Source organism: Rosa chinensis, chromosome 4, assembly GCF_002994745.2.
Source record: "Rosa chinensis cultivar Old Blush chromosome 4, RchiOBHm-V2, whole genome shotgun sequence".
Classification (NCBI taxonomy): Eukaryota; Viridiplantae; Streptophyta; class Magnoliopsida; order Rosales; family Rosaceae; genus Rosa; species Rosa chinensis.
In genome coordinates, this window is record NC_037091.1 from 64126798 (window position 1) to 64265593 (window position 138796).

Below are 138796 nucleotides of genomic sequence, written 5' to 3' on the forward strand. Positions count from 1 at the left end.
TATATATATATATATATATATATATATATATATAGTCCAGCTACGGTGCGGACGTCCGTACAGTGCGGACAGTACGGATTTCCCTTTTTCCCCCACTTTCCAATCACATTTTCACATCTTAACCGTTCAGTTTTTAGGTCCTAATGTATAGATCACCTCTGCAAAATTTCAGATAATTTGGTGATAGTTAAAGCAGCCAAAACTGCAAATTACAACAATGTACATGAACGGTTATGGTTCGACAGATTCGATTCGTTCCTGTAAATTGTAGTTTTGGATGCCTTAACGATCACCAAATTGGCTGAAATTTTGTAGAGATGATCTATACATTACGATCGAAAAACTGAACAGTTAAGATCAAAATATGTGATCGGAAAGTGGGTGAAAACCGGAAATCCGTACTGAAATTTCGGTATGGACGTCCGCACCTGAGAAAAATCCTATATATATATATATGTATATTTGCAGTTATGAATGCCTTAATGATTATCAATTTGGTTGAAAATTTGCAGAAGTGATTTATACTTTAGAACCTAAAAACTAAACGGTCAAGATATGAATATGCGATCAAAAAGTGAGTCTATCAAGGAAACTTAGCAGAGAAGCACATCTCGACCATTCAGTTTTTAGGTCCTAAAGTATAGATCACTTCTACAAATTTTCAGCCAAATTGATGATTGTTAAGGTATCGAACTAGATTAAATCAATGAATGAACTGAATCTGTCCAACTCGAACCGTTCGTATTTATAATTGTAAATCGCAGTTTTGAATGCCTTAATAATTATCAATTTGGCTGAAAATTTGCAGAGATGATCTACTCATATATATCTAAAAATTGAACGGTCGAGATGTGAATATGCGATCAAAAAGTGAGTCTATCAAAGAAATATTTAGATATTAATATTTAAGGACCCTCCTTATTAGCAGAGAAGGACTATGTGTGTGTATATGTGCGTGTGTATTCTTAATTAGATTCTATTTTCATTGCAAACCTAGGTCATTTTGACCCAATTCTCAAACCCAATTCTCTAGGTCATTAGAATTAAGAGTTGAGAATTGGGTTAAAATTAGCTAGCCTAGGTCATTAGATTCTCTTCCAATGTAACAAAAATATAAGAACAACGTATACCACTTCAAAAGATGCATGTATATATACGATTACTATATATACACATTTAGTCTTGGGAACTCGGTCAATGTGATATGAATCGATCGAGTACCTCCTGCAGGACCACTGCTTTCTTTTCAGAATGTTTATGTAAACCAGGACCAATCCATACCCTGTCGCATGGACTAGATCAGTCTGCTAGCCAGCTGGTTCTGGACAGTTATATGTATAAGCATTCATTCACTACATGTATGCCGATGTCGGCTTTCATGAAAAGCTCCGCAAAATAATACTTTTGGAGCAAATTAAGCACAACTCACGAAACGCACACAGTAATCCAAGTGGTTTCAATACTTTCAGGTAATTGCTGGATCCTTTTTTATATCGATGGACGTAATTTATTCCTTGTTGAAATATTGTACTCGATCTCTGGCAACCTTTCAATATATATTGTCATAGTACTAGCTAGCTAGCTTTATATAAGTGCTTTCACTTTTTGGATCGAAATGTACGTGTTCTTTTTTGGTCCGAAAGATAAAGCTATATATATATATATATATATATATATATATTTAAACTAGACGTCCTTTTCCCCCAAATAGAAATTCTACATACCCGTTTGATGGATGGTATATATTTGATCCATTTATTTTAGGGGGGGTGAAATTTGCACACCTCATTTTGCAAACCACACACCCTTTCATTTTTTTAAGGGCAAAATTCTGTTTAGTCTCTGTACTAAGCATCTCTCATCGTTTCAGTCCCTGACATTCTAATTTAATCTGAAAAGTCCCTGATGTCTTAATTTCTGTCTAATAGGTCCTCATCGTCTAATAAGTCTGTTAACTAGCTGACGTGACACACAATTAGATGCCACGTCAGCTCCACGTAAGCGAGGTGTATGGTAAAATGTCCACTATGCCCCTATTCTTCCTTCTTTCTTTCTTTTTAATTTCTTTCTGTCTCTTTTCTTTCTTTTGTTCACACCCAAAGTCCATTGGCCACCACCGAACGGAGCCATGCGTTGAGCAAAATCCACCACCACTGAGCTCTCCACCACCACTACCAAGCTTACCATCCAAAAACATCATCGGATTTGCCCAAAACCCTAAGGTCTTTTTCGGATATGGTGATTTGGGGTTGAGGATTTGGATTCAGATTACCCAAATCCAAATCAATCTGTTTGTTACCCAAACCCAGATTTAAATCAATTCGATTCGCACCAGTCGACGTTGGGGTATGTGATTGGCGGAGTTGAAGATGTGGGTGGGCATTACGGTTGCGATGTTGTCTTCGAAGGAGCCGCGATTCTCGAAGCGGCCGGAGCCATAGTCGAAGCTATTACTTTGGGCCTGCCATATCTTGTCGAGGAGACAGCCAATCTAGCCTTTCTGTAGATCTGGTTAGTGGTGGCACCGTTGGTTGGAACGTCGTACGCGCCGTTGCCCGATTTTCCGAATCTGTGCTAGTCCATTCTCCAAACTCCAGCTTGAATCGAGTTAAACCACTTCATAGTTAGAATAAGCACCTTAACACCCACACGCTTCCAAGACGCCGCCTTTCGGTTTAGATCAGAGCCGCCACACGCACCAAGCTGGCACGTGGACTACCATAGCTACGCTGTGTATGCCGGCGTAGTCCAATCGTTCTGGTAATCTTTCCCTGAAGCCTCTTTCATTATCTAATTGAGTTCCAGCCTTGAAATTGGTGGATTTCTGATGTTTAGTTCTTCGATTTACAATATTTGAATATTGGGTTTGGAGGAAACAATGGACTTCAGATTGGAAGGAGAGCTTCTGGTCTTGATTGTTATAAAGCCTTAAGGGAATGATGAGGATCTGATGAAAACAGCGAGTTCCAATATGTCGTGGAGTTTTGGCCTCGACAAAACATTGAAATAGGGTAAGAAACCCAAGCCTTTAACTGTGAATTTGATTTTGTTGGGAAATTAAGATTATTTTGAATGTTGTTTTGTGGTGGAGATGAATACATGGAGGTCTGGGTTAAGGAAAGTTAGCTGAGACTACCCCCTAGAAGGGAGGAATTGGAATGATTATGAAGAAGGTAATGTTTTGATGAAAGATATGGATTTCCACTTGTAGTGGTAATGTTGTATGCCATGAGATCGAAAGAACTGAATGAGAATGATATGGTGACTGATTGTGTTTAATTATGTTTAAATGGTTGTGCGTGCATTTCAATCTGGAGCTTAATTTTTCTAGTCATGGCCAAGTCTGAGTCTTATCTGATTGTGTTTAATTATGTTTCTTACTAGAGTTTCAATAAATGCTTTATTTGTTACTGCTACAATTGGGGTATAGAGTGAAAAATTCAATCAATTTGGAGGGAGTTTTCATGAAGAATGGGGGAAAATGTAAAGGGGGGTATATTGGACAATTTAAAGGTTACATGACATGCAAATTGCTGAGGTGGCGTAGCTTGGATTGCCACATCAGCAAGTTAATGGCCGAATTTGACGGAATGTTAACGGTGAGGACTTATTAGACAGAAATTGAGACCTCAGGGACTTTTGAGATTAAATTAGAATGTTAGGGACTAAAACGATGAGAGAGGCTTAGTACAGAGACTAAACATAATTTTGCCCTTTTTTTTAATAATATTTCATCCCATAACCTTTGGCACTTCCTAAAATACCCTCGACAGATTCTCTCTCTCTCTCTCTCTCTCTCTCTCTCTCTCTCTCTCTCTCTCTCTCTCTCTCTCTCTCTCTCTCTCTCTCTCTCTCGACAAATTCTCTCTCCCACCCTATTGCACCCCCTCCTCCCCAAATTCCTCAGCCCCAATCCTCCTCCTCCTAAAATACCCTCCGCCTCGGCGTCAAAAGCAAATCCGGCATCTAATCCAAGCGCCACTTCGTCCTCGGCGCCCAGCTCCTCGACCAAGCCATATCCGCCTCCTCCAAGTCCTCTGCCGCCTCCCTTTCCAAGCAAGTCCTCGACGAAGCCAACAAGGCCATCGCCCTCGATCCCAAAAACGTCGCCGCTCACATCCTCAAAGCCCTCGCTCTCGACGCCCAGGGCTTCAAGACCTCCTCCCTTGACGCCATCGACGTCGCGCTCTCCCCACCCGCAATGTCGACGCGCTATTCCATTCCAGCTCCCAAAACTCCATTAAAGACTCAAATCTTTTTTCCGATCAAAACCCACCGTGGATCCGACGACGATGGAGACCAGCAACTGCATGTCGGTGCTGTGGTGCGTCAGCACCAACGCTGCCTCCGCCTTCTTCACCTCACTGGAAAGGTGCTCCTGGATCAATCTTAGCACCACCGATTTCGAAGACGACGATAACATCATCTGCGCCGACAATGACCACGATTCTCTCTTGCTCTCCTCCGGGCCCACCTCGAAGGCCGCCCAGCCCAAGCCTAATCTCAATCTCAATCAACCCGCATCCACTGCCCACGTGGTCGCCGCCTAATGTTACCTTTTCCTGAGGAAGAAGAAGTAAGGAAGAATAATTTCACTGTTTTTGCTTTATAGTTGTGTTAAATGTGTATGTATCTTTGTTAAAAATTGTGATCGTGTTTGGGTTTGGATTGGATGCCGGATTTGCTTTTGAGGCAAAGGAGGAGGGTATTTTAGGAGGATTGGGGGGGGGGGGGGGGGAATAGGGGAGAGAGAGAGAGAATTTGTCGAGGGTATTTTAGAAAGTGCCAAAGGTTGTGGGATGAAATATTATTTAAAAAATGAAAGGATGTGTGGTTTGCAAATTTCACCCCCCTTATTTTAATAGAGAATCAGATTTTTGCTTTAAGATACCAAATAGTTGGTGTCCATGGAGATAACTAAACGATTTCACTTTATGTGAAGGGTATCCTTTTAATGGCAAAGCCTAGTTGAAGTTGCATTTCGATTGACTTTTTGTCTTTTTGTTTTGATTTATGAGAAAATCACTACATCAATTGCTGCTAGCTAGTTGCCATTTCGACTAGCTAGAAAGAATAAACAACTAGTTTGCTAGCTTATCCTCCTGTTTCAGTTTCATGTATATATATAACAACTATTATGGATTTGGTTGATTTTTTGTTGACATCATTATTGCATAGGAATCTAAAAGATCAATTGTTAAGATTATTGAATTAGGACACATACTTGTGTAAAATAACAAAAATCCTCAAATTAGGGATCCAACGTGGAAATGTCATGGTTGTGGTTTGTATGGGCAATTACATGATAAACGAAACTGTACGGCGCTTAATATGCCTAACGATAGGTAACGTTGTGAAGAACTTTGTTTATTCGTTGTATAATTTCATTTTTTATATGGGGATGTAGTTAATTAGATGTTATTTTCATGTAGTTCTGTTCTTGAAAAATATGCGGACAAGGATGAAGATGATCACGAGCCAATATCAACTGATGAAGATGAGGACCCCAGTTCCTTCGATGAAGATGATGACAATTAAGTTCCCCTGCGTTCCCCTGCTTTTGAAGAGACTTTATCTCAAAGACTTGTTTTTTGCAGCATAGAAGCAGAGTATAAAGAAGGAAAGAGTTGAGCAGAAAAAGTTTGTCCTTAGTTTTGCAGCATAGCAGCAAAGTATAAAGCAGTGATCAGATTGAGCAGAAAAAGTTTGTTCTTTGCTATGTTATATTAATTACTAGCTATCGTTGTCTGCCATTTTGTGAACAATTCAATAGTTTTGGATATTGAGATAAGATCATCGACTTGGATTCTGAAACAGATAGAGTAATCGCTGTTATCCTTATATATTCTTGATAATGAAAGAAATGAAATATGGGTTGATGGATGCTGATTGCCTTATCTGCATCTGATTGTTGCTCCCTTTTATTGTTTCATTGAGGAATTGGCTTTTAGTAAGAAATCTGAGTTCATCTTTTTTATATTCTTGATAAGGAAATAAATGAGCAATTGCATCACTTAGAATGCTCCAAAAGAGGGGAAAAAAGAGAGCAATTTTTCTTAGAATGCTCCAAAAGAGCTCTTTTTCTTTGTATGTTTGTATGAGAACTTGTTTGAGCTAGTGTTCTATTGGGGTTGTAAATGCAGAGTGCAACATGTGAACAATTGGCAGGTGATGTGTGATGTATTGATTAGAAGGTAGCTTGTGTACCAAGATGACCACCTTATCACTAATTGCTGGAAACTGTGCAAGAGGAAAAGCAGGTGAAGATCGTGGATTTGAATTGCTAACATACATAATACATAATTGTTATTTCCACAATTGTTCTGATTTATCTAACATACATAATTGTTCATACATAATAGTTCTTTCCACAAAAACTACAAATGAGCAATAGTAAGCATAAGAAATCCCAACTCCTCCATAGATAACACAACGACCCATCACAGTTCTGGCAGAGCGGCCCAATGACAATCCCTAGTTGCTTCCGGCACATGATCAAATCAGGGTGATGCTTGGTCATCGTTCACTATGCTATAATCTGCATAGATGTAACAAGTATTATCATTTGTACCTTCAATTAATATAAGACAAAGCTGACTTAGCTCAGGCACAGAAACATATTTAAAGGAAGATATATGGAAGGTGATGTTTTATGTTGAACTATTGAATCCCAAAACTCAAGCTACTAATAAACTTCTAAATCCCATAAGTATTTGCAGCCTTGACAAACACTCAACTTGGCCAAATTGGGAGTGAGTACTTTATATTTCTTCCTAAACAGTTAGCAGAATCTGAACAGCAGTCTAATGCCATCGGAAAAGAACCGAAAGTATTAGATTGTTGTCCAAAGGTACCAGTCTAGTCTCTATTCTCCTAAACCCTATGATTATCCTATCTTCTCAAACCATATTGAATCCATCCTATTGGCAGAATCCCAACAACAATCTAATAGGTACACAAAGAGAGAGAAATATGAAGAGTTTCTCAATTTTAAACATGGATGAAGAGCCATTGCTCGAACTGATGCCAAGTTAACAACTTGTCAACTTCGATGGCAAGAGAACATTACCCATAACATCTAGAAACAGAGCACGTTAAATTAACATGTCAGAGTGTTGAATTATTGCATCACACAATTTCCAACTATCATCAATTGCAAAACTTGATAACAAATCAAACTAAAAGCCATACCAATAAGAAAATTAAACTAAAACCATACCAATAAATTTGAAACCATTGTTCCCCAGTGGCTCAGTCCTCAGTTGAGTCAGTTCCTCACATCGAATTGGAAGAAAGAGAAGAAACCCACAATAAATTGTAAGCAAGAGAGCATGTTCCAGACTTCCAGTGTTCCAGAGCAAGTCAGCAAAGCCTAAATCAACACCCACTAAATTGAAATCAACATCAATTCTTAACCCTAAAAATATCCCCAAATTGAATTGAATAAATACAACAAAATTGAATCTTACACTACATTCAATCGATTGCCCCAAAGAAGAAGAGCAGTAGAAGAGAAGGAGCATTCGATCTCTGAGACTCTGAGAGAAGAAGAGAAAGGAATGCAGCACCTTGCTGCCTTGCTCGACGATCGTGGTCGGCTGGTCGCCTGGATTTGGACTCCGGGGTGGTCTTGAAGGATTGAAGGAGTGAAGCTCTTCAGTACGCAGCAACCTTGAAGTAACTGAATTTAGGTCGGGAGTTGAGGTGGGCTTGAAGGACTGAAGAAACGGACAAAGTTGTGCTATTCTTTGTTCTAAAGAAGACAACTTGAGAACCATCGAGATTCAACTCAAACCTTTGCAGGTGGGTTTTATATTAAATCCAGGTCGTATCAATTTGCCATTTTGTTTGCTGCTTAAATCATGGCCGTAGAGCTTCATTTAACCACATCCAACGGCTGACGTTGCAAATTTGCAGATTTTGAAAGTTACGGACGTCCGTAACCGAGAATCATTTATATATATATATATATATATATCCATTTAACTTGTGAATATGAATTAAATAATTCATTATAGTAAATTAGGATTAATTAGTGCGTAAAGCATTTGTGGTTGGTACCACCACGTTGCTCTCTCTCTCTCTCTCCACCTTCTTCCTCTATTTATATAATGCCACACCTGCGGTAGTAGGACGTACTCTTCATTACTTAGAACTTCTTCTATTGCAATTCACAAAGATTCATGGCAAACTCAGTTCCCATGAATGGAAATAATTGCACGAAATCGATAACAGGTTCAATGCCAATGAACAGTGGAAACGGCACTCACAGCTACTCCAAGAACTCCTACTACCAGGTATATATACTCTACTAGCTGCTCCGAAAATCCTATACCTCTCATATATAATGCACGGATTCTCAATTACAACTTATCATATCTTCTGCATGCGTGTGCTACCTAGGCATCGATCTATACCATCTTCTGTCTATCTGCAGTCTGCATGAGATTTAGGTCAGTGTGAAATGAGCGTTTTGATCTAGCACGCAGTGTAATAGGAGAAGCTGGTGGTCTCTACAGATTATCTCATATATTGGATCATATATAGTTATATACACAACATTTCACGATATTCCTATATAGTTTCGATATTATATGCTAATTTAGCATGATTTTTCAGTTCATGATTTTAGTTTTTCCTAGCTATAGGTGGTCCTTAATTTCAAATTCTCAAGAACAATTGATCAGCCTGTAAATAAAAGGTGTCCGAGTGCTATGTACTAGGCCAAGATGTTTTAGTTTTTCAAAGCCGAACATGCTTGAGTGTGGGTATAGATATTCGAGTAACCACGGCTCCACGAGTACTTTAGCCTTTCGCTGGTGGAAATGTACGAACTTTACATATATTTCAATTAAGATTCTCTCCGAGAAAGGCCACCACCTATATATCAATCTTAGTTCGATACAAGCCTAGTTGCCGTACTCCTGCGTTTTATTTTACTTACAAGGTAGTCTTTAGCTAACACCTAATTTAGCCTTAATTTTTTTATCAAGGCTCTCTTCCCTAGTAATAAGCTTTGGTTTATTGGTCAACTAAATTGTCCTTGGCTTGATAACTTTACAGTAACATAATAACAATAATGCATGGCAACATGATCGAATTATTAGCTTATTGTTCTTGAATATTTTGTCAGAAAAAAGCTGCAGAGATTGAAAAGGAAAAGATCATGGAGGTGATTGCTGAGAAGCTTGATATGAAAAACCTCTCCTCAATGTCAAGCACTATTCGTATTGCAGACTTGGGATGTTCAACTGGGCCAAACACTTTCGCGACAATGCAAAGCATACTAGAAGCCATGCAACAAAAGTACCGATCCCAATCTGCTCCTGATGATCATCAAACAATGCCTGAATTTCAAGTGTTCTTCAACGACCTAGTGTTGAATGACTTCAATACCCTGTTTACCTCTCTTCCCAAAGACAAGCAATACTTTGCAGCAGGGGTACCGGGGTCTTTTCAGGACCGGCTGTTTCCGGAGTCCTCTATCCACCTTGTGCACGCCTCACTTTCCCTCCACTGGCTCTCTAAGTTGCCAGAAGAGTTGCAAGACAAGGCCTCTCCAGCATGGAACAAAGGGAGGATTCACTACACAAGTGCCCCTAATGAAGTGGTTGATGCTTACATGTCCCAGTTTGCCAAGGAAATGGAGAACTTTCTGGATGCGAGGGCTAAAGAGCTTGTGCCTGGAGGAATGATGGTGATGGTCTTGTCTGGAAATCATAAAGGCATGCCTTATTCTCAAACCCCATCCGGCATGATGTACGATGCGATATCATCGAGCCTCATGGATATGGAAAAAGAGGTAATCAATTCTCTACAACTATTTACCGACAATGTCACTTTATTTGGTGCACGAATTACTTTGGTAAGCAAACCATATATATTGCATCCGGATTGAAATAAATGAAACACCCGACACATTCGCAGGGATTGATTGATGAAGGTCAAGTGGATGCTTTCAACTTGCCTTTCTACGCTGCCTCACTGGAGGAGTTGGAGGGGCTTGTGGTTAAAAATGGGTGCTTTAGCATTGAGAGGATGGAGTCTTCAAACCCAGCAGCATGGATGAAAGGTCCAGTTGACATACCACAATGGGTGATGCATATACGGGCTGCAATGGAAGGAATGTTCGCCGGACATTTTGGAAGTCATGAGGTTATGGATCAAATGTTCCAACGTTCGGCTCAAAAGCTTTCAGACAAGTCTGACCTTATAAACTCAAGGTGCCACGAGCAAAGTCAGCTGCTTGCTGTTCTCAAGCGTGAATGACTGGAAAAAATTTCAAATTCTATTTTGTTGCATTTGTATGTCAATTAATGTACTTAACTTGGATCTCCAATTTAGAGTTCATGATGAAGATGAATAAAGAGATCCGCATTTTGTTTGAAGCTACATCAATCTTAAACTCACAGGACCATAATTGTGCAAGACTGCAAGGACTTCAATTAAAAGCTTTCAAATCAGAATCTGCCAGAAATGAAAAACAACCAAAGGTGGATATTATACAAGAAAATTGCCCAAGTCTTGATCATCAGCACCATCAACAATGAAAAACAAACCAAGGGTGGATATTATACAAGAAAATTGTCTTCAAGTCTTGATCAACAGCACCATCAACAAATGAAAAACAAACCAGAGGTGGATATTATACAAGGAAATTGCCTTCAAGTCTTGATCATCAGCACCATCAACAAATGAAAAACAAACCAGAGGTGGATATTATACAAGGAAATTGCCTTCAAGTCTTGATCATCAGCACCATCAACAAAGTTCAATTCTGCCAACTTCATCAGAACAAATGCAAGCCATACCTCAACTGACTTTCTAGAGATGACATGCTCGGCGCTTGCCTTACTTTGTCCTTTTTTATGTGAACCAGCTTGTCATAAACACACCATGGAAAGCTGATAAAATGGTCACGTTTCATTCCCTCATTGTACAAACCAAAATACTTGGGATGATATGTGACATAATACCAAGCTGAGGCTTTTGCATAGACATCATCGCCAGAATCTATTCCAGTTCCTTTCTCATTGAACCAGGCCCTAGCTTCCTTCCTCAATGACTTCACAGCCATGTTTATAGCCTCTGCATCCCGCCTCTTGGTGAAAGATTTTGACATGCTCATAATACTCCCACTCAATATTTCAGCCTCTGTCTTGATCCCATAGTAATCCAACAGGTTTCCCAATTTGTAATCATAATTGCCTTTGTAATAGAAAGCATCTTCAAGGTAATCCTCAAAGTCATCAACCTCCATGTCAGGGTCATAGGATTTTGTTGCCACTTGAAGAGTGAAGGATGTAATACAGCTGTCATGGGGTGCAATGTCCTTCACCTCACGAAATAGCTGTCCGATCACATTGCTTGAAAGATAGGTGCTTTTGTCGGGCTTCTCCATGAAATCTGGATATTCCTTGACATACAGTTCTGGTGGTATCACAGCTGGCACGCCAGTTTTTGGAAAGTCTACAGCAATTGAAAATAGCTTCGCGAGCTTTATGCATGGAGTGCTCGTTGCTTTACCATACTCTCTGTCAGCAAAAACAGTGTGGGCATTGGCAATTATCCCCAAACTATCATTGAGTATGTAATTCACAAAGTACTCTTCTACTTCCTGCACCACAAAAAGAAGAGGTAATTGAAGCATTTAATTGCTCAAGTGCAAATACATCAACAGACGCATGAAAGCTTAAGTCAATAGAGTGGCTTTGAAGGATTTCATAATTGAATAACCTTTTTCTAACCAGTGTGATGGAGGTTACTGGCTCATTTTTCTAGGATTTGTATGCTGTTTGTGAGTAAAATCCTATTCCCATACAATTCTACTCTTCATTGTATATATTAATTAATGAATATAATGAACTCAAAATAAACTTGTTAAGTTCTCTTTCCAGCAAACATCAAATCTCTTTCCAGCAAACATCAAATGCAAACAAAAACAAAAGACTCAAATTAACCTAAAGACACTTCTTTTTTCTTCTAAGAACAGAACAATCAAACCCCACAAAAAATCACCCAGAAGTAGTGAGAAATAACTTGAATACTCCCAAGTACCTGATTTAAAATGACAGCTACAAATAAAACACTCGCAAAAAGTGTGTTGTTCATTTAAGAAATGCCATATAGCATTACATTACTATATACTGGCGCACCAGAAAAGGGGAGGAAGGGAGGGAGGGAAAGAGGAGTCATCATTGGCACTTAAATATCTTAATTGGAAGACCAAATAATATAAAAAAAAAATTCAACATATAGTTGAAGAAACTCCCAATTTAACACAGCATATGATTAGTCAAAGTAATACCTCAATTGTGACATCATGATCCATCTCTACAGTTGGTGCTGGGGTATAATCCATAGGTTGGATTTGAATGCGAGGAATCAACTCAGGGTCCCAGCAAACAAAGTAAATATCTCCATCAAGATCACTTCCAGAACATTCATTTGGATGAGGCCTAGCATTATAAATGAGATTTCAATCACTAGTCACGTTTACACAACTAATTAATATTTTGCAAGTAATTTAAGAAATTCTAACAAATGACGCCTACAGAAAAACCAAGTCCTGCAAATTTGAAAGCCTAAAAAATTGTATAGAGCATGTAAACCATATATAATCATTTGCTCCTAGAAAGGAAAATGGGAGATCCGTTGCATGCCAATGAAATGCAGCATTCAATACTGATATATCTTGTGCTAAATAAACAATATCCAAATAGGCAGCATTACATAATTCCTGAACTCAAAATCCCCACTTAGATATAACAGCAGCCTCAAAGTTTCTAATTTTTAACATTAAGTAATAGATCAACAGACTATAGAGTAATTATAAATCTGTCAAAAGTCAATAATGATATCACGACCAGCAATGTTAATCAATTCAGGTTCCCATGCTGTAGTACTACAAAGAAGATGTCTTTTACCTTGGTCCTTTTTGTGGAAATACCACACAGTCCACCATATGGTGTAACTCCGGCACATTCACAGCCCTTAAAACACGCACATCACCAGGGTGTAAACATGGGTTCTTTGCAACAACCACCTTTCCCTCAATAACAAAACAGTTGCCTGATGAGCTTCCACTATGCATGAATGAATCATCAAATAACTGCCTTTGTCTGTTTCCAGAGATTTGCACAAACACCTGCCCATATTCCAAGGTTCTTGTTTCGTCTAGACATCCCATCATTGCTCTTCCGTCTGGGATAAAGATTCTTGTTTTGGTCCTCAATTCCAACAACTTTGATGCCCGAAATGTTTGGAGCATCATTGAAAGGAATGGTTCAACATCAGGTTTATAACCACACATCAGCAGTTCCTTGAGGATGTTTGTACTCTCACCCGCAGACATCAAATCAAGAGCCTCCTCTGCTTTTAATGGGTCAGTCAATATGGCATTAAGTTGTTGTACAGCTGCTCTTTGCTTTTTCAAGAAAACATGATCTTGAACTCCAAGTGTAGACAGAAGAGTTATCAACTGACGATTCAAAAAACAAGGCTGAAACTTGCTACATGCTAGAACATCTAGCTTTGTGTTTTCAGAATCATACTTAGACATGCTCTTTCTAAGTGATAATTTCATTGACGAGGTTGGATCAACAGCTACAACACCTTTGTAACCACCATATCGAATTTGAAATGCAGATGGTGTGAACGCTTTATAGCCACATTTGGAGGCTACTCTCTTTGCAAAATCAGCTGATATTTTCCCAATCCCATCGGAGAACACATATTTGACTCCACCCCAGATAACGGTTACATCAGGAATAACTTCAATTTCACTCCTGGCAACACTTAGAGTTTCAGTAGAAGAGCCAAAAGATTGACCCAATCTGGCAGCATACTTTGCCACGTTTCTTATCTTGCGAAAATCCCCCATCCCTGCTCTTATCTTATCAGCACTAACTTTATAGGTTGAAGCAAACATCCACAACGAATTCTCTCGCAATTGACTTGATGAGAATGCAAGAAACTCAAATTTTTTTTCTCCAATTACTATGCCGTTTCTGAGAATAGAAAGAATTCTGTTGTAGATGCGAGTTTTCCTAGTAGATGTACGGGGGGATAAATCTGTTGAATAGAGTTTTTCCATCTCCTCATCAACAAATGAAACACGAAGAAAGTTATCGATATCACTGGAATACTGGCGCAGTATGCGATTTGAGACATTAACCTCAGGACCAGAGAAATACACTTTAGATGGTGTTATTTGAACCCTGCGTACATATACCAAACCAGAATCTAAGGAGATAAGTGCCGGCTTTGGAGGTTTCTTTGATGTCAGGTACTTCCGATATTCCTCATGAAGCCACACTGCAGGTTCATAACAGCTCTCTTTCAAATTAGATAATTTATCTAGGGCATACTCTATACAGGAACAAGTTATTCTTCGTGGATCCACCAGCCTATAAAAACTATTATCCAGTGTCGGCCCTGATAGACAACCCATTTGAACCAGCAAGTTTATTTTAAACAAGATATCATATGGCAAATCAACCCCTGCAGGAGAACCAACAATAGGGACCAGATCTCGGTTGCAAGAGAAAGTTGAGCCATTCTCCAAGATAAATTGCCCATCACTCTCCTTATAATAAGCAAAATTTTCTTCAAAATCAGGAAGTTGGCGACCAGAAGGAAGCTCTAAACATAATGAAGATGACTCCCCAATACAGCTTCGTGGAGTGAAATCAGTGGTCCGAACCCATTGGTCATCAGAGACATCCCTAAAGTAGTTCATAAGAGGGTCGTCATATACATTTCCAGAAGAACATGCTTCTTCTTGTTGGTAGATGCGAGGAGCTCCATATAACTAATAATCGGACAAAAGATCATATATGGAAGGTTAGGCATGCCATAAAAGAAAGTAATCATACTATCACTATGCAATAAGAGAAAATGTATTAAATTTTGCTAATTCCAGTTGCAAGCATGCTCAATATATGAATGCCAAGAAGATTACTGGAAGACAATTAGCTTCCAACATTAATTAAGAAGGTGACAAACCTGAATGACAAGATATTTTGCAGTGCAACCACGTGGACGATGCAACTCAATTTGCCAGATGTTCTCATAAGAGAGCTGAAGTCTATATAACTTCTGACGATATAACAGCCGAAATTGCAATTTCCTCATTCCAATCCCAAAGTCCACTGAAACTTCAGCCGTTCTCCACAAAACAGACAACTTATCATTCGCAACCTGGCAGCCAACATGCAATACTAAATTTTGCAAGCTATGCATAAAAGTTCTTGGCTTTGGTACAATATCAAGGTCCACCGGACGAGCGTTCAAATATGATCTCCCATACCACAGCCTAGCTTTAGCCAAAGAGGTGATAATCTCAGCCTGATGGGTGGACTGAAACTGTATGATAGCATAGAATCTTCCCCCGTTTTTGGCCGGCCGTAATTTAAGAGCAAAAACACTTCCTTCTCCTGTATGTCTCTCCAAAAATACCTTAATTTTTTCGGCAGATTCACCAGAAGGGAATCCATATAACTGTATTGTCTTCCCCATCTGGTTCTATTGAATTTCTTCACTGCATTTATGTTTATCACTGTTGTTACAAAAATCACTTGAGGCTGAATTTTGTAATTTAAAGTTAAAAAAATGAAGCTGAATTTCGTACTAAAAATACTTGAAGCTTTGTAGTTCAGAGCGATCAATCTATACTAGTAAAGACTAAAGAACACAAATTTCATTGTGCAAAAATTAAAAAGAGCAAAAATTCAGAAAAAATATAAGCAAAAACTGCAAACAATGAAACCCAGTAGCTAACTATACCAATCATCATAAACAGCGTCATCAAACAAAACTAACGACTCGCAAACAGTGATCATAGTATCAAAACAATCAACAATTACATGAACTTCATACGGATCATCGAAGAATTAAGAAAAACAGCAACAGTAACCGACATTGTTCCAAATTTCAATGAAAGCATGAAACGAACGAAACAAAGAGTGATCCAGTAAAAACCCAGAAGAGAGACAAAAGATAGAGAACAGAAACCTTAGCTGATTTGCAGAGGAAGAGTAGATAGTCCGAGATTCAAGTAAACCAAGTCAAGTTCATGGTCAAGCAGAGAGTCTCTTTTTCCACTACTGTGTTCTGTTTACAAAAGTATTTAGAAGAAGAAAGGTTGTGATTCCCTCCTACGCACTCCCTTTTACCTTAAACTACTTAGGATGATGATGTATGCAAGTGACGTTTAGCCCCACGCCGTTTAGAAGGGTAATTTGGGTAACATATTTAAGAATTTATATTATGGTCGGAAATTATGATCGATGACACTAATCAAATTACTTGAAAAAACAAAAGAATTTATATAGTTATTGTGCTGATCATATGAGATGGATCATGCTTAATGTATACTAAATTAAAATTTAATTTCAATTAATGATTCGGATCAAAATTTATAATTTAGCATAATCTAATTTTTTTAATTACTTGAGTAGTTGAATAAGACTTAAGATGAAATCAATAATCTTAGTGAAGTGTAACCACATTGAAGACGATGTGAGATATGATAGTCCCGCACGTTCGCATCACAAAATCTTTAATCAATAAAGAGAAAGTGATACATTGTTTTCTATAACACATTTATTTTCAAACAATTGAAAGCTTGAAACCTATGTTTTTGATGGCTCTTTTGGAATTTTAAAGAGATCCTTCCTAATTTAATTTAGAAGATTTTAAAAATCTAAAACTCAATGCAATTCCCTTGAACTGTGGAACGCCTCAGTCAGTCGCGTATATAGAGTCTAATTTGACCGAATTACCCATGCTCCACCGCTAACTAGAGTCCACGACCAGAGGCAGAAAATTTAACCAGAGTTCAAATTATTGATAGGAGTGTGGGGCCCGGCTAGAAAAACAAAGGGTTTTTGTCCATTTACACCATTTTTAGAGATTTTTTTCCCACTTACCCCACTAAGTTTTTTTAATTCTCTCTTACCCAAAACACTCTAAGGAGGTCTTCCCTAATACCCCATTAAGATTTTTTTTTTGTTTTTACTATTTTTTTAATACCATTTTACCCTCACCTTTGTTACTTAGAGAGAGAGAGAGAGAGAATGGAAGAGAGAGAAACCATAGGGGACTTCGCCGGAGTCCGGTCACCGGCAGCCGGATTCCGGTCACCGGCCGCCGGATTCCGGCCAACTTCGCCGGATTCCGGTGAGAGGTCGCCGGAATCCGGCCAATTTTCGCCGGAATCCGGTCACCGGCCGCCGGATTCCGATCACCGGCTACCACCCACGGGAAAGTTTTTTTGCCCCCAATAGACGACTATCAGCCATGTATTGCCCCCCAATAGACGACTATCAGTCATGTATTGCCCCCCAATAGACGTCTATTGCCCCCCAATAAAGGGGCAATAGACGACTATCAACCATGTATTGCCTCCCAATAGACGTCTATTAACCATGTATTGCCCTCCCAATAGACGACTATCAGCCATGTATTGCCCCCCAATAGACGTCTATTGCCCCCCAATAGACGTCTATCAGCCATGTATTGCCCCCCAATAGACGTCTACTATCCCCCAATAAGACTTTCAGTTGCTAGAATGAGAACTAATCTCTTTAAATTTAGACAATTCAAAACGTCTATTGCCCTCCAATAGACATTAATTTTTTTTTCCTTTCCTTCTGCCAAATTACTTAAAAAAAAAAAAAAAAACTAATTTGGGCACCCAGAAAATGATCTGGGCACCCAAGTCCTCTTCTCCCTTCTCCGGTTGCAGACTCGACTACTTCTGGCGAGGCTGGGGTCGTAGATGATGTCTGTGCCGTTGATTCTACAGCCTAGTGCTCGGTGAACAACTTGTCATCGGAAAACCACACTTGAATGCCTTCGACCATGGCGGTGACAGAGAGAGAGGAGAGAGATCGAGGTGTGTTGATACTCCGCCGGAGATCGAGGTGTGTTGATACTCCGCCGGATCGGGTTCTGCAAAACGATGGTGGCTGGTGGTTCTGCGTCTTCGACGAGGCCGATCGGAGCCTGGTTGTTTTGCAAAAAGATCGGAGCAGCTGGTGGTTCTGCAAAACGATCGGAGCAGAGGCCAAGAGCGTAGTTGACGAGGCCGGGAGCGACTCGAGAATTGCCTCCAGGTTATGCAGTAATTTTCCGGCCATTTTGGTACCGTCCGACATCGGAGACGCCGTCGTGGAGCAACCCGGGCTCGGAGGTATCAGTTTGAGTTGTCGCTGGCGTCTGTGGAGAGAGAGAGAGAGTGTGTGTGGCAGCTGAAGTAATTGTTTAATTGGATTGAGGGCAAAATGGTATTTTGGTGTGAAATTGTGTATGTGAGAACAAAAATCTGTTGCTGGGGTAAGTGGGAAAAGTTTGGCTCATTTTGGTGCTTTTGGGCAAGGACCCAAAAACAAAAGAAAGAAGATGCGAACTTCCCCTGCAAGGTTTAGGAATCAGCAATCCAGTGTACACCATCCTATACTAAACTGAACTAAAACCAGTCACGCGACACGTGTAACGAGAGAAGCACTCGGGTCTTGGGTCGGGCCGAAATTGACCCGCGTCCGCAACTAAAACCCTCCTCCTATAGTCCCCCTATCCAGTTCCAAAACCCTAGAATTCGCTCCCCTCTCTCGACTGCAATTTCAATTTCAATTTCGATTTCGATTTCGATTTCAGGTATGTTCAGCTCGAATTTTCACTCTTCCATTTGTCAATTCTGCTTTTGGGTTTCTCAAGTTTGGGGTCATATAGATTTGGGCATGGGGTTTTTGTTTTCGCAGAGGGCTCTGCTTCTAGAGAAAGTGCTTCTCCTCCGCACCGTAGACCACTCATTTCCTCAGGTAAGCCATTTTAGGGTTTTCTATAGTTGGGTTTGTAATTATGAGTCCAAATTTTTGAACTTTATTGTAATTATATGTAGGTTATCTGGAAAAAGCAAATAAAACTTAACCCAGTTTGATGAACTCATAGTTGGTTCATAGTTGAACCTGTGAAGTGAAAAAGTAGAAGAAAACTTATATTTGATGTATGTAATGTAATCAGGTATTTCGAAATAGAGTTGCTTGGCAAGCAAGAAACACCAAGGAAGCAAGGTTGAGAGCCCCATTTTGTGTAGGATTTCCTTTTCGGTTTTCTCTGAAATTGTATACAACAGGGAAGAAGGGGACTCTGGAAAGGACCCGATTATCAGGCTCGGAAGGAGTAACAATGGTGCTGTCCACTCCAACTGTACATGTGAGAGATACCATTGAACTTGATGAAACTGAAGAGAAGATCTTTGAGAGGCTGCTTGGAACGCTTGACCATTATGGACTTAAGACTGAGCTTCGTGTCGCAGGTGGATGGGTCCGTGATAAGGTTTGTTCTGGTGAATTGGTGGTTGGAGGGAAAAAATTTGATTTCTGGGGAAACAAAGAATTTGGCTTTGAACATTGTCTGTTATTGAATATGCAGCTTCTGGGAAAAGAGTGCAAGGACATCGACATTGCTTTGGAAAATATGATGGGCAGCAACTTTGTTGAGAAGGTTAGAGACTACTTGTTGTCTGTGGGGGAAGAGGTTCAAGGAATTGCTATAATTCCAAGGTAAGTGGCTTTCATATATGCGTATTCATGCACATCTAAGTCGTAAGTGTGCTCCCATGGCTTGATGTCTTTTGTTATCTTGCAGCAATCCTGATCAATCAAAACATTTGGAAACGGCGAGGATGCGCATCTTTAATATATGGGTTGATTTTGTGAACTTACGTTGTGAAGAGTACAGTGATGATAGCCGCATTCCTACTATGGTAAATTCTTGCTCTGGGATGTATGGACCTTCAAGAGTTTTGTTTGTTACTGATTTGAGTTCTAGGACATTAGTGACATTCCTTACTTTGGAATAAGGGTAGAGAGTACACTGACGATTGCCATATCCTCTTACTTTTGTGTAAGGAAGGACGGAACCCAGATTTAGCTCTTAAAGTTCTGAGATAGACAGTGTCTTTTGAGTCTGTAAGCTCCATTATTTTGGACAATTCAAAGGCTATGGGAGATTTGACATCTTCATGTGTGTGCTGTGTCACGAACACAATAACACCAAGATGTGGAGTTATGATGGGTGTGGAAAAGGAAACTAGATTATCCATGAAGCTAAGTGTTGTGGAATTTTATGTAGGGCTGTTCTATCTAACCATCTGGGTTGGAATAAGTTTTAGGTTAATATATACAACTGTGCCGGACTTTTAGACACCATGAGTCAAGAATAACTTTCTTATCTTCTGGATTTTTTTCAATTTTCATCAAATTTTGAGTCAGCTAGCTGCAAATAGTGAATTAAACATGGTGAATGAAATTTGAAGCTACTCAAGTTGAATTTATAATTATATATATATATATATATATTTTTTTTTGTCTTGTAGCAAAAGTATGGCACACCAGAACAGGATGCACTGAGAAGGGATCTAACAATAAACAGGTATATGTCTTCTCTAAGAATTTGCTGCAAATGAAACAATGTCATGATGGGCAAATGAGATCTATACTTTAGATGGTGCTTGATGATATCTATTCTGCAATTAATACACCTGCCTCTTCTCTACAGTCAACCACACTTTAAATTGGAATAAATTGTAATGATTGTTTCATTTCGTTGTGCAGCTTATTTTACAATATCAATACCAAATCCGTTGAAGATTGGACTAATAGAGGTTAGTTTCCAGTGTGCCTTTATTTTTCCAGATTTTCTTAACCCACAAAGATCTGCCACTTTGGTTTCAATATATTTTTATCATTATCAATTATTTTTATTTTTATTTTTGAACTTATTTATTTGATGTGCTTTGCAGGAATTGAAGATCTAAAATGTGGGAAAATTGTGACTCCTTTACCACCAAAGGATACATTTATGGAGGATCCGCTGCGAGTTCTTCGAGCTATCCGTTTTGGTACTTGCCATCTTATCCTTGAAAAGACAGTTTTATTTGGCTACTTTTAAAAAAATAAAAGTATAAAACAAATATATTCCTCTCCTTAGTTTGCTTCCTTTTTATTCAGTTAGCAACACTTGAGTTTATAGTACAGTTATTTTAATTTTTTTTTTGTTTGTTTTGATGACAAATTTTTAACGCATTCTCACTTTTATACATGCCTTTTGAAATGTAACACTCAATCATACCATATTCCGGTCATTTGGTTTAGCCGCAAGGTTCAGATTCATACTCGATGAACAACTAAAGGAAGCTGCTGCCTGTGATGAAGTGAAAGCTGCTTTATCAGCTAAAATTAGCAGAGAGCGAATTGGAGCTGAAGTAAGTTCCTGTCTAGCATACCTTTAACTGATGATTGTTCTGCACATTAGTCTAGCTTGTTACTGTGAATTTAAGCTTCCAGAGGTACATAGGAACTATCCACTCATTATTTTCATTTTCTCCTTAATCAGATTGATCTGATGATCTCTGGAAACCAACCTGTCCAAGCTATGACCTATATATGTGACTTGAAGTTATTTTGGGTTGTCTTCAGTCTTCATCCGCAGTGTGAGCTATCAGAAAGATGCGACAGGTATGGTTTCTTAAGAAAACGACATTCAACAAGTAGCTAGGATATCATATATTTGTAGACATATTAGAAATATTATTTTATAAGAATTGTTGCTTCAATGTATTTCCCAACTAGTGTTCTAGGACTATTATTCAAAGCATCATTCTTGATTCAATATGTAAAAATACATTCTAATTCTGTCTTTGCCTTCTTCATCCCCTGTTTCTTTCTTAGGTATAATGCTAATTGATTATTTTTCTTACCTAATCCAGCGATTGTGTCACTTACTTGGATTGTACATGGAATCTTATTCAATTAGTGGGGCACTCTACCTTCAATGTGAGTGATAAGGCCTGGTTTTTAATACAATAATGTTCCTTTCTATCCCTTTAGCAGTTTTTGTTATTTATTTATTATCATCTTAAAGTAGTAGTTATTCAATGATTATTTGTTAGTTTTTACAACTCTTCAAATTCTATTCTTGTGTTTTTGGTTTTCAGGACGAACAAAGAAGGCTCTCCTTTTATGCTGCAATGTTCCTTCCACTGAGGAAGACCATGTATAAAGATAGGAAAGCAAAAGATGTAAGGCTTTTTTCACCTCTTTTGAAAAGTATATTTGAGAGTTATTTCTCCTTGTTTTAGTTTCTGTTTTCAATTTCGTGAATAACCAAACAAAGGTAGAAACCTCTTTCTTTCGGTTCACAGATGAAATCAGTTAAATGGAATGGACAAAGTAAAAACTAATGTCATAATTGTTAAATAGAAGCAAGAATTCTTTTGCTGTTGTTATCGTGAGAAGGGGCTAAGAGTTAACTATTTCATAGTGTAGTGCTCTCATTTTGGAGCATGTAGGTATTATGTGAATGGTTGATATCAAGCTTTATTTTAGCATTTTTTTTTTGAACAATTTGTTTTTTAGCATTTAACTTTTGTTCTTTCACTATAGGTTCCTGTCGTGAATTATATTTTCAGAGACTCCCTTAAGCAAAGAGTCAGCGATGCTGAAACTGTGAGTTTGAGTTTGCTTCTCTCCACCTGATTAATATACTTTGCACACATGCTAAGCTCTTGTGATAGTTATAGCAATACTTCTTGAATCCACAGTTATTATACAAGTCGTCACTAAATTATCTTTGTAACAGGTTGTTAATTTACACAACGCATTGGAGAAGTTTTTGTCTTTGCTTCCTCACTTTGTACCAAATGGGGATGCAAAACTCGCTGAAGTTGATTTGGGAAGAGAATATGTTGATGTCCCTCTTACTTCGAAAGAATCAAAACTCCGAGTATTAACAGGTATAAGTTCCTGAGTCCTAATTGTTTTGCTGAGCCAAGTTTACAGTATTGTAAACTTTTGGAATCCATGCAAAGAGACATCCAATTTTACTAATCTGAATTGAGCAGTGATAATAGGTCTATCATGATATCCCCTGTTAGTACATTTGTCATAGTTAGAAGCTCCATATGGGCATCTGACTCCTTGATTAATATCATCACATATAATCATCGTGATTGCTATCATCAATATCCTCACTATAGTTCTTAAAAGGAAAATCCTTGGAATTGCTATCCTGGAAAGAAAAAAAAAAAGAGAATCCTTCTTATCTTACCTAGTCCAAGATTGATGTCATGATTGTCATCACATATAGTTAATTTGGTTACATTGTCAATATCCTCACTGTAGTAAATAAAGGAAAACACTTGGACTAGTATCTTGGAAAATAAGCCTTGTGAGAATTGAAATCTTCCACAACAGATAACAGAAAGTCCAGTGTAGTTTGTGATAAGTCATTCATCTTCTTAGTACTCTGTTCTCTGAATGGCCATATAATGTTCCTTATTTGGCACGCATCTTTGGTGGTGTATCATGATTATAATAATTAATTGGGAAATGCTTTTGGAGTTAGAGTTGTATCCAATTAATATCAAGCTTGCAGTTTTTTATTTTTTATTTTTTATCTATGTATTGTATCTTCCAAAAACTCTTCCTGATTGGGTTATTGATTAACAGTGTTTTTCACACCTCAACATGCAATTACCTAGAACTCTTTTTCTGAGCCACTGAGCTTCGTATTCTTATCCTTGCACTTTCACATGTCCAGGGTTTCTTCTACGAGAAATTAAAGATTTTTGGCGAGTTGCTTTGCTGATGTCTATACTATTATATCCCACCGACGTCTTAAACAAGAATTTCAAACCAGAAGATCGCAGAGCTTTGTTTGTAGAAGCTGAAAAGGCCATAAATAATCTAGGTATCAACAGACTCTTTTAAGTTTTAACCACATGTTTCAGATGATGTACATGTGGTATTTCTTAGTTCCAGTTTAGAGAAGTCTGCTAGAATGTCTTATTATACTGGTGACTCAGATAACCTGAGACAGTGGGTTCTCTCATGTAGTAGCTTTGAGACAAGAAAATCGTCCCATGTCTTTAGCTTTTAAAAGTTCTATGTGTTCGTCACTTTCTCACTCTGTGCACATGGATGGGTGAGTGTGGCTGTCCAGCCTGTCTGATTTTTGTTTTGGTGGAGCAGGTCTAGATAGAGTCTGGGACGGAAAGCCATTACTTAATGGAAAGGAGATCATGGATGCTTTGCAGCTTAAATCTGGTGGACCAGTTGTCAGTAAATGGGTAAGCTATTCTAATTCCAGCACACCATAAAGGTTGCCGTAGAGCTAAAACACTGACTGCAACTGTATTCTTTTACTGGCAGCAGAGGAAGCTACTGGCATGGCAGTTTGCTCATCCTTCGGGGACTGCAGAGGAATGCCGCGAGTGGCTGAAGGAAACACACTCTTCAAGTACTAGATCTGCTGGATATATGGAGGAATTGAATGGACCCAACAAGAAGAAAAGTAAAACTGAAGATTGTAACTAATTACAATCAAAGTTTTTGATCAGCATATTAATATATGTGGGAAAGTTGGTTGACACTGAAATGTACAAGTTCAAGTTTAATGGAAGTGTACTTCACATTCGACCCCCAAGCTTTGCCTGCTGCTATATATAAGTAACCTAATCCAGCGGTGTTCAAGTTTAATGGAAGTGTACTTCACATTCGACCCCTAAGCTTTGCCTGCTGCTATATCCAGCGGTTTGTGTACGTTATACAACAAATGAAAAACAAACCAAAGGTTGATATTATACAAGAAAATTGCCTCCAAGTCTTGATCATCAGCACCATCAACAAATGAAAAACAAACCAAAGGTGGATGTTATACAAGAAAATTGCCTTCAAGTCTTCATCATCAGCAGCGCCATCAACAAAGTTCAATTCTGCCAACTTCATCAGAACAAATGCAAGCCGTACCTGAACTGACTTTCTAGAGATGATCTGCGCCGAGCTTGCTTTACTTTGTCCTTTTTTATGTGAACTAGCTTGTCATACACACACCACGGGAAGCTGATAAAATGGTCACGTTTCATTCCCTCATTGTACAAACCAAAATAATTGGGATGATATGTGACATGGTACCAAGCTGAAGCTTTTGCATAGACACCATCAACTCCAGAATCTATTCCAGTTCCTTTCTCATCGAACCAGGTCCTAGCTTCCTTCCTCAATGACCTCACAGCCCTGTTTATAGCGTCTGCATCCCGCTCCTTGGTGAAAGATTTTGACATTCTCATAATACCCCCACTCAATATTTCAGCCTCTGTCTTGATCCCATAGTAATCCAACAGGTTTCCCAATTTGTAATCATAATTGCCTTTGTAATAGAAAGCATCTTCAAGGTAATCCTCAAAGCCATCAACCTCCATGTCAGGGTCATAGGATTTTGTCGCCACTTGATGAGTGAAGGATGTAATACAGCTGTCATGGGGTGCAATGTTCTTCACCTCACGAAAAAGCTGTCCGATCACATTGCTTGAGAGATAGGTGCTTTTGTCGGTCTTCTCCATGAAATCTGGATATTCCTTGACATACAGTTCCTCTGGTCTCACAGCTGGCACGCCAGTTTTTGGAAAGTCTACAGCAATTGAATGTAGCTTCGCGAGCTCTATGCACGGACGGCTCATTGCTTTATCATGCTCTCTGTCAGCAAAAACAGTGTGGGCATTGGCAATTCTCCCCAAACTATCATTGAGTATGTAATTCACAAAGTGCTCTTCTACTTCCTGCACCACAAAAAGAAGAGGTAATTGAAGCATTTAATTGCTCAAGTGCAAATACATCAACAGATACATGGAAGTTAAAAGTCAATAGAATGGCTTTGAAGGATTTCATAATTGAATAACCTTTTTCTAACCAGTGTGATGCAGCATACTGGCTCATTTTTCTAGGATTTGTATGCTGTTTGTGTGTAAAATCCTCTTCCCATACAATTCTACTCTTCATTGTATATATTAATTAATTAATGTAATGAACTCAAAATAAACTTGTTAAGTTCTCTTTCCAGCAAACATCAAATGCAAACAAAAACAAAAGACTCAGATTAAGCAAAAGACACTTCTTTTTTCTTCTAAGAACAGAACAATCAATCCCCACACAAAATCACCCTAGAAGTGGTGAGAAATAAGTTGAATACTCCCAAGTACCTGATTTAAAATGACAGCTACATATAAAACATTGGCAAAAATAGTGTGCTGCTTATTTAAGAAATTCCATGTAGCATTATATTACTATATACTGGTGCAGAAGAAAAGAGAAGGAAGGGAGGGAGGGAAAGAGAGAATCATCATTGGCACTCAGATATCTTAATTGGAAGAACAAAGAATAAAAAAATAAAAATCCAACTTATAGTTGAAGACATTCCCAGTTTAACACAGCATTAGTCAAAGTAATACCTCAATTGTGACATCATGATCCATCTCTATAGTTGGTGCTGGGGTATAATCCATAGGTTGGATTTGCTTGCGAGGAATCAACTCAGGGTCCCAGCAAACAAAGTAAATATCTCCATCAAGATCACTTCCAGAACATTCATTTGGATGAGGCCTAGCATTATAAATGAGATTTCAATCACCAGTCACGTTTACACAACTAATTAATATTTTGCAAGTAATTTAAGAAATGATAACAAATGCCGAGTCCTGCAAATTTGAAAGCCTAAAAATTTGTATAGAGCATGTAAACTATATTTAAGCATTTGCTCCTACTATAGAAAATGGGAGATCTGTTGCATACCAATGGAATGCAACAGTCAATACTGATTTATCTTGTGCTAAATAAACAATATCCAAATAGGCAGCATTACATAATTCCTGAACACAAAATCCCCACGTACATATAAGCACAGCCTCAAAGTGTCTAATTTTTAACATTAAGAGATCAACAGACTATAAAGTAATTGTAAATCTATCATAAATCAATAATGATATTACCGGCACTGTTAATCAATTCAGGTTCCAGTGTTGTAGTACTACAAAGAAGATGTTTTTTACCTTGGTCCTTTTTGTGGAAATACCACACAGTCCACCATATGTTGCAACTCCGGCACATTCACAGCCCTTAAGACACGCACATCACCGGGGTGTAAACATGGGTTCTTTGCAACAACCACCTTTCGTTCAATAACTGTTTTGCCTGATGAGCTTCCACTATGCATGAATGAATCATCAAATAACTGCCTTCGTCTGTTTCCACAGATTTGCACAAACACCTGCCCATATTCCAAGGTTCTTGTTTCGTCTAGACATCCCATCATTGCTCTTCCATCTGGGATAAAGATTCTTGTTTTGGTCCTCAATTCCAACAACTTTGATGCCCGAAATGTTTGGAGCATCATTGAAAGGAATGGTTCAACATCAGGTTTATAACCACACATCAGCAGTTCCTTGAGGATGTTTGTACTCTCACCCGCAGACATCAAATCAAGAGCCTCCCCTGCTTTTAATGGGTCAGTCAATATGGCATTAAGTTGTTGTACAGCTGCTCTTTGCTTTTTCAAGAAAACATGATCTTGAACTCCAAGTGTAGACAGAAGAGTTATCACCTGACGATTCAAAAAACAAGGCTGAAACTTGCTACATGCTAGAACATCTAGCTTTGTGTTTTCAGAATCATACTTAGACATGCTCTTTCTCAGTGATAATTTCATTGACGAGGTTGGATCAACAGCGACAACACCTTTGTAACCACCATATCGAATTTGAAATGCAGATGGTGTGAACGCTTTATAGCCATATTTGAAGGCTACTCTCCTTGCAAAATCAGCTGATATTTTCCCAATCCCATCAGAGAACATATATCTGTCTCCACCCCAATTAACTGTTACATCAGGAATAACTTCAATCTCATTCCTGCCAACACTTAGAGTTTCAGTAGAAGAGCCAAAAGATTGACCCAATCTGGCAGCATACTTTGCCACATTTCTTATCTTGCGAAAATCCCCCATCCCTGCTCTTATCTTATCAGCACTAACATTAGAGGTTGAAGAAAACATCCACAATGAATTCTCTTGCAATTGACTTGATGAGAATGCAAGAAACTCAAATTTCTTTTCTCCAATTACTATGCCGTTTCTGAGAATAGAAAGAACTCTGTTGTAGATGCGAGTTTTTCTAGTAGATGTACGGGGGGACAAATCTGTTGAATAGAGATTTTCCATCTCCTCATCAACAAATGAAACACGAAGAAAGTTATCGATATCACTGGAATACTGGCGTAGTATGCGATTTGAGACATTAACCTCAGGACCAGAAAAATACACTTTAGATGGTGTTATTTGAACCCTCCGTACATATACCAAACCAGAATCTAAGGAGACAAGTGCCGGCTTTGGAGGTTTCTTTGTTGTCAGGTACTTCCGGTACTCCTCATTAAGCCACACCGCAGGTTCATAACAGCTCTTTTTCAAATTAGATAATTTATCTAGGGCATACTCTATACAGGAACGAGTTATTCTTCGTGGATCCACCAGCCTATAAAACCTATTATCAAGTGTCGGCCCTGACAGACAACCCATTTGAACCAGCGAGTTTATTTTAAACAAGATATCATATGGCAAATCAACCCCTGCAGGAGAACCAACAATAGGGACCAGATCTCGGTTGCAAGAGAAAGTTGAGCCATTCTCCAAGATAAATTGCCCATCACTCTCCTTATAATGAGCAAAATTTTCTTCAAAATCAGGAAGTTGGCGACCAGAAGGAAGCTCTAAACATAATGAAGATGACTCCCCAATACAGCTTCGTGGAGTGAAATCAGTGGTCCGAACCCATTGGTCATCAGGGACATCCCTAAAGTAGTTCATAAGAGGGTCATCATATACATTTCCAGAAGAACATGCTTCTTCTTGTTGGTAGATGCGAGGAGCTCCATATAACTAATAATCGGACAAAAGATCATATATGGAAGGTTAGGCATGCCATAAAAGAAAGTACTCATACTATCACTATGCAATAAGAGAACATGTATTAAATTTTGCTACTTCCAGTTGCAAGCATGCTCAATATATGAATGCCAAGAAGATTACTAGAAGACAATTAGCTTCCAACATTAATTAAGAAGGTGACAAACCTGAATGACAAGATATTTTGCAGTGCGACCACGTGGACGATGCAACTCAATTTGCCAGATGTTCTCATACGAAAGCTGAAGTCTATATAACTTCTGATGATATAACAGCCGAAATTGGAATTTCCGCGTTCCAGTCCCAAAGTCCACTGAAACTTCAGCCGTTCTCCAAAAAACAGACAACTTATCATTTGCGACCTGGCAGCCAACATGCAATTCTAAATTTTGCAAGCTATGCATTACAGTTCTTGGCTTTGGTACAATATCATGGTCCGCTGCATAAAAGTTCAAATAGGATCTCCCATACCACAGCCTAGCCCTAGCGTTAGCCAAAGAGGTGATAAACTCAGCCTGACTGGTGGACTCAAACTGTATATAAGCATAGAATCTCCCCCCTTTGGCCGGCCGTAATTTAAGAGCAAAAACACTTCCTTCTCCTGTATGTTTCTCCAAAAATACCTTAATTTTTTCAGCAGATTCACCTGAAGGGAATCCATGTAATTTTATTGTCTTCTCCATCTGGTTCTATTGAATTTCTTCACTGCATTTATGTTTATGCTGCCAAATCACTGTTGTTACTAAAATTACTTAAGGCTGAATTTTGTAATTTAAAGTAAAAAAAAAAAAGCTGAAAATTTTATACTAAAAAAGTAAAAAAAAGCTGAAAATTAAAAAGAGCAAAAATTCAGAAAAATATAAACAAAAACTGCAATCAACGACACCCAGTAGTTCACTATACCAATCATCATAAACAACGTCATCAAACAAAACTAATGACTCGCAAACAATGATCATAGTATCAACTATCAACACAATCAACAAATACATGTTCTTCATACGGATTATCGAAGAACTAAGAACAACAACAACATTAACTGACATTGTTCCAAATTTCACTGAAAGCATGAAATGAAGGAAACAAAGAGTGATCAGTAAAAGCCTCTTCATTATGGTATAGATTATATAACTACTAAACCTATGAAAATAGTAGCAATCATAATGATAGCAGTAACCACTAAAAGAACAAAGGTTAAACTCAATTGATAAACCCAGAAGAAAGACACAGATAGAGAACAGAAACCTTAGCTGATTTGCAGAGGAAGAGTAGATAGTAAGAGATTCAAGCAAACGAAGTCAAGTTCATGATCAAGCAGAGAGTCTCTTCGTCGTCAATCCCAGGTCAATCTTCACTACTATGTTCTGTTTCTTTGTTTCGACTTTCGATAAACAAAACCAAGAATTTAGAAGTAGAAAGGTTAGGATTCCCTCCTACGCACTCCCTTTTACCTCAAACTACTGACGATGATGATGTGTGCAAGTGACGTTTAGGCCCACGCCATTTAAATGGGTAATTTGGATAACATATATAAGAAATTATATTATGGTCGAAATTTATGATCACTCTTTCTTGATTCGATGACACCAATCAGAAGTAAATGAAAAAAAAAATTATGCAAACATTACATATGATGGATCATACGATTAATGTACACTAAATTAATATTTAGTTTTAATTAATGATTTGGATCGGATAACAATTTAACACAATTGATGAAAAACTTAAACTTGAGTAGTTGAACAAGACTATAAGATGAAATCAATAATTTTAGTGAAGTCTAAACACATTAAAGAGTAAAGACGATGTGAGATGTGATAGTCTCTCACGTTTACATCACAAAATTTTTAATGAAATAATCAGTAAGGGATTTCTCATTCAAAACAACAAAGAAAGCAAGAGATACATTGTTTTCTAAAACACATATATTTTCAAAACAATTGAAAGCTTGAAACCTATTCTTTTGATGGCTCTTTGGAAATTTTAAAAAGATCTTCCTAATTTAATTTAGTTGTTCTTAAAAATTTGAGGTCCAATGCAACTCTATTGATCGTCTTGAGCTTTGGAATGCCTTAGTCACGTACATAAAGTCTAATGACTGAATTACCCATACCCCATTGTTAACTAGAGTCCACGACTAGAGGCAGAAAATTTAATCAGAGTTGTGAGAAAATTATTGGTGGGCCGTGCACATAACTAAAAAAATAGAAAAGTATTGTCTTGAGACACTTTAATCCCTTATATAAAGTCTAGAGAGAGTCTTGCGTGGAGCAGTCGCACGGACAAGTGGTGGGGAGGACCAATCACTGTCTAGCAGGGGCGGTGTTTTGGGTATTGCACTTTAGGAAGCAGGGCAGTTTCAGAAAAAATGAAAAATTTCATTTCTTCTGATTGGGTGGCCCTAAAGCCACCTGGTGGAGAAACCCCACCTAAATATTTCTCTAAAGTCATGGCCGAATTACCCATATCCACTGCTAACTAGAGTCCACGACCAGAGGCAAAAAAATTTAACCAGAGTTAAGTTGTGAGAAAATTATTGGTGTGCCCCCACATGTGACTAAAAAAGCAGAAAAATATCGTCTTGAGCTTTAAAACGCGTTAGTCGCGTATATAAAGTCTAATGACCAAAATTACCTATACCTCACTGCTAACTAAAGTGAGTCCACGACCAAAGGCAGAAAAATTAGCTAGAGATTGTGAGGAAATTATTGGTGGGCCCCACACTTTTGACTAGAAAAGCAAAAGACAGAAGATGCGAACTTCCCCTGCAAGGATTAGGAATGAGCCATCTAGTGTACTGGAAATTATTCTATGCACCGACGGTGTAAGTGACCCAACCCTTATAAAATAATTTCAACCCTTGATATTTATTATCAACTTTATTTTTAATAAACAAAAAGTGTATTTAATGCAATCTAACCATTCATTTATGTTGGTGCAAGTCCACGGCGGTGCACTGAATAATCTCTCCTAGTGTACACCATCCTACACTAAAATAAACCAAGTCACGCGACACGTGTAACTAGAGAAGCCCAAACCCAGAGCGAATCGGGGCACATTAAAACACTCGGGTCCTGGGTGGGGCCGAAATTGACCCGCGTCCGCAACTAAAACCTTCCTCCTATCTATTTCCAAAACCCTAGAATTCCAAAAACTGGACTCTCACTGCAATTTCAATTTCGATTTCAGGTATGTTCAACTCGAATTTTCACTCTTCCATTTGTTAATTCTGCCTTTAGGTTTCTCAAGTTTGGGGTCATATAGATTTGGGCATGGGGTTTTTGTTTGCACCAACCAATTGAAATATTAAGATGCAAAATTTAGTTTCAAATTTTTTTATTATCATTCAAATATCTTTAAGGTCAAATTAAGAAAAATTCAGTAATTTTGCAAAAAATTAAATTATTAGTCCAGATGCACAAGAAGGCGGTGTTGGTTTATTTGGGTGCGAGACATGGAGGTGTTTTATTTAATCTTGATTTGTTTCTTTTATATACTAGTTATGTGAAGTTTTTGCATAAGATTATTTATTTTTGTAGTTCTAATTTCTAAAATTTAAATTTAAGTGTACCTTACTCTATGCTAATTTAAACTCAACTTCTCAATTACTCGGTGATTGAATCAATGTCCGATCACAAATTGAAGAGGATTGAAACTCTAGTGGGTCTTCTTCTTGTAGATGATTCGAAACTTCCCTAAAATTTGCATAGCCTTATCTTGCAATGGTCAATTCAAGCACATGCAGCAAAAGGACGAAGCTGAAATGCTGAATTGATTGGGGTGGTGGGGGTGTTTGTTCTTGGTTATTGGAGTTGCTGTTGCTTTACTTTCCTTTTCCTTTTGGAATTTCAAGCTAGCCAGATTAGATGACTGCACACTTTATTTGGTATTGAGGCAGCAATTTTTCTCATGCCTTGCACTACATTGAAATGCTTCCCATGTTTCAGAAGTTTGCATACGCAGTTTTGCGTACGCTAGGTTTCACCATGTATTAATAAGAAAATCTTCAACCTGAGCCTTTGGGCTACTATGAACCAAAAATTCCTCACAGACTTGAACCCAATATATGTTTTTATTTTGGATCCTCTCTCTACACCCAAAATCCATCTTCACACACCCGTTGCGATTAGGATGAGGGAATCCAAAAGGCATCAGGAATAAAGACACCGGGACAATTTCCCATCTTCCTCAAATGATTGAGAACCCTAAGAAAGTAATAATTAGAACCAGCACGCATACATGTATGGATGATAACATTGGAAATTGAACATGAAGAATTTTGAAACAAATTTTTTTTGGTTTTTGAATAAAGGGCTGTTGCTGCTATCCCTCAAGGCTTAATTAATGAAATTGTCGAATACATGAGAGGACATTGAGCCTGAATCCCTGATTACAATAAGCATAAAGAGATTGTTCTAAAATGATATCAAAAGTCTCTAACAAATAAATATATTCAACTAAGCAGCAACTAGTAAAGAGTGCTCTACTGACTTCTTTATTTGCTTTGACAAAGCGGTGATATAATGGAAAGATAACTCGATATATAAATCGATTACAACGTAGCATAATTACCAAAAGCACTACTATATTGCTGCCGGAGGATAAAGCCGACGACACTTTGATTGCTCATGTTCAGAACTTGAGGTAAGAAAAGTCAGCTAAGAATTCAAACAGACCCCTTTGCCAAGTAAAATGGCGCTTCAGTGATGATACAACATCAAAAGTAATTCAGAATTAATACAACGTATGTATTGCTAATCGTATTCATAAAATTAAAGGAAATACACAACAGCAAAGGATTAATCTACAATTCTCAAACGGACACACTGATGTTGTTCGGTTCCGAAGTCAAATGGTAGTGATGACTTAATGACTTCTATTACTTGTGTTCTGCCTCTTGATCTGGATGAGCATTTCGAAAACACACCATGGAAAACTCAGGAAATGGTCTCTTGCCATACCCTTGTTGTAGCAACCCCAGTAACGATGATGATATGTAACATGGTACCATGCTGATGCTTTTGCTGCATACACATTACCGATATCAGTTCCGAAATCTGATGGATCATCACTATTTGGACTCTCGATAAACCGTGTCCTTGCCTCATTCTTCAATGACCTCACAGCGTAGTTGATCGACTCCAAGTCCTTTCTTTTGTTGAAGAACTTTGATACATTGGTGATGTTTCCAGTCAGTATTTCAGCTTCAGTTTTGATACCATAATAGTCCATCAGGTTTCCCAGCTTGTAGTCATAATCGCCTTTGTGACTGATGGCATCATTAATGTAATCTTTGAATCCATCTACCTCCATGTCAGGATCATAATACCTCTTAGCCACTTCCCTAGTGAAGGACTTAACAGGGTGTGAATGTGATCCAAGGTCAATATCTTTTACCTGTCGGAAAAGCTTCCCAATCACACTCTTGGACTCGTAGGTTTGCCTGTCACTCTTTTCCATGAAATCTGGGTATTCATGGACACGCAGTCTATGCGGCACTTTCACTAGTACACCGGTTTTTGGAGAATCAACAGCATGGGACCACAGCTTGGCGAGTTTAATACATTCATCACTCATAGCCTTCTTTGGTTTTCTGTCTGCAAAGACAAGATGTGCATTTGAAATGATGCCCAAGCTGCAATTCATTATATAGTTGGTAAAAGACTCCTCAACTTCCTGGTGGTGTAGCACAGCAGAACACAATATCAAGACATGTTTAATAACATACTTAACTACATTTTACATGACAATTTGAATAATACCATACCTCCATTGTAACATTATGTTCCAGTTCCACAGTTGGTGCTAGGGTATAATTCATGGGTTCAGTTTGCCGCGGTGGAATCAGGTCACCATCCCAGCTAACAAAGTAATCATCTCCATCTAAATCGCTGCCTGAGCATTCATTAGGATGAGGCCTATTTAATGGAAAAATTTTGTAGTCAGTATATATAGTTAAGGCAACAAAATAATATCAAAACAATTCAAGAAAGACTAGAATACAAATGTAATTATTAAGCAATCTGAAAGATACCTCTTTCCTTTTTGGGGGAACACAACACAATCCACCATGTGGTGTAACGCCGGCACATCCACAGCCATAAGAACACGCACATCTCCAGGGTGTAAACACGGGTTTTTAGCAACCACTACTTTACCCACAACAGTAAAATTGCCTCGGCTTGCAGTTGAAGTTGTTTTGCCAGTGAAGATAGCATGGTGAGAACATTGCACAAATACCTGACCATATTCCAATGTCCCGGTTTCATCTAGACATCCCATCAGAGATCTTCCATCTGGAACAAAAATACGTGTTTTGCTTCGCAGTTCTGCAAGTTTTGATGCACATAATGATTGTAGCATCAATGAGAGAAACGGCTCTGCATTTGGCTTATAACACTTCAGCATTTCATTTAACATGCTGGTTGCCTCTCCTTTAAACATCAATTTCAGTGCCTTCTGTGCTTTCAATGGATCAGTTAGAATCCCTTCCAGCTGATTCATTGCTTGTTTCTGCTTCTCCTCAAAAATATGATCCTTAACTCCAAGGGTGGACAAAAGGGTAATCAGTTGACGATTGAGAAAACAAGGCTGGTACTTGCTCCATGCCAGGACATCTAACTTTGTGTTGCGTGATTCGAACTTCCACATGCTCTTTCTCAATGACAGCTTCTTTGACGATGTTGGATCGACTGCCACAACACCTTTGTAGCCACCGTAGCGGATTTGAAAGGCAGATGGAGTAGAACTTTTCCCACATTTTCTTGCCACTCTTTCAGCAAATTCAGCAGATATCTTCCCAATTCCGTCAGAGAAGCAATATTTGGTTCCGCCTCTTTCAATTTCTACATCCGGAATGACTTCAATTTCATCTGAGCCAACAGTAAAAGTCTCCCTGGAAGAGCCGAAAGACTGACCAAGCCTGGCTGCATATTTAGCCACATTTTTAATGCGACTAAAATCACCCATCCAGTCTCTAATTCCTTGTGCAGTAAGGCCCCTTCTGGAAGCAAACATCCATGCAGAATTCTCTCGCAACTGACTCGACGAAAATGCTAGAAACTCAAACTTCTTATCACCAATCACTATGCCATCCCTTAGAGTAGAAAGTATCCTTTCATAAACACTGGTTCTCCTTTCCTCAGCAGTACTTGTCCGCAGACACAAATCTACAGACCGCATCTTTCCCAAGTCCTCATCAACAAAAGAAACACGAAGAAAATTGTCGATATCTTCAGGATAATTTCGTAAAACACGATTGGAGAGATTTACCTCTGGACCACAGAAGTATACTTTAGATGGTGTAACCTGAACCCTGTGTATATACACAAGGCCTTCATCTAAAGATATTGCTGGTGACTGAGGAATCCGCTTGCATGCCTTGTACATGTTAAAAAGCCACCTTACAGGTTCATAACAGCACTCCTTGGAGTTAAACAGTTTGTCCAGGGCATACTGTATATATTCAATTCTTCTTCTAGTAGGATCCACTAGATTATAAAAATTGACATCAAGAGCTTGCCCGGGAATACAACCGTGTTGAACCAATGAATTTATCTTGAACAAGATTCTGTATGGCAAGTCAATGCCTATGGGTGGAGCCAGAATAGGAACAAGAGCTGAATTGCCGGAAAAAGTGTGACCTCTCTTCAGCTCAAACTGTCGTTTATTCTCCTTATAGTGAACAAAACTCTTGCGAAGGACTGGAAGTGCACACCTAAATGGAAGCTCCAAACATAAAGAAGAGGATTGCCCGATGCAGTATGATGGAGTGAAATCAACTTCTCGAACCCAGCGGTTGTCAGGAGCCAAAGTTACATCTTTCTTATAAATCCGAGGGGCACCACGTAACTGGCAAGTAAGAGAAAATTTTAGATATTTCCCCGAAGGGACACACGTAGTCTAGCACTCTAGCATTCAACAGCATTCACATTGAAATATATATAATGCAATAGGTACGTAGTCGAATACTGAAACCATATAAATATGATCCAGATCTAAAAGTCAATGTGTTTTATCTAATATACAACATGACTCTAAACCCTATAAAAGTATCACTGCTTAAACACACCCCAGAATATTTTTTTACTGGTATAACTCATAAAAAGCTAGAATAGAACCTAGTTTATTTTGCAAGATAATGAACTTGATGCAAGCTAAAGTTAGAAGTTAGTAGGATTTAAATACAAGTATATAAACGATATATGAGGAGCAGCAAAGTAGGGGAATCAAGCGGTAAGAACTTTGACAAACCTGGATGAGTAGAAACTTTTTAAACTGACCACGTGGACAATGCAGCTCAATCCGGCAAATAGTGTCAGAGGGGATCTCAAGCTTGTAATTAACACAATCATAGGAGAAAGACAAGTGCACATTTTTCTGTTCCATCCCAAATGTCACAGAAACATCTGATTTTGTCCAAAGCACCGAAAACTTCTCCTCAGATATCTTGCATCCAAAGTGAAGTGTCACAAGTTCCGCCAAGTCTATTGAGCTTGGTGCCATGTCACGCTGCCATGTAGCTATACCAATAACATGTTATGATGAAGTGAGTCAGCTTAGAACCAAGTTGGATTATCAACTAGAACATGTAGCTATACTGCTCATATCACCTTCAACCTTTGTTCTAAAATACAATAACAAAGGAAAGCCAGTTGCGTGACGACTAAAGCAACAAGCCAATTCTTGGAGAAGGATCGGAGGTATGCAGAAGACACATTGGTAGACATTTAGCTACTTTAACCAAGACTTGGCTGAAAACTAATGTGATTTGCTGAAGTTGGTCTTATCAACCGTCATTTCTGTCATTCTCAAATTTCTAATATGATTCAATCCGATTATTGTTACAGACATCAATTACTGTTTTGAACTTTTGGAGGTGGTCCAAATAGAAATTGGTAAAAAAGCCGAGAAGAAAAGTTAGAAAACCACTACTGCTTGACAAGTTACACGCAAATAACTTGACAAGAAAACACAAATGATAACCAAAGTGAAATATGATATTAAATTTAGTGACTCAAGTGATATTCTAAAAACAAACAAAAACAGGACTAAACTACAGACTGTTGAAGGATGTCGACATAATGTGTGCCTCTACAAACTAGGGTTTAGAGTTGTAATAGGAATGTATTCTAGGTATTCAATTGTAATCGGATTCTATTACCTTTTTGGTACCTTGTAACTCCCTATTTAAAGGGCTCCTATTATCAATAATAAACACAATTTCATTCTCCTACAACACAGACATCCAATTAATGGGAAAACAAACAAATCCAAAAGCCCCATCAAGGTCCAAAACAGATTACACACAGATGACCAATCTCCAAGAACAAAATGTAGAGCTAAATAAAAATCAAAAATCTATAAGCAGAAGAACCATTAGCAAATAACACTTGAAAGTTTATGTTCAACTGTAATATAGAACAAGTAAAATAAAAAAATAATAAAAATAAAAATTGAAAGAGCAAAAGTAGTGGTTGCTGACCTGCTACACTGTTGGCAAAACCTCTGTTCACCACTGCTCCTCTGCTTCTTTGGTCCGAGAACGGCATCCTCAAAGTAGATTTTGCGGCGGAATTTGAGTGACTCATCGGTGGAGGAGCTCCCTCTTGAGTCATTACTCTATCCTCACAGTCACAGAGAGAGAGAGAGAGAGAGAGAGAGAGAGAGAGAGAGAGAGAGAGAGATCAAAACAAAAACAAAACAAAAAAGATTGATCTCATGGTCTCTGGTAATCGACCTGCCCAAGCTATTAGTTTCATGTGTGATCTGAACTTATTTTGGGATTTGAACAGCACTTCTAGGGACGTGGTTGTTAATTGTGCTGGAGATATCTAAACAAGACCTTTCAACTGGAAGAAAGAACAGCTTTGTTTAAGGCAGCTGAAAATGCCATAGTTAATCTAGGTACGTATCAACGTCTCTGCTTATGTATGATCTTCCCTCTCCTTATTAATGTATTACTATCCGGTTAAGAAAGGTTAAAAATGCTTTGCTTGGATGCCTTTTTTATTCTTGTTTTGTGGATCAGGTCTTAACAAAGTCTGGGATTTAAAAGCCGTTGCCTAGCACACAAGACATCACGAATGTTTTCCAGTTCAAGTCTGGACGACCACTAATTAGAGAATGGGTAAGCTATACATCTCATTCTAGAGCAAGTCTACGGTGCACTAAGGTATCAATACATTGATTTCATCAATGGTATCGATCTCTTGCTCTTTACAGCAGTAGACTAGCTAGATGCAGTTTTAGATTACCTTCCCTCTGGCAGTGGAATTGCCTACCCCATTGAAGTTGGTGTGTTGATACATTAACCTATCTAAGGGAAACATCCAATGCCATTATTACCAAAATTGTTGTAAACTTAAAAAGCTTAACTAATGGATGTTCTTTACGTGGCAGCAAGAAAAGGTAATTGCACGGCAGCTTGCTCATCCCTTAGAAACTGCAGAAGAATGCCTCGGGTGGATGAGGGAAACAGATTCTCAAAGATCTGCACGAGTTGCATACTGAAAATATTCTAAAGTATTTACATGCGCAATTTGATTGCTCATGTTCAGAAACTTGAGGTAAGAAAAATCAGCTAAGAACGTCTTTCAATTTTCAAACAGACACCTTTGCCAAGTAAAATGGCGCTTCAGTGATGATACAAGATCAAAAGTAATTCAGAATTAATACAACATATGTGTTGGTAATCTGATTCATAAAATTAAAGGAAATACACAACAGCTAAGGATTAATCTACAATTCTCAAACGGACACACTGATGTTGTTCGGCTGCCAAGTCTGATGACAAACTCGACCTCGGCCTCTGCCACGGCCAGAATTAGAGATATGTAGGGCCGTCAGTTGAGAGCTGAGATCAAGAGCACCTTGATGTTGATCAGCCATCCTTCGTTCCGTAGATAAGAGTAAGGCTTCAAGGAAATCATACGTGATGGGTGTATCACGTGCTTGAGCAAAACTCACTGTGGTCTCATAAAGAGGACCAACGTTGTTCATAATAATAGATACCAAATCTTCATCGGTCATAAGATGTCCAGCAAGGGCAAGATTATCTGCGATGGAATTAATCTTGTAAAGTGTACATACATGTGCATTTGCAAGCATAATTAGCTATAATGAGCCACGCTCATTGTACCGCCAGGGGTACCAACGCCCACCATATGAGTGACTGGCGTAAAGACAGCTAGCCGGGTTACCGCTTGAGCCCCGGATCAACCCCAAAGCACCGCCGACGCGCCTCCACTCGCCGTGTCAAGTTAGCATCAGAAGCTACTGAAACTGGGAACTGAAGCACATCAGTCCCACATCTAGGGATGGCAATGGGGCGGGTTGGGGATGGGGATCACAATACCATCCCCATCCCCGGGGTCATTTTTCACCCCCATCCCCACCCCAATCCCCAATAAAAATATACTGGGGATTCCCCATCCCCATCCCCACTGGGGACTAAGCCTCCAAACCCGCCCCAAATCCCCAATAAGAATTTAATAAATAAAATAATTTTTTTCTCATATTGTATTTTTTAAAATCAAAATCTACAACACATAAAATTCAAACATGATTAAATTCATAAATCATAATTTAGTGAGTGCAAAAGTTAAAAAAAACTATTAAAGTAAAAGTGTAGCTATTAAAGTAAAGTAATAAATGTATATATTTGTGATTTACATAATAAAAAATAAATTTATATATATATATATATATTATTGGGGCGGGTTTGGGGATGGGGATCACAATACCATCCCCGCCCCATCCCCAATCTTAGATAGCGGGGATTGGGGATCCCCATCCCCATTCCCCATTTGTCCCTGAATTCTCCCCCCATTAGGGGCGGGTACCCAATGAAGCTCCGCCCCGCTGGGGATTTTTGCCATCCCTACCCACATCGAAAACAAGGAGAAGACCATCCTCTTCCTCACCTATAAAAGGTCCTCTCCTCTCTCCTCATTAATTACGCATTTTACTACTCATTATTGTTATGCTGCCCATATGCATTGACTGACTTAGGCATCGGAGAGTTGAAGACCGCCCAACGCGGTCTCCCTCTAACGCCCCGTCTTGTGTTTGGCAGCTAGCAATAATCCTCAGAGCGGCAGAGTAGCGGTCCGCCTGCCGGACCAGCGTTAGACCAAGGTTTGGCGACCGCCAGACTTTTGAGCATTAACATTGGCGCCGTCTGTGGGAAACCTTGAACAAAAAGTCATCCCATCACAATTACCATGACTAACGGTAGCGGGGGAAATGTCGAGGAGCAGGCAGACCAGTCCGCCGTTCCTCAACCCGCCCACCCAGCGGTAAGCATCAACCGCGCACTATTCAGCACCCCGGTCAACCCTGGCGGTGAAACAAATCCAAGCAGCAGCCGCCCCCCAGGTCAGGACCTCACCGCCTTGTATGAGCTGGCGCTGGCGGACCTCCACAAAGCAAACAGAGAGCGCGAGCAGGAACGCAAGGAAAAGGCTGAGGCCCAAGAGCAGGTGGCCACGCTGATGACACGTTTCGACGAGCTAAAGCGGGCGCTGGACGCAAACGCCAACCCAGCACGAAGTGAGCAGTCACACAGCACCAGACACAGCCGGCCTACCGCTGGTATAGGACCCATTGTGCAAATGCAGGTACCGCTAAACCCACCTGAGCTGGCAGGAATGGGACCACCCCCTGTCCCCCAACTGTTGGAGCAGGAGGCGGAGTCATCGCTGCGCACCCACCCCTCGAGGACAAGAGCAAGGACTGAGGGCAATCTACCCATTCCCGGGCGAGGGTCAGTTCCGCGGAGCGCCCGAGCAGGCCCCGCTGGCAACGCAACCGCCCAAATTTTGGAGAGGATACAGCAGTTAGAACAGAGGCTAATCCTGGCGGAGGCAGGCACCCCGGCGCTAGCCCCAAACCCACTCTTCGCGTCCAGGCCAGGACCATTCACCGCTACAATTTTGCAAGCCGTCAGACCAGCGTTTGCAAAGACCCCAAAAATGTCACATTATAGCGGTAAGACCGATCCCTTCGTCCACATGGACACGTTCAAGAAGGTCACCAACAACAAGGGATTTGATGACGCCACCCTGTGCCACTTGTTCAGCGAAACGCTGGATAGTGAGGCAATGAGCTGGTTTTTCGAGTGTCCGCCAGGGTCCATCGGCTCATTCCAGGCGTTATCTCATGCTTTCCTCTCTCGATTCATCTTGTTGTCCGCCAGTCATCACAACACGAGCCAGTTGTTTGGCGTCCGGCAGGGAGAGGACGAATCATTGAAGGCATTCGTCACAAGATGGCGGGCGGCAGCATCTCAGTGCCGCGATCTCGACAAAACAATGGCTTCGGCGGCTTTCAAGCAGGGACTCCTCAAGGGACCATTCCTCTATCACCTCAACTACAATCATCCAAACGCGGCGTATGATCACCTTATGAGTGAGGCGGTCATTCATGCCCAGGCAGAGTTTATCACATATGGAGAAACCCCACCGCCACCAGCAACACCAACAAAATCATCTCAACCCTCCTCCAGCCATCAGGAGACCGCCAGCAAAGCCCCCACGGCACCGCCAGCTGACAAGAAGAGGGAGTGGCAACAGGGCAGTTATCAAAGCAAGAGGCAGAAAGACAACCACTACAAGGGCAACCGCCCATCCCATGGGGACAATCGCAACAAGCAGACGGAGTCCTCTCAGCGGTATGCAGTATTCACGGTCCTCACAGCCTCGTACGAGGAAATTTACAATCAGTGCAAGGATCAGATACCACCGCCACCCTCACCGAAATTCCCCAAAAAGGGCAAGCCAAGAAACACCTGCATGTGGTGCAAATACCACGAGGACAGCGGTCACAATACCAACAGTTGCAACGCTCTCAAAACGGCCATTGAGACCCTGTACCGTGACGGCAAGATGGATCAATTCAAGGTGCGCCAACCGCCACCTGTAATTGCCAACATTGAGCCACTGGGCCGCATCAACACCATCGATGGCGGGGCTCTAATCACCAACATGTCTCACAGGGCAAGAAAGCGTTACGCACGCGCCAATCACCCAAAGGAAGTCTGTAACATCCTCTACGAGAGATCCGCCAAAATCCCAACGTCTGGTTGGGAGCCCATCACCTTCTCAGAGGAGGAGGAGCGCGGAGCACATCTACCCCATGACGACCCATTTCTGATCGATGCCATTCTCGACAGATGGTCAGTGGGAAGAATCCTGGTGGATAGCGGATCTGCTGTCAATGTCATATTCAGCGGTTGTTACAACAACCTTAAGCGGAACAAGAAACTACTACAAGACCATGAGCCATTGCTTAGCTTCTCCGGCGATATCACTCAACCGCTGGGTTCTGACTACATGCGGTTAACCATCGGCTCCAGTCCATGTATGGCGGAGGTACATACTGAATTTATAATTGTGGATTGTTTCAGTTCGTATAACGCCATCATAGGACGGCCGGCACTTAACAAGCTCAAATGCATCATCGCCGGATACATGCTTCTCATGAAGTTCCCCACACCCAACGGCACGGGCTGTGTCAAGGGAAGTCAGCAATTGGCAAGAGAGTGCTACTCAACCACCATTGCGCGGTCAACCCGCCGCCACGAAATCCTAACGGTAGGAAATCAGGCACCGCCACCAGATATCTTCGAGGATCCTAGGGATGAGGAGAAGAAATATGTGAAGAAGGAACCGGTCAATCCAGAAACATCGTTGAAGGTCATCAGCATCTCCGACGAGCACCTAGAGCGGACAGTCCGCATAGGAGCTCAGCTAGACCCAGAGGTGGCGGCAGAACTCACTCAATTCCTACGGGACAACGCCGCCGTCTTCGCATGGTCATATGCAGACATGCCAGGTATCTCTCCTGAAATCATCACACACAAGCTAACCATCAAGCCATCCTTCTATCCTATCAAGCAGAAGCGAAGGGCCTTTGACGAGGAGAAATACCGCGCCATAGGAGAGGAGGTCGCCAAGCTCCAGGGCATGGGATTCATCCGCCAGGTAGTCTATCCCCAGTGGATCTCCAACCTGGTCATGGTCAAGAAACCTAGCGGCAAGTGGCGGATGTGTGTCGACTTCAAAAATCTCAACAAGGCGTGCCCAAAGGACAGTTTCCCTCTACCACGCATTGATCAGCTGGTTGACGCAACAGCCGGGCATGAACTCCTCAGCATGATGGACGCTTTCTCCGGCTACAATCAGATCAAGATGCATCCCAGCGATCAGGAGTGTACCACCTTCACCACCGACAAAGGCCTGTACTGCTATAATGTTATGCCTTTCGGTCTGAAGAACGCTGGTGCAACTTATCAGCGGCTGATGAATGCTATGTTCGCTGAACATTTGGGCAAGATAATCGAAGTCTACGTGGACGACATGTTGGTCAAGAGTATAAAGGCCAGCGGACATGTGGCAAACCTCAAGATCATAGTTACCATCCTCCTGGCCTATGGCATGCGCCTCAACCCAGAAAAATGCTTCTTTGGCGTCACCGCCAGCAAATTTCTGGGTTATATCGTCAGTGAACGAGGAATCGAGGCTAACCCGGACAAGGTACAGGCCATACTCGACCTGGCGGACCCTGAGTATAAGGTACATGTCCAGTGCCTCCAAGGCAAGTTAACCGCCCTTTCTCGATTCATCTCCAGGCTCACTGACAGGTGTGCCCCATTTTTCAAACTCCTCAAAACGACTCACAAGAAAGTCATCAACTGGAACCTAGAATGTCGGACGGCGTTTCAGGGCTTGAAGGATTACCTAGCGGCAGTCCCACTACTCTCTATCCCTGTGCAAGGAGAGACACTGTTCATATACCTAGCGGTATCGATATCAGCGGTGAGTTGCGCCATTGTCCGGCGGGAGGGACATGACGAGCTCCCAGTTTTCTACGCCGGCAGGGGCAGAAACAAGATATCCACCCTTGGAGCAGCTAGCTCTCGCACTCATCGTTGCCGCCAGGCGCCTCCGCCAATATTTTCAAGCACACACAATCCATGTGCTAACTAATCAACCGCTGAGACAGGTGATGCAGAACCCTAAACATTCAGGGCGCCTCAGCAAGTGGGCCATCGAGCTCAGTGAATTTGACATAGATTACAAGCCAAGAACCGCCATGAAGGGCCAGGCGGTAGCGGACTTCATCGCTGAGCTCACCGAGCGTCAGCCCAATCCCGGCACGGAGGCTGAGCCCGGGACGGAAATGGTAACCGCTGAGGAGCCAGCTCCCCTACAGTCAGATTGGAACCTGCATGTGGACGGCTCCGCCAGCGGCGCCGGAGTCATCCTGACAGGACCAGGGGGGCTGAACGTGGAATACGCATTGAAATTCAACTTCAAGGCCTCCAACAATATGGCGGAGTACGAAGCACTCATTGCCGGCTTACTCCTCGCCATCGATTCAGGGGCTGACAGTGTCAACATCTTCAGTGATTCCCAGTTGGTCGTTAACCAGGTCAATAGCAGCTTCCAGGCCAAGGACCAACAGTTAGCGGCATACTTGGGGTACGTTAAGACACTCCTCAAGAAATTCAAATTTCATAACATCACACAAATCCCCAGGGAAAAGAACGCCAAGGCTGATTCACTGGCAAGACTGGTAACCGCCCAACCACATCAGAGTCCAGCGGACACAAGAGTGGAGTGTCTTGACAAGCCAAGTATCACAAAAACCCTGGCGGAGATCTTCAACATTGAGGTCAATACCAGCTGGATGGACGAAGTCATTGAGTACAAGCGCAACGGCACATTGCCGGAAGACAAAGTTAAGGCGCGACAACTCAAGCGGAGGGCAACCCGCTACAACATCCAGAACGGCAAGCTGTACCGCCAGGGATTCACCAATCCCAACCTCCGCTGCCTAACCCCAGAGGAGGGAAAGGTTGTTCTGGCGGCAATTCATAGCGGAGAATGCGGAAACCACTCAGGCGCCAGATCCTTAGCCAATCGCACAATGCGGCAAGGCCATTTTTGGCCTACTCTCGGCGATGATGCCCGCCAGATGTCGAGATCATGCCACAAATGCCAACAATTTGCTGATCTCCCACATGCACCGGCGGAACCACTATCGGTCATCATCGCTCCATGGATTCACTCAACTTGGGGCCTGGATCTGATGGGAAAATTTCGAACCGCCAAGGGCCAGTTCAAGTACATCATAGTTGCTATCGACTACAACAGCAAGTGGATAGAGGCGGAGCCACTAACGGCAATAACTACCGCCAAGGTAATTCACTTCCTCTGGAAGAACATCTACTGCCGTTACGGTGTCCCACACACAATAATCACAGACAACGGCACACAGTTCAACAACAAGGAGCTCATCTCTTTCACCGCCAACTTGGGTACCAAGATGAGTTTTGCATCTGTCGCCCACCCCCAGACCAACGGTCAGGTCGAAGCAGCAAACAAGATAATCAAAAAGCTGCTGAAGAAAAAACTCGACAAAGCAAAGGGTCTATGGGCGGAGAAACTCCCGGAAGTTCTATGGGCCATCAGAACAACCCCAACTTCCGCAACTGGTGAAACTCCTTTTTGCATGATGTTCGGAACGGAGGCTGTCCTGCCTATTGAGGTTACTCAACCTACCGCCAGAGTCGAGGGCTACCGCCCAGAAACCAACACTGATGGCATCAACCTGGACAAGGACCTCCTGGAGGAAAAGCGACACAAGGCCCACTTATGCAACCTGCAAAACAAGCAGCGGGTATCGCGTTTCTACAACGCCAGAGTCAAAGCCCGGAACCTCCAACTGGGGGACTGGGTAATGAAGGAAGTCATTCCACCGCCAACAAAGCTTCGCCCAACTTGGAAAGGTCCATACAAAATTATGGAAGTCGTTAGCCCAGGCACCTTCTACTTAATGGACAAGGATGGCGTCACAACGACCCACCCTTGGAATACCGAACACCTTCGGTATTATTACAAATAGTCATGCCGCTACCCAAAGGCATCTTCTTGACTTAGCTAAATTTTTGTTCAATATTTAGCTAAGGGAAGCTACCCAACGGGTACTACCCCTCTTTTGTAAACGCTGATCAGTCAGCTATCAATGAAACGAGGAATTATTCAAACCATTGTTACCAAGTCTAGCACTGAGGGCAACTGGCAACGCCAGGAATCGTCAGCGGACCACGTCCGCTACGTTGTGCACTTGGACCAATTTTAATTCCTTTAATGTTTCATTGCTTGGCAAAAGAAAAATCTCTAAGTCAAAACTCTAGCGGTACAAACATATCATGACAAACATCAAACTTTGAAATTTCATTTCAGGGCTGAGACTCCCCACCCAAAGTTGTTCATTACTTCAAAATGTCGAAACTCAGCCAACAAAAAAAAAAAAAAAAAAAACAACACATGTAGGAGCTCAGCTCTTCGGGTTGGCTTCAACATCTCCACCTTCCGCAGGCGGCTGTGGTTGTGCGCGGCTTGTCTGGTCAGACCCTCTGGCGGTAGGACTTGGAGTCTCTATGGTGCCATCCGGACGAGTGTGTGCCGCCAGGAAACCGGCACGGGACACCTCCGACTGGGTAGGCAGAGGAGTCTGCTGAGAACCATCCGTTGGCTGTGCACCACTTTCCCCGCTTCCCGAGCGAACACCTTCAGGCTGGACAGGAACCGCAGCTTGCACCGGCGGAGCATTTTGGACTGGCAGAACAGGTGGCTGGGACGCCTTCGCAAAGTCAATGGCGCCCCTCTGCTTCAGCATCTCCACGTTGGCTAGGGCGCCGGCCTTCGCCGATTCAGTCATCGCCTTTTTGTACTCCGCCGACTGTTTGAATTTCTCCACAGCGGCGGCAGCGGCACGGGTCCCTTCGTCCCGCAGGCGAGCTACCTCAGCCTCCAGTTTCGTCACCGCTGCTTGCTTGGCGGCAGACTCCCGCTGCAGGATATCAATCTTTTTCTCCTTAGCGGCCACTCGCTCCTGCAGCAGAGACGTGTCTTGTTCCATCCTGGAGATGTGGTTGTTCCGTTCCACGTCCCGCCGGATTGCCACTTCCAACTTGCCGCGAGCATCCGCGGCGTCGCAATCCGCCTTCGTCAGGCGCCGCTCCACATCCGCCAGCCTGTCCTTGGCGTCCCCCAACTCCCTCTCGAGACCGCTGATCTCGTCCCTGAGCTGCCGCTCAACCCCGGGCTGCTTCTGCGCCGCCATGAACATCTCATGCAGCCCAACCGAAAGGTGACCAAAAGCTGAACTGAAGGGTGACCCGTCAATCGCCGTTGGGCGGGAAATCCCCGCCAGACCACCAAACCCCAGTATCTCGCAGAGGTGGTAGAGAAATCCCCGTTCATTGTCAGTCATGAACTCGGCATAGGCGGCAAACGAGTCCAGGTCACTCGCAGGCGCCTCTTCTGCAGCGGCCACTGGCGCCTTCAGCGGAGCTTGGCGGGCCTTCTTTCGCTGGCGGACCCCGATAACCTCAGCATCATCATCATCCTCCTCGTCGGAGTCATTCTGCCGACGCTTCCGCAACAACCGCGTCTGTCCAGCGGCAGCAGGCCGTGGCCCCCGTTGCTGTTGACCCACCGTGGCGGCAGCCCCCGCCGGCCGCACCACCTTCTGTGGCCCACGTCGCACGTTGGGCACTCTCTCTGTCTGCGGCGCGGCGCCAGACCCCTCCTTTCCACCCCCCACATTGGCACCCGTCTGAGCAACGGGTAGGCCGTCGGCGCCAAGGTGGGAGTGCAGCGGCATTGGCAGCACCACCGGAACCTCGGATGGGCTCACCGCCAGCGTCACCGGGTCTATCACTGTCTTTTGAGCCGCATCCCCTGAGGCATACATGGCCTCCAAAAAGTTGTCAATCTCCGCGCGGTCCATGGCTTTGGCAAAGGCGTCACGGCTCCTAGCGTTACCTGGCGGCGTCTCTAAACAAACAGAAAGCAACTCAGTCAACCACAGGGCCAAATTAACTAAGTGTACAAGGTAGCGGAGATTTCTTACCAACGGCGCGGGTCAATCGTTGATCGACCAACAGCTCCCAACCGGTAAGTAGGCGAAAGTCCAACAAATTGCGATTCCGCCAGCAACCTTGAACGCGCGCCACACGACACTCTTCTTCACGAGTCAGGTTGTAGCGCAAGCCCACTGAAAAACAAGGGTAAACGTTAGCAAGGTTCAAGACTAGGCACAACGTAAACCGCCAGCAATATTCAGCGGAGACCGACAAACCACCTCGGATAGGTTGGAACTCTGACTTAATCCTAAACGCCGGTTCCCCGTCATTGGATTCCGCCTGATATTCCCACCCCGTCGTGGCAACGCAAAAGGTGTCCCGCCAATACGACATAGAATCCCTCAGGTTCTCTATCAACTTGGGGGCTCCCTGGCGGCGACTTAGGTTCACTTGACCTCCGCAGCCCTGACGCTTCACATACGTCAGCTCATAGAAATGCAGCACCTCCGCCACGGTTGGTCCCTCACAGCCGGACAACCGCCACAGCGAAGTCATCGCCAACATCAATCGCCACATGTTGGGGCAGACTTGCCCAAAGGCTAGGCCGAACTCGCACACCAAGATCTGAAGACTGGGCACGAGCGGTAGTGTCACTCCCTGGCGGAATATTGCCTCATGCACAGCGGCAAACCCCCGGCGAAGAATTGAAGCCTTTTCATCCACCGTCGGTGGACGCAGTTTAACCGCGCCGGGCAACCGAAACATCCGCTTTATCCGGTTGACATTGGCAACGGTCATCCGCCCTCCCGCCTCGTCAACAGGAATCCCATCCGGAAGAACCCATGCCGATTCGGTATCCTCCCCTGTCGCATCTCCCCCGTCAGCGGAGCCACTGGCAGCGCTGTTACTTGCCAACCGCTCCTCACGCCTATTCTGAGCAGCGGCGGCCTCCCTGGCCCTAGAACTCTCGGGGCGCGAAGCACGACCCATTACTATTTCCCAGGGTATGGTTTGTAGCGGCTCGATGTCTAGCGGTTCTGGCAGTGAGGTTCCTGCACGGGCAGACGAACGCAACGAGTCAATAAAATTCCTATCCGCCGCGCTGAATGACACGTCAGACCCGGAATCCTCACTGCTCGAAATCTCTACGACGCTAGCCATCCCAAACCCTAAAACCCAAACCGGTCAGTTTACACAAGATCTAGCATTTACCTATATTCGTTTAGTGCAAAAACATCAAGGACAATTACCCAGAAAAATACCAAAACAAGAACAAACGCACACTCAACCCAGATTTGACCATCTAGCAAAACCCCAACTCTCTGTCAAACACCATAACCTCCCTCAAATCTCTCTCTACACCCTCAGAGAACACCAAAGAAGCAACATCACACCATTAACAGAAGTAGCAAAACCCAGAAACCACCATTGCAGATTCAATGAAACAGGAAAAGGATTCGAAATACCAACCTCACGTCGAAGCTGTGGCGTGCAACTCGTCTTCACTGACAGATATTTCGTCCTCTCGAGTCCGACAGCTCCACGCAAACCGGGGAATCTTCTTCGCAATTCACAGACGAACAAGGCTCGAAGGAGGCGACTCAGATTTGAAGATTTTCCAGAAGTGTCGAAACTCGCTGAGTTCCCTCCCTTTTATGTCAACATCAGGCAATCCTGAGCCGTCCGCTAGAAAACGACATCACGTAGCAACCGTACACGTGTCCCACGTCTTCACTAACTCCCCGGATTAACCGAGGCGTCGCCTCGGTTACGAAATCCATCATTACTCGCATTAATGACGAGAAGACGGCTAGGCTTAGGAGGCAAGCCTCCAGACGCTAACCCTCTAGGAGTTGGCCACGTGTCAACCGTCGTCTCCTTTAGCTTCCAAGGGAAGTAACCACTTGAGAAGAAAACCCCCAACCAAGTGGAGTCTCCGCTGAGCGAACCCCACCAGCGGATCTTCACTTGTCATCCTCCAAGTGGAGTCTCCGCTGAGCGAAACCCCGCCAGCGGATCTTCACTTGTCATTCTCCAAGTGACGGTGTCTCCGCTGAGCGAAACCGCGCCAGCGGATCTTCACTTGTCATCCTCCAAGTGGAGTCTCCGCTGAGCGAAACCCCGCCAGCGGATCTTCACTTGTCATTCTCCAAGTGACGGAGTCTCCGCTGAGCGAAACCCCGCCAGCGGATCTTCACTTGTCATCCTCCATGTGGAGTCTCCGCTGAGCGAAACCCCGCCAGCGGATCTTCACTTGTCATTCTCCAAGTGACGGAGTCTCCGCTGAGCGAAACCCCGCCAGCGGATCTTCACTTGTCATCCTCCATGTGGAGTCTCCGCTGAGCGAAACCCCGCCAGCGGATCTTCACTTGTCATTCTCCAAGTGACGGAGTCTCCGCTGCGCGAAACCCCGCCAGCGGATCTTCACTTGTCATCCTCCATGTGGAGTCTCCGCTGAGCGAAACCCCGCCAGCGGATCTTCACTTGTCATTCTCCAAGTGACGGAGTCTCCGCTGCGCGAAACCCCGCCAGCGGATCTTCACTTGTCATCCTCCAAGTGGAGTCTCCGCTGAGCGAAACCCCGCCAGCAGATTTTCTCACTTGTCATCTCCCAGGTGACAGTCCACTGAGCGAAACCCCGCCAGCGGAACTTCTCTTGTCACCATCAAAGTCTCCAACGGAACTTCTCTCGTCATTCGGTAAACGGGGCGTCCTCCGCTACACAACAAACCGCTAGCGGACCCCCCTTTCTCATCTGACAAGCTGCGTACTTTATTCAGCGCAATACCGCTCAATAAAATACCACCAAGCACGTCTACTTGACGCTGCTTCCTGCTACATCTAGCGGGGGACTTCCGCCAGCGGCGGATCCCGAGGCCACGCCTCTCTGACAACGCCGCCACGCGGAGTTACGGTCAGAATGTCCCTACGGGACACGGGGACTAGTCAACAGTCTACGACAGCCCTGATCAGGTACGTTGACCCCCGTCACTTGGGTGCTAAGATTGGGCTCGCAACCCAACACCCTCTGCTCGGTGCAGCGCTGCTCCGTGCAGCTCCCCCTCAACAAACAATAATAGCGACCATCCGGAGGTCCATCTTAGCCGGGGAGTGGGGGACTCCCTGGGGGCCTAGCAGGGGCCCACCCGAAAGGGCACAAAGCGTTTGCTCAGTAAATCCATGGTTGACGACGCACTGACGCTAATTATGCTTCTGCAAAGTCTAGCGGGAGAAACGCTTCAAACCGCCGATCAACTCCCCAACCAAGATTGCCCTCCTTGACTGGTGATTTGGGGACTTGTACATACATGTGCATTTGCAAGCATAATTAGCTATAATGAGCCACGCTCATTGTACCGCCAGGGGTACCAACGCCCACCATATGAGTGACTGGCGTAAAGACAGCTAGTCGGGTTACCGCTTGAGCCCCGGATCAACCCCAAAGCACCGCCGACGCGCCTCCACGCACCGTGTCAAGTTAGCATCAGAAGCTACTGAAACTGGGAACTGAAGCACATCAGTCCCACATCGAAAACAAGGAGAAGACCATCCTCTTCCTCACCTATAAAAGGTCCTCTCCTCTCTCCTCATTAATTACGCATTTTACTACTCATTATTGTTATGCTGCCCATATGCATTGACTGACTTAGGCATCGGAGAGTTGAAGACCGCCCAACGCGGTCTCCCTCTAACGCCCCGTCTTGTGTTTGGCAGCTAGCAATAATCCTCAGAGCGGCAGAGTAGCGGTCCGCCTGCCGGACCAGCGTTAGACCAAGGTTTGGCTACCGCCAGACTTTTGAGCATTAACATAAAGATAGTCAGAGATGCTGAGATTACAACGGAAAGTACGAAGGAGATCACTGCGGAGCTGCAGAACCCGATTCTCTGATTGAGATGCGTATCTCCTAGCCAAGGACCTCCAGGTAGAAAAGGCAGATGTGGAACGGGCAACCGTTGCAAGCATAGAGGGAGTGAGAGACTCATTGATCCAACTGAGCACAGTCTGCTCTCGAGCAATCCAATTTTCATAGTTGGGATTGACGGTGTCAGAGAGCTTGCCTTCACTATCAGCAAGGAAACATGGAGGGCAAGGATTAGTGCCATCCACAATGCCCATGAGTTTGCGACCCTTGAGAATCTGAGACATCTGAGCCAACCATAGAGGATAGTTGGTTCTATCTAACCTGATGGATAGAAAATGGGATACACTGCTAGAGGAAAAGTCATTCCCAGCATTGGAGGACTGTGATGCATTGAGAGAATGGTCACTGTTGAGGTTGAGTGTTTGGGCTGAGGTGGTGGAGGAGGAAGTTGAACTGGTGGTTGCCATTGGAAAAAAAGAAAAATTTGGAACCTGTCCGCGGACACAAATCTACAGAATGCATTAATGGGGAAAAGGTATCGAACACAGGCCTCCAACAGTCACTCAACAGACACCAGAAATAAGGAGTAGCAAACTCTTAAAGAAGGGCAAATCCATGCCGCAAATAAACTGATATTATTCATAAACCATAAGCTATCTAACAACGATTACATTACCCATATTTATAGGGTTTACAATACTTGGAGAATAAGTAGACTTAAGCTAAAATGGAAAGCTAATTAAATGTAAATCCTAAATTAAATGTAAAAAGATACCCTAAAAATATCTAAACAATGAAATATCAAATATTACAAATCTATAATAAAACAACAAAATAATGCATTTGATGTTGCCCCATATGCACCCGCATCAGGCTTCCCTGGTTGGAAAGAATTCGTCCTCGAATTTGAGCCATTGATTGAAGAAAATTCAACAAAATCTTCCATTGCTTCAAATCTTCTGTTGACAGATTAGCTTGCAATTGATTCATTCCATTCCAAATAAATAAATACTTTGAATACCTTCCTAATCTTGACTTGAGAAATCTGCTCATAATAATAAATTTTGCCAACCCAAAATTTGTCTCACCTTTCTTGATATGATTGACAATATCAATTAATATCTTCGGAATCTGTAAGTAGAAAATACTAACCCCAATGAAATCAATAAATTGATGAGTTGCATCTTCTTGTGATGGATCATGAAATTTGAGGGATGCATCTTTGCTTTTAGATTCAACACTCTTCGCCAGCTTGTTGGAGACAAATGACTTCTTAAGATCAACACCAACAATTCTATTAGGATGCTCACGTATTGACCCACACATACTATGTTCTATTTCTTGAGATCCTAAAACAATGTCGACATCCACATCTAGTTTGGGCTTTGGATCTGAATTACCCATATGATCATCCAATTCAAATATATCACCCATGCATGAATTAATTTCATGACTTACAATTGCTGATGATGTTTCCACAAGATGGGCTGGCATGGCTTTAACGATATTTTTTTGCACTGGGAGATGAATCCTTTGCATGGGCAGGTCGAACACATCAATCTCCAAGCAATTTTCATCGCAATCTTCAGAATCATAATTATCTTCATCCTGTATGTCTGGCTCACACAAAGAAGCACAGCGATGAGAGAGATCAATGTATTGTTCCTCCTCAATACTCTCACTGCTTTGGTGTGAAACTTCGATGTGATTGACACATTGATTATAGGTGGTAACGTTTCTCTCCCCGTCGGAACTCTTACGATCTTGTCGTCGAGTTTCGATGCGATCGACACGTTGATGATAAGTGGTAACGTTTCTCTCCCCGTCAAAACTCTTATGACCTCGTCGTCGAGTTTCGATGCGATCGATACGTACCGCAAGTTGCTGAAGCATCCTTTTGATTTCAGCCATGTCGTTGTTAATGTCACGACCCTCCATTCGAAAACCTCCCCTTCTTCGCCCGACCTGAGACATGGAATCCACCAAACTCTTGCCAAAGCTCTGATACCAATTAATGGGGAAAAGGTATCGAACACAGGCCTCCAACAGTCACTCAATAGACGCCAGAAATAAGGAGTAGCAAACTCTTAAAGAAGGGCAAATCCATGCCGCAAATAAACTGATATTATTCATAAACCATAAGCTATCTAACAACGATTACATTACCCATATTTATAGGGTTTACAATACTTGGAGAATAAGTAGACTTAAGCTAAAATGGAAAGCTAATTAAATGTAAATCCTAAATTAAATGTAAAACGATACCCTAAAAATATCTAAACAATGAAATATCAAATATTACAAATCTATAATAAAACAACAAAATAATGCATTTGATGTTGCCCCATATGCACCCGCATCATGCATATTCCCCAAGTCCTTATCTAAAGATATAGCTGGTGATTGAGGAATCCGCTTGCATGCCTTGTACATGATGTACTGCTTAAGAAGCCACCTTACAGGTTCATAGCAGCACTCCTTGGAGTTGAACAGTTTGTCCAGGGCACACTCTATATATTCAATTCTTATTCTTTTAGGATCCACTAGATTATAAAAATCGACATCAAGAGCTTGGCCGGGAATACAACCATGTTGAACCAATGAATTTATCTTGAACAGGATTTTATATGGCAAGTCAATCCCTAGGGGTGGAGCAAGAGTAGGAACAAGAGCTAAATTTCTGGAGAAAGTGTTACCTCTCTTCAGCACAAACTGTCCTTCATTCTCTATATAGTGAATGAAACTCTTCCCTAGGTCTGGAAGTGCACACCTTAATGGAAGCTCCAAACATAAAGAAGAGGATTGCTCGATGCAGCATGATGGAGTGAAATCAACTTCTCAAACCCAGTGGTTGTCAGAAGCCAAATTTACATCTTTCTTATAGATCCGAGGGGCACCACGTAACTGGCAAGAAGAGAAAATGTTAGACGCACATAGTTATTTTTTATTTATTTTTTTATTTCTTTTTGAAGCGAGATAAGGGAGTAATCTGTCCCCTTACTCGAAATTTTATTGACTGAAAGAGAAAAAATACAGAAGAGAAAGAGGGACTAGGCCAAAATATTTCTCAGTAAAAACAAAAGAGAGGAGAAACACTTCTTAAAATCATACAAATGGCCCAACTGCTGGAACCTTTGAAGAGCATAATCCAAATGCTAAACTTGCCGAAAGAAGGGAAGCCTAGAAAGATCACGGCGAAATCTTTCTAAAGCAAAATCAGGCCTCAGACCACCAGTGCTTTGAAACATGAGTTGCTCCAAAGTCAGCAAAGGCATCAGCTAAGCGATTTCCCTCTCTATAAATATGGGAAACCTTCAGATTCATTTGTTTAAGCAATAACAAACAATTAGCCCAAGGAATCCGTAGAACCATGGAACATCCAGCAATGAGTTTAACAAACGAACCACATGAGTAGAGTCTGTCTCCAACCAAAGATGGTCCCAGTGCCGTGTCGAAGCAAATTGTATAGCCTCAATGACTGCAAGAATTTCAGCGGCAATAGAACTAGCAAAGGATATAGAAGAGGCAAAAGCCCCTAAGAATGATCCTCCTGAATCGTGAAAGACACCACCGCACCCTGCATTACCATTGTTCTTGAGAGAACCATCAGTGTTAACTTTAATCCATCCTGCTGGAGGAGGACGCCAAAACACAGGAATGAAGCTAATAGCATTAGCTGACAGCTGAGAAACTCCAAGTACCGAGAAAATAGTCACAGAAGAATGCATTCGTTTGGGAGGAAAAGAAAGAGTTGCAGATTCTTTGAAAAGTCCCAAAAGCTGACATTGGGCATGCATTAAATTGAACATGATGTCCTCAAAGCGCAGCAGATTCCTAGTAGTCCAAATATACCAAATCAAAGTGCAGGCTACTATGGTCCAGAGACGTCGTTTAGACTTAGATAGTGATGAGGCAAAAGTCCCAAAAAAAACATCATCCACAGAGCTCCAAGGAGAAAAAGAATGAGAGAAAAGAAGCATAATCCATTTCCATAAAGCCACAACTCGCGAGCAATGCAAGAGAAGATGGTGCAGTGACTCAGCATGATTACAACATAGGGTACAACAAGACGCCAAAGAAACACCGCGACGTTGAAGATTCTCATCAGTGAGCAGACGCCTATGAAAAGCCTTCCAGACAACGAGGCTTTTTCGAGGTTGTATATCTCTATTCCAAACAAGTTTACCTCACTTACAATTAGGATTATGATCCGAGAAGAAAGTAAAAGCTTCCTTTGCTGTTATAACCCCTGAAGATGATCCTTTCCAATGAACTGAATCTGCCGCAACTTCTATAGGCAAGGGAAGTTGATAAATTTTTTGAGCTGTGTGAGGAAAAGAATCTACGAAATCCGCTGGAAGAGCCCAATTAGAATTGATAATAAACTCACATACCTTAGCCTAAGGAGGAATGGAACCCCCTATTTCAATAGTAGAGGCAAGAGGCTCACCCAACCAATTATCAAGCCAAAAAGAAACCTTCTGACCATCGCCGACGCACCATTGGAGAGAATTGACGAACAATGGCCAAACTTTCTTGAGGCCCAACCACACCGATGACTTCTTATAAGACTTTATAGGATGAAAACCATCTTTTAGGAACCGTTCTCTTAATAAGGAGGCAGCTGGCGACATTGAAGAAAGGACATCCCAACACCTTTTGATCAAAAGTGAGCGATTTGTCTCAAAACATAGTAGCATTCAACAGCATTCACATTGAAATATATATAATGCAATAGGTAAGTACTCGAATACTGAAACTTCATTTGAAGTTTAGAACTGAAATAGTAATCAAACATGACATCACACCTAAGTTTCACCGAGAGAAACCATATTTTATCTAAAATACAACATGAGTCTAAACCCTATAACAGTATCACTGCTTATTGCGTAAACACACCCAAGAAATTTTTTTTTCACTGATATAACTCATAAAAAGCTAGCATAGAACATAGTTTGTTTTGCAAGATAATGAACTTGATGCTAGCTAAAGTTAAAAGTTACTAGGATTTAAATACAAGTATATAAACGATATATGAGGAGCAGCAAAATAGGGGAATCAAGCAGTAAAAACTTTGACAAACCTGGATGAGAAGAAACTTTCTAAACTGACCACGTGGGCAATGCAGCTCAATCCGGAAAATAGTGTCAGATGGGAGCTCAAGCTTGTATTAAACGAAATCATCGGAGAAAGACAAGTGCACATTTTTCAGTTTCATCCCAAATGTCACAGAAACATCTGATTTTGTCCAAAGCGCCGAAAACTTCTCCTCAGATATCTTGCATCCAAAGTGAAGTGTCACAAGTTCCTCCAAGACTTTTGATCTTGGTGCCATGTCACGCTTCCATTCTCGAGCTTTCAGATAAGACTCTCCGTACCACAGGCGTTTTTTTCCGGCTAATAGAAGTAGTATTTCAGTACATTCTACAGCTGTGAATTGAACTGTGGCAGACTATGATGCACTGACACGGGTACGGGATATGGGGTGCGATACGATACGATACGTGGATACGTTTTTTTTCAAAAAAACAGGATACGATACGTTTTGGACACATTTATAAAATAATATGTAAAATATATATATATATATATATATATATATATATAGTGTTAATAAATATATTTGATGAATATTGCATATAAAATGATGGAATTGCAATGAAACAAGCAATTGAAAGACATAATATTCAAACAATCAAACAAAACATAAGTCAAAGGATCAAATTACTTAACAAATAGTTCAAGCAACATAAATTAAAACTAAGTTCAAGCACAAACAAGCTTCCAAAACTTGCACAACTTCAATCAAGTTCATCCTCATCATCAAAGATTACACCCTCCAATTCCGGTTCATCAAGAGAGAGGTTGGCAACCTCAAGAATGCCTCCATTAACCGTATCCATTGAGTCAAAATCATCCCCTCCAATATCCCACATCTCTCCACATTTGTATTGTGGAGTTCTCCTTGATAAAAGCCGAAGATTATTATGCACAAACACCAAATCTTCGGCTCTTTGTGGTGTAATCCTATTCCTCCTCAAAGAGTGAATAAACTTGTAGGTGCTCCAATTTCTTTCACAACATGAGGAGGAACAAGGTTGTCCTAGTAGCTTTAAAGCTAACCTTTGGAGATTTGGTGTACTAGATCCATGGACAACCCACCATTTCATTGGTGGCATCTTACCTCTATCATTGATAGAATCACTACTTGCAAATTCATCCAAGCATGCCGAAAAAGAGGCAAACTCCTCATTCACACTTCGTCTTTCCTCTTCATTAGCATAGTATTTCTTAAGACATTCTTTTCTTTCCTTAGAAATCTCACTATCTATCTTGATGTGGAGGAAGACGATTAGGAGCTCCATGAAGATATTCCATGCTATAATACCTACAAGGTCCATATATATAACAAAAAATTAACAATTTGTAGTTGGAAGTAAAAATCTAAACTCAATCTCAAATAAATAGTTCAAATTTACCTTGGATTCAATGAATGTGCCATGCAATGAAGAGGTGAGGAACTCTTGGTCCATCTTGCTAGCAAAATCGTGTACACCACATCATAAAATTCCAAAGGCTCTTCATGTTCTTTGCCTTCTTGTTTATAGATAGCGGCCTTTACTTGCTCAATCATAGCATCCCACCACTCATAAACCTTGTGAAGACATGGCTCATCCGTATCACTCCTCCTAAGCATCTCATAGATGGGTAATGTGAAGGTAAGTATGTAATCAATCTTTGCCCAAGCATCATCATCTAATATCATGTCTTTCACGGCCCTTGCTTTTGTCACATCATCATCTCTATAAGCTTCCCATTGATCATTTATCACCATCCGTTCTAGAGATTGCTTGATCTTCCTAAATCTCTTAAGCATCACAACAATGGATGCAAAGCGTGTATCAGCAATGGATAACATCTTCAAGTGGGAGTGCTCATTAAACATAGCCAACCTCATACCATGGTTCATAATGAAATTCTTTATGAACCACACATCCTCAGCAACTTGTGAAATCCAATTACATGCATCATAAGCAACCTTATTAGAAGTAATGGAACTTGGTGTGCATATGTTCTTCAAAGCAAGGTTTAGTGTATGCACAACACATGGAGTCCAAAATATGTGTGGAAATCTAGCATTAATAATAGCTCCAACAGCTTTGCAATTGCTAGCATTATCAGTGATTACCTGGACAACATGTTGTGGACCAATCTCCAAAATACTATCAATGAGCAAGTCAGAAATGAAGAACCTATCTTTCGAATCCCCTTCACAGTTCACTGCTCTCAAAAACATAGGTCCAGATTCACAAGCTGCCATAACATTGATAACTGGTCTTCTTTGAGAATCGGACCACCCATCACTACACACACTAACACCCTTTTGTTGCCATGAGAGCTTAATCGGTTCCAACATCTTCTCAATGTGCATCCTTTCTTTGTGTAGAAGAGTGGTTCTCAAAGCATTATAACCAGGTGGCCGATAACCAGGAATTGGACAAGAAGAAGCCCGATTATAAGAATGAATATAGTGTGGATTCTTGGCAAGGTTGAATGACAAACCACCGGTATAAAACATTCTTGCTATTTCACAATCCAATTGTTCTCTAGCATTGTTATTGAACGCCTTTTCAAGCGGTCCACTTACTCCCTTCCTCTTCTTTGGAACCTCCACTACTTCATCCATTAAATCTAGCCCATATGTACTTCCACTTGAAGAACCTTCAATGCTTGATGAAGGGAGAGGAACTAGTCTAGGTTGTCCTCTCTTTTTACCGGTCTCATAAGCTTCTACCAAGCCTTCAACCTCTCTTTTCTTCTCGTCCGGGATTGACCTACATATTCTAATCCTTTTGCCACTAATCTTGAGAAGATGCAACCTCACTCTATAATGTGATCCATTGAAAGTACCATTGCAAAAATGACACTTGAATGTACAATTGCCTCCTTCACCTTTCTTAGGTTGAACAAGGACCGTAACAAATTTCCACAAAGGAGAACCCTTATTATTATCTCCCACACTTCCACTGGGTTCACCCTCATTAGTAGATGAATCTGTTGCTGTTGCTGTTGCTGTTGCTGTTGCTGTTGCTGTTGCATTTGCATTTGCATCGCTCATCTTCCTAAACAGGTAAGAATAACAATAAAAAAGATAAATAGATGGTTGCTGCCAAGACTTAATTAAACATTCATGTAATTGATTCCAAAACGTAATTCATACTCCAAAACATTATGTAACAGACTTAATTAAACATTCATGTAACTGATTCCAAAACATTCATGTAACAGACTTAATTAAACGATAATTCATACTCCAAAACGTAATTGATTCCAAACCTACTGGCCTACTCACTATAATTGATATAAGATGATCCAAAAATTTGAACATACCTTTAATAATAGCCCACAGAAGTGACAGAACAAGTTGAAGGTTCAACCCTTCAGAGAACTGCTGGAGCTATTAATAGTCTTCAGAGATGCGAAGATAGTCTTCAGAGAACTGCTGGTCCAATCTTCAAGCTTCAACCCTTCAACCCACACTCCCACAGAGCTTCAACCTTCAAGGCTTTCAATTCAGAACATACCCATCAAGCAACAAACAGAGATGCGAAGATAGTCTTCAGAGAGCTCGACCTTCAAGGCTTCAACCTTGAAGCCTTCAACCCACAGATGTTAAAGCTTCAAGCTTTCGAACTGAACATACCCACTAGCTTCAAGCTTTCGATCTGAACTTACCCACTAGCTGCGAAGTGTGAACTCGGGAAGAAGCAACGAACAAAAAGGGACGCCGCGAAGAAGCGAAGAGAGAACTGAATCTGATCGAAGCCGCACTCGGCTTCGTGTGTATCAGGTTGAAAGTGATAGGAAATTATCCAAAATACCCCCAAAACGTATCCAAAATTTTGCCTAACCGTATCCAATACGTATCAAAAAAGTCAACTGATACTACAGTCAATGATACGTTTTGAAGGTCCTAGATACGTACCCAGTGCGTATCGTACCCGTATCCGTATCCGATACGGATACGATACACCATAGTCAGATTTTTGAAGTATCCATGCTTCATAGGTGGCAGATGATCTTGATGTGCCATCTTTTGGAGGAAGAACATTCACAGAGAGAACAATTCCTTCTCCGGTATACTCCTCCAGAAATTTCGTAACTGCTTCTGGAGACTCCACAGTGGGAAATCCATACAAGTAAACTTTCTTGACCATGCTGACAGCTGACTAGTTGATAATGACAATTGCTGTTTCAAAGTAAAAATTAAATTTAGTAACTCTCAACTAAAAACAGTAGAGGGAATGCAGAACATGGTAAAAACTTTGGAAGAAAATGCAATCGACATAGTACTACATTCTCATTAGGCATGAAGTTAACTAAATGAGCTAGAAGAATGTAATGCAAAGCTCACACTGACTTTGAAATGTAAGCTCAGAGGTAACAACTGCTTTCTGTGGATGAAGCAAAGCTCGTGAAGCCAATATTTAATTATTCATAGGAAGAAAAAGAGCTCAGAGGTCAAAGATTGGCCCTCAAGTTTCAAGTACATCTCCTACAGTGTAAATAACTTGTCATGGCAGCTCGGTTTTTTTTTGTTTTTTTCTTGGCCATAACTTGTCATGGCAGTTATGCTTAGTCTAGAGAATCTTGCCTCTATTTTTGAATAGAATAAACAACACGTCATGATCTCGTGCTTCGCAGCAATGACTTTGTCACTGGTTAGCTTTGAGGAGTCGAATTGCATTTTGACACGTAGCAAAGGCATGATGGCTGACCATAGAATTTCTCTTAATTATACTTTTAAGTGTAATGCTACAAGTACTAAATGCCTAAACTAAGATTTCATCCAATTAAGATTTGGTGGTTGATGATAATGTAATTGACAAATTTAATACACTAAGATTATTTAATTTCCCTTTGTCCAGTTTATTTTGCTTAAATGATGTTGAAAGTGAACTTTTTGGCCAATAATGTTCTGGAAGTTAAGGGACCAATGAACCACAATGCCTTAACCCTTATGAGAAGTTCAGACCAAGAATCTTCTAGAATCTCTCCAAGGGAAAAAAGTACAGTGGGTACCTATGTTCCCCATGATGAGGAACTTCACTCCTTGTTGAGCAAGGATTAGAAAAGAGAGCATCCTTTACTTGAGCGAGTTGAAGTGAATGAGAATAAGACAGTGCCTAGAATTCAAAAAGCAGCAATAAAGAAAAGTACTTTTTCGATAGATGAACTTGCTCTGAAAGGAGTTGGAAGCTTGGAGCCAGCAATAGCATTGTATCACAATTATAGATTTCCATCATAGACTATGATATTGGACTAACCGCCTTGGCTGGCAAGCCTAATGTATAGGCTTCAAACACTATTCCTACAAGATCAAGGAATGAAAATCCTAATTATTATTTTATACAATGTCCTATACAAGCAATTATACTGTTCTTTTGATTGTCTGAATTACGAGCAATCGGTATTTAGATTTTGGGTCTGACACTACCTGATCTTTTCATGTTCATAGCATCTTTCTACATCAGTTTTTTCGTTTTTTTTCTCCTGGATTATCAACTATATGTAATTATGTCATAACTTTTTCAAATGACTACTCGTGTCAAACTTTTTTACCAAGTTTATGCATGCTTAAAAGTTGAACCAAGCTTGGTCAGAATTCATGCTTAAAAGAGACTGAACAATTTCAAGAATTGATATCAAATATGTTTAAGGAAATAGGATGCAAGAGAGATTGTAGAGAGAATTGTGTGTTTCACTATTGATAATAGGAGCCCTATATATAGGGATTATAAAGTACATATTCTAATAATACAAGGAAAACTATTCCGAATAGGACTAGAAATTCTAGAATCTTCTCTCCTATTACAATCATAGAACTACTCCTAGTTTGATAAGGCACACAAATGTCAACATTCTTCAAGACTCCCCCTTGTGCCACTCAAACTTGGTGGTGACGCTTCATCAGTTGCCTCGTTAAAAAACCTTGCTCGAGTAATAAAAACCATGTGGGACAAAAATAACCTCGAGGAGGAGAAAAAGAATACAACACGTCATTCACTATTCGAGATCAAACATGTAGACATCATGCCTCCCCCTGATGCCGACATCTCCCCCTGGAGTTTGGATTACTTTCTTAATCCGATACTCTTTACATGTTTCTCGAAAGTGGATTTAGGTAACGACTTAGTAAATAAGTCCGCTACATTATCCTCTAATTGGATTTGAGTCACTTCAATCTTTAGAAGTGTATGTTATTGCTGATAATGAAAGAACTTAAGCGATATATGTTTGGTGTTGTCGCCTTTGATGAAACCTAACTTCATTTATTAGATACAAGCTGCATTATCCTTATATATGCATGTAGGTTCATCTGTGGTAGACTTCAAACGACAAATTCCTCAAATATATCTAATTACAAACCTTAGCCATATGCATTCATGCACGGCTTCATGTAGAGCAATAATCTCTGCATGATTTGAGGAAGTAGCGACAAATGTCTGCTTTGTAGACCTCTAAGATATCGCGGTACTTCCCATGGTAAAGACATAACCTGTTTGGGAGAGACATTTGTGAGGGTCAGAGAGATACCCTACATCAGCAAAACCCATCAAAACATCACCATCAGTTTGACAGAGGGGATGAGGGTGACATCGGCCACTCTTGGTGGTGCCGGCGCCGACCATCTCGCCTGTCACGGCGGTGGGGACGGCGACATTATGCTTAATGGGGTCCGATCCATTCTTCCTTCATTCTTCTTCTCTGTATTAAGCGATAAAATAGGCCCATATCAATCGTACCTTTTAAGTATTGAAAGATTGTTTTTACACCAATCCAATGACGGCGTGTTAGAGCAGAACTATGTTGAGCTACCAAGTTCACTGTGAATGAGATGTCCTGTCTTGTGCATTGAGCTAAGTACAATAATGAGCCTATTGCACTTAGATATGGTACTTCGGCCTCTAATAACTCTTCGTCCTCATCCTTTGGACGAAACAGATCTTTTCCGGGCTTTTGACTTCGGTCAATCATAGGAGTACTCACAGACTTTGCTTTATCTTCATTAAAGCACCTTAGAATTTTCTGAGTATATGCAGACTGATGGATCAAAATCTCATCACTACAGTGCTCGAGTTCTAAACCGAGACAAAATCGTGTTTTTCCAAGATATTTCATCTCAAATTCAGATTTCAAATACTTAGCAGTTTCCTTTAACTCATCTAGAGTCCTAATCAAGTTCATATCATCGACATAAACTGCTATAATTGAAAATCCAGAACTTGTTCTTTTAATGAACATGCATGGGCATATTTCATTGTTAATATATCTCTTCCCAATCAAGTAGTCACTTAGACGGTTATACCACATCCGTCCGGATTGCTTTAATCCATATAGTGAGTGTTTGAATCTTATTGAAAATGCGCTCCGTGGTTTAGAGACACTTGATTTGGGTAATTGAAGTCCATTTGGAACCTTCATATATACATATATATATATATATATATATATATATATATATATATCTGAATCTAGATCCCTATAGAGATATGCTGTAACCACATCCATAAGCTGCATGTCAAATTTTTCAAAAACTACCAAAGTGACAAGGTAGCGGAACATTATAACGTCCATTACAGGAGAATACGTCTCCTCGTAGTCGATTCCAGAGAGTTGTGAGAAACTTTGCGCTACAAGGCGGGCTTTATATCTAACTACCTCATTTTTCTCATTACGCTTTCTAACGAAGACCCATTTATGACCAACAGGCTTTACATTTAGAGGTGTCTGCGTTATAGACCCAAATACATGTCTCTTTGCTAGTGAATATAATTCAGCCTGGATCACATCTTTCCATTCAGGCCAATCCGCTCTTCGTTGGCATTCTTCGACAATCATATTCTATAATTCTTTTCCAACATGATATGCAAATGCATCATCAATAGCAATAGAATTTCTATCCATCATCTCATGTACACTAGTTTAATTCATGGAGATCTCCCTATTCTCTGAAATTGGTTCTGACATTGGAGCGTCCCCCAATGATGTCTCTTGGACATAACCATAAACCGAAATATTCTCATGAGATGGATTATTTACGTCGATGATTAATGGATTATTTTGTGCCAAACTCACTTTCTTTCTTGGGCGAGAATCCATCAAACCTTTTGGCCTCCCTCACTTCCTTATAGGGAGCCCGGCCAGAGCCACTGCACCATTACCATTGTGGGCGGTGGCGCCATGCCCAATGAAACTAGGGACGGCGCCATGTCCTCTATTTTGAGAAACATCAATCCTTGCAGGCACGTATGCAACAGGTATGTGTGATCTCGTCACTTTAGCGATATCAGAAAATGTATCAGGCATTGAATCTGCTAAGTTCTGAAGGTCGAGAATTTTCCGCACTTCAATTTCAGACTGTGCGGTTCGGGGATCAAGATGAGACAAAGTGAGGACAGACCACGACAATTCATGTCGTTCTTGTTGAACATTAGTAAACTACCTATGGTCAAGCAAGTAAACTCCCTCGTGCCTTGCTTCTTCTACTTTTTGAATCAAGAGTACCACCAATTCTTTCATCAAAAGTACGAGGTTTTACCTCTTACATCTACCAATTTTGTATTGAAAATCACGGGAAAATGGATTTGGTTTCAAAAAAAGCCTCCCACAAAGGTGAAGTACCCAGATGTAGACTTCATGTCTGTGATAGAACCAGCCCAATCCGCATCTGTATACCCACTAACATCAAGGTACTGATGTTTAGAAAACATTAAACCTTTTCCTGGTGCTGACTTTAAGTACCTCAAGATTCTTACCACTGCCTCCATGTGCCATTCACTTGGATTATGCATAAACTGACTCACAACACTAATTGCATAAGCAACATCAGGTCTAGTGTATGACAAAAAAATTAGATGTCACACTAACCTCTGGTATCTTTATGTTCTTATCTCCCCCTAACGACGGGAAGACTATCTCATCAAAGTGATAATCCGCAAATCAAGCGGTAAAGAGATCTCCTGTCAAGGGTTCTAAGTAGCGGATAATAGTTGGAGAGTCATATCCAACATAAATGCTTAATCATCTTTGAGGACCCATTTTGGTGCGCTGTGGTGGCCCAATTGGCACATAAAATGTACACCCAAATATGCGTAAGTATGAGACTAATGTCTCATACCCCGTTACCATTTGGGACGCAGAAAAGGGTTGAGTGGCAGTGAGCCTCAAACGAATAATCACAGCTGCATGCAATATTGCATAGCCCCAAGCAGAAATAGGGAGATTGGTGCGCATTACCAATGCTCTAGCAATCACTTGTAGTGGTTTAATGGCGGCTTCTGCAAGCCATTTTGGGTGTGAACATGAGGAACTGGATGTTCAACGTCAATCACAATGTACATGCAATAATCTTCAAAAGTTTTTGATGAAACTCCCCAACATTGTTAAGTCTTATAGACTTAATAGGATGATCAGGATGGTGAGCCTGTAACTTAATAATTTGAGCTAGGAGTTTAGCAAATGCAGCGTTCCTAGTGGACAAAAGCATGACATATGACTAGCGTGTCGATGCATCAACCAACACCATAAAATATCTAAATGATCCACAAGGTGGTTGAATAGGTCCACAAATATCACCTTGGATTCTTTGTAAGAATGGTATATTTTCTTTAGTGTCCTTTGCATAGGATGGTCTCGATCTTAATTTTACTAAAGAACAGGCTTTGCATAATGAATGATGGGCTTTAGAAGCAATCAATGAGGATTTTGGTTGAACCATGAAGTCACAATTGACTTAGAAGTAGAATTGGAAGCAAGGAAGCATATGTGGCATCAATGCCACTTTTGGGTCGCAGGGGGACGACAGCGCAGGCCTGTGATGGCCGGTCTTGCAGGGGGACGGCGCAGGTACTCCTTCTTGGTCCAAAATTCAGTTTTTACTTCTTTTTTGTTCTGAAAAAAGGATGTCTGTGTGAAGTCTTTAAGATATGGATCATCATATAACGACATGGATGTCCCAAACGGTCATGCCAAACTTTATATGTGTCGGAATCCCATAAGTCATCTCTCATAACATGATTGGATTCAATGATTCGAATAGTGGTTGCATACAACCCACTAAATCGACACATAAGTTCTCTAAGACTCTTTTATGTCCGTAGTCATTAGAGGTGATGCAAATGAACTCTTGTCCATTCTCACAATGTGTTTCCACATGAAAATCATTGACTCTTATATCTTTAAAGCTCAAAAGGGTTCTTTCGGCCCTAGGAGCGTAGAGAGCTTTAGTGACATTAATGATTGTGCCGTATGGCAATAAGAATTGAGCTGGTCCTCGACCATGAATCAATTTAGATGACCTTGCCATCGTAGTCACTGAAAATCGAGTAGGCATCATCTCAAGAAATAACTGCCTATTTCAAAGTATAGTATGCGTAGTAGCACTATCCACGAGGCATTCTAGCTCTCCGGGAAACATATTTGAATGAATAAAGTAAAAATCAAAATCGACACTTTATTTCAATGAAAACCAATGATTACGTCAAAGTTTCTAAATCAAAATTTAATCCAAAAAAATGACAATCAAGCTTAGACAAGTAGTAGTTACTCAATCCATTCGGTAACTCCAATTTGGTTGTGACCAAGTAAGATAAGGCGAGATTTTGGTGGAGCTGTGCTTACTTTTAAAACCGTTCTCTCAGTTCAGACATTTCCTAGACATCACAATTAATTTTGGATGAGCCTACTTTGGAAAGAGTTATAACCACTGTCTTTGTTGATAGTTTCCAAATTTTGGATTGAAACCAATGACGTTTATATGGTCAATTTTTAATGCTCATGAACACTCTTAGTCCGTAGCTTACAAACGCTCTTAGTCCGTAAAAATAGATGCTTACAGACACTTTTAGTCCGAAGATTACGAACGCTCTTAGTTCGTATATAGCGTGAATCCCCATGATTCCGCTTTTAGAAAATCGAACCCACATTACAGAAAGGTGGGATGTAAAAGAAGGGAGGTTGCAAGTCCCCGAGACAAAGAATTTAAATTAAAATTAAATTCAAAAGCGGGAATAAAACTTACTTGGTAATTTGAAGCTTGAAAACCTTGATACACGTGCGTGTTGATGTAGGGGTTTAAAGTTCTTTAGGATTGCTGATGTTTTCGATCCTTTCTGTAGGATTGCAAGGCAGCTTTCGATCCTGATTCTGAAGTAGGTTTGCAAACGTGTAGCAGGATTGCAATTGGGTTGCAATCCTGGTAGTCCTGGTGCGTGCGTGTGTGCTTGTGCGCGCTGCTGGTCTTGGCTGAGGGCCGTTGGTGCTTGGCCGTGAGTGGTCGGCAAGTCTAGTCGAGATGGCTGCAAGGGCAAGCGGGCTAGAACAGGCTAGGCGCTTGGCAAGGCTAATGTTGGAGAATTTTCTGGTTTTGAATTTTTGATCTCAGGGTTAAGACTCATGCTGATAACGTGTTTAAGGAAATAGGATGCAAAAGGGATTGTAGAGAGAATTGTGTGTTTCACTATTGATAATAGGAGCCCTATATATAGGGATTACAAAGTACATATTCTAATGATACAAGGAAAACTATTCCGAATAGGATTAGGAATTCTAGAATGCTCTCTCTTATTACAATCATAGAACTACTCCTAGTTTGATAAGGCACACAAATGTCAACATTCTTCAACAAATATTTCTTCTTTGAGATGAAGACAAAAGACCAAATGCTGAACTGGGGGACTTTTAATGGTAAGAGTGATTGACAATCTTAGGGGGGTGTATTCATTTAAGAGTCTACAAGATTTTTTTGTATTTTGAAAGTTTATGAGTATTCAATTGAGATTTTAAACAATCCTTTAAAATCTTGATGTATTCGATTAAAATTATCCATTCAAATATGCAGATATTCAAAAATATACGGATTTTTAAGGATTTCATTAAATGCTGGATTTTGGAGGATTTTATAGTGCTTTTTATACATATCAAAACTCAAAAACAATCCAACCACTTCCTAAGAGATTTTGATGGATTCTTTCTCACACAAAAAAGAAAAAGCTCTTCACCAAAAAAAAAAAAAAAAACAGCTCTCAATATACCTATCTTCCCACTATCCTCCTATGCTCTCATCTAATAATTTCTTTTATTTTTATCACTACAGCTCGGGAAGCCTTAATCATTCTAGCTAATTAAGCTCACTTTCAATGGTATTGTTAAGATGATACATACATACATGTTTCTTTTTTTTGTATCAAACCCAAAGTCGGGTGCCGATATATTTATATATATATATATATATATATATATATATATGGGTCAATGATAAAAGAGGTCATTTTAAAGTGTTTTATTATAATTCAGGATACACAAATGTCCCTATGATAATTAAGGTCACTTCCTCACAACCTACCATTAGAGTTACATTTAATTACAAAACTGCCATCGACAGCTCTCACTCTCCCTTCAACCCATCCGAACCTCTCTCTCTCTCTCTCTCTATCTTCTTCTTCTTCTTCTTCTTGAAATAGAACGCCTCATTGCACTTGACGAATGAAGGCGTGCTTGCCGGTGCCGTCCTCCATCTTAAGGACGAAATAGCACGACGAGTCAAGCATGGTCTCGACGGAGATCGTTGGAGTTTGGATCCTCAAGTCGGATCTCGTGCTGGTCCTTGCACGACACTACCCGGAGCCGACTCGTCCAACTCTTGTCGGACTTGAGCCACTCGCCGCAATTGTACCTGCCGGATGTCGACCGCGGCGGGGTTTTTTACACGGCTACCTCGCGCACCAGCAGCAACTTCAGAATCCTTGTCGCCGCCGCGATCCATCTCCCTTGTCACTGTGAGTTCTGATTTTTCAGTTTTTCAATATTATTAATCAATTTTCGCATGCTAGAATGTATCTATAATCTATGTGCTTCTGTTTGGTAGATTACTTGCTTTGTTGCCTGAGAATTTGGAGATTCTGTTTCCCATAATCGATTGAAGTAGTAGTATTGATCATATGCGAACAAATCTTCAATTTGCTTTGACCTTTATATATCTTCTGGACTACCAGTATTGTTAATCTTGGCTACTGGCTCAAGGAGTATATGGGGTTAGAAATTGATTTTTGGTTTCATAATAGCAAACGCTGCTGCTATTTTAAGATGTCATTATGTTTGATGCTAATGGTACCTCTGCTTCATTTTTGATAAGGAAACAATATTATGTTACTTCATTGGTTCAATCTGCTTAGTACTTTATGTGGGTCGTCATATTTTTTTAATCTACTGAAGAAGATGAGTTTCCTTTTTATAAATGATTAGAGTTTATCATCCAAATATAAAAGGTGAAAATTTTAGTTTAAATTGGTGTGAGCTTTTAATCATGATGTAAAGTTTGATCAGTTATGATTTTGTTTGCATGTAAGTAATGAAAGTTGTGATAGAGAATATAGCACATCATGCATTCTTGTAACCTATTTACTGGGCTTGTCACTTATCCCCTTCCTCTTTGGTTTAACTAGTAAGGAGTACATTATCTGTTAAAAGACATTGGTTTAGAGTGAAAGGAGATGGTTTTACTAGTTTCATAATCCCACCACTTAGCCCTCCCTGAATAACTTTTTTGGTTGACCCCGTTACTTTAACTAGTAGGAAGTGCATGATATCTTCAGGCAGTGCAGACATCAGCATTGCAAATCCAAAGGGTACTGCTTTGTGGTATAAAGATATGGCTGTACTAAAACTGTGAACTAAGTTTCTACACTGCATTATATTTTTTTGATTGATCTGCAATGAAACTAACTTAATCTGGTAATAATATTACAGTCATTGAATGCCCGGTCGCAAGCAATTCTTATGCACAAACTGGATCGCAGTGGCAGTGGATCAAGGTTTGTCTTTTCTAATTGTTGTATTTTTAATTGTTTTGGTTGGGCTTACATGTCATCACGGCTATTAGTAGACTGTTGATATTGCTCCATATTGTCTCTGATAAAAATTACTTCATTCATGCAGTTGCCTCAGACCTATGAGACTAAATTCCCTGCTTTACTGATGTTAATCATTGTGTTATGTGTGCCTCATTCCATCCTAAATGACCCTGCTTTACTGATGTTGGTAGTTAGGTGTCATTCATTTCTCTTAGTTTGGGTTCTTTGTTCTTCAAATGCAATACAATTGGTTTTGTCATGACTTTCTTATGTAGTTTCTCATTTTATTTATGAGTTAGATATCATGAACAGTTGCTTAGTATTTCTAATTATACGAAGTATGCTTATTAATTTTTGTATGGATTTTTGTATGCGTGCAGCTTTACAGTTACATCCAGACCAAAGGCAAAAGCCACCTGCCCTTCCAATTCACCTGCACCTGATTTGCCCTTGATCGATTCATTGGGATTTCAAAATTTTGATTCTGTAATATTGTTTCAGTTTTGTTACTTTGTGATATAGTATATGTGCAATGGAAAATCAAGATTATACTATTTCATTTACAGTTTTAGATCTTCTTTAATCCCAAAAAAAAAAGAAGTTGGTCTTGATACTCATTATGTTGGCGATCATGACTTGTGGGATTGAGTGTTTTGTTAAATTACTGCTCCTATAGCTCATAAAATTTAGTATTCTTATTATGAAATCATATCTAGGCTAGGTCCCCTGTTACACACTTAATACACATGTCACTAACTAAGTCACTGGCCAGGCCAGGTACTTAGTTAGTGAGGTCACTGGAAAAGTCACTGTTAACCTTAAGTCATTGACTATGTCACTGGTGAAGTTACTGGTCATATCACAGTCATAAATATGTCACTGATCAAGTTACTGGCTAAGTCACATTGTATGTCAGTGACCATGTCACTATTAGACACTTATACTCATGTCACTGACTAAGTCACTGGCCAGGTCATAGGCTACTGACAGTTACATGGTCAGTGACATGGTCAGTTACTTGGTTAGTGACATGTGATTAACAGTGACTTGGCTATTAACTTGTGACTTGGTTACTGACAGTTACATGGTCAGTGACATGGTCAGTTACTTGGTTAGTGACATGTGATTACCAGTGACTTGGCTATTAACTTGTGACTTGGTTACTGACAGTTACATGGTCAGTGACATGGTCAGTTACTTGGTTAGTGACATGTGATTACCAGTGACTTGGCTATTAACTTGTGACTTGGTTACTGACAGTTATTTGGTTAGTGACATGGTCAGTTACTTGGTCAGTGACATGGTCAGTTACTTGGTTAGTGACATGTGATTAACAGTGACTTGGCTACTGACAGTTACTTGGTCAGTGACATGGACAGTTACTTAGTTAGTGACATGGTCAGTTACTTGGTTAGTGACATGTGATTAACAGTGACTTGGCTACTGACATGGACAGTTACTTGGTTAGTGACATGGTCAGTTACTTAGTTAGTGACATGTGATTAACAGTGACTTGGCTATTAACTTGTGACTTGGCTACTGACAGTTACTTGGTTAGTGACATGGTCAATTACTTGGTTAGTGACATGGTCAGTTACTTAAAGTTGGACAAATACTGCAAGGCATATGTTCTAACAGCTGCATTACATTCATTATACGTCAAACAAAAAAGTACATAACCACCAACAAAATTATGGTGTTTTCTCTCTTTATTCCATTTATAAAAATGCACTTGAGATACAAAAGTATTAGTAATACAGCATCACTTTATTCCACCTCATGTAGATATGGCAGCTTCCACTGTAGACTTATGAGCTTTTGCCTTCTCAAAGTTAGTGGTTGCATCTTGCCTGCTTTTCACATCAACAGACTCTTTAGCTGAAGCATCTCCTTCCAGAGACTGAGTGTTTTTATTTTATCTGATTCTCCACATGACTTTTCCCAATCTACGAGTGATTTAATCACATTCACAAGACACTGGCAAGGTCAAGGAAAAAGAGGTCATCCAGCAACCTGTGCTACCATCAATGAATATATAGCAGCAAGAGAGCATATGATGAACTAGCCAAAACTAAGAAAGGAGTAAATCATTAAACTTACCAGAAGAGATGAACCCTTTATTGAAGTAGTCTGGGACGCAACAGCCATATTAGATCTGCATTTTGCATCCCTTGAGATATTCTGGATAGAGTTGTAACCAAATGAAGAGTCAGAATACCTTGCAGTATTAGATGTACAATAATACCATATTTGGAAAGTATGAAGAACATCAAAAAAATTATTAGAGCACCTCAGAGCAATGTTGAATGTTCTTCATGGATGACTAACTTATATAGATGAAAACAAATTAGTAATTAGTTTGGATGCAAAGGTACAAAAAGAATTATAAGGTTTGTAAATATACAAACAATATTCTTAGAAGAAAGTGTCTAACCGTAATTCGCTGTCCCAGAAATTCTTTTTCTAGCTTCTTCTTTTTTTGGTGTTCAATGTATTCACTATAATCAAAAGGCTCTGCCAAAGCTTTTGCCTGCCAGAAAGTATGCAATAAGGATTGAAGCATTAGACTACCGAACTAATACCTTATTGAAGCAGTTGAAATATCATTTTTGAATAACACTTATCCTTAGTGCCAGAAATGTTTACTAAGGATAGTATTTACCTGGTGAGATAACCTTCCTGTGAACAACAATATACCTTAGTGTTTTTACCTGTCCACTCCCTCAACCTTAAATCAATAAATAATGTAGCATGGTTGATCTAAAGAAAAATATTTTAAGATGATGAGATAACCTTCCTGTTCTTCCTATATACAATGGTTCATATCTTAATTAAAGCACACAACAAAATAATATCTAGATCTTAAAATATATAGAAAAGACACAGAAATAGAGCCCTTACCTGTCAACAAAGAATCCTCAAATATAGTCAAAATTAATTTGTGCAAATAAAGTGAGGGGAAGGTGAAAGAAGCTATTCTGTGACTGATACATACACAATAAGCCATTAGTAACCAATCTGGCACTTACGTAGTAAGTAATGGAATTACAGTTCATAACTTGATTAAAGTTCTATAGCAAAGGTTAACTTAGATGTAAAAGCTACAGTCAAATGAAGTCCATTTGACCACTTACAGAGCTATGATTTGAACATGCTAAGTATCTCAGGAACATAATCCAATATTGTGCTGACTACATTGAACCCTAAATAAGAATTTGAAGGGTTAGGAAATCCTCGTCTTCAAAGTGACTTCATTGTTATCTTCCTTCATGCCCATCTGCAGACCAAGTTTCAAAATTCATATATGAGGCTTCAAGTTGCTTAAATAACTCAACAATTAGAAGACAGTGTACAAAAACACAAACCACAGGGTTCGGAAAACCAGTAAAGCATCACGTTGAACTATGGTCATACTCTCCAGGTCAGTCCCTCTTTTAAAATAGCGCATCAGTTAGAAGCATTACAAATAAATGTGAAAGACTGGGTTTGTTAGGAATGCAAAAGAGAGATCTCAACGTATAATATCATATCCAAACCTGGTGATCTTTTTGCCATCTTCATGATGCACAGCTTTGTGATTGGCTCCCACATTCATGGCCATTGAGCATTTGTTTGAACTTTATTCCTTCCAAAAATATATGGCTCCTACATTATGTCTACAATAGCCTAGGGTTTACAAACACTTCACATTAAGTTCCTGAACTACATACATAAACTGCAGGCATTAATAATCAGCACGCAAACACAAACACAAACCTCATAAGCATTCACGAAAGTTTCCATAGACTGAAGTAAGCTATGTATCCCTTCAGCTCTTTTTGCTTGTTCTCCAGCATAGTATTATCATTCTGAATGTAACTAACCTTCACCAAACCAAAACAAACACAATCAGAAACCGAAAAACAGAGTCAATCTACAATCGAGGTCACTACTATTTCTCACAAGCATCTCATCAAACACCTTATCTGCATAAAAATCTATGCCTAATTAATTCAGCCTGAAATTCCTGCAACCTCCGACCATATTCTTCATCGGATTGCTTCATCGAAGTGTTCATGATTCAAAACTACTCAAACCAAAGAAAATCGCATGACGCTACATCTAGAAAAATTCTTCCAGATCAAACATGTTGCTTCATTTTCCTCTTTCACAGTTTCACAGAGAAGTTACCAATAATCATACAAAACACAAAGGAACAGCAAGAATAGTAAAAACGAAAATGAAAATTTCCGATGCGATTGAAGAAAGGATAAGAAGCACTCACAGATTACCGATAATGCAAAAACCAAAGCTCTGAATTTTCAGCTCACCGCTCAATCATCTACCACGACTTTGCACACCAGCGAGGTCGAGTTTCGGTCGTCGTCCGACTGCAGGAACGAGAACACTTGCTCCATTTTCAACATTTTTCCAAGCTCGAAATCGATTTCAAATCCAAACAACGTCGTCCTGCTCCGGATGCGAAGCGAGGGCAGAGAAACAGAGAAGAAGAAGAAGTACGCCATTGGAGAGAGAGAGAGAGAGAGAGAGAGAGAGAGACAGAAAGAGTTGGGATAAAAAAAAAAGCTCCGATCAAAATTGAATCAAGGTTTTAGGTTTTGATCAGATAATCGTCTTCTATCTTTTGAATTTCTAATCGGAGCTCTATTTGGGATTTCTGATCAAAACGAAGAAGATTTGAGCTATGAGATTCTTCAATATAAAGTTATAAACGTGTATCAGGGTTTAAGGGTAGAATCGGAATCAAAAAAATGCAAAACTAACCTTTCTTAACATTACCTTATTATTCATAAGGACTAAATTAATATTATTAACAATTCATAATAGATTATTTTATCAAGTGGGAAACTATGTGATCTTTTTATCATTTCACACTCTAATATGACTTTTTCCATCATTTTCCTTATATATATATATATTCATCTAAAGTCAGAATAGACCGTTACATACACACATGTTTCTTTTGTAAATTAGATATGAAATAAATTATGTCATTAGTTTACTATTTTATTTTTTGTGTAACATTTTAGTTGATTAATTTTCTCTTATTATTCATATATCATTATACACAACATAAAAAATGGTAGATTGCCATATATATATATATATATATATATATTGTTAAAGGAAAAACATATTGTGTGCCTTCGTCAAAGCAACTGACGGAGAAGGAATCAAGGAATCAGTGATTACCATCAATCAGCGCAATTACGGATCAATCAGCATTTAGTATCATTAATGTAATCGATATTTCCGTTGTAATTCTATCTCTATATAAAGGGACTATGAAATGAAATGAGTACACCAATTCCATTTGCATTTTACTTTTACATATATATATATATATATATATATATATAGACACACACACACACACACACTCATTTTTGTCACTGATATAGCATTATAGTTGGATCTATATATCCATTGCTTTTAAAAAAGAAGGGAAAAAAAAATTAACCTACCAAAAACATCATAAGGACTAGTAAAATCTAAACAAATACCAGTAAATCAATCCATTAGAACAATCAGAGTCCATATAGAATTTAAATAATCCATGGATTAAGTAAATCTATGGATTACAAAAACTCAAACAAAATCTTTTAAAATCTGAATTAAATACACCCCCCTCAATAATGTTATGCACGAGAAAGAAGTAGCAGAGAAAACAAGAGCAGGGTGACTTAAGATACAAGCCATTGTAAATAAGATACAAGAATATAAACATAAGAGAGAATCATCATGCAGATGCAAAACCAATGTTGAGAGTAGCACCAGAGCCATTCGTATCCACAGAAGACTTCTTGTTAAGTCTTTTCTCACTATTAAATAAAGAGAGTTTCTATTGGGACTTCCAAACTTGCTCACTTGACCTCACTCTATTATGAATTATTAAATGACATATATAACCTACTATAAAATGACTATTAAGGACAATAATTATACTAAAAAAATATTATATTTATTTTATGTAGACTTTCCAATTCAATAATATTAGATTATATTCCTTATTATTTTCCTTATCTATTTTCATTTTCCAATTTCACTACATACTGATTAAAGCATTCATATATATTTGATAAAAATTAAAAATATGATTAAGATCATGTAACATAAAAATGTATGATATATATGTTGAACGCATATTGGTGAGGGAAAACAAAATAGATCCTCTTATGATTTATGACCTAAATCTAAGTCAATCCATTATATTTGCAAAAAAAAAAAAGACACTAAAAATATTTAAATAATTAATCATGTGGTAACAAAAAATACAGAAAAAAAATAAACATAAAAAAACTAATTTTTTTTTTTTGAGAATAAAAACAAATGATTTCTTCATGTTTTTTAGCACAGCTAAAATAGAAAAAAAAATATTTAAATAATTAATCATGTGGTACAAAAAATACAGAAAAAAAAACATTAAAAAACAAATGTTTTTTTTTTTTTGAGAATAAAAATAAATGATTTCCTCTTTTTTTTTCTTTTTTTTTTCACAGCTAAAATAATAATAATAAAAAAAAAAAACATAATAGTTCATGACATTTTCTTATTGATCAGACATAAATTTTTGAAACTCAAGTTTGATTAAGAAATGTATATTTAGTTAAGATTTATAGAGTGATTAAATCATTGAAATGACTAAAATTTTTATTTTAAAGATAATAATTTGTTTGCAAATTATATGAGTGAGGTTATTTGAGGAAATTTAGTGAGGTTTAGTGAGTAAATTTAGTAGTTGAAGATTTGATAAGAGGTGTAAAAAGCATAGAGGTCAAGTGAGTAAATTTGGAGGTTCCAATAGAAAAACTCTTAAATAAATATCGATATCAATGAAATTCATGATATCATCTACCTCTAACAAAGATCTGTTTCATACAGAAAACATTCTAAGGTATTTACGCACTTTGATTGCTCATGTTCAGAGACTTGAGGTAAGAAAAATCAGCTAAGAACGTCTTTCAATTTTCAAACAGACACCTTTGCCAAGTAAAATGGCGCTTCAGTGATGATACAACATCAACAGTAATTCAGAATCAATACAACATATGTGTTGCTAATCTTATTCTTAAATTAAAGGAAATAAACAACAGCTAAGGATTAATCTACAATTCCCAAACAGACACACTGATGTTGTTCGGTTGCCAAGTCAAATGGCTCTTCAGTAATGACTTAATGACTTCCTTTACTTGCGTTATGCCTCTTGATCTGGATAAGCATTTCGAAAACACACCATGGAAAACTCAGGAAATGGTCTCTTGCCATACCCTTGTTGTAGCAACCCCAGTAACGATGATGATATGTAACATGGTACCATGCTGATGCTTTTGCTGCATACACATTACCGATATCAGTACCGAAATCTGATGGATCATCACAATTTGGCCCCTCGATAAACCGTGCCCTTGCCTCATTCTTCAATGACCTCACAGCGTAGTTAATCGACTCTAAGTCCTTTCTCTTGTTGAAGAACTTTGATACATTGGTGATGTTTCCACTCAGTATTTCAGCTTCAGTTTTGATACCATAATAGTCCATCAGGTTTCCCAGCTTGTAGTCATACTCCCTTTTGTAACTAATGGCATCATTGATGTAATCTTCGAATCCATCTACCTCCATGTCAGGATCATAAAGCCTACAAGCCACTTCCCTAGTGAAGGACTTAAAAGAGTGTGAATGTGATCCTAGCTCGATATCTTTCACCTGTCGGAAAAGCTTCCCAATCACACGCTTGGACTCGTAGGTTGGCCTGTCAATCTTTTCCATGAAATCTGGGTATTTGTGGACACGCATTTTAGGCGGCAGTTTCACTATTACACCAGTTTTAGGAGAGTCGACAGCATGGGAGTGGAGCTTGGCGAGTTTGACACATTTATCACTCATAGCCTTCTGTGGTTCTCTGTCTGCAAAGACAAGATGTGCATTTGAAATGATGCCCAAACTGTCATTTACTATGTAGTTGGTAAATGACTCCTCAACTTCCTGCAAGTGTAACACAGCAGAAAAGAATCTCAAGTCATGTTTAAAAATATACTGACTACATTTTACTTGATAATTTGAGTAATGCCATACCTCCATTGTAACATGATGATCCAATTCCTCAGTTGGTGCTGAGGTATATTTCATCGGTTGAGTTTTCTGCAGGGGAATCAGGTCTCGATCCCAGCTAACAAAGTAAACATCTCCATCTAAATCACTGCCCGAGCATTCATCTGGATGAGGCCTAATTTAATGGAAAAAGGTTGTACTCAGTATATAAAGTTAAGGCAGAAAACTAATATCTAACAAAGAAAGACTAAAATACAGATGTCAGCATTAAGCAATCTGAAAGTTACCTCTGTCCTTCCTGTGGGAACACAACACAATCCACCATGTGGCGTAACGCCGGCACGTCCACCGCCATAAGAACACGCACATCTCCAGGGTGTAAACACGGGTTTTTAGCAACAACTACTTTACCCACAACAGTAAAATTGTCTTGGCTTGCAGTTGAGGTTGTGTTGCCAGTGAAGATAGCATGGTGAGAACATTTCACAAATACCTGACCATATTCCAATATCCTGGTTTCATCTAGACATCCCATCAGAGATCTTCCATTTGGAACAAAAATTCGTGTTCTGTTTCGCAGTTCTGCAAGTTTTGATGCACATAATGATTGTAGCATCAATGAGAGAAACGGCTCTGCATTTGGCTTATAACACATCAGCATTTCCTTTAAGATGTTGGTTGCCTCTCCTTGGAACATCAATTCCAGTGCCTCCTGTGCTTTCAATGGATCAGTTAGAATCCCTTCCAGCTGATTCATTGCTTGTTTCTGCTTCTCCTCAAAAATATGATCCTTAACTCCAAGGGTGGACAAAAGGGTGATCAGTTGACGATTGAGAAAACAAGGCTGGTACTTGCTCCATGCCAGGACATCTAACTTTGTGTTGCGTGATTTGAACTTCCACATGCTCTTTCTCAATGACAGCTTCTTTGACAATGTTGGATCGACTGCCACAACACCTTTGTAGCCACCATAGCGGATTTGAAAGGCAGATGGAGTAGAACTTTTCCCACATTTTTTTGCCACGCTTTCAGCAAATTCAGCAGATATCTTCCCAATTCCGTCAGAGAAGCAATATTTGGTTCCGCCTCTTTCAATTTCTACATCAGGAATGACTTCAATTTCATCTGATCCAACAGTAAAAGTCTCCCTGGAAGAGCAGAAAGACTGACCAAGCCTGGCTGCATATTTAGCCACATTTTTAATGTGACTAAAATCACCCATCCAGTCTCTAATTTCTTGTGCAGTAAGGCCTTCTCTGGAAGCAAACATCCATGCAGAATTCTCTCGCAACTGACTCGACGAAAATGCTAGAAACTCAAACTTCTTATCACCAATCACTATCCCATCTCTTAGAGTAGAAAGTATCCTTTCATAAACTCTAGTTCTCCTTTCCTCTTCTGCACAACTTGTCCGCGGACACAAATCTACAGACCGCATCTTCCCCAAGTCCTCATCAACAAAAGAAACCCGAAGAAAATTGTCGATATCTTCAGGATAATTTCGTAGAACACGATTGGAGAGATTTACCTCTGGACCACAGCAGTATACTTTAGTTGGTGTAATAAGAACCCTGTATACATGCACAAAGCCTTCATCTAAAGATATAGCTGCTGAGTGAGGAATCCGCTTGCATGCCATGTACTTGTTGTACTGCTTAAGAAGCCACCTTACAGGTTCATAGCAGCACTCCTTGGAGTTGAACAGTTTGTCCAGGGCGCACTCTATATATTCAATTCTTGTTCTAGTAGGATCCACTAGATTATAAAAATTGACATCAAGAGCTTGCCCAGGAATACAACCATGCTGAACCAATGAATTTATCTTGAACAGGATTTTGTATGGCAAGTCAATCCCTATGGGTGGAGCCAGAATAGGGACAAGAGCTGAATTTCCGGAGAAAGTGTTACCTCTCTTCAGCACAAACTGTCCTTCATTCTCTATGTAGTGAATGAAAATCTTGCCTAGGTCTGGAAGTGCACACCTTAAGGGAAGCTCCAAACATAAAGAAGAGGATTGCCCGATGCAGCATGATGGAGTGAAATCAACTTCTCGAACCCAGTGGTTGTCAGAAGCCGAAGTTACATCCTTCTTATAAATCCGAGGGCCACCACGTAACTGGCAAGAATATAAAGAAGAGAAAATGTTAAGACATTTCCCCCAAGGGTTTAGGGACACACAGAGTCTAGCGTTCAACAGCATTCACATTGAAATATATATAATGCAATAGGTAAGTACTTGAATACTGAAACTTTATTAAGTTTAGAACTGAAATAGTAATCAAACATGATATCACACCTAAGTTTCACTAGGAGAAACTATATTTCCGTATATTATCCAAAGCTAAAAGTCACTGCATTTTATCTAAAATACAACTAGAATCTAAATCCTATAAAAGTATCACCGCTTAAACACACCCCAGACATATTTTTTACTGGTATAACTCATAAAAAGCTAGCATAGAACATAGTTTATTTTGCAAGATAATGAACTTGATGCTAGCTAGAGTTACAAGTTACTAGGAAATAAATACAAGTATATAAACGATATATGAGGAGCAGCAAAATAGGGGAATCAAGCAGTAAGAACTTTGATAAACCTGGATGAGAAGAAACTTTGTAAACTGATCACGTGGACAATGCAGCTCAATCCGGCAAATAGTGTCAGATGGGAGCTCAAGCTTGTATTTAACACAATCATAGCAGAAAGACAAGTGCACATTTTTCCGTTCCATCCCAAATGTCACAGAAACATCTGATTTTGTCCAAAGCACCGAAAACTTCTCCTCAGATATCTTGCATCCAAAGTGAAGTGTCACAAGTTCCTCCAAGACTTCTGATCTCGGTGCCATGTCACGCTTCCATTCTCGAGCTTTCAGATAAGACTCTCCATACCACAGGCCTTTTTTTTCGGCTAATGGAAGTAGTATTTCAGCACATTCTGCAGTTGTGAATTGAACTGTGGCAGATGATCTTGATGCGCCATCTTTTGGAGGAAGAACATTCACAGAGAGAACAGTTCCTTCTCCGGTATACTCCTCCAGAAATTTTGTCACCGCTTCTGGAGACTCCACGGTGGGAAATCCATACAAGTAAACTTTCTTGACCATGCTGACTAGTTGATAATGGCAATTGCTGTTTCAAAGTAAAAATAAAATTAGTAACTCTCAACTAAAAACAGTGAAGGGAATGCAGAACATAGTAAAAGCTTTGAAAGAAAATGCAATTGACATAGTACTACACTCGTTAGACATGAAGTTAACTAAAAGAGCTAGAAGAATGTAATGCAAAGCTCACATTGACTATGAAATATAAGCTGAGAGGTAACAACTGCTTTCTGTGGATGAAGCAAAGCTCATGAAGCCAATATTTATAGGAAGAAAAAGAGCACAGAGGTCAAAGATTGGTCCCCAAGTTTCAAGTACATCTCCCACAGTGTATATAACTTGTCATGGCAGCTCTTTTTTTTTTTTTTTTTTTTTGGCTACAACTTGTCATGGCAGTTATGCTTAGTCTAGAGAATCTTGCCTCTTTTTAAATAGAATAAACGACATGTCATGATCTCGTGCTTCGCAGTAGTGACTTTGTCACTGGTTAGCTTCGAGGAGTCGAATTGCATTTTGCCACGTAACAAGGCCATGATGGTTGACCAGTGCTCATTTGCACAAGTGTAATGCTACAGGTACTAATGCCTAAACTAAGATTTCATCCAATTAAGATTGGTGGTTGATAATGTAATTGACAGATATGGTACACTAAGATTATTTAATTTCCCTTTGTCCAGATTATTTTGTTTAAATGATGTTGAAAATGAACTTTCTGGCCTAGAATGTTCTGGAAGTTAAGGGACCAACGGACCACAATGCCTTAACCCTTATGAGAAGTGCAGACCAAGAATCTTCTAGAATCTCTCCAAGGGGAAAAAGGGCGGTGGGTACCTATGTTCCCTATGATGAGGAACTTCACTCCTTGTTAAACAAGGTTTAGACGAGGGCAACCTTAACTTGAGCGAGTGAAAGTGAATAGGATAAGACAGTGCCTAGAATTTAAAAAGCAGCAATAAAGAAAAGTACTTTTTGGAGGAATGAACTTGCTCTAAAAGGAGTTGGAAGCCTGGAGCCAGCAATAGCACGGCATCACCATCACAGATTCCCATCATAGACTATGCTACTGGACTAACCAACCTTGGCTGGCAAGCCTAATGTAAAGGCTTCAAACACTATTCCTACAAGATCAAGGAATGAAAATGCTAATCAGTATTTTATACAATAATTATACTGTTCTGTACAAGCAATTATATTGTTCATTAGATGGTCTGAATACGAGCAATCGGTATTTACTGTTTAGATTTTGGGTCTACAGTCTACTGATGTGTTCATGTTCATAGCAGCTTTTTACGTGTTTTTTTTATTTTTTTTATCACCCATATGCAAGTATGTTAAACCTTTTTCAAATGAAAAATCGTGTCAAACCTTGTTACCAAGTTTTTATGCGTGCTTAAAAGTTGAATCCAGCTTGGTCAGAATTCCTGGTGCTCAACTGAACTGGTTACTAAAGGCGATATTCCTGAAAAACTTCCCTTGCACCTTCTCAACATTTGACTCATAAGACACCAATTTAGTTTTGGCGCACACACTAATCAGAACAACATCCCCGTACAATTCATTCTCTTAAATTACAAGTTTATTCTAACAAAATCTCCTCCAAATGGAAGGATATTATGTTAACAGTTGCATTTGAAAATGAATAACTAGTCTACAAAAACTGCTTGGATTTGCTCCATCTCACCTCACAACCCAATCTAAAGACTAAAGTACAACTAAGAAGATCTCAAATTACTTCAACTCGGCAAATAGATTAGATGGTGAGAAACCTCACCATTGAAATCAGAGTTTAACTATAGCAACAGCTCAGCAATCTGAACAGCATTAAGTGCAGCTCCCTTGCGTATTTGATCACCGCAGACAAAGATGTCCAACCTGCTCAGACATTCCCATTAGTGGCTTGTTAAGATATGCAATGCTAAATTAGAAAATGTACTGTTACATTAGTCTTACCCATAGTTCCCCTCTTGGGACACATCACGGCGGATTCGGCCAACTGCAACATCATCTTTGTTTGACACCTCCAAAGGTGTAGGAAAGTTATTAGCTGCACGGTCATCAATAACCACCACACCTGGAGCCTTCTTCAGAATATCCCTTGCAGTGTCCTGGACATTGAACAAATTTAAACTTCTAAGGAGAACTTGTGATGAACGAATGGGAAGAAAAACTGCACAGATTACATTAATAAATAATCCATCTATTGCAAATTAGCTTTTTCTGTGATCGTGATTGATTGAGTTTCCCACATAAAACACAATGACATGCACATATCACTAGAACACAGGCATGGTAATACAGTACTCGACTCACAGTCCACTAAGAAAAAGCATACTGTACTTCTTAAAACATTTATAAGTTTACCGCAGAAAATGCCAGCTACGAGCTGGTAAACATCCCTGGCGTGCCATAACAGGGACATGGATTGAAACTCAAGTTCATCAAGGTTGGGTTCATGGAATGCAAGAGGATTGCCTCTAGTTATATAGACCACAAGCCCAATGGCCTTCCAATGGACAAAAGAGACTGAACAATCTCATGGGGATAAAAGCACACATGCATCTTAGCACCTTCAAGAATATCTGATATTTCATCTTTGAGATGAAGACGAAAAACCAGATGCTACACCTGGGTACTTTTAATGTTAAGAGTGATTGACAATCTTAATTTTGTGCACAAGAAAGAAGTAGAAGAGAAAACAAGAGCACAGTGACTTAAAACCACTTGATCAAGCCATTGTAAATAAGATACAAGAACAGCCTAAAGTCTTAAGAATATAAACATAAGAGAATCATCATGCAGATGCAAAACCAATGTTGATAATAGCACAAGCCATTCATATCCACAGAAATCTTCTTGTTAAGTCTTTCCGCAGTATAAAATAATATCAATAAATGAAATTCATGATAAACTTTTGTTCCCACCAATGATGGAGATTTACAATGTGAAAATCCTTAATAACTCTACCAAAACAAGTCATCAACAACCAATATATATTTCTATCATCAACGTAGATAATATAAAAATATTGTAGTATTACCTCATCAAGGGGATTCTCAAATTCAAGATTTACACTCTCAGCATGTGCCCGCATTACAGGAACTCGTATGCATGTGGCAGTTACCTTGACATCCTTGTCATTCTGAATACATGGACAACAAACAAATTACATCTAGTGTTCTACACCATATGTTGTCATCTTCATTCTTAAAATCTTACTTCCAATAAACTACTCTTGCTTAACTTTCATTAACAAAATAATTGTTCTGGGAGTGATAAGAAACTAGTAAAGATACTAACCCATATTTTTCGTGTCTCCTTGACTAGTTTCATTTCCTCTTCATTATATCCATTTGGAAGAACCGCTGAATTGTGGGAAAACAAATTAAAAGCATACTGCAAAAATGAAGGCAGAAATAGGTGGTTCAATGAAACCTCATGGGAAACAGAACAGAACAGAACTACTTTTCCGAAAACAAACTTGAACATCAAAGCGAAGATAGACAGACCTGCCGCTGAAATATCTCACAAGTTACTGGCTTCCCTTCCAGAACCTTAATACAAAAATAAAATCACATCAGCTAAACTTGAACGATGAAACCAAAACAAAACCGAAACCAATGCAACAACATGTAGAGAGTAGAAGAAACCTCATGAGTTTGCTGCTCAAGCTCTCTCATAGCAGCAGCACCAGCTCCACTAGCAGCCTGATACGTACTAACCACCATGCGTTTCACCTGAAAACACCATTCATAACCCAATCAAAAACATTTCCACAAACCCCCAACTCAATTCCCATCCAAAATCCAAAAACAACCCCAAATCAGCCAACTTTTCTAGCCAAAACACAGTCGAGTAAGCAAAATACACAAAGCAAGCAACATCATAAAGCTCCAAAATACTCATAATCCCCAAAGCAACCAACTTTATAGCACCAAAACACAGTCCGGTGAGCAAAATACACAAACCAACCAACTTTACATAGCTCCAAAACGCTCATAATCCAAATTTCCAAGTCACATTTTAACCAAATAAACCACCAAAGCAACAAACTTTCAATCCCCAAAACACAGTCCAAGCAAAACCAATCATTAAACAAACCCCAAAATACACAAACCCACCAACTTTACATAACTCCACACCCAAATCCAATGAAAAAAAAAAAACAGAACCCATTTCAAAATCAGGCCCACAAATTAAAAAAAAAAAAAATCAACCTTAGAGTGACGATGTAGAGGAGTAGCAGCCATCAAGCAGATAATGGTGGAGCAATTAGGATTAGCAATAAGCGCCCCCTTTCCTTTTCCGGCCTTGATCCCCTCCATGGCCTCCGGGTTCACCTCCGGCACGACCAACGGCACGTCGTCTTGCATCCGAAACGCCGAGCTGTTGTCAACGACAATGGTGCCCTTCTCGACGGCGATGGGCCCGAACTCTTTGCTGATGGACCCACCAGCGCTGAAGAGGGCGATGTCGACGCCGTCGAAGCTGCCGCCGGTGAGCTCCTCGACGACGTAGCTCCGGCCCTGGAACGAGAGTTTCTGGCCGGCGGAGCGCTTGGAGGCGAGCATTTTGATGGAGCGGTAAGGGAAGTCGCGGTCGTGGAGGACGGAGAGGAACTCCTGGCCGACGGCGCCGGTGACGCCGACGACGGCGATGGAGGGGCCGGAGTCCTGGAGGGCCATCCGGACGCGGAATGGGGCGAAAGTCCGGGACTTGGTGGCTGTGGGCATCGGAATGCGGGCGCCGCCGAAGAGGGAGGTTTTGGGGTGGGTGAAAGTGGCCATTTTTTTTTTTGAAGTGGCGGCGGAGGGTTTTGGGTTCTTTCTAAGTTTGTGACTTTCGTGTTGTTGTGTCACTTGTGTGTACCTTAAAAGCTGTTTTGAGCTGTGAACCTGTGTAGTGTGTACCTTAAAAGAAAGTGACCCGACTTTGGTGACTCTGTGTACTATCGGACGTTGAAATAGCACACGGGAGTGGACTATGGCGTTTGAGATCAACTTTGGTTCAAGTTTTCCTGGTCGATACAAGCAACTAACTTTCAAAACCTAATTTCTAGTCACCTTTGCCGACGGATTTATTGTTATTATTTCTAAATAGGGCTTCGGAAAGGACGTAGAATCGAAATTTTGAAAATTATAAGGTGCGCGATAACTTTGTTTGAAGTGAGTCGATTATTACGCTCGTCCTGTGGAACCCAAAAGAAAGAAAATACGTTTACATTTGTATGAGAATTATATCGTCCTTCAGGTTTTGGAGTATTATGCATACACATAACGACTTTTAATTGGATCAACTCTGTCACAACTATAGAATCATAAATTTTGGATTTTCAGTCGGGTTCATAGGATGATAACAATTTAACAGTGAAGTAATCAAGAGCCGGAATTGATCCATCGTTTTGTAAAACCGGAATTATCCAACAAGAAGAAGAAGAAGTGCTGCTATGGATAAAAACATATTACTGCTGAAGTAGCTCATACTATAAAGAAGCAGGCTGAAGCTGCCTTCTAGCAGTTGACCTTGACAACTGGGTATAACAGGTTAACAGACAGAGTAAGCCTAGCAGATAGGACTGCCACTGGGGCTGTGATATCGGTGCCCCAACCTCAGTTTATTTGTACAATCAATCCTCTACTGGGGCCAGTTCAACGTCTTGAAGAGCTACAAGCTTTGCTCGACCACCATACTCTTCCGGCAAGATTTCCTCGCCTATTTCCTTTATGAAGTCTCTTTTTTCATCTTCATTGGTCACAATTACAACCTGCAATCACTTCACAAACTTAGATAGCTCAAAAGCTGCAACATTACTGTTGTACATTCACAAAACAATCAAACTCGATTGGTAATAGCCAACTTCTTCAAGTTTCATTCACCAGCTTGATTTCATATAGGTCCCAATCTGAGTTATCTGATATTTACTTCTGTTTAAGAAGAAAAAATAAATAAAACCATACCTTTGCTGCAGTTGCCTTCTCAAGGAAGCAAGAAACCATCCTCCAGACACTTACAAAAAAGCGTGGCATGTTTAGAATGAAAAGCTTTCCTAATCTTTCAGGGTAGTAAGCCTGCATAGTTTGTTATAGAAAGCATTTCAGTAACACATAATATTATATTCAGAAAATGCTCCCCAGAGACCAGGGACTTCTAATATATGTTTTGTTCTCAAGTCTCTTCCCAGCCTTTCACGGAGGGTACATATTTACACCAGAATTACAGGAAATGAAAGGTAGTCACCTGTAGAAATTGAAATCCAGTGATTAATCCACGTGCATCAACATTTTTATAGGAAATTTGTTGCAAATCAAGAATGCCAATCAACCTTTCGTTTCCGATTTCTCTTCCTCTGAAAGAGCTGAGACAAGCAAATCAAATGGAAAATGTTAATGCATCTTGACTCGTTATGTACAGAGTTGAATTTATTAGTGCACGAGTGAGTGCGTCTGTCTCTCTGTTGTGTGTGTGTGTGAGAGAGAGAGAGAGAGGGAGAGAGAGAGAGAGAGCCAGAGATGTTTAGTGCACTAAAACCATCCTTAAGTAAAGTTATTTCACAGCATTGACATTGCATGAGCATGTAATATTCTACCTGACATTACTCGGACTGAAAGCCAGTGTCTTCAAAAGAATGATCAATATCAACTACTGAACCTAAATAATCCTACTTGTGACATGTATTATTGCTTCATTAATGAACCTTATCCTTATTGAAAAAAGAAACTTGAATAGTAGTGAAATGGAGTCGTACCTTGCAATAGTTTTGTCAAGCAGATGAACCACAAATTCTGCAACAAGGGACAAACTAAAATGAATAAAGAATCACCGATTACTTGACACAAAAAGTAGAGCTAAATCTTGATTTGCCATCTAATTTTCTTTCTATTCATGCTTGTCGTTCATATATTGAGGCTGCATTGTGCAGATTTAGCCTATCAGTTCCCACTATCCAGCAATTAAATTTTTGGTCAAAAGTGAAAAGTAGAGGTTGTAAACTCCCCTATGCAGTAAGTACTGTCAAAATAAGCAGTGGCTATACTCACGTTCACCATAGTTCTGTATGAGTTATACTATTGCCTTTGGCGGTATATATTGAGAAATCAAAGGACCCCAGGCAACATTGACACCTTTCAAACAACTATTGTATGTTTCTATTTGTCTAGGACATTGAAACAAGTGATAAGACTCCAGCCTGCCTAACTCAATAAACCTTTTGTTGTTTTGATTAGATCAAAAGGCACCATTGCATACAATGGTGCCTTTTGATCTAAAAGACCACAGAGAAAGAAATGAAAAGAGTTCAAAACACATAGCACAGTATGAACTAATCCACCCAAAAAGTAGTAAAACGTTAATAGCAAGAATAACAGAACTTAGAGGAATAGCTAATTACTCTTGTATTGGAGTTGGTCCTTGGCAGGATAATGCTTGCTTGCTTTAATAATCATCACAGGACATCCATTAGATAAATCCTGCAAGAAAATCTTTCTGTCTTCCAATTGATCCTTAACTTCGGATTCCGAAATGAACCCATTTGGGACAAATGAAGCCCTCCATTTCCGCCACTGCACAAACATCTTTGCTGCCTTCTCTGGGTCCATTGATCTTGCAATCAAGAACCTCATCAGTGTTGGGTCTCCATACTTCTGCAGAGAAGATAAAGGACTAAAATTGAATGATGTATAGAATAAAGGACCAAAATTTAATGATGTATAGCATATTCTACACCGTATAAGAAAAGCAAAGCAGTGCTACCTCAGTGGACGACCCAAGCTTCTGAACTAATGTCCTCATCTGGGTCACTGCAACTTCCTGGGTTTTCTCCATTTTGGTCTCTGCAAAATCAAGAAGAAGAAGAACAAGTAATTTGGACTCAGGGTGGGAACAACTGAAAAGGGTCTCAGCTCAGGTTCAAAAGGTCAGTTTGACTGATCAAAGCTCCAAACTTGGTCCGGAAAAGAGGGAGTGGCTTTAAAATTTGAAGGGTTTGCGTAGACGGAAAGGACCCCTCTGAGTGTCTACAAAAGAGGGCAAGACTATTAGTAAGGTAACGGAGAAGTGGACAAAACTGGTTCGTCGCTAGTGGCTCTCATTCCATACAAGCATCTTCAATTTTTTTGATTCTCAACAGAGATTGGAAGTGATTGGAAGAACGTTTATAACCCCATTATGATTCAGAACAGGTAGGTGTGGAAGATACAACTTTGCTCATGAACCACGCAAGAGATAGGTACAAAGAACCAAAAGTTGGAGTGTCCTTATTGCCAAGTCATTGTCTTTTGACATGTATAACTATTTAAATCATCCAAAGTAATAATAATAATAATAATTTGGTCCAAAGAAAAAGGGGGTCAACTGTGAATGAAAATAATTGAAGCAAAAAATCGCTCTCATCCTCCATAACCAATCCTTCTCCTCCATGCAATATAGAAAACCATAGAAGCAGGGCAACAAGCCACATGGTATTTATTAAGTTTAGGTGCGTTGTATGGTATATTCCTCGCAGATGTGGCTTGCAAGTTGCAAAGAAGGTGATCAGTAGGAAAGGGGAGAAAAAAAAAAAAACAGAAGTAGAGCTCAAGATGTATTATATAATTCTAAATGTTGCAACGTTGTTAGTGTAAAGATCATGTTTGGTCAGATGAGATATTCTGCTACTATTCAATTCAAAATGCAGTCTAGAAAGAAAAAGTCATCTATTTGAGACAGTTAAGAAAGTAAGGCCTCAACTTCCCAGCTTTGCCAGGGTTCCTCTTTTCAAACTAACAAAGAAAATTTAGCTTCTAAAAGTATATTTCCTGCTAAAACCCTTGGTTACTCAAAGAAGAGACGCGAGGCACAAGTTTCGAAAATTGAAAACAGTTGGGGAACAATCAGAGACTGAAGTAAAACTAAACAAATGTTACTATAGTAATTCCATGGCCAAACAAAGATGCAATGGTTGCTATCTTACCACAACATCCATAGTGTTGTCCATCTTTTAACAAATAATTTACATTGATGCTAATGTATAAATAAATTGGGCAATTTAGAGATATATATATATGTTACAACTTCATGATTGAAGGATGAAAAAGTCATGAGCCATATCCAACATCTCTAAATCCAAATAACTACTACACAATTGTGTTGGCAATATGCCATCATAATATTGTTTCAAGCTGTTGGAGTCTGACGTAATTTATTAACCAACAATACTAACACTAAATGAAACTGAACCTGCGCCAACAATGAGTTTAATCCTCAGCTCTTGAGTACTGGGTAGGAGAGAGGCCGCTCTGCACCTGTTGAGTCTGGTGCAGGCACTAAAACTAGATCTATCATAATAATAATACAAGAGACTTCAACTGCAATCTGTACTGAACATTTGAGAATGTGAAATAATCTGTACGCTCCACACAGAAATCAAGAGACTTGTGGTGGCCACCTAACGAAAACCTGTTGCAAAATAAGAACTCAGAATTAGATACTGAATGAACAAACTCCACAAACATTGAAAATTAAATAATATCTACAACCAACAGTTTTATCAACAAAATTTAGTCCAGGTCTGTTGATCAGAGAAGAGAGCCGAAAGGAACAATTGCAAGTGCTAACATGGCAAAAAAAAATTACCATAGAGAGAGAGAGAGAGAGAGAGAGAGAGAGAGAGAGAGAAGAAAAAAAAAAAAACCCTTGGGCATCTGCACCAATATAGAGCAGGAAAATAGAAGTATACCAACAATTGTAGTACCTATTCATTGAAAACACTCATGAGATCACTTGAAGAGAACTGTTGAAAAATTGGGGAGCCTTTTGCATTATCCACAAAACCCATATTTGGCTCCTGCTTGACTGGATTACCAATGTTCTCGGCATGGATGTTTCCATGGTTCAAGTTGCTTTGCGATTCAAACTCATCAAATCGACTTGGAATCCGAGTCTCTTTACCAACAAATCCGAGATTCCTATAAGCGCCCTGATCAAGCATTTCCCCTGATTTAGGAACATATAAATCCTGGATGTTTGACATATTATGCAACCGCCCAGTCAATTGTCGAGCATCACTATATGTCACAGCTGAGTTTTGGGGACTGATGCTACTTTCAGCAATTACAGAAGAAGATGGAGTAGATAAGGAACCAGTGGCTGAGTACCCACTAAGAATGCCAGGAGTTTTATGATGTCCATTTGATATCCGTCCGATATTCAATGAGGAATTATTATTAGATTGAGCTGAAAGGAGACTGTAATCAATAGCAGTGGACCTGTTAAAGCTACAACTCTGATTGACAGAAGCAGGACTATTTCCAGCCTGGAAACTAGCTGATGACTGCGAGGGAACCACAAGGCAAGATGGCTGTACATTAATAGTACGAACAGGTTCAGTTAGCAAAGACTGCTGATGTCTTTTTGGCTGTGGTCTTTGCTCCTGCTGCAATGTATCCATGAACACGTTGCTATTCTGAGTGCTAAACCCTCCAAGATTGCTGTTTGGTGCCACGGTACCAAGACTATTAGACCGCCATGGTCCACCTGCAGATGCATCCTCAGCAGATATGATACATTGTGGAAAGTGTACAGAAACGTTAGATTGGCGTTTTATCAAAGGCTGCCCAAATGCCACACCATGATCTACAGGGGCACGCTTTGGTCTCTGCAAGGATGCATGTAAAATAGCAGGTTGATCTATTGTTGACCCAGGGTTTCCTACAGGTTGACCTAGAAGCTCAGCTTGCAGGGCTGCAAGTGTTTGTGGAGGAATTTGTCCAGCGGCAGCCAAAGCTTGGATGTCAAATCTATTCCCATGCGAAACCAATTTCACATTTGATTCTACAGGCCCACAGAAAGCATTTGCACTTTGTTGTTGCTCTACGCTTAATCTCTTCAAATATAACCTGAATTTCTGCACATTAAAGAGCCCAAATGAACAACTCTAGGTACATGCACGATAAAGAACAAAAAAACTGAAACTGCATAAAGACCAGAAAAAAATAAATAAATAAATAATAATAATAATAAATAAATAAACCACTTCTGCAATGAATAATCTGAGAATAGATAACTAAAGTGAAATAGTTTTAGATCTAAGAGCCAGAGTCACATAGTTGTATGTGTCATTAGTGATTTTAAAAAAAAAGGAAAACGGATTCGTATTTTGGTGCTGGTTTTGAACTTTATTCTACACTAAGAAATATTTTCTATAATACAATTCAATGAATTAATTCATGTCAGGTTTCTAAAGTAGATGAACTAATTATTTTGATTCAAGTGTGAACTATAATTTTACTAGTTTCTGTCATTTATGTTAAAAAATTACTTATTATTTTTGCATCAAAGGATACATGCTTGTATTTTATTGTTCTGCTTCTAGACACCAAACAAAAATACCAAAGCAAACAATGCAAAGCATATGAGATAATATGGAAGGATCCGCCCAACCTGCAGATGGCTTGCAACATTTTCTCTACTTAAACCAGGTACATTCATCAATTCAAGGATTCTCTTTGGTACGGCCTCTGAAATAGAAGAAAATATTCTGATAAGCATAATGGAAGAAGGGTTCAGATTTCTGTCTTAATCACAAAAGAAAAGAAAACAAAGAAACAGAAAATTCTCATGCATGTTAATCTCAATCAATGTCTCCTCAGCAGGGCACAAGTAAAATTCTTCTGTTATCCAAACTACACCAAAAACTAGTACTTTGTAGTTAAGAGACTTGAGGACATTTTTATGCAACTTCTATGTCACTTGACACAGGATACAGGGAAATACGGTTCTCACCTCTGGATTGTCCCACTTCTCATGCTCCTCATTTCTTTTACATCAAGAGTTCAAGTTATTAAGTTATTTAATTTATTTATTCTAAAAGTTAAACCAAGCAATGAGATCCCAAATGGTCCACATATAAGGCATTTTACATAAGCCAACATCTGTACCAGAAAACACCGCATACTAGCATAAACTATGCCTTCAGAAATTCAAATTATATGTTTGATATAAGAATTAAATCAGAATATAGGGTAAAAGATTAGAGAACATACTATCAAGCCCAAGTTGGTTAACAGCACTGACAAATTGCTGATGGAGTTCAACTGACCACACTACACGGGGTTTCTTTGATGTAGACATATCATCATTTTCCATATCACCATCTTCATCTTCTTTACCACTGCTCCTTTTCTTCTGACTTCTCGTTCTCGCTGTTCCTTCTGTTCCTTCAATAACAGAAGAAGTATATTCAACATCATTAATTCCCCGTTTATGCCTATCATTATCTTCCAAGCTCCCTGAATGTTCAATTTCTTTATTTTCGTTTAATTTTTTCCTAGCAACATGCTGCCAGATATTCTTGAGCTCTTCCTCACGTACAGGCTTAATTAAATAATCGCAAGCACCATGTCTGATTCCTTTCATAACAGCACTTGTTCTCCCATCAGCAGACATCACTGAACAAAATACCAACATGTCAATAGGCATAACATAACTTAATTACCCTTAAACATTACAAGTATGTATATATATACTCACTGATGACAGGAAGATCCATTTCCAGCCCTATACATTCCAGGAGTTTAAATCCATCCATATCAGGCATATGAACATCACTCAATACCACATCAAAATAGCCTTTTTTCTCCCGTAGATGATTCAAAGCATCAGTAGCCTGGGAGCAAAGTGTTACTGCAAGCAAACAACAAGACATTCAAGATAACAAAAGTTAGACAACTTAACTCTGCTCCTACTTCTGACAACAATTTTGCTTACACAAAAAAAAAAAAAAAAAAAGGTCCCCATGCATTCCTAATATGGCAAATTCAGAAAAGCTTTGTCGTTATAATAGTAACGGATCATATGCGTATTGGGTGTTGGAACAGCTACTGCTTAACCTCATCTAAATCCTCAAACTTATCATATAAAAAAAAAATAGTATGCGGAAGAAGAAAAAACTAAAACTAAAAATCTAAGAACAGAGGACTTCAAATTTGTACAGCTGTATCATATCTGCTGGAAATTAATCATAAGAAACAAATTACATATCAGACCAAATTGTTTTTCTTTTCTTTCTAATTTGAGTAATTTCTCTGAAATTCTATAATTAGAGGCTAAATTTGACTTAAATTCACTATATCAGACCAAATTGTATTTCTTTTCTTTCTAATTTCGCCGAAATTCTATAATTAGAAGTTAAATTTGACTTAAATTCACTGTATAAAGCAGATAATCACAATTGAGAAAGAAGAAGAGACAAGCAACGAACCCTGGTAGAGACACCGGCGAAGCATCTGCTCCAGAATCGCCAGGCACGTCGTGTCGTCGTCGACCACCAGAACCCTCAACCCCGCCGGAAACTGATCGTGAACCGCCATTACATTAGCAGAAGCAGACGAAGCCCCGCCACCACCTTTACACGAGCCGAAGCTACTCGCGGTGGTGGTGCTCAAGCACGACTGCACCACGCTCTGCAACGCCGCCATAGCCGCAGCCGCAAAACCCTAAACTCTACACAGAATCAAAAGTCACTAGTGGACTGAAACTGTGAAATTCACCATCAATTTGTGGCCAATTGGAGAGAGAGGTGGAGAAGGACGCTTAGAAATCTTAGAATTGGGAATTAGGGTTTGGAATTGGGAATTAGGGCTTAATAATCGGAGCAATTGGGGGTTTGAAATTTTGAGAATTTACGGGTTTTACTTGAGAATGAGCAGAGAGTGAGAGGGGTTTATATATATATATATACTATTATTAAGAGAGATATATATATTGGGGGTGAATGCAGATAATGAGAGGCGAAGACAAAAATGGAATGTTCTTAATTCTATTTTTATTTTTGGTTATTTCGGGCGTACGTTGACCTGGATATGTTTTTTATTTTGGTAAATCAATTTTGAAAGAAATAAATAAAAAATTAGCATAAAAAAGTCATTTACGATTTGAGTTGAGTTTGTAGGATGTAAGTTCATACAATAATATAGAGTAACATTGCAGGTCTGTGAAGCTGAAAAAGTAATAATTTCTTAATATAAAGTTTTATTCTCGAAGTTTAAAGCTTTAGACGGCTTGCATAACAGTATAACGTTGACTCAAATATTTATTTTATTTTGATAAAAAAATTAAAAAAATAACTTTAAAAAATTATGAATTTTTAATTTATGATTTGAGTTTCTAAGATGTAAATTCTTATCAAACATTCCGTACAATAATATAGAATAACATTAAAGGTACGTGAAGGGTATTCTCACATTTTCTTAATGTGAAGCTAATTCTCGAAGGTCAAGACTTGAGGCAGCTTGCATAACCTGATAACCGTTCATTGTATGGTTTATATAAATCTAATGTAAGTAATCTTGCAAATTTGGGATAGAATTTAGAGCGATCAATTGACATGGATTTTTTTTTTTTTTGGTAAATCGATTATGTAAGAAAGAAATACAAAATTAGCATAAAAAAACTATTTGTTATAAATTTACTATATGAGTTTGTATGATGCAATTTTTGTCTGACATTCCGTACAATTATAGAGTAACATTGGAGATGTACTTTCTCACATTTCCTTAATACGAAACTAACTCCTGAAATTCAAGGACTGAGGTTAAATATATGTAAAATAAAATCAAATTTAAGTAATCCTCCGAATTTAGGTTAGAATCTAGAATGATTAACGCATTGAAAGCTAATTACTATAGTTAGCTACATAAATTTGGCAAAACAAACCAAAATAAGGAAATAAACTTCCAGAAAAGGGCAAAATGCATGAAGATCACAACAAAATCTCAGAACAATTGGCAATTACTATGGTATTTTATTATTTACCATACATGGTAGCCTTGCACAATAAGGAAAAAAATGGTGGCATTTTCCTGTAAAAGATGTACAAATCTCATACTATTGCACCCACCTTATCTCAAAGAGTCAGAATCTAAACCTAATATCCTCTTATGATGTTTATGCTTGTCATGAAATTCAAGTCCTTTGGATTAAATCATATTAAAATGGGCCTTGCTATTAACACCGAAGAATCTGCTCATCCCACGCTGATGTGTAAATGACGATTTAACCCTTGTATTTATATCATCCCATGCTTGTCATGTTTCCATTCAATTGTCCCACACCTTATCTTTAAGCATCAAAACGCTGCAATTTTCTGAGACCCTAGCCTCTTGTGTATAGTACAGTCCAATTTCCTTGCAATGTTGAAGCACTTCCAATTGGGAAATTGGACTATGCTGGTCTCTCCCCCAGCTACATTACCATGTTTTCCTAAGGTTACCTCCTTTGAATCTGAAAACAGATGTTCCAGAACATGCTTTACCTTCAAAGCAGCTTTGAACAATGTCTTCAACCCACGAGTCTACTCGAGCATTCGTTGTGCTGCAAGACGAAGGGTGAGATATGATGACGATGATGATGGGGATGGAGATGAAGAGAATGAGGAGAATAACAAGGAGATAGCATTGTTGGAGCTGTATAGTCAGAGTGTGAGAGGAGAAGCACTTATTGTTCACGCAATGGTGGATGACCAGCCAGTGGAAGTGCTTGTCTTCAAGGTGTGCTTATTGCCAACTTCTTATCTTCTAGTGAAGTACTTTTAGCCCTAACTAGTATCGAGGAATGACATTTTAGAAAGTTGGTTTTCGGGTTTTTCATTAGTTGTATATAATATGCATATATTTCAGGGGTTCTCTTCATGCTTGAGTTACAAGACTTCACCAGACCCATCAAAAAGCATACTTCCAGCAAGAGCAGTGATAGAGAGTATAGACAGGGTGAGAGGACCTTTTGACCCTTCAAACATAGAGTACTTGCAGAAAGACCTAAGCTGGAAAGTGTTCAAGAGCAATCTACCACCCAACTTCCAAATGTATATATAGTTAGACCACCCAACTTCCAAATGTATATATAGTTAGAGTGACATATACAAGAGCTTTTAGTCTTATATATTAGTCTCATATACCCATTTAGAAATATGCAGGTGCAAGACTTGTAGATGGTGAATCTCATTGGGTTGATTGGTCATTGTGATTTGTCATGAAAATGAAGATGAAATACTGATTTTGTCTATTAATTAGACTAGTCATCATAAAATTTGTGGCCACTTTGTTTTGGACATCTAGATCTTTCAACCTCACCTTGATCTGTGGTTCATGATGAATATCTATACCAGATTCTTGTAGAGAGAATTAATACGAGAGAGTTTTGCTTTAATCGGATATATACTCTCGAAGCATTTAAGTCACACTTAAGTCGATAATATATATGCATTGGTCCCGAACTCCCGATTAATTATAGTACATATCAGAACTTACATAAATAAACGAGTATTGAATAAAATGTTGGAGTATTTCACCCAACCTTGAAGGATAGAACAAAGTGACAACGGTAACAACAATACAGAAATGTTGGTTTGACTACAGCTCTACTACTATAAAGCCAGGCCCTCTTTTAGTGTCAAAGGTTTCACCAATTTTTGAAAGTCCCCATATTACCCATGATATATAGAACAGTTCAACTTAGGTGAAAAATATCAAAGAGGGGTAACCATGTAAAATACAAAAAAAAAAAAAAAAAACAACTAGAGAAAGTATAAGTACGGAATCGTGAGCTTGGAAAAAAAAAACAGAGAGAAAAAAGTAGCTCGCGTTTAACACGATAAGAGAGCACACGATCTCCAAAGGGGGAAGGGATAACTGTTAGGGCGCACGATCGGAGACTAGAGACAACATGGGAGATGATCGAAGTAGATATGACTTCATCACTATTCAGCCGTCTCTCAGTTTAAAGTTTGTGTAGAAGAAGAAAACTCACACAGAAAGAAGAGCAAAGCAAACTCAAACCTAGAGAGAAGAAAAGATTAGTATCAAAATCGGTGATTGCAGATTCATCTTTTTGAACAAATCTCCCACCACTGATTCTATTTGGGTTTGATAAATCAAGATTAATGGCTTCAAAGAGTTTGGAGGTAGTATTAACTTTTATCTTTGTTTCTGTATTTTTCAATTTTGATTTCTTACTCTTACTCGCCATCTTTGTGAAAAAGAATGCCAAAAAGGGTTCGGGAAATGGAAAATCAACAACATGAGGAGATTGAAGGGGACTCGAACCAAGGTCAGAGCTTGAGAATAATCAAAACAACTCAACACTTTGCCAACTGAACTAGAGTCAAATTCTCATTAGAGTAGCACACTTAGGACATTTTTAGCAGACTCTATATTTTAGTTCCTTACCTATTTTAGAGAGCATGTTTAGCTTTTTATCTATTTTAGCAGCTGCACCAGACTTCTAAGTAACTCTCCATTATAACTTTTAGCTATCTCGCTCCTAAATATAGAGAGCGAGATAAGGCTCTCTATAATTTAAAACATTCCTTTTAAGTTATTTTATGTAATTTATAAATATATTTCAACTATTTAATCTTCATTTAAAAAATAATATAAATTCAAAATTAGCTAAAATAGATAGCACTGATACACACGTATTTCTAAAGTGGCTAGCCAAAATGACTTTTTAGCTATTTTGGCTAAAATTTGACTCAAAAATTGCTAGCATTGCTATAGATGTTCTTATACAATATAAATTATTCCAAGAATTTTGGGTTGGAAGTATCCCTTCATTTAGTTACGCCATTGCCTTTATGTCACTTTAGTATATGATGAACTCTTGTTAGGAGTAATTTCTACCTCAAGGCTTATGTGAGGATCTGAAGTCCCAATTTATATTTAATAGCCTTCTTGCACGCGCTATGTGAGTATGAGTTTTGTTTTTGGGCAATACATTTCGCATATGCACATTGTCACTCCTCTCTTACTATGCGTGTGTCAAATTTCGCTCGAGAGCGCAATAAATTTTCATGTTACACATTACCTAACTCTCTCAAATGCAAACATTATACTATAGTGATATTTGGTTTTAGCAATTCATTAGTAAAAAAACGTCAAACTTCATACAAAAAATGCACTAATATATACAAATGTTTACAATTTTAATGGCGGGAACCCAGTGGGAGGTTAGGCCATCACACATTTAAGTCTACTTATTATTGAAATTGATTAGCTATCACAAAATAGAAACATACTTTTTTAAAAGAAAATTCTATACATGCCTATATACATATTAGTTCAATAAAGTCCACATGCTCCAATCAACTCCATCTCAGCCATCCATTTGGCAATAGTCATTGCTCAAAACTACAAATTAAGGGTAGAAAAAAGAACAAAACATAAGATGAAAACACAATTGTCCCATCCACTAACTAGATGAAAACACGGAAACACGTCTTCTAAAGCCGTCGTCTCTTTGGAACCTTTTATTTTGTTGAGGGCCCCTATCTCGTTCCTTACCTACAAATAGAAAGAATTGAACAAAATCAACAGTTGTTATAAATTAAAAATATATATATATATATTTATAAGAGCTTCGAACTCTCTTCTATTACAAAAAGATATTTCTTCATTTTATCAGGATATATCCTAAATATCTTATATAATGAGGATATTTAATGATATTGGAGAAATTACACAGAAACGGTGGAAGATAAGATATTGTCCCTCAATGATATATTGGTCCCTCCAAAAAGGGAGATATCGAGGGATATATAAGAAATATCACAAATATTTCAATCCTTGGTTACAATTTACAACATTCTTCATTAGTATTTCTTCTAAACTTTAGTCCCAAAATTCTTGGAATCATCGTCGACAATAAATAAATAAATAAATCTTGTAAGCAATCTTTAAATTAACCCACCCCTAATTTTCATCCTAGATCCATCACATACGGACAAGCATTGCATACTGCCTTGATGACCAGTGCTGGCCGACGAATCTCCTCCCTGCTGTGGGCAAATTGACAGTTCTCTCCGTCAGGGCAACGTCTCCCTACATAGCCACAAATCCTCGTCTTATACAGATGCGAGTGTTTTGGAGACCGATGGAGAAGATTAACCTCCTCAGTTTTCTGAAAGCAAGCAAAAAGTAAAGTGAGGTTTGGCTTTTATTAGTGATGGGCTCGTTTGCTGGCTGGATCCAACAAAAAAAAAAAAACCATTATCAGAAAAGTTGACGGGTCAACAATCCAGTTCTTTGAGTCTGGTAAAGAAGACGTTCCCGCGACCCAAAAATTTTAGGCTTACTCAAACAAAGACTGGTCAAATGTTTTAAATCCCACGCGGGCACATGAAAAGTAATATTTTCATATTCGGAAAAATTTTACCTCCATTATGTTTTGAAATGTTGGGTTATGCTAAGATGGGTTTTTGTCTTTGTGAGCAGGCTGTCTACATGAATTACCGTCCCAGCAATAAGCTAAGGGCTTCGATTGAGGTGGGGAACAAATTGCAAGCTGAGTTGGATGCCGAGAGGGCGGCGAGAAAATATTGTGAATCAACTGTGCAGGAAACATTGAAACCATATGACAACCTGTTGGTGAAGCTGAAGCAGGCTGAAGATTCTCTTGCTAATGAGAGGAAAGCTGGTGTTCTTGGCCGGAAATATATATATGAGCTAGAACAGAAGAATGAAGAGCAGCGAGAGGAGTTGAGAAAGCGGGATGTGGAACTTGCTGAGCTGCTAGTTAGAAGTCGTAGGGTTGGGGAACTTACTATGAAGCTGCTCCGGTTTGAGACTATCGAGGAGCAACTGAGAAATTGAGAGTTTGTGCTTGGGAGCTCTCGAACTCAGGTTGGTGAGCTGTCGAAACAGGTCGAGAAGTTGTAGGAGCAAGTTGGGAAGCTGCAAGAGGAAGTAGCCGCACACACTGCCCTCATAAGGTATAATTACAAAAAGGGAGCTGACATGGCTGTGGATAATTATGTAAACTCTCAAGCTTTTACTGACAAGATGAAGGAGGCGGCTAGAGTTGGTGTTGCCAGGTGGATGAAGAAAGCCGGAGCGCATGGGTGGTTGAGGTTGAACAAGGTCGTGGCGGATATAGAGGCCGAGAAGAAAGTTCAAGAAGAAGCTGATGAGGCTGCGAAGCAAGAGGGGTTGGTGCAAAGCTGGAGCAGCAAGCTTTGGTCTGAGAGACGACCAAACTCCAAAGTGGTTCCGGTCGCCGAAATGAGGTCGATCCTGGTCGCTGGGTCTGGGTTGCTCTCAGCCAATGGCGAATTTAGGATGAAAATTAGGGAGGAGCTAATTTAAAGATTGCTTACATGATTTTTTATTTTTGTTGACAATGATTCCAAGAATTTTGGGACAATATTAATGGAGAATGTTGTAACCAATGATTGAAATATATGTGATATTTCCGATATATCCCCCGATATCTCCTTTTTTGGAGGATCCGATATATCATGGGGGGAAAATATCTTATCTTCCATCTTTTCTGCCAGAATTTTCCAATATCATCAAATATCTGTGATATTTCCGATATCTCCTTTTTTGGAGGAGCCGATATATCATAGGGGAAAATATCTTATATTCCACTGTTTCTGCCAAAATTTTCCAATATCATCAAATATTCTCGATATATAAAATATTTAGGATATATCCCGATAAAATGAAGAAATATATTTTGGTAGAGAGTCCCAAGTTCTTATAAATCGGTGTTCCACAGTAGAACGCTTCACGCTTGTACTTAGAGAATATTGTCGATGAGAAATATTGTTGAACTAATAACTCACCTATTTCGCATCATAATATATATGTGTTAACATTGCTGTAAACGTAAATCATTTGTTTTTAACTGTGCTATCCAAAAAAATTTATTTGCGTAATAATGAATCAAATGTAGACTCAAATTTACAACATTTTAATCATTATTGTATCCAATTTTAAAGAAGTCACAAATTTACAGACTGCAACTCAAATACAAACGTTTTAAATGTACATTTTATCATGATAAAGTAGTATGTCAATTTCAACCTAGTCTCTTCCAAACACAATAACACAGGCCCCATTAAATATCTCCGTTGATTTACACAAAATCATTACCAAGTACTAATCACTAATTGCTAATTACCTTAGCTTAGAACATCTCCAACGGAGATGTCAAATGACAGATGGACAATGAAACGGTAAGAAATGGCTAATGAAATCTTTTCCAACCCGTAGGTCAAATCCACATGGATCCCACGTGGTTGACAGTTCTCAAATTTACTGTCAAATTTGACAGGTCTAGTTCAATCTGTCTTTCTTTCTTTATTATTATTTCTCTTTCTTCCTTCTCTCTCTCTTCTTCCCCTACAAAGCTTTCTTTCTCTTTGGTTTTCTGGTACTGCATCTTCTCAGGCAACATTCAGGGATCGAATGATCTCCAGAATCTCATCCATCAATTGAAGTGGAATCTCAATGCCCTAGAAAATGCACTTATTTTATTAGGAAACCAAGAACTCAAAATATCGAAAAAACTGAGCCTAAAATCTAGAACTCAGATCTGCTGCATAGCTATTCAGTTTCGCTGCCAAATGTGATCTCTCAAGTTCATATTCAGGCGACTTTCCTCAGGGAAGCCAATCTCGATTCTTCATTTTCATTGTCAAAAATGATAGATCTCTGTTGGTCTTCCACAACAGGACCTTACCCAAATATTTGTCTATAATCATGACTAGACCAGAAATCCTCCAAAAGTTGCCTGAAGCTAATTGAAGTTTGTATCTTTTGGAAATTGAAGTAATGGAACTCTTCTGGTGTTCTATCTTTTGTTGCCCATCAAAGAAAGAAAAAAGAAAAATAGAGAAGAAGAAGAAGAGTGAAGGAAGAGATCGATAAAGAAGAAAGTAAGAAACTCAAGAAACAGAAAAATATTTTCTTTTTGTTATAATTTTTTTTTAAAAAAATAATAAAATAATATTTAAATATAACATATCCATTGAAGCAAAAATTTGTCAAAAATGACCATGACACGTCATCCTTCAAATTTGAATTTGACACAAGTTTTTTGACTAACCCGTTGGAGATGCTCTTAGTGACCAAACTTATGCGTAAAAGCACATGTGTTAAAAGTTAAAACAGTGGGGAATATTCTGGCACCGCCCCAACAAAAATATCTTCCTCCCAACGAACCCAATGACGTGGAAGCAATATGGTGGCAAGTTAGACCAAGATATTTTCCTAGAAAATATCAGCTAAACAACACATGTCAGTTACGTGGCCTCCTCCTCTCACTTCCACCCTCCAATCTCTCCCAAACCACCAAACTGCCACTCCACCTTGTTATTTGCCTCTAGTCCGCCAAATACAATTTTCAAATTTTATGACCATGCATTCTCCAAAAAAAAAATTAAAAAAAATTATGAATATGACTGTCTTAAACTTGCAAATAAATCAGTAATTATAGTTATTTCAAGAAAATTATAATTAAAAATGACGTGTTGAAAGAATATCTTATATGAGAGTAAGTAAAAGTTGATACAAAATTTAGATGAGCAGTAAAGAATCTCTATAAATTTAAAGCCGGAGCACAACCAATTGGAATGGCCTCTAGTCCCGGACTCCCGGTTAGATATTTCGTCCACGGTCATAAAAATCACGATGGCATTTCCGTAAATAAAAATATCCAACATGACTCTTTTGGTCAGAAAAAAGCTTCCCCTATTGAAGTTATAAATATAATTAGATTGAGATATTTTCCTAGCTACAGAGACAAATTTGAGCTCTGAAGAAATGGCCATGGCGAAGAAGCACGAAGGAGAAGAGGAGGAGGAGGAGGTTCAGAACTTCGGGAAGAGACTGAAATGCAGCAAATACGAGGAGGTTCGAGACGAATATGAAGAAGAAGAAGAAGAAGAGAGCGAGGTTTCAGAGAAGCCAGAGATGCTTAGCATGTACCCAATGACTCCCACATCGTTTGTGGTCTCCGATGCTCTGGAACCCGATTGTCCGATCATTTACGTCAACAAAGTGTTCGAGACGTTCACCGGATATGGAGCTCATGAAGTCCTCGGTCGGAACTGGTAGTGATTTTTTATTTCGATTTCATTTCTTACTGTTTTGATTGGTTTACTGTTTAGTTTCTCAACTCTATGTAAAAGGGGTGCAAAAGAGAGATACTTTAATTGGGGAATTTTGAGAGAATTTGTGGGTTTTGTATGTAATTTGCAAATGTAGAACAAAGTGGACATCTTGGTCCAGAAATAGTAATTTTTGCTGCAAATTCAAACTTTGGGTTTTGTTGTGTGATGTGGTTTTGTTTGTTAAGCTAGTTTGAGAAATCTCTGTGAGCGTTTGTGTTTTTGAGTTTGGTTATTGGTAGTTTCTTGAAGATGGGTCGGATTATGAACAATATCGTTTTTGACATGCTGAATCGACAAACTAAACTTGTCGTATCAGTATTTCACTACTCTTTAGCAGATTCTCCTGTTAGAAGTTGAATTTTCGAGAGAGTCTGTCAAGTGTTCATTTGAATACTGAATGATAGCTTTGTGTCTAATTCTTTGGCATAGGTTAAGCCTCAGCAAATGTGGATGACCGCATTCTTTGGTATGTATAAGTTGAGGGAGACCGGAATGCAGAACTTTCCGGTGACTCTAAACTGAAAATATTTGACGGAGACAATCTATTCAAATTTAAGAGCTAGTAAACAACGTGAAGCAACGAGATGAAACCATATTAGTTAATTTGGTATTCTTTGCATTTGTTGTTTGAAGTTGGCTGAGCTGATTCACATACTAATGATCCATGTATGTAGTTGCTCTTTCATAAGCATATCTGTCATATGATAGTTATGTGTCTCAGAAGTTGTCTTTACCAATATTCTTCTTTTGTCTTTTGTTTCAGTCGGTTCTTACAATATAGAGACCCTCATGCTCAAAGACGACATCCTCTGGTAGATCCTGATGTCGTTTCTGAGATTAGAAGGTGTCTTGAAGGAGGAGTTGAATTCTTAGGTGAGCTTCTTAATTTCAGTAAGGATGGCACTCCCTTGGTGAATAGGCTAAGGCTGAAGCCTATACTTGATGATAACGGAACTGTCACACACATCATAGGCATTCAAGTATTTGCTGAAACAAAAATAGATCTCAATAGTGTGTCATATCCAGTTTATAAAGAGACATGCACTGAGCAGTTCACTCAGCCCGATAAATATTCTCTCACCAGTGGACAAACACCTTCCACCCAACATCAAGAAATTTGTGGGATTCTGCAGCTCTCGGATGAAGTCTTGGCTCACAACATCTTATCGCGCTTGACTCCAAGGGATGTGGCATCCATTGGGTCTGTCTGCAGAAGAATCCGTCAGCTAACAAAAAATGAGCATGTGAGGAAGATGGTATGTCAAAATGCATGGGGAACAGAAGTCACTGGTACATTGGAACTGATGACTAAGAAGTTAGGGTGGGGACGTCTGGCTAGGGAACTGACGACTCTTGAGGCTGTTTGTTGGAGGAAGTTTACTGTTGGAGGTTCAGTGGAGCCTTCACGGTGCAATTTCAGTGCTTGTGCTGTGGGAAATCGACTGGTACTGTTTGGAGGTGAAGGAGTGGATATGCAGCCAATGGATGACACATTTGTTCTCAATCTTGATGCTGCCAATCCAGAGTGGACTAGAGTAAGTGTGAAATCATCACCACCAGGTCGGTGGGGCCATACACTTTCATGTTTGAATGGTTCTTTGCTAGTAGTTTTTGGGGGATGTGGGCGGCAAGGGTTGCTCAATGATGTTTGGGTTCTTGACTTGGATGCCAAGCAGCCAACATGGAAAGAAGTTTATGGTGGAACTCCTCCTCTCCCTAGATCCTGGCATAGCTCTTGCATAACAGAAGGTTCTAAATTAGTTGTGTCAGGTGGATGCACGGATGCTGGGGTACTTCTTAGCGACACATACGTATTGGATCTCACCACTGACAATCCAACATGGAGAGAGATTCCAACTTCATGGTCTCCTCCCTCTAGGTTGGGACATTCCCTTTCAGTTTATGGCCGGTCAAAGATTCTCATGTTTGGTGGACTTGCCAACAGTGGGCACTTGAGGTTAAGATCAGGAGAGACTTACACCATTGATTTGGAAGACGAAGAGCCTCAATGGAGGCAACTGGAGTGTAATGCATTTACCAGCATTGACAGCCAGAGTGCGGTGCTCCCTCCTCCTAGACTTGATCATGTTGCTGTGAGCATGCCTTGTGGAAGGATTATCATTTTTGGGGGTTCAATTGCCGGGCTGCATTCTCCTTCTCAGCTTTTCCTCTTGGATCCTTCTGAAGAGAAACCATCTTGGAGAATTTTGAACGTTCCCGGGCAACCACCTAAATTTGCTTGGGGTCACAGCACCTGCGTGGTCGGAGGGACAAGGGTCCTGGTACTGGGTGGCCACACAGGTGAGGAGTGGATACTCAATGACTTGCATGAGTTGTGCTTAGCAAGCAGGCAGGATTCAGACCCATGAGAAGATTTCTTTCTTTACCTTACTGTGCACCGACCACTGGAAGAAAATTTTGTTTTGTGATCTCTGTGACTTGAGCTTCTTCCACCCAAGTCCCTAGTGATTGGCTTCGTTTTGTGTTATGATGATTGGTGTTTGATGTATTTGTGTACTTGTGCTTCGATTTGTACTACAATGTATTTAGATCACACCTTGAATCATTTCGTATGATTCATTATTCCGGATGTACATTGTGAGTATAGGATATGAATGTATACAAGTTTATTTCCAGAGCATTTGATTTTGAAACCGCCAACTCTTCTCTACTGCTACTTCTATTAGGTTTCATTTTTCGTTTCCTCAGGTCTCTAATTCGGGTTTGGGAAGATTGTTCAGTGCTGGTCACAGCTGATTTGAAGCCCTTTATTACAGTTCCTCAAACATACCATTCCATTTGAAAAAGATGATAAATGATGAAATTATAACAAACCATGTCTACAAAAAATTCCATATCTCAGAAGAATAGATTTTACGTGAATAGTAACCATTTGGTAAGGAACCAAAACATTTTGGAATGAAATTATCATTGTACACACTCGAGTCTGAGTTCAACTTGTATTCAATAAGGTATAAGGCTGGAATAAAGAATCGTGTGCAACTTCAACTCTATGCTCATGCAGCACCTGCGGCCTGTGGCTGTCTCTGTCGGTATACCTTATTAATTTGAAGTAGATAAAAGAATATGCAGATTCAAATATGGTAGTGGTGATATCTGCTTGTCATGTTGAGTGGCTACTAGTATGACAGTAATGAGGTTCTTCATTTCCATGCGACAGAATCAATCTCATCTCTGGCTGACTTGTACAGTTCAAGCCGTTTAGCAATAAGCGTTCGCTTTTCCATGAGTGCTGGATCCTCATCCAACATTGCACCTAGCCTCTCCTTCTGCAAAATAACACATGATCATCTATCATCAACCTCTCTTCAATATATTTATTTTCACCGCAAGAGTTTTGCTTTGGAAAATGAAAATTTCACCTCTTGCCTCCCAATTTGAGTGTAAAAGTAGTTGAGCAGAGATCTTTTGGCCTCTCGAACTTGACAGTGGACAACAGCCTTCGGAATCGAATTCCTCAGAGTCTCACAAACCATATTGATATAAGAGTTGACGTTTGATGCTGATACATGATACATATAAAAATCATCAGTTCTTAACCCCACCTTTAAAACTTGATGGCATGCTACAAATTTGTTTTGTGCAAGTTGCATCTAATAATTAGTGTAACTTGATGAAACAAAATGCTAAATTATTTGCTAAGTCGTATACGTATCTGGAGAGTGTGTGTGTGTGTGTGTGTGTGTGTGTGTGTGTTTGTGGCAAAGTGAGGAGAAACTTGCATACCGATCCTCCTGAGATAATTATCCCCAACCATGTCCATATTTGGTGGCGGTTCTTTTCTATGTTTGTCTGCATTTGGTCCTGTTTGGTTTTGATTTCTGTCCCCTTCCATATTAAGCTTCCTGAAAAATTCCACCGTTAGGTAGCTAGACTCCATTTCCACCAGCCGTGTAACTGTCTTCCTGCTTTCATCACGGAATCTTTCCAACGCTTCTGTGGAAGCTGCTGCAATGTCAGACTGAAGTGTAGGGAATCGTCTCAATTCCTACAATTGCCATAAAGTAGCATCAGTACACATAAGTCCCATCTGCACGTTGACTAAAGTCGTGACAGGAAACTAGACCATAAATGAAATTATATTAAAGATTTTAACTATGTTGACTCAAGACAAACTGTGTGGTGAAGTCGGCAATTGTTTTATATAATCAAGAACAGTTGGTGCAGATAGAATTTACATATTTAAAGGTAAGCTGATTCTGAATACAACTTGCTTAAATCTTATCCAAAATTTTACTCACCTCTGTCTCAGCTATTGACTTCCGTACAAGTTCTTTCAAAACAAAGTGCACCTGTGTGAAAGCAATGGAGTCAAAATCAGATAACAACAGGAGTAAAAATATCTACCACAGTATCCATTTCGAGAAAAATATAGTAACGAAAGTAGACCAAAAGAACATTACAGCATCCACAGAGGCTTCAGCTGGTCCTTTAAAATAGACAATAGCTCCATCAATAAGTCTGCGGTATCCTTGTTCTGGAGCAATCAAATGGGGCTGATAGCCATCAGCCTCTGTAACAACTTTCTGGACATTCTTTACAGAAAGATGCCGATCAAATGGGAGCTTTTTTAAAGCAGCTGGTAATTGGTGGTCAAAAACTTTGTATATACGATCTCCACCAGGTCGCCTGAAGGAAATGGTTAGAAACTTATATTTTTGCACTTAGATATCAAAATTACAGTATAACAGGGAGCTACTTAATCCGACACAAAACTCAACATAAACATGAGCAAGTACAAGGGTACTTATAATCTTTCAAGGGTTTTCTTATTCCATGTCTGCAGCTTTGAAATAGCTGTCAACTTTTAGTCTCACAGAGCCTATATACTTTTAGAAGCTTTAATGAAACTAATAGGCAAGGTATCGCAAACAAGCCCATCCATAATTATAATTTGCAGTCCTCCAGTACCAAGAGAAGATTTCAAAAATTTAGACCAACTAAGAGTGAAGTCCTCAGAAAATGGCAAACAAAACTTTATACGCAAGCTCAAGATGGATTGTCTTGCGAAATACCGGACTAGTATATAACACACAATTTAACTTGCACAGTACATTTATTATCTGATGCAATCATGCAACGAATCAAGAGTACGTGTTTTGAGACGAACGCCACTAGTAATGCTGATCAATTTAAAGAAATAAAAAGTGCAACATAAAATATTAAACTTAAATGGTCAATAAAATGTTGTAAAGAGGTCTGAAATTTACCCTCCATCCAGGTGTTCCTTGAATACACGGTCAAATGCACGACATAGTTCTAAAATAGTGTACAATTGGGCCTGTAAATAAAGTAACACATGTAAGTCATATGTTTCATGAACAAGAAAACTATATTAACAAGGTCAACATCTGTTACCCCTGAATCTATGCCAATTGGCCTGCCAATGCGATCCAGCTCTGCATTAAGTTCACTAATGGTCTTATTTATCAAAGCAATGATACTGGGTATCCGCTGCCTGATGACAGTCTCCAAATGCTGTTAAGAAGAAGGATGAAATGAAGCAGTGAGATTTCCATATGATCATTATCTATGCATATACAAGGTCGATAGAGTATGTCAGAAACAAGGACCTTAGACAAAAGTTTGGCGAGATACTCTGACCCCATTCTATGTGCCAAGTGTCCATAATCAGGACTATTTTCAAAGTATTCCTGCTCCTTCCTACGAGCAGCCATCATATCAATGTTCTTGTTGATATCAGCTTGAGAACGGTTCACAATTCCAACCCATGGGTGTTGCAGTCTATATGCCCTTCCTTCTATGACCTTAAACATGCAAACATTTAGCAATTAGTTAAAGTTATGGCCACCACCAGAAGGAAACTTATTATAGGTACATACATATATTAAGACCAAAAAATAGAGTCTAGAGTCTAAGGGAGGTGAAGGGTGGGAATATATAGATGAAATACTTGTAATTATATATTCATGAAATAGAACAATAAAAAAATAAAAAATATTAATGAAATAACGAAAAGCTAACAACCCCTGACAGTTAAAATTCTGCTCTTCTGTGTCCAAGTAACTTTTATTTATTGTCTGATCAATTAATGAAGTGACAATAATTGGATCCTTACATCGAGAGCGTTGGTTCCCTTGTCCATTAGATCCAGTTTTGTCATCACTCCAAATGTTCTTTCACCTAAAAATGCCAAACACAACAGTAGAAAGTAAGTGTTTTGGCTTGTAAAAGCAGAAATCCTTTTGATAAATAGTCACAAGGAGACAAAAGTGCCATAGCCTCTCCAGATATCTTTTACCTGATGGATCAACTTCTCTTGCAAGTTTAATAGCATCTGAAGTAGCAATATCTTGATTAGCAGGAGATATAGCCAATATAATGCAGTTAGGCTACAAATCAAAGAAGTTCATCAGATTGAGTGATACTAGTAAAAACTAAGAAATCCATAATATATTGATCATGGGAAGATGTGAAAATAACTTGTGTTTACTATCAGAACTCCATGTCAAACATCTCACAGTATATGCAAGTTCATTAGTTGAATGTTATCTTTAGGACGTGTTTGTGTACTTTTTGAAAATGTGGCAAGCCTCATGTGAGTTTGTCTGATTGTATCCAAGAACAAGCCTTCTCACCTTCTCAACATAAGAACGAACCATATTCTCAATATCCTCAACAATGCTGTCTGGTTGTCCCTCTGCAGAAGCCAAAAAGAAATATCTTTACTAAAATGGGGAGACATAGAGAGAGAGAGAGAGAGACAGACAGACAGACAGAGACAGACAGACAGAGAGAGACAGAGAGACAGAGAGACAGAGACAGGGATTACCTACAGCAACCTTAGTCAATCCAGGAAGATCTATGAGAGTCAAGTTTACAACTGCAAGGTACACCCAGAAATGAGGGAAAACCCAAAAACAATAAGTCGATAGAAAGAATAGTGTTCTTTTAAATAAGATATGTGATGATTTAAGTAAATGATTTCGTCTATTATGTTATCACAGGAGATGAAATACAGACCATTTGGAGAATATATGCTGAGATGAATTGGGATGTTAGAGATTTGTTTTGATTTCCCAGTTATACGATCAGTCTCATCTGCGATCTCCTTGCGTACAGCAGCTGCATAAGGGAAGAGGAACTCTCAGTGTTCAGAACAATGTAAACAATAACTCCCCATTAGGCCATTCTTGTAAGCAGTAATTTGTAAAGCCCTGCCACTCTCAGCACAGAACTCCACCTCTAATAAAGTTCAAACATTTCATCTCCACATCATTCCAAAAGAAAAATGCACATCTTATTGAAAGTCAACATACCAAAATCAGTATACTTCTTCCTAGGTGCATGAAGAAACTCTGCATATTCAGACCGCCCGTCCTCTAACCGATGAAGCTGCAACACTAATGGCCTCCTCGTCACAATACCTTTCGACCAAACAAACATAACAAAAGAAACTCAGCAACACAAAACGACTACAACCCGCATAACAAACAGTAACTCGCATTTGCAAATGTCTGATTCATAACTAATTACAAAACAATCAGCACCAGTCATGGATGAAATAAAAAAAAACCAATGAGTATAGCTTAAGCTTGCCTCGAAATAAGCTCGAAAACGTTTAAGTCTATCTATATACGCAATTAACACATACTACATTGCACAGCCTACACTCTACTTACTTGCATTCCCTATTGACCACAAACACAACAAAACAAAACAGAAATGAAAGAATTGAAGAAGAAGGAAAAAGTACCTGATCCACGAGGCAAGAAGTCTCTCCCCACCACGCTTTCCAAAACCGAAGACTTTCCGGAACTCTGTTATACACAACAAAAACTTGATATAAGAACCAATACGGCCAAAACAGTGGAATTGAAAACTAGAAAAGGTGATGGATGACCTGGCCTCCAACGACGGCGACGGAAGGAAGAGCTTCCCATAGGGACATGCCCTCGCCGCCGTGATCGCCGAGGGCGGTGCAGGCGCGCTGGATTCGGTTGACGAGGCCGATCAAGCTCTCCAATCTGGCCATGGTGGGATCGAATCGGAGCGGTGGAGATCTGAGAGGATCGAGGAGGCAATGTGGGGGTCGGTAGGTAGGTTTAGATCTGAGAAGGGAATGTGGGATCGGAGATTTGAGTTTTCGGACCAGAGATTTGGTGTGGGTTTAGGTGCGGAGATCGAATCTGAGAAAGCAAAGTAAGAAAGAGAGGGACAGAATAAACGGAATAAACGGTTATTTTTTTGTTCTTTTTTCTTTTTTTCTTCTGAGAAAGACCTGTATGTATCTAGTTTGCTATGTACGTATGCATACAGTATAGCTGTTCAAAATACTTAGGTTGCAAATCAGAGAGAGTACTCAGCTCACTAACGTGTAACAAAATTTATAATTTAAATTATAAAAAAAAGCTGCTTATCTCTACTACTATAATTGGAGGCCCTCTTTTGGTGTCAAAGGCTTCACCAAATTTTGAAAGTCCCTATAATACCCTTCAATAACATAATTATCAAAATAAGTTAATAAAATATACATAAATAAAAGAGTAAATTGAAAAAATACTCAAACCATCACTATTTTATGTCTAAAAAATAAATAGTCGATCTATTTTCCATTAACACCACATTATCACCCGCGAGAAACGCGGGCACGTTGCTAGTAAATATTAACGGCTGAGTTCTGCTGATACACTTGCATCACCGGTGCATAGAACAATTTTCCTACAAATCAACTATATATATAGTGTCATTATAAGTTGAGATGTTGTAATTGCAAATTGGTTGATATTAAGGGGAAGAGGTGCCAAAGTCAAACTCTGAATCTTGTAGGGGTTTTCGATCATTTCATTTTTCAAAAATAAATTTCTAAAAACTAGTCTCTTTTAGTGGGTGGTATACTTAAATTGAGGCGGTATTTTAAGGTTGATAACTTTTCTTGTACATATTAAGGTTGAGAGCTTTCCTTGTACATATTATTGAGGAAAGAAATATGCATTAATTATCATATAAATGAGAACTACACTTGTTCATAACTTCTAAATTTTTAGTTAATTAAGTGCTGATGATGTGCCTCCATGTAAGGAAAGTACCTCGGCACATCTTCATCACTTAATTAATTTGAGTTCAAGCTTGCCAGGTAGGCAATTCTAGGTTAGCTGTTCTTATGTTCTATGTCAAATATCAATGCGTATTATGTGTACCATATCCATTATATCGACGTAGTGCCGATGAGTTGCTGGCTTCCTCTCTTGCTTGGTTGCCCCCCTCCCCCCCAAATTTATAAGGGATCATTGTGTGTAGGTCTGGCAATTCAGTCCATGACCCGTTAACCCCTCATTAATCGTCCACTAAAAATCCATTTATTTCTGCCCGATAACTTAATGTGTTAATAGGCTGTCAATCCGTTAGTTAACCGGCGGAAACGGGTTGCCCGACAGAACCCATCGAACCCGCTTAAAAGAGAACAAAAAAAAAAGAGTTTTTTTTTTTAGAATTGTGAGCCCAATATGTATTAACTTTTGATAGTTCGATTTAATGAAAATCAACAATGAAAAAGAGTTTTAATGGGTAATGGGTTGGAAGAGGGTTTAAAAAAAATAAAAAATAAAAACTTTTTTTTTAGAAGGGTTTTAGTAGATAATGGGTGTGAAAAAGAGTTTAAAAAAATGTAAAAAAAAATAATAATAAATTCATTTTTATGTTAACGGGTCTTAACAGGTTTCAATGGCCAATTTATTGTTAACTCCTATTAACGGGTTTTAGTGGGTAATTGATTAGAAAAGAATTTTAAAATTAAAAATAAAAAAATAAAAAAACCTTAGCGGTCTTAACGGGTTCCAACGGGTAACCCGCGAACCCATCGGGCTCAACCCGTTAAGATAACAGGTTGAGCCCATTAAGACCGCCCGTAACCCGCCCGTGACCGCACTATTACCAGGCCTAATTATGAGGAGCCAGAGTCCTGATTTTTGATGGAGTATTACTTTGCCAGCAATGTCGTCACTTGTATCATGCATGCGCCTTATATCATCTCCAACCTTGTCATTCTACAAGTACTCCACTTCGAGAGATCGAGGACGCAATGTCGGGTGGTAGCAGGGGAAACTAGACTCGTCTTTGCTACCTTTTTTTTTGTTTCATGAGATTGGTTATATCAAATACTTAACTCTTTGCTTCACTTGGCTATATCCAGCTAACTTCTACTTTAGACTCATTGTGAACTCAATATGCACGGTAATTAACTGAGTCCAAGTACTATGTTGTGACTTGGTTTTTATTTATAACAAATTACATAAAAGTTATTGACAAAAAATGACTTAACAAATATATCCATTAAAGATTGAATTAAACATATAAGGATTAAATCTTACAAATAAGGACAATGTGTTCTCCACTTGCCACATGTCATGATTTAATTTACTTTTTTTTACCCTTAACTACTTCTTTTGACTTCTAATTCCTTTACAAGGATTAAATCTTACAAATAAGGACAATGTGTTCTCCACTTGCCACATGCCATGATTTAATTTACTTTTTTACCCTTAACTACTTCTTTTGACTTCTAATTCCTTTACAATGATTAAATCTTACAAATAAAGACAATCTACTCTCCACTTGCCACATATCATGGGTTAATTTACTTTTTAACCCTTAACTACTTCTTTTGACTTCTAATTCTTTTACCTCTTTTTTTTTAGAATAATCCTTTTATCTTACTTTTTTTTCTTGAGAATAATCATTTTACGTTACTTTTTTTTTTTTAGAACAATCCGTTTATGTTACTTTTTTTTTCTCTTGAGAATAATCCCTTTATGTTACTTCAAAAAACCTCATTCTCTTACTACTTTCATCTCATTGTCTAATTCTGCTACTGCACTCGTCCAATCGTGCAACTGCAGTCGTTGCACTCATACTCGTCTAGTTCTGCTACTACACTTGTACTCGTGTTGTGCTACTGCACTCGTGATCGTCTAATCCTGCTACTGCACTCATACTTGTCCAGTTCTGCTACTGCACTCGTCATCGCCTAATCCTGCTACTGCACTAGTTGTACTCATACTCATCAAGTTCTTGTTGCACTCATACTCGTCCAATTATGCTAGTGCACTTCTACTCGTGTTTTGCTACTTTACTCATCATCGCCTAATCCTGCTACTGCAGTCGTCCAATCCTGCTACTGCTACTGCACTCGTCCAATCTGGCTACTGCACTTGCTGTACTCATACTCGTCTAGTTATGCTACTGCACTTGTACTGGTGTTCTGCTACTGCACTCGACATTGCCTAATCCTGCTACTGCACTCATAATCATATTGCACTTGTATTGACAATATGATTGTTTCTGGTCTTTGCCTTTGTTTCTTGCTCCATTGTTCTCTTCTTCTTCCTCCTCCTCTACTTCATTGTCCTCTTCTCCCTCGTCTTGTTCCTTCTCATCTTCTTCCTCCTCTTCTTCATCCTCCTCTTCTTCCCTTTCTTGTTCCACTTCTTTCTGCTTTTGTCTCTTTACTCTTGTGCTTGGAAATTTTTTCCTACATGCCGGAGCTTTTCTTCTCACCGATTTTGTTGTTCCATCTCCCTTTTGCACCTATACACAGTGGCATATCAAATCATTAACATAAACAATAAACTATAAAGTTGCAGATCATTTCAATTTAAACAGTAGCAGATCAAATCATATTATGTATGCAATGCACCTTAGATATGTATGCAATGCACCTTAGATATATAGTACTTATGGTTCTTATTTAAACACATCTGCTTATTTGAACTTTATTTACCTACTTTGATTACATTCACATGGTTTCACCTTCTAGATATACCATATCCTAGCTTCTTTGGAAAAAGCACCGCATTAATTGATAACCAAAGACGTACAGAAAGTGTACACATACCTCCAACAATATGGAGTATAATTACTACATCACCAAGCATAAGTAACACCCTCTTTGAGACACCCACAAGCCATGGTGAGGCCCAACCGAGACATGCATCCTGTAGCCCTATGTTCAAGCTACGCTACGGTATCCGGAAGTCGCAAATCCGTCGCCGGGAAGCCACCTTCCCGGCCTTGCCAACATGCCCTCACAAATAGGCTTTCTAGACTAGAATAGTTGTTTGCTTGTCCCACATCGAAAACCATGTAAAGGAGATGGCTTCCTTCACCTATAAAAGGAATGCCTCCTCCCACTTAAACACAAGGAATTACATCTCTTGTAATCTTGTTGGGCCGCAAGGCTCGACACACTAGTGCACATTCAAGTGGACGTAGTTTCCCACTAAGGCGGGAAACGAACCACTATACATCTCGTGTCACTATCTCTCTATCTCTTTCTTTACGTTAATTAGATCCCCAACGGATCCAAGCATTAACATTGGCGCCGTCTGTGGGAAGCCAACACAAAGGCTTCGTCACGTACCATGAACTTCGGTAAACATCAAATGAGAGCTCGGTCAACGCCCGGCGGAGTCGGTCAATGCTCGGCGGAGTCGGTCAACGCCCAGCGGAGCCGGTCAACGCCCATAGGGTCCGGTCAACGCTGACCATGGTTAGTCAACGCTGAACCTTCAAAAAAAAAAATATATATATATATATATATATATATATATATTCAGTGCCAAATTTGCTCTGGACACCCAGAAAAATTCTCTGGGCACCCATCTCCATTTTTCAAATCTGCATTTGCGCCCAAACTTCCGCTACGTTGCAAACTGCAGCGTTCCGCTCCGCTACCTGCAGCCAACCTGCAACCTGCAAACCTCTGCAGCCTTCACCCTTCTGCCACCCTTCTGCAGCTCCGCCGGATAGCTCCTTCCGCTGACCCAAGCCTCCGCTAGCTGTTGTCGTCAAACGAGCTCCGCTAACGAGCCACTGCTAGCTAAAGCTCAACCGAGCTTCTTCCGCTAGCAACCTCCGCCACACTGTACACCGCTAGGAGACGCTAGTGGCAAAACCTCCGCCGAGCACCACCACCGCTAGGAGCAACCACTAGCCAAAGCTCGGCGGAGCTGGTCCTCCGCCCAACTTGCATCCCCGCAGAACTGGTGATGCTAGGAGCAACTAGCTGCAAAACCTCCGAACTGGTGATGCTAGGAGCAACTAGCGGCAAAACCTCCGAACTGGTGATGCTAGGAGACGCTAGCGGCAAAACCTCCGCCAAACTGGTCCTCCGCCAAACTGGTCCTCCGCCAAACCGGTACTCCGCCAAACTGGTGCTCTGCCAAACTGGTGCTCCGTCGAACCGGTGCTCCACCAAACTGGTGCTCCGCCGAATTGGTCCTCCGCTTAACTCGCCGTCTCCGCCACACTTTCAGCATCCGCCAAACTTTCGGACCACCACCAGCGGCAGAAGCTCCATCTTCGCCGGCTATCCTCCGCCCAACTCCTCCGCTCCGCCACTGCTACACTGCTGATTGGGCTGCACCATTGGGCACCCTCCAACCTGCAACTGCGGACACCCAACAATTCACTATGGACACCCATTTGCAGATCAGTTTGCATCAGTCCGCCAGCTACGTGCCATCAGCGGCACCGCTAGCTCCCATCAGCGGCAAAGCAAGCACCAGCTTCTGCCCATCACCGCTAGCGGCCATGACTTTCACCGCTAAGAACCATCAGCGATACTCCGCCAAGAACCCATGTTCTTCGGTCAAACCCCCGCCGGCAGGGCTCCGCCAGCCACAACGCTGCTAGGAGAAACCGCTAGATAAGGCTCCGCCGCGCCGAACTCCTCTAAAGTTCCAGGACCACCCCTGGCCAACTCTCACAGTACCGCTGACCACCTCCAGCGGCAAAGCTCCATCGAATGCTCTGCCAATCCCCGGCGAACAAAGCTCGGTGTACTCCGCTGGAATCCACTCAGCCCGTCACTCCGCCAAGCATCCTCCACTAGGCCTAACAAGGACTTGAAAACAATAACACAACTTTAGCGATCAAATATGCACACCGCCGGCCAAACCTGCAACTGATCTGGATACGTCAATCACCATCACGTCATCTCCATTCTTGGCGTTGCCTTCAGTCTCAATTTGGGAACGGCCCTCAGTTACCCTCACAGATACCCAGCTGATCAAATTGAACTTGAGGTCTTCTCATTGGATCGATCAGCTCTTGGCTATCATGCAAAACTCCACCTCAAAGATAAGTTCGTTGACTTTCATTAGTCTCATTTGTTTATAAACATAAATCATCGCGTGCTGCACTGCTACACATGGCCTTCTGTAAATTGCTGTCATATAACTTTGAGTGCTTAACACACGTGTTTAGTGCATGTCCGCTAACCACGTTATATGTTCAAATACTTGCAGCCACATATGTGTTTAAGTATTTGCTAGCCACATATTTGTTTAAATTACTTGCAACCATGTCTAGGCTCTATCAGAGATGGACACTCACCATGCCATTTATCCATGTCTCTGCATGTGTCATTCACAAAAGGCATAATTGGTCAATTGCTGTTGTGCATACACTCTTAATCTCTTGTTCCAAGTTCCCCCAGACACAAGTACTACCTACTAAGCATAAGTGGGTCACTCACTGACATACTATATATATATTCAATACCATGCCTAGCTCAGTGCAGCTTCATATATAGCACGTAATCATCCATATCTAAATGCATGTCGTTAGCAATTATTGCCATGCCTAATTATTTCCATGCCTATACATGCACTCATAAGTCATAATAGGCACTTGATAGAGCAACAGTTGCATTTATGGAGTTAACAGTTCCCATTAGGTAGCTTGCTGAGGAGTTGATAAACAATGGTTTGCTAGTCTCTCATAGTCATGCCATCACTATGATCAATTTCCTTTAAATTAAGGCAACAAAAGTTCATGCTTCTTACCTATTATGGGCAGGGTCCTTTTTGTATATATTTACATGCTGCTGCATACGTATATCAAAATGACCATCTCACCTAGTGCATTTCCATATAAGTTATACCGCCATGGATCTTTTCCATCGGTGCACGTAATGAGTTTTGTTCCCCACAAATTTGACATTCAAAATGGGCATTTATGCATGTTATTTGTCATCAAATACTACACTTGTCTATACACTTTGTTTAAAATTTTGTCAAAATACATATACAAAATACTAGTGTTGATTTTACATACTCATGTGCTAATCACCTATTTTGTTTCAAGGAAATTCAACTATTTCTATTGAGCATTCAACCGCAACTACGAGTTGACGTGCATTATCGAAATGCTTTATCCGCCACAAGCAATGGACCGTCATGCTCGGCCAACTCCGCTAACCTCCAAATCGGCATAAGATAAGTCACTATATCTTACATTTTACGCTCTTTCAATTTGAGCTACCGCCATGCCAATACCATGCTTTTACTACTTCTAAGCATGCTTATAGAATATCACACTTGATATGCATTTACATGCTTCTACGATCTCTAAGCATGCCTACAAAAATATAAAATATTATTGGCATCCACATTACAAATACATGCTATACACATATGCCATGCTTCTATTTTTTAATTGCAACTCAATTAAATAAACATGGGACACTCGAACAAAATTTTATTACTTGCTCTATTTTGTTTGCCATGTTTCATACAAATACACACTGTATGAGTCTATGGTCACCGCCAAGCGGTAAGGCAACGCCTCATAATGACAATGACCGCTACGCGGCATTGCAGTCAAGGTTTTCTCCTTCGAGAAAACAGCAAGGGACTAGTTAACACAGCCCACGGCAGCCATTGATCCGGCAGTTAACCCCGACGCTTGGGTATCTAAGATTGGGCTCGCTACCCAACACCCTCTGCTCCGCGCAGCTCCCCTCATCAAACAATTTTTCGACCATCCGGAGGTCTATAGCCAGGAGTGGGGGACTCCTCGCAGGGCCTAGCAGGGGCCCACCCGAAAGGGCAAAAGCGTTCGCTCCAACCAATTCTAGATGGACGACGCACTCGCACTAATTTTGCTTGATATACGGCACAAAGCTACGCTTTGGTATCAACCCGCGAGCACACCCTCCTTGACTGGGGACTTCGGGGACTTGTACATACAGCCCAGCATAATTAGCAACGGTCACACTCATGCCTCAGGGCATCACCTTCGAGCTACCCGTTAAAGCCTCAGCGGCATCACGAGCTTCCCGCTCATGCCTTCCCGGCACCCACGAGCTTCCGCTCGTGAGCTTCCCGCTCATGCCTTCCCGGAACCCCGAGCTTCCGCTCATGCCTTCCCGGAACCCCGAGCTTCCAGCTCATGCCTTCGCGGCACCCCGAACTTCCGCTCATGCCTTCCCGGCAACCCAGAGCTTCCGCTCATGCCTTCCCGGCACCCCCAAGCTCCCGCTCATGCCTTCCCGGCACCCCCGAGCTCCCTCTCATGCCTTCCCGGCACCTTGAGCTTCCGCTCATGCCTTCGCGGCACCCCGAGCTTCCGCTCATGCCTTCCCGGCAACCCAGAGCTTCCGCTCATGCCTTCGCGGCACCCCCGAGCTTCCGCTCATGCCTTCCCTGCAACCCATGAGCTTTCCGCTCATGCCTTCGCGGCACCACGAGCTTCCCGCTCATGCCTTCCCGGCAACCCAGAGCTTCCTCTCATGCCTTCCCGGCAACCCACGAGCTTCCTGCTCCTGCCTTCCCGGCACCCCCGAGCTTCCGCTCATGCCTTCCCGGCAACCCCGAGTGTTTCGCTCATGCCTTCCCGGCAACCCAGAGCTTCCGCTCATGCCTTCCCGGCACCCCCGAGCTCCCGCTCATGCCTTCCCGACACCCTGAGCTTCAGCTCATGCCTTCGCGGCACCCCGAGCTTCCGCTCATGCCTTCCCGGCAACCCCGAGTGTTTCGCTCATGCCTGCCTGGCAATCCTCGAACTTTACACTCATGTCTACTCGACACACCACACGTTAATGGAACATTGAATTCTTCTACCATTTGTCGCTTATGACAAATCGAATTCTTTTCACGTTCCATTAATACGAGCGACAACCAAACAAACAAAAGCGTTCAAGCATTCAACACTCACGAATTACAAATGCTTACCTCCATAACGCTCATACAACTTACATTTATCGTATGCAATCCATATGCTCACACGACCATACGCGTTCTCGAGTTTGTACGTCATAAGCGATCGTACTCGGCGCCATTCGAGTGTATACATCAACATGTATCATGCACCCCGTACGTTCGTATATGCCAACGCATATAAGTGCAACTCACATTTGTTGCCCAATGCAACGAGAATCCTACATATGCCTGTTTTTTTTGTCTTTGTTGTGCAGGTTCACGAGTCCCTTCTTGCTTACGGAGTTCGGGGACTTGTAGGGGCTCCGTGCCGCCCGGTTACTTATGCTTGATGACATCGTGGTTATAACTCCCCAACCAAGAAGCTCCTCTTACTTGGGGACTTCGGGGACTTGTACATACCTCCAACAATATGGAGTATATTTACTACATCACCAAGCATAAGTAACACCCTCTTTGAGACACCCACAAGCCATGGTGAGGCCCAACTGAGACATGCATCCTGTAGCCCTATGTTCAAGCTACGCTACGGTATCCGGAAGTCGCAAATCCGTCACCGGGAAGCCACCTTCCCGGCCTTGCCAACATGCCCTCACAAATAGGCTTTCTAGACTAGAATAGTTGTTTGCTTGTCCCACATCGAAAACCATGTAAAGGAGATGGCTTCCTTCACCTATAAAAGGAATGCCTCCTCCCACTTAAACACAAGGAATTACATCTCTTATAATCTTGTTGGGCCGCAAGGCTCGACACACTAGTGCACATTCAAGTGGACGTAGTTTCCCGCTAAGGCGGGAAACGAACCACTATACATCTCGTGTCACTATCTCTCTATCTCTTTCTTTACGTTAATTAGATCCCCAACGGATCCAAGCATTAACAGAAAGTAATGAAATTTTATAGAAACTGAGATAGAAGCTCACATAGCTTACGCGGTATACTTGGAGCCATGTAAGAACTATATTGCATTTGGAACAATCTTTCCATAACAACATTAATGTCAATGGTCGTTCAAATAGTCAAATATTGAAAGCACAAGATCATGATGTTCTAGACATAATGCAGAAACACGCACCAAAACAGAGTCGAACTGAGACTGGCTCATATAAAAAATTATCTCTGTTATATTTTTCCAATCTGTCTCATACAATGTACTAAACCAAGCCATGTAAAATCATGTGCTACTCAAACTCTCAGTACCAGACAAAGTTTTGAATTGCAAAGGAAACAATAGACTCAGTGGTAACAGCTCCAAATAAGCACAAACACACAGCAACATCAAAAATCCTCCAACTCTTTCACGTCGTTAATGCGGTAATGTATATAACAAACTAATCCAAACCAAGCATTTACTCCAATTTTTCCAAGCCAGTGACTGTGCAGTTGCTTCGAAAATGACAGACAGAATTCTAAGTTTCCCTACTCACTATCAACTATGATATTCCGATATTCAAGCTCAATAATCCACAATACCAGATGTTGAGAAACAAATCAAATTCGAAGATTAAAGCCACAGGATGACAAACCTGAGCAAGAACTAGTTTGGGCAAATTGGTGCCCTAAAAGGAAGCGACGGCCTCAGCTCTGCTGATCCTGCCATCTTCGTCCAAATCCGCTCTCCTAAGGTAAGCCATTTGTCTCCGATTTCACACGGATCACATCCAAAATCCCAAACCGAATCAAATTTGGTTTGAATCTCAGGCGACAATGGCGAATTGAATTGTGCCTGTGTGGGATCGAGGGATTAGATCGATGAGAGGTGAGAGGGAGAGAGAAATTGGGTTGGATCCGTCGAAATTGAAGAAAACCTTATGTTGCTACTGCGTTGGATCCGTCGGTGGAGATTTTAGGGTTTCTGATTGCATTTTGCATTTTGGGATTTTTTGGTTGTTGCATATTATGTCAGTGGCATGCACGTAAATTGTGATGAAAACTGAGCAATTTGGTCATTTTCCATTAACATTCTGAGCCAGGCCTGTTTTATTAGGTTTTGGGTCTGGGATTGTGTCCTTATTTGTATAAAACTATTTGAAAGTGAGTTTTATGTGTTTATATCTTTGGTCTGGTGCTACTGTGTAATTTTCTATATCTATTACTCAATCTTCTAATCCAAAACCCTTGAAATCCTTCTTTTAGCAAATTCAAAGGGATTCCAACAACATATCAAGATCGAGAACCAACTCTTTGATTAATTTTGGTGGAGGACAGACCTACTCATAAGAGATCAATATCATGTAATTTTGATTCATTCTTCTTCTCATGGTTGAAGATAGAGATAAAAAGTAGAGTAACAGATTATTGTATTTCATGTTCAAGGGCATTTTGGTAAAAATAAGGAGGTCTACTTATCTTTTCAAGTATTCTAAAAAGTAAATTAGAGGTATACTAAGCATGGGAGGTCCAAATAGCAAATTTGGAGGTCTAACTAGAACCACCCAAAAAAAAAAATGATAAACTCATGCCTAACGTTTAAACCCTAGCTATAGAAAGAGAATAAAAGAAACAAAAAAATATATTTTTTCAAAATTTGCAGAAACCCAACAAACGTCGAATTCATATACATGTGTTATGCAAATCTATTGATGAATGTATGTGCAAATCTATTGACTGAATTACATGATATTTTTTCTATTCTTGATTGAAGAAAAAAATTGTTGTTTAAATCTAAGTTTGAATGTAATGAAAAGAAAAAATGAAAAATTTGTTTTTTAGAAGAAAGTCAAAATAATTTAGAGCCATTAGATATTGGAAGAATAAGATGATCTTTTTTCTTAAAAAATACATGACATGATTTGACAAATAAGTAATGTGTGTATGTGACATGGCATGATATCTTGGATTGATGCCACAAATCTTAGGCTTCATTGAGGCTTATAATCATTTTCCTTAGTTATTAGTTGTTACTGATTTCAATGAAAAAAGAAGAAAGAAGAAGTGCGATTTCTGAACAAGATTTGTAATGGAAATCCCAGTATAACGCAAGTTTCTATCTCATGGTCATTGATCGAGCCACTGGTTGTGCTTGTGCATCTAATAAACCCTTTTCAACAATGAGTCCTTCTATAACTAGGATTTCTATTATTGCAACGACGTCTATTTGTGAAACCTACCTTGTACAGAGTAATTTAGGAGACCTTTTCTAACTATTATTCCGTTTCCTACCAAAAGAAAAAGAAAAATGAAAACAAGACCATTTAAGGGCATCAACAATTCAAAATCGATCAGAAGGGAGAAAAACTACACAGAGACCCAAAAGTGAAGCAGAATCAAGATCATCGACCTAACCACAACGTTAATGGCCGTCAACGTATTGGGATCACCTCACAAAATGCCTCACCTTCACGACTTACCAGACCTTGTTATTGACAAAATCCTTGGGTTCCTTCCTACTAAAGCTGCCGTCCAGGCTACCTTTCTTTCCGAGCAATCTGCAGTTTCTTCAGCGTCTGCACTAAATTTCGACGAGGCTGATGATTTTCGACGTCACAACCTCAATGGTCGGGTTGCCTACCGACAGCTACAGCTGCTACACAACAAGTTCATCAACTTCTTGAAAGGTTATTTAGAATATCATGAGAAATATGAGAAGAAAGAGGTCCTAGATGCACTTAGGCTTCACATGAGGTTATATGTGTGTGGAGATGCTACTATCATTGATAGGTGGTTGGAACGTGCAATTAATAGAGGTCTCAAAGAATTAGATATTAGCCCTCGACCAATGGTGGTGAAAGCTGAAAATATATATCGCTTACCTTGGGTATCCTTTGCTAATAATGCACAGTCTCTTACTAGTCTAAATCTGGAGTATGTTAGTATAGCGGACATTCAAAGTGCAAAACTTAAAAGGGATGAAAAGTACCTTCTTCCCTCCTTAAAAACCATGTCCTTCGAATGTGTGTGGTTTGATGACAAAGCTCTCTTCTCCTTACTATTGGAGTGCCCTTCCATCAAGTATTTGTCACTGATTGAATGCCGCTTTGGAGACTTCACGTGTCGTGTTTCAAGTTCAACTCTCAAGTCCTTGCAAGTTAAGTATTGCAAGCGGCTACAATTTGTTCAAGTTGATGATGAAGCTAAGAACCTTGAATCTTTTACATTTGTTTCTCCGCTACCACCAAATTCAAAATGTGAAAAGGTGATCTTGAATAATACCTTCAACTTGAAAAATATCACCATTTGTGTTGATGACCTATGGGAATTTTCTTTGAACGGATATCATCGTACACTAAAAGCCACACTCGATGTCCAAAATCTCCATCTTTTCGATTTTCTTGGGAGTTTAAAGGATGAATTTTCTATTATAAGATGTCAGTGGGTCAAGATTGCAGTTCGAGAACTCTGGTTCAAAAATTGGTTCGTGCATTACTCTTCACATTTTCCTACATTGATTGGTTGTCTCAAAGAATTTGGGTGCTGCAATAAAGTATCCCTCTATAATCAAGATCTGAAGGCTCTCATCATTCCTAATCATTTTAGGAAGGAATTCTCTTCACCATTGCCTAAAATTTGCATTCTAGAGGTAAGGATGCCAAATCCACCAAAAGAAGTGAGTAGAGATTATTTCGACTTGATGGTCTCCTTGCATTGGATTGCACCTTCCGCACAAGTGAAAATCTGCAAAAGTGAAACGCACCGTTTTGATGCATTGTCAGAAGAATTTTAGGGTTTATTCCCATATGTTTTGTATTAAGTCACCTCTAGTTTCATCGACACTTAGTTGTTTGCTATTTAGGGATCGGAACGTTTTGGTTGTTCAAGATATCATCTATGAAAGAATTTGCTTTATTACTCTTTTCTCTCTAGCTTTACATTTCTTATCCATCTACTCTGTTAGGGTTTACAACTTTACAACCCTAACAAAATCCAGTAAATGTTGAATGAGAATGGTGATTTAGTTAATTCTCAGCTTTCCTATTGTCATGCTAGAAGTACTCTCTCAAAAGCACTTAGTTAAAAATAGTTTCAGACATCATCTTTTTATTTATTGAAGTTAAGAAATATATGTCTCTAAATATAGCAATGGGTGGCTCGTCATCGCCAGAAAAATACATTGTTACTCAATTTTGTCCAAACTCACTTGATACAGCATGATGTGGCAAGCTCGAGTCCCAATAGTGACTTTGTACAAAATTGAGGGAAAATGTATTTTTCTGATACACATTTTATAGCTGATACCTATTTTATATAACTTTGATACACTTTTGATGCCGGAAACAAGTTAGACCAACCCCTGATAGCCAAGAACCTGTTACGTCACGGCGTTGAGAGTTTACAATGACGACGAGCCACCCATGTTACCGACATCCGATGCAAGGTTCAATTCGATGCTGAAATCTGACGAACTGGAAAGGTTAAAATAGATTTGGGGATGAGAGAGATTAAAATGGTAAAAATGTATTAAAATAGAAAGTTAGAAACTATATGTTATGACATGTGTGAGAGAATAGTAGTGGTATCTTTGTTTTGTTTGGAGGAAGCTCCAGCAATTAATAGTTTTGAAATGCGTAGGGTTGCTAATGGTAATAAAATCTCTATCATTGCATTGTGATCCTTGCTATTACCAATGGCAATGATTTTGTTGAATAAAAGTTAATGTTCTGTTTCATACATCAGGCAAAGACGTTTATGGAAGTATGGTTGAATCAAAACAAATGGATGGAATGGCATTGCCAGCGCAGAACAATATTGTTAATACATCATCTACGTACTTTTAAATTCAAAAGGCGAACTCTACTTTTAAATTCATCTTGATCAGCTAATACATCATCTTATTACAAGAATAGTCACCATTTTTGGTATTGTGGAAAGGTCATGCATGCACTCATACTTCGGGGCTCATCGATGAATGAAATTGACGTTGATGCTCTAGTTAATTAATTAGTTGTTACTGATTTCAATAGAAAAGAAGAAAGAAGAAGTGCTATTTCGTTCCGGGCCTGAACAAGATTTGTAATGGAAATCCCAGTATAACGTAAGTTTCTATCTCATGGTCATTGACCCACTGGTTGTGCATCTAATTAATCTATAGTTAAAATCATATCAATTCTGTTTCTTTTTCATTTTTGTTAGCACCGCAAAGAAGACTTAAGTTAGCTAATAAACCTTTGTCAACAATCAGTCCTTCTATAACTAGGATTTCTATTATATATTGGAACGACCATTTGTAAAAACCTAGCTTGTACAGAGTAATTTAGGAGATCTTTGCTAACTATGATTCAGTTTCCTACCAAAAGAAGAAAAAAAAAAATGAAAACAAGCAAGGACTATTTAAGGGCATCAACAATGATCAGAAGGGAGAAAAACCACACAGCGACCGCAAAGTGAAACAGAATCAAGGTCATCGACCTAACCACAACGTTAATGGCCGTCAACGTATTGGGATCACCTCACAAAATGCCTCACCTTCATGACTTACCGGACCTTGTTATTGACAAAATCCTTGGGTTTCTTCCTACTAAAGCTGCCGTCCAGGCTACCTTTCTTTCCAAGCAATCTCCAGTTTCTTCAGCGTCTGCACTAAATTTCGACGAGCCTGATGATTTTCGACGTCACAACCCCAATGGTCCCTTTGCCAACCTACGCCAACACAAGAAGTTCATCAACTTCTTGAAAGGGTATCTAGAATATCATAAGACATATGAGAAGAAAGAGGTCCTAGATTCACTAAGGCTTCATATGCATTTTTATTTCTGTCGAGATGCTACTGTCATTGATAGGTGGCTGGAACGTGCAATTAATAGAGGTCTCAAAGAATTAGATATTAGCCCACGACAAATGACTATTATCCATGGAGAAATAGTGGTGGAAGCCGAAAAACTGTATCGCTTACCTTGGGTATCCTTTGCTAATAATGCACAATCTCTTACTAGTCTAAATCTGGAGTATGTTAGGATGGCAGACATCCAAAGTGCAAAACTTCAGAGGGATGAGAAGTACCTTCTTCCCTCCTTAAAAACCATGTCCTTCGAATGTGTGTGGTTTGATGACAAAGCTTTCTTCTCCTTACTATTGGAGTGCCCTTCCATCAAGTATTTGTCACTGACCGGCTGCACATTTGGAGACTTCACGTGTCGTGTTTCAAGTTCAAGTCTCGAGTTCCTGAAACTGAAGTTTTGCTTTCAGCTTGAGGTGCTTCAAGTTCATGATGAGACTAACAATCTTGAATCTTTTACTTTTTTTTCGGAGTCAGCACCATATTCACTATGTGAAAATGTGATCATGAATAAATCCTTCAAGTTGAAAAATATCAACATTTTTACGGGAAGTTACAACCTCTACGACTCCTACCATTTATCTTGGGTGACATTATTTGCTAATGCAAAATTCCTAACTAGTCTAAATCTGGAGGACACGAGAATTGCAAACATTAGTGCAAACGTTCAAAGTGACGAGCGCCTTCTTCCCTCTTTGAAAACCTTGTCCTTCGCAATTTCATGGTTTGCTGACGAAGCTCTCCCCTCCTTATTATTGGAGTGCCCTTCCATCGAGTATTTGTCAATAACTGAATGTTGTTTTGAAAACTTCAAGTGTCAAGTTTCAAGTTTAAATCTCAAGTCCTTGGAAGTTATGGATTGCGAACGGCTACAAGTTCTTCAAGTTGATGAAGCTAAGAACCTTGAATCTTTTACTTTTGCTTCTCCGCTTCCGTCACATGAAAAGGTGATCTTGAATAATACCTTCAACTTAAAAAATATCAACATTGGTGTTGACGACCTAGGGCAGTTTTCTTTAAACGGATGTCATCGTGCACTAAAAGCCACAATCAATGTCCAAAATCTCCATCTTTTTGATTTTCTTGGAACTTTGAAGGCTGAATTTTCTGTTAAAGGATGTCAGGGGGCCAAGATTGCAGTTCGGGAACTTTTGTTCAAAAATTGGTTCGTGCATTACTCTTCACATTTTCCTACATTGATTGGTTGTCTCAAAGAATTTGGGTGCTGCAAGAAAATATCCCTCTATAATCAAGATCTGAAGGCTCTCATAATTCCTAATCATTTTAGGAAGGAATTCTCTTCACCGTTGCCTAAAATTTGCACTCTGGAGGTGATGATGCCAAGTCCACCAACAAAAGCGAGTAGAGATTATTTCGACTTGATGGAATCCTTGCATTGGATTGCACCTTCTGCAAAAGTGAAAATCTGCAAAAGTGAAACACACCGTTTTGATGCATTATTAGAAGAACATTAGGGTACGTTATGAATAAATTGTATTAAGTTACCTCTTTTATCGATAAGTGTCCAGTGCGCAGCTTACACTTAGTTGTCTACTACTTAGGAAACGTTTTGGTTGTTGAAGAAATCATCTATGAAAGAATTTGCTTTATTAATTACTCTTTTCTCTCTAGCTTTACATTTCTTGCCCGTCTACTCTGCTAGGGTTTAGAATTCTAACAAAATCCATTGAATGTTGAATGACAATGATGATTTAGTTAATTAAGTAATTTCCTGATGTCATGCTACTTTTATTTAAGAATAGTTTCAGACATCATCCTTTTAAGTTTTAGGGTTAAATACTGTTTACTCCCTGAACTTTCAGGGAAAAAACAGTTCAGTCCATACCTTTTCAATTTCACACGTTTACTTATTCATCTTTCAATTTTGGACCAATAGGTCCAATTTGTTATTCTCTGACCAAAAATGTCTATTCTACCCTCAAATTTTTTAATTAATTAATTAATTTTTTTTGAAAAGATTTTTTTCTCTTTTGTTTTTTTTTTTCCTTTTTTTGATTGAGCAGATGAAGAGAGGTTTTGTGTTTCGGATTGATTTGGTCGCTTTAGAAATTTTAGTGTTGAAGGAGAAGAGAGGTGGAAGAAGAAGAGATAAACAGAAAAGGAAAAAAAAAGATAAAAAAAATAAATTAAGAAAAGAAAAAATATGAACTGAGGGTATAATAGACATTTTAATAGAGTTTTTTCATGGAATGGACCTATTGGTTCAAAATTGAGAGATGAAGGAGTAAACGTGTGAAATTGAAAATGCAGAAACTGAACTGTTTTTTCCTTGAAAGTTCATGGAGTTAATAGTAATTAACCCTAAGTTTTATTTACTGAAGTTAAGAAATATATGTCTCTAAATTAATATACCAGAGATCTGGCTTATAAATGACTTTATGCTGCTATTTTTAACTACACTTAGCAGTTCAGCTATAATTTTGGGTCTAGGCTCGGACTTTACTTGATGATGATGTGGAATTCTGAGTCTCTTGTTTTTTTTTTTTTTGATGACATAGAACTCTTGTTATTCGATGCTTCCTTTTGTAGAATAAGGAATCGCTGACTAATAACTCAAATTTTCCGTGGTAAATATGAACTAAACATGAGGTATTACACTTCCTTTTTTTTCTTTTTTTCCTTTTTGGTTGAAGAGGTGTAGTGTTCAAATCAAGTTTTGAAACTATGAACATGGATTTGTTCCAATGTGTTTAGATTTGTTTATTTAAATCTTCCGATAGAATTTAAAATCGTTCCTTATATAAGCCTTCTCTCTATTTTTTATTTCTTTTTAAACTCTTCATTCCCTTTAAAAAAATTTACTTACCTAAATACCATCTTCCTTATAACAAATGGTTGTATCAATAAAAATAAACACTCAAGTTAATTTGTTCCAAATCACTCTCGAGTTTTGTGTCCACCGCGTCAAGTTGTATCAAAAAACACATTTTCACTTAATTTTGTCTCAAATCACCATTGGGGCCTCGTGAAGCTGTATCAATGGTGTATCAAAGTTGCACCAACAAAAATATTTTTACTCAATTATGTTTCAAATCACATTCTGAGCTTAGTCAAGCTGTATCAAAACTGTATCAACAAAACACATTTTCACTTAATTTTGTCCTAAATCACCCTCGAGGTCCAATCTAGCTGTATGAAAGTTGTTTTAACAAAACACATTTTCATTTGATGTTGTCCCAAATCACGCTTGGGGCTTAGTCAAGTTGTATCAAAAATGTATAAACAAAACACATTTTCACTCAATTTTACCTCAAATCATCCTCACGGGCCGATTAAGTTATCAAATTTGTTTTACCAAAACACATTTGGTTATTGTCCTTTCACCAAGGAGGTTTGGCATCACGCATGTATCTCCGCACCAATTGATTGGACTGAAGGATATCTAAGAGTTCTAAATGAACTATTTATTAAACAACCCTGTGACAATATTTTTTAAGCCAAGTTACTAACCCGTTTTTGGCATATCTGGAAAGCAAGAAATGATGTTGTCTCCATACAAAGTATGAATGACCCAAGTGCTTTAGTTTACGCTGCAGCCAATACCTTAAGGAACACTTCAAATTATAATCTGAACATATCTGTAGGAGGCAATATACAAAACCAAAGTACCACTATTAACTGGTTTCCTCCTCCTAGAGATGTTTACAAAATGAACTTTGATGGTTCGGTAAATGGAAACTCGACGGCTAGGGGTTTCATTATTAAAGGTTGTTATGGTCAACCCGTCATTGCTGGTGCAAGGAAAATTGGGAGTTCAACTGTACCTATTGCGGAAGCCACTGCCCTCATAGGCGACTTGATTTGTGCTCAACAAAAAGGGTACTAGAAAGCTTCTTGTGGAGAGGAGACTCTAAGCTCGTCATTGATTTTGTAAATGATCACTTCAAAGTACACCATGGAGATTGACAAAGATTGTACAAGACATTGGACATCTTGCTGCAAAGTTTGATTCAATCTTGTTTACTGATATCTACAGAAAAGCAAATTTTGTGGCTGATACTCCAGCAAACTTAGGACATTCCTCTCTTGTAATGGTCTTCAATGAATCAATTGTATCCTTGGTGTAGCAATAAGAACCCTAGCCTTCTCTTTGATGCTGTATTTTTTTGAAAGAAGGCAGAAGTCAATATATTGATCAAAAGCCAGAATGACCTTACATACCCTTCCGCTGTCATATGTAGACAAACAAGAAGATGTGTTAGTACCCACAGTGGTACATATATCCAGGCCACTTATTTGACATTAAATACATCAAGATAGCGTGAATCCTCCATCGGTACTACTCCGAAGGATTCACTAAAGGCACAGAGGTGTGTAGCTCCCTAGATAACTAGGGAATTATTGAAAGTAAGAAAATTACTAACCTAGAGTTCCTTAAAAAAAAAGGAAGGAAAGCTAACTATTGAATATCCCAATTGGTCCAAAGAAAAAACAGAAACCCTAGGCCCAAATCATTGACCCATCCTTGTTATGCCTCCACCTTCCTGTGTTGAGGATGATGCACGCCACCAGTGAGCCACAGCCGCGGCCGCGACCGCTCCATACCGTCGCCGCCCACTTGAAGGACCACCAGCCACACCACAACGCCACCACCGAACCCGAAAAGCACTAGACTCAATTCAAAATGAAAAGAATCACCTGTACCCCTAGAGTGCCAGCTGCATCTCAATGATGAAGTTGTGTTGCCGCCGTTGTCTCGACCCAAACACCCGCCATCGCTGCCCCTTGAAGCAGACCCCACGACTCCCCCAACCATAGAGAAGCTTCGAACCAAGCAAGATCAGGTCAAACAATCAGACTTCGAGCCACTGCAGATCTACGAAGCCAAAGAACCCTAGACCATCATCACCCGTCCGGCAGCCTCATAGGGACGACGAGGCAAGCCCCACCGACGTGGAGTGCCGCCGGACGAGAGGACCTCGACTAAAACTCAACCAAAAGCTAGGCGCGTGCAGCGCGTTCCTGAGGTTAGAACCCACTGCAGTGTTGAGTGTGGACTTGATGGTTTTATTTTTGTTTCTCTTTGATGTTGTAAACAATGGTTTCCTCGTGGAACTCATATTTAATTTAAAAGTGATTTCTTATAAAATAAAATAAAAACAATTTTTTACTCAATTTTGTACCAAATTGCCCTCAAGACCCCGTCAAGTTGTATCAAATGTGTATCAAAACTGTATTAAAAAAAAAAAAAAACATTATCACTGAATCTTGTCTCAAACGAGTCAAATCACCTTTGGGAGTCAGTCTAGCTGTGAGTATAGTTCAGAAATTATTTAAAAATAGAAGTTATTTTGGATTACATGAAATCTGCACCGTTAAATTTCATTGCCCGCAACTCGATCCTACGGGTTATTCGGAAAGAAGTAAAAGGACGAGAATGCCTATACGAGAGCATCTCTCTCTCTCTCTCTCTAAAAACTAGAGAGAGAAACCAGATTAGTTGTTTTTTTAAAGAGGCGGCGATTAGTTTTAAAAGCCCATTTGTAGTTTGTTGTTTGTTTCCCATTTTTCATTGCTCCAAGAAGTTAGAAGCTTTCTTTGACCATCAATGGCGGTTCGTCGAGTCGGTTCGTCGTCGGGAATGTCAGCCCTCCAGGAACGGTCTCTCCACATCGCCGATTTGCAGGCGTGGATGGACCAGGCGTACTTCGTTAATGACTGCTTCCCAGAGCTTAAGGGAGAGGTACGTAGCTCTGCTTTCGTCATTTCCATGCTTCATTTGCTTTTTCTTTCGAATTCAACTATACCCATCTCCAAGAACAAGAAACCCATGAAAATGTGATTTTGGGTGCAGAGGGTTTTTGTTTTTCTGTTTCTGCGTAATTATGGGTATAGCCTTGTAATTGTGGGGATACTTGGACTGGAATCTATATATATATATGAGATGAAATGGTAGTTTCTTTAATTCATTCACTACTGATCAAGATCATTTGCATTTGCATTCTGTTTTGGGTTTATAGATATACATAAAAGTTGGAAGAATCAGATAGTTCAATCATATGGGTATAGAAATACATCCAAGATTCAACCTTTCTCTACTATCATTCATCAGAACCAATAGAAAACTCATGTGTCAAGACTTTCAGATTATCAACACTTGAATTCTTTCATTTTTTATTTTTTAATTCTTGACTGCCAAGTAAATAGTTGGTGTTCACCAAATATTACAGTAATAGAATCCTTATGGCAAATATGTTCATCTCCTGTCTAATTTTGGTTATATGTTGTTTGCAGATTGTGAGTGCAAAGTTTATTGTTGAGAAATCGGGTTACTGCTATGGTTTTCTGGAGTTTAGGTCTCACAAGGTAGCAAAGCTTGTTCTGGAGACATACAATGGCAAGCAGATGCCCAAGGCGTGTCAACATTTCCGTCTCAATTGGAGCAGGCCCATGAGGGCATTGCAAACTACGGATGCTTCTCAAGGAGGTACATTTTGCCCTATCTGGTATTGCATATTTAAATTTGCAGTTGTAAGATATACATATGCTTGTCAAGAAGGATGTTATATGTAGAATATTAGTGCCAGTCATGTTTTATATGGAAGCCTTTCCAGTTTCTTATATCTAAGAGGTATCAGTACCAATCAGGTATCAGTATCAGTACGTGATTTTAGTCTTACTCTATTTTCCAAAATTTTACATATGTCTGTTAATTCTAGAGCGATGTTAATCCTGATAAACCATTATGTTTTGTCTTTGTGGATCTAATCCGTAATGGTCTCTGTTTCTGGATAGGATAGAGTTTAGTCCCAATCTTGTGGCCTATGTCTACTTTTAAGTTTCAGCTTTATCTTGAGGTCAGAGCGTAAATCACATTTTCTTTGTGGTCTGCGAAAATAGAACAAATCTGCCTCACATGCTAAAATCTACTAGTTCACTTATACAAAATTTTGTTTTGTTGCCTCTTTGGAACATCCATCTGCATCTGTTTAAACTTTAAATTGTAACCGCCACTTTGTAATTTGTGCTAAAGTTGCTATCAGAACGTTGCTTTTAAATTTTAATGTACCAGGATTTCATTGTATTCCTTCTGCGAGATTAGGTGTACTTAACGTGTTTAGTTTCCTGTACACAATTTGAATTGTCTACTTTTTTTGTGGTGTGATTATCTATTTCATTACTAATTGTGAATTTAGTAATACCTTTATTTTTTGTCTGATGCCATTTTCTGCTTTATTTTTTGTTCCGTTGTAATACCTTTTGGTGCATGGAATTATTTGATTTGAAGGGTGGGAGTAGGTTTAGGAGCCATATATTGCAGCTTTTTTAGATAAAGAAAGATTCATGTCTTAGTATCATTAGCTTTCAGCTGTCAAGATGATTTGTAACCAACTATTTGGAAGTCTCTGAAATAGGCTACAGTTTGCTGTTCTCTATTATTTTCTTCTTTAACACTCGAAAGAAACTCTCAGCTTGGGCAAAGAAGCCTTATTAGCTGGCGTTTCCTTTCTTTCTCTCCAAAATGATGGGACTTTCACTGCTTTGTCATCTTTGTGACTACTTTTCATTACTTTGTCATCTTTGTGACTACTACAGTCACTGTTACATAAAGAAAAGTTCCATCTTCTGAAAATTGGTTCAGTGATTTAGAGGTGGATAAAAATTAGATAAAAAATCTTTCATACCATCTTGCCAGTCACTTTTTAGATGCGGAGGAAGTATAACATTAAGTTACTTAATCATATTAGTAATTCTCATTTGGTATAAGCAGCAAGTAATTCATATCGCATGCAAAAGTTCAAAGAGGCCTGTGTTAGTTTTCACCATTGTTAGTCATTTCTGATGTTATCTTTTGATTCATAACCATAATAATCTATATGTTGATGGTTAGTTCTCATGATTAGTAGCTTTATGCAGAAATAGAAAATTTTGGTATGGCAACCAATCATAAAACTAGAACAATGAATGCTCATTAGTTCATTTTCTGCTGTGTACCCAGGGAATTACAAGCTTGTAGTTGCTGGGGATCTGCCGAAGGATGTTACTGCTGAAGAACTGCAGCAGCACTTTAGAACCCATTACCCTTCAGTTAAGGATGCTGAAGTTCACACCAGTGAATCCCAGGGGTTGTATGGTGTTATTACATTTGCAAAAGAGCATGAAAGGCATCTAGCATCAATTCATATGGCCAGTCAATGTTTTAGGAGGAAAGAAGACGGCAAACCGCATCATTTCTTCTATAAAGATACAGCTGCTGAGTACCAGAGAGGTATGTGTCCTAGTTACTAGTGCATGCTGATGTTTTGTAGTAGAAGTATGTGTAATTTGTGCATCAAACAGTCACAAAACATAAATTACTGTACTGGAACTATATTATTCTTTCACTAGAAAACTTATTAATCAGACAGTGTTCTGTTATTTAGAAACTGTCCATATGCTATTTAAAAGCTCATTTGAAAAATTAGGATTACAGATAAACAGAGTTGGAAGAAGAAGTACAGGGGGTGCTTCTTGCCACCGCTTCTTCTGGCATAATGAGAGAATTTACAATGTGTTAAGAAATTGAAAAGTGTTGGACTATATTTTGAATTTGCTAAGTTATATGACACTGTTCGACACTTTTTCTTATTTGACTAGCTTATATAACTGCTTATTTGACTAACTTATATAACTGCTGTTGGGAACTTTTGCTTGATTGTTTGTAATATTGATTCTGGAACTGCTGTTGGAAAGTTGTTCTTATTTGTTTCTCATTTGCAGCTGCCTACCCAAGTACCCATCCAGAGGATACACATCCAAATGGTTCAACAGTAAGTAGTTTATTCATCTAATTTTCTATACATTTCTCGCTGCATGATAGTAACTCTTTGATTTGAGTATAGATTTACATTCAAAACTTGGAAAAGGATGTTACCGAACCTTTCTTGCTACGGAAATTTTCCCCCTATGGTGAGGTTTCTAAAGTCACCATAAGGGGATGTGCTCTGATTCAGTTTGTTGATAGGTAATTGTTACTCATGCACAGTTTAGTTGATCATTTCCCCCTCTTCTCTTAAATACTCATATTTTTTCTCTTAAATACTCATATTTTGTGGTGTCTAAATTTTCAGATCGAGTGCCAATAAAGCATTGCTTCACATGAATGATGACTTCATTCTGCAGAATAGCTTACTTACACTGACCATGAGAAAATGTGAGTTCTATCATATCACAATCATATCTTGTGTATTTGCTTCTACCCCCTGTATAACTAACCTTAATATATTGCTTATGGTACATGCCTGTGGGTTTGTGGTATGCAGCAAATGATGAATCTGTTCCAGTAGCTTCATCTGTTGAAGACTTCAAGGAACTAACAGAGCTTAAGGAATTAAACCATGAAGATCAAAGATCAGTATCTGGGTTCAAAGTGTGTGAAGTTGATTCGTCCTCGTTGGAAATGGCAGACCGCCGTTCCCTGTCTCTCCACATCGCTGATTTGCAGGCCTGGATGGACAAGCCCTACTTGCGGGACGAGTGCTTCCCAGAGTTTTCAGGAGAGGTAAGCTTTGCTTTCTTCGTTTCTATGCTGCTTCATTTGCTTTTTCTCTGAAATTAAACTATACCCATTG

The 138796-nt window shown here is 39.7% G+C and overlaps 18 protein-coding genes across 59 annotated transcripts in view; 6 read left to right on the forward strand and 12 right to left on the reverse strand.

Moving 5' to 3' along the window:
• Window positions 1-8072: 8072 nt before the first annotated feature.
• Window positions 8073-10769, forward strand: LOC112197955 (loganic acid O-methyltransferase). The gene is made up of 3 exons (XM_024338940.2): window positions 8073-8297; window positions 9134-9802; window positions 9928-10769. Exons 1-3 carry the CDS (start codon window positions 8184-8186, stop codon window positions 10267-10269), a joined length of 1125 nt encoding a protein of 374 aa, XP_024194708.1. The 5' UTR covers window positions 8073-8183; the 3' UTR covers window positions 10270-10769.
• On the reverse strand, window positions 10478-16149 carry LOC112197953 (RNA-dependent RNA polymerase 1). 2 transcript variants are annotated; one of them, XM_024338934.2, is made up of 5 exons: window positions 16015-16149; window positions 15007-15541; window positions 12927-14812; window positions 12308-12458; window positions 10478-11617 (listed from the first exon to the last, which is right to left on the reverse strand). In XM_024338934.2, the coding sequence occupies exons 2-5, from the start codon at window positions 15517-15519 to the stop codon at window positions 10790-10792; spliced, it is 3378 nt and encodes a 1125-aa protein (XP_024194702.1). In that variant the 5' UTR covers window positions 15520-15541; window positions 16015-16149; the 3' UTR covers window positions 10478-10789. The 2 variants fall into 2 exon arrangements, with proteins under 2 accessions (XP_024194702.1, XP_040373996.1); XM_040518062.1 differs by having other exon boundaries at window positions 15007-15558; window positions 16015-16144.
• Window positions 16150-18524: 2375 nt separating this feature from the next.
• On the forward strand, window positions 18525-24489 carry LOC112197954 (tRNA nucleotidyltransferase cca2). 4 transcript variants are annotated; one of them, XM_024338939.2, is made up of 17 exons: window positions 18525-18660; window positions 18765-18824; window positions 19139-19341; window positions 19438-19568; window positions 19654-19771; window positions 20384-20439; window positions 20622-20671; window positions 20810-20908; window positions 21162-21271; window positions 21403-21524; window positions 21776-21842; window positions 22004-22087; window positions 22452-22514; window positions 22648-22801; window positions 23608-23757; window positions 24039-24136; window positions 24219-24489. In XM_024338939.2, the coding sequence occupies exons 3-17, from the start codon at window positions 19192-19194 to the stop codon at window positions 24381-24383; spliced, it is 1617 nt and encodes a 538-aa protein (XP_024194707.1). In that variant the 5' UTR covers window positions 18525-18660; window positions 18765-18824; window positions 19139-19191; the 3' UTR covers window positions 24384-24489. The 4 variants fall into 4 exon arrangements, with proteins under 4 accessions (XP_024194707.1, XP_024194706.1, XP_024194704.1 ...); XM_024338938.2 differs by having other exon boundaries at window positions 18582-18660; window positions 19027-19341; XM_024338936.2 differs by having other exon boundaries at window positions 18598-18660; window positions 18736-18824; window positions 19027-19341.
• Window positions 24490-24512: 23 nt separating this feature from the next.
• Window positions 24513-30245, reverse strand: LOC112197951 (RNA-dependent RNA polymerase 1). Of its 2 annotated transcripts, none has more exons than XM_024338932.2 (5): window positions 30046-30245; window positions 28968-29522; window positions 26891-28773; window positions 26294-26444; window positions 24513-25624 (listed from the first exon to the last, which is right to left on the reverse strand). In XM_024338932.2, exons 2-5 carry the CDS (start codon window positions 29481-29483, stop codon window positions 24794-24796), a joined length of 3381 nt encoding a protein of 1126 aa, XP_024194700.1. In that variant the 5' UTR covers window positions 29484-29522; window positions 30046-30245; the 3' UTR covers window positions 24513-24793. The 2 variants fall into 2 exon arrangements, with proteins under 2 accessions (XP_024194700.1, XP_024194701.1); XM_024338933.2 differs by having other exon boundaries at window positions 28968-29533.
• Window positions 30246-33351: 3106 nt separating this feature from the next.
• Window positions 33352-38701, reverse strand: LOC112197021 (probable RNA-dependent RNA polymerase 1). The gene is made up of 5 exons (XM_024337545.2): window positions 38285-38701; window positions 37054-37322; window positions 34835-36651; window positions 34568-34718; window positions 33352-34476 (listed from the first exon to the last, which is right to left on the reverse strand). The coding sequence occupies exons 1-5, from the start codon at window positions 38415-38417 to the stop codon at window positions 33667-33669; spliced, it is 3180 nt and encodes a 1059-aa protein (XP_024193313.1). The 5' UTR covers window positions 38418-38701; the 3' UTR covers window positions 33352-33666.
• An 8444-nt stretch (window positions 38702-47145) lies between these two features.
• On the reverse strand, window positions 47146-49855 carry LOC121052888. The gene is made up of 3 exons (XM_040518830.1): window positions 48958-49855; window positions 48727-48870; window positions 47146-48650 (listed from the first exon to the last, which is right to left on the reverse strand). Exons 1-3 carry the CDS (start codon window positions 49838-49840, stop codon window positions 47146-47148), a joined length of 2532 nt encoding a protein of 843 aa, XP_040374764.1. The 5' UTR covers window positions 49841-49855.
• Window positions 49856-58494: 8639 nt separating this feature from the next.
• On the reverse strand, window positions 58495-59369 carry LOC112199760. The gene is made up of 2 exons (XM_040519054.1): window positions 59022-59369; window positions 58495-58930 (listed from the first exon to the last, which is right to left on the reverse strand). Exons 1-2 carry the CDS (start codon window positions 59306-59308, stop codon window positions 58867-58869), a joined length of 351 nt encoding a protein of 116 aa, XP_040374988.1. The 5' UTR covers window positions 59309-59369; the 3' UTR covers window positions 58495-58866.
• A 33-nt stretch (window positions 59370-59402) lies between these two features.
• Window positions 59403-60661, reverse strand: LOC121052889. Its single transcript, XM_040518831.1, has 2 exons — window positions 59503-60661; window positions 59403-59410 (listed from the first exon to the last, which is right to left on the reverse strand). The coding sequence occupies exons 1-2, from the start codon at window positions 60659-60661 to the stop codon at window positions 59403-59405; spliced, it is 1167 nt and encodes a 388-aa protein (XP_040374765.1).
• A 9337-nt stretch (window positions 60662-69998) lies between these two features.
• On the forward strand, window positions 69999-72073 carry LOC112197028. The gene is made up of 3 exons (XM_024337550.2): window positions 69999-70382; window positions 71353-71417; window positions 71837-72073. Exons 1-3 carry the CDS (start codon window positions 70287-70289, stop codon window positions 71976-71978), a joined length of 303 nt encoding a protein of 100 aa, XP_024193318.1. The 5' UTR covers window positions 69999-70286; the 3' UTR covers window positions 71979-72073.
• A 1010-nt stretch (window positions 72074-73083) lies between these two features.
• Window positions 73084-76151, reverse strand: LOC112197026 (brefeldin A-inhibited guanine nucleotide-exchange protein 5). Of its 28 annotated transcripts, none has more exons than XR_005810069.1 (7): window positions 75721-76143; window positions 75213-75319; window positions 74591-75122; window positions 73891-73986; window positions 73747-73783; window positions 73557-73637; window positions 73084-73433 (listed from the first exon to the last, which is right to left on the reverse strand). XR_005810069.1 is itself a non-coding variant. In XM_040518458.1 (7 exons), the coding sequence occupies exons 3-7, from the start codon at window positions 74627-74629 to the stop codon at window positions 73314-73316; spliced, it is 369 nt and encodes a 122-aa protein (XP_040374392.1). In that variant the 5' UTR covers window positions 74630-74733; window positions 75213-75319; window positions 75417-75714; the 3' UTR covers window positions 73084-73313. The 28 variants fall into 28 exon arrangements, 3 of the variants coding, with proteins under 3 accessions (XP_040374392.1, XP_040374391.1, XP_024193317.1); XR_005810064.1 differs by having other exon boundaries at window positions 73747-73779; window positions 74119-75122; XR_005810059.1 differs by having other exon boundaries at window positions 74119-75122.
• Window positions 76152-78403: 2252 nt separating this feature from the next.
• LOC112197020 (probable RNA-dependent RNA polymerase 1) lies at window positions 78404-84104 on the reverse strand. Of its 2 annotated transcripts, XM_024337543.2 has the most exons (6): window positions 83975-84104; window positions 83576-83727; window positions 82103-82637; window positions 79793-81621; window positions 79530-79680; window positions 78404-79439 (listed from the first exon to the last, which is right to left on the reverse strand). In XM_024337543.2, the coding sequence occupies exons 2-6, from the start codon at window positions 83659-83661 to the stop codon at window positions 78630-78632; spliced, it is 3411 nt and encodes a 1136-aa protein (XP_024193311.1). In that variant the 5' UTR covers window positions 83662-83727; window positions 83975-84104; the 3' UTR covers window positions 78404-78629. The 2 variants fall into 2 exon arrangements, with proteins under 2 accessions (XP_024193311.1, XP_024193312.1); XM_024337544.2 differs by lacking the exons at window positions 83576-83727; window positions 83975-84104 and adding an exon at window positions 82800-82988.
• A 34-nt stretch (window positions 84105-84138) lies between these two features.
• On the reverse strand, window positions 84139-87541 carry LOC112197024 (aspartate-semialdehyde dehydrogenase). The gene is made up of 7 exons (XM_024337547.2): window positions 86824-87541; window positions 86257-86343; window positions 86116-86160; window positions 85907-86002; window positions 85647-85748; window positions 84560-84714; window positions 84139-84481 (listed from the first exon to the last, which is right to left on the reverse strand). Exons 1-7 carry the CDS (start codon window positions 87391-87393, stop codon window positions 84400-84402), a joined length of 1137 nt encoding a protein of 378 aa, XP_024193315.1. The 5' UTR covers window positions 87394-87541; the 3' UTR covers window positions 84139-84399.
• A 383-nt stretch (window positions 87542-87924) lies between these two features.
• LOC112197025 (CRAL-TRIO domain-containing protein YKL091C) lies at window positions 87925-90831 on the reverse strand. Its single transcript, XM_024337548.2, has 6 exons — window positions 90356-90831; window positions 89994-90246; window positions 89352-89388; window positions 88844-88961; window positions 88564-88674; window positions 87925-88370 (listed from the first exon to the last, which is right to left on the reverse strand). The coding sequence occupies exons 1-6, from the start codon at window positions 90425-90427 to the stop codon at window positions 88233-88235; spliced, it is 729 nt and encodes a 242-aa protein (XP_024193316.1). The 5' UTR covers window positions 90428-90831; the 3' UTR covers window positions 87925-88232.
• A 718-nt stretch (window positions 90832-91549) lies between these two features.
• Window positions 91550-96309, reverse strand: LOC112197023 (two-component response regulator ORR21). Its single transcript, XM_024337546.2, has 6 exons — window positions 95841-96309; window positions 95111-95263; window positions 94624-95028; window positions 94022-94098; window positions 92334-93485; window positions 91550-92038 (listed from the first exon to the last, which is right to left on the reverse strand). Exons 1-5 carry the CDS (start codon window positions 96055-96057, stop codon window positions 92334-92336), a joined length of 2004 nt encoding a protein of 667 aa, XP_024193314.1. The 5' UTR covers window positions 96058-96309; the 3' UTR covers window positions 91550-92038.
• Window positions 96310-97685: 1376 nt separating this feature from the next.
• Window positions 97686-98645, forward strand: LOC112200725. Its single transcript, XM_040518903.1, has 2 exons — window positions 97686-98127; window positions 98257-98645. Exons 1-2 carry the CDS (start codon window positions 97771-97773, stop codon window positions 98449-98451), a joined length of 552 nt encoding a protein of 183 aa, XP_040374837.1. The 5' UTR covers window positions 97686-97770; the 3' UTR covers window positions 98452-98645.
• Window positions 98646-105180: 6535 nt separating this feature from the next.
• LOC112196220 (adagio protein 3) lies at window positions 105181-108166 on the forward strand. The gene is made up of 2 exons (XM_024336530.2): window positions 105181-105470; window positions 106294-108166. The coding sequence occupies exons 1-2, from the start codon at window positions 105181-105183 to the stop codon at window positions 107897-107899; spliced, it is 1896 nt and encodes a 631-aa protein (XP_024192298.1). The 3' UTR covers window positions 107900-108166.
• Window positions 108167-108409: 243 nt separating this feature from the next.
• Window positions 108410-113746, reverse strand: LOC112196221 (dynamin-related protein 1C). Of its 2 annotated transcripts, XM_024336531.2 has the most exons (16): window positions 113416-113742; window positions 113269-113332; window positions 112832-112939; window positions 112536-112637; window positions 112345-112395; window positions 112151-112212; window positions 111814-111904; window positions 111631-111695; window positions 111125-111319; window positions 110910-111029; window positions 110762-110832; window positions 109955-110180; window positions 109793-109843; window positions 109278-109539; window positions 108914-109053; window positions 108410-108820 (listed from the first exon to the last, which is right to left on the reverse strand). In XM_024336531.2, the coding sequence occupies exons 1-16, from the start codon at window positions 113545-113547 to the stop codon at window positions 108695-108697; spliced, it is 1866 nt and encodes a 621-aa protein (XP_024192299.1). In that variant the 5' UTR covers window positions 113548-113742; the 3' UTR covers window positions 108410-108694. The 2 variants fall into 2 exon arrangements, with proteins under 2 accessions (XP_024192299.1, XP_024192300.1); XM_024336532.2 differs by lacking the exons at window positions 108410-108820; window positions 108914-109053 and adding an exon at window positions 109095-109215 and having other exon boundaries at window positions 109248-109539; window positions 113416-113746.
• Window positions 113747-134718: 20972 nt separating this feature from the next.
• Window positions 134719-138796, forward strand: part of LOC112195724 — a 12786-nt gene continuing 8708 nt past the window's right edge. For all 8 annotated transcript variants that reach the window (XR_005809208.1, XR_005809209.1, XR_005809210.1 and 5 more), the window contains exons 1-7: window positions 134719-134928; window positions 135480-135672; window positions 137185-137454; window positions 137946-137995; window positions 138068-138189; window positions 138296-138378; window positions 138488-138726. Coding sequence is in view for 1 of the 8 variants with exons in the window: in XM_040517626.1 (XP_040373560.1) it covers window positions 134794-134928; window positions 135480-135672; window positions 137185-137454; window positions 137946-137995; window positions 138068-138189; window positions 138296-138378; window positions 138488-138726 (1092 nt within the window). In the remaining 7 variants the exon portion in view is untranslated. The remainder of the gene's footprint in view (window positions 134929-135479; window positions 135673-137184; window positions 137455-137945; window positions 137996-138067; window positions 138190-138295; window positions 138379-138487; window positions 138727-138796) is intronic.

Bases quoted from the DNA above. Each gene is read 5' to 3' on its own strand.
- LOC112197028 (XM_024337550.2), top strand. From the start codon at position 70,287: ATGTCGACCGCGGCGGGGTTTTTTACACGGCTACCTCGCGCACCAGCA. The intron at 70,383-71,352 runs GTGAGTTCTGAT...ATAATATTACAG, and splicing joins GATCCATCTCCCTTGTCACT to TCATTGAATGCCCGGTCGCA. The intron at 71,418-71,836 runs GTTTGTCTTTTC...GTATGCGTGCAG, and splicing joins CGCAGTGGCAGTGGATCAAG to CTTTACAGTTACATCCAGAC.
- LOC112197023 (XM_024337546.2), bottom strand. From the start codon at position 96,057: ATGGCGGCGTTGCAGAGCGTGGTGCAGTCGTGCTTGAGCACCACCACC. The intron at 95,029-95,110 runs GTGAGTATATAT...TATTTTGTTCAG, and splicing joins AATGGATCTTCCTGTCATCA to TGATGTCTGCTGATGGGAGA. The intron at 94,099-94,623 runs GTATGTTCTCTA...CTTCTATTTCAG, and splicing joins TAACCAACTTGGGCTTGATA to AGGCCGTACCAAAGAGAATC.
- LOC112197953 (XM_024338934.2), bottom strand. From the start codon at position 15,519: ATGGGGAAGACAATACAGTTATATGGATTCCCTTCTGGTGAATCTGCC. The intron at 14,813-15,006 runs GTTTGTCACCTT...TCCGATTATTAG, and splicing joins CAAAATATCTTGTCATTCAG to TTATATGGAGCTCCTCGCAT. The intron at 11,618-12,307 runs GTATTACTTTGA...TTTGTGGTGCAG, and splicing joins ATCATGATGTCACAATTGAG to GAAGTAGAAGAGTACTTTGT.
- LOC112197955 (XM_024338940.2), top strand. From the start codon at position 8,184: ATGGCAAACTCAGTTCCCATGAATGGAAATAATTGCACGAAATCGATA. The intron at 8,298-9,133 runs GTATATATACTC...ATATTTTGTCAG, and splicing joins CCAAGAACTCCTACTACCAG to AAAAAAGCTGCAGAGATTGA. The intron at 9,803-9,927 runs GTAATCAATTCT...ACACATTCGCAG, and splicing joins TCATGGATATGGAAAAAGAG to GGATTGATTGATGAAGGTCA.
- LOC112197024 (XM_024337547.2), bottom strand. From the start codon at position 87,393: ATGGCCACTTTCACCCACCCCAAAACCTCCCTCTTCGGCGGCGCCCGC. The intron at 86,161-86,256 runs GTTTCTTCTACT...TTTTGTATTAAG, and splicing joins TTGAGCAGCAAACTCATGAG to GTTCTGGAAGGGAAGCCAGT. The intron at 84,715-85,646 runs GTAATACTACAA...TTCAATGTCCAG, and splicing joins TTGAGAATCCCCTTGATGAG to GACACTGCAAGGGATATTCT.
- LOC112199760 (XM_040519054.1), bottom strand. From the start codon at position 59,308: ATGATATTAGATGATGATGCTTGGGCAAAGATTGATTACATACTTACC. The intron at 58,931-59,021 runs GTAAATTTGAAC...TGGACCTTGTAG, and splicing joins GCACATTCATTGAATCCAAG to GTATTATAGCATGGAATATC.
- LOC112197026 (XM_040518458.1), bottom strand. From the start codon at position 74,629: ATGTTCCTGAGATACTTAGCATGTTCAAATCATAGCTCT. The intron at 73,780-73,890 runs GTTAGACACTTT...TATATAAGTTAG, and splicing joins TTCTGGGACAGCGAATTACG to TCATCCATGAAGAACATTCA. The intron at 73,434-73,556 runs GTAAGTTTAATG...TGACCTTGCCAG, and splicing joins TAAAGGGTTCATCTCTTCTG to TGTCTTGTGAATGTGATTAA.
- LOC112197021 (XM_024337545.2), bottom strand. From the start codon at position 38,417: ATGACTCAAGAGGGAGCTCCTCCACCGATGAGTCACTCAAATTCCGCC. The intron at 37,323-38,284 runs GTCAGCAACCAC...TTATTGGTATAG, and splicing joins TTTTGCCAACAGTGTAGCAG to CTACATGGCAGCGTGACATG. The intron at 36,652-37,053 runs GTTTGTCAAAGT...CTTACTTGCCAG, and splicing joins AAAAGTTTCTACTCATCCAG to TTACGTGGTGCCCCTCGGAT.
- LOC121052888 (XM_040518830.1), bottom strand. From the start codon at position 49,840: ATGGCTAGCGTCGTAGAGATTTCGAGCAGTGAGGATTCCGGGTCTGAC. The intron at 48,871-48,957 runs GTGGTTTGTCGG...CTTGTTTTTCAG, and splicing joins AGAGTTCCAACCTATCCGAG to TGGGCTTGCGCTACAACCTG. The intron at 48,651-48,726 runs GTAAGAAATCTC...CTGTTTGTTTAG, and splicing joins ACGATTGACCCGCGCCGTTG to AGACGCCGCCAGGTAACGCT.
- LOC112197954 (XM_024338936.2), top strand. From the start codon at position 18,744: ATGGGGTTTTTGTTTTCGCAGAGGGCTCTGCTTCTAGAGAAAGTGCTT. The intron at 21,525-21,775 runs GTATGGTTTCTT...TACCTAATCCAG, and splicing joins CTATCAGAAAGATGCGACAG to CGATTGTGTCACTTACTTGG. The intron at 24,137-24,218 runs GTAAGCTATTCT...TTTTACTGGCAG, and splicing joins GACCAGTTGTCAGTAAATGG to CAGAGGAAGCTACTGGCATG.
- LOC112200725 (XM_040518903.1), top strand. From the start codon at position 97,771: ATGTTGAAGCACTTCCAATTGGGAAATTGGACTATGCTGGTCTCTCCC. The intron at 98,128-98,256 runs GTGTGCTTATTG...CATATATTTCAG, and splicing joins TGGAAGTGCTTGTCTTCAAG to GGGTTCTCTTCATGCTTGAG.
- LOC112197020 (XM_024337543.2), bottom strand. From the start codon at position 83,661: ATGATGGGAATCTGTGATGGTGATGCCGTGCTATTGCTGGCTCCAGGC. The intron at 82,638-83,575 runs GTACTTTTCTTT...ACTTTGAAACAG, and splicing joins CAAGTTCATTCCTCCAAAAA to CAATTGCCATTATCAACTAG. The intron at 79,440-79,529 runs GTATGGCATTAC...TTACACTTGCAG, and splicing joins ATCATCATGTTACAATGGAG to GAAGTTGAGGAGTCATTTAC.
- LOC112197025 (XM_024337548.2), bottom strand. From the start codon at position 90,427: ATGGAGAAAACCCAGGAAGTTGCAGTGACCCAGATGAGGACATTAGTT. The intron at 90,247-90,355 runs GTAGCACTGCTT...TCTTCTCTGCAG, and splicing joins AGCTTGGGTCGTCCACTGAG to AAGTATGGAGACCCAACACT. The intron at 88,675-88,843 runs GTGACTACCTTT...CAAACTATGCAG, and splicing joins CTGGATTTCAATTTCTACAG to GCTTACTACCCTGAAAGATT.
- LOC121052889 (XM_040518831.1), bottom strand. From the start codon at position 60,661: ATGAGCGATGCAAATGCAAATGCAACAGCAACAGCAACAGCAACAGCA.
- LOC112197951 (XM_024338932.2), bottom strand. From the start codon at position 29,483: ATGGAGAAGACAATAAAATTACATGGATTCCCTTCAGGTGAATCTGCT. The intron at 28,774-28,967 runs GTTTGTCACCTT...TCCGATTATTAG, and splicing joins CAAAATATCTTGTCATTCAG to TTATATGGAGCTCCTCGCAT. The intron at 25,625-26,293 runs GTATTACTTTGA...TTTGTGGTGCAG, and splicing joins ATCATGATGTCACAATTGAG to GAAGTAGAAGAGCACTTTGT.
- LOC112196221 (XM_024336531.2), bottom strand. From the start codon at position 113,547: ATGGCCAGATTGGAGAGCTTGATCGGCCTCGTCAACCGAATCCAGCGC. The intron at 112,940-113,268 runs GTACTTTTTCCT...TTTGGTCGAAAG, and splicing joins CTTCTTGCCTCGTGGATCAG to GTATTGTGACGAGGAGGCCA. The intron at 111,696-111,813 runs GTAAAAGATATC...TGGCATTTTTAG, and splicing joins AAGAGAAGTTGATCCATCAG to GTGAAAGAACATTTGGAGTG.
- LOC112196220 (XM_024336530.2), top strand. From the start codon at position 105,181: ATGGCCATGGCGAAGAAGCACGAAGGAGAAGAGGAGGAGGAGGAGGTT. The intron at 105,471-106,293 runs GTAGTGATTTTT...CTTTTGTTTCAG, and splicing joins GAAGTCCTCGGTCGGAACTG to TCGGTTCTTACAATATAGAG.